This window comes from Cryptomeria japonica, chromosome 11 (genome assembly GCF_030272615.1).
Source record: "Cryptomeria japonica chromosome 11, Sugi_1.0, whole genome shotgun sequence".
Lineage (NCBI taxonomy): Eukaryota > Viridiplantae > Streptophyta > Pinopsida > Cupressales > Cupressaceae > Cryptomeria > Cryptomeria japonica.
The window spans coordinates 479,525,953-479,670,131 of NC_081415.1; the positions used below are offsets into that span (position 1 = coordinate 479,525,953).

General features: G+C 37.3%; 1 protein-coding gene across 7 annotated transcripts; it reads right to left on the bottom strand.

Moving 5' to 3' along the window:
* Nucleotides 1-22,423: 22,423 nt before the first annotated feature.
* On the bottom strand, nucleotides 22,424-116,386 carry LOC131068727 (uncharacterized). Of its 7 annotated transcripts, none has more exons than XM_059213874.1 (7): nucleotides 116,052-116,378; nucleotides 115,527-115,580; nucleotides 113,885-114,230; nucleotides 113,516-113,774; nucleotides 82,523-82,702; nucleotides 23,055-23,210; nucleotides 22,424-22,899 (listed from the first exon to the last, which is right to left on the bottom strand). In XM_059213874.1, exons 3-7 carry the CDS (start codon nucleotides 114,115-114,117, stop codon nucleotides 22,735-22,737), a joined length of 993 nt encoding a protein of 330 aa, XP_059069857.1. In that variant the 5' UTR covers nucleotides 114,118-114,230; nucleotides 115,527-115,580; nucleotides 116,052-116,378; the 3' UTR covers nucleotides 22,424-22,734. The 7 variants fall into 7 exon arrangements, with proteins under 7 accessions (XP_059069857.1, XP_057859981.1, XP_057859966.1 ...); XM_058003998.2 differs by lacking the exon at nucleotides 116,052-116,378 and having other exon boundaries at nucleotides 113,885-113,995; nucleotides 114,091-114,230; nucleotides 115,527-116,041; XM_058003983.2 differs by lacking the exon at nucleotides 115,527-115,580 and having other exon boundaries at nucleotides 116,166-116,378.
* Nucleotides 116,387-144,179: the final 27,793 nt, after the last annotated feature.

The window sequence follows — 144,179 nt, forward strand, 5'->3', positions numbered from 1 at the left end:
TTCATCATTACATTTAGTTGCATTTGCATCGAATGCATTTCATATCATTTAGTTGCATTTAACTACATATAGTTCATTACCATTTATTGGCATTAGTCTCATTATATCATTTCATCATTGCACAATCATGACATTTAGATTCATTTATATGATAAAATTGTCCTTGTTTGCATTTACTATCATTATTAGCCATTACTATGCATTCATTTAGTATCCATTACCGGTCATCATTTATCATCATTTAAAACACGTGTACCATGTATTTGTTTAGATTCCCATAGTTGCATACATTTATTTATCTATCCATTAGTCAAGTGCATTCATTTATCCATTTAGTATATTATTATACTCATTCATTTTATTTCATTTAGGATTCATTGCAAAAGCATTCCTGATCCTTTTAATTGCATTAAGGTGCAGTTATTCATTACCTATGAGTTGCATTATCATTTCACTTCATCATATTTTTCGCCATTTAGAATCATAACAAAACCATTTGTTTCCACATTGGTTTATACATTGCACATATGCATTCATTTAGAAATCATCATTTAAACATTTGTACTTTACATTTGTTTATCCATATCACACTCATCTAACAAACATCTAGATGCATTTACATATATAAATCATTCATTTAGCGCATTATATAATAAACATCATTGCATATCATTATCTCATTATCTCATCAACATAAAATCCAAAGTACCATCATCATCATCATTTCATTATGCATATATAATCATCATAGCATTTACATACATAAAGCATTGACATCAACAAATCATACACATCAACCTGCATCTACATTTTAGCATCACATCATAAAATATGCATATAGACATCATCTAGGGATAAATCGTCATGAAACATGCATGAACATAAGATCATCATATAGTAAGTACAAGTATCCATCTAAGCATAAATCATAAGATCATCATCCTACATAAGCATCCATACATATCATCAAAATTCATATCAACACAAAAACATATGGGATCTCCTCATATATCATCTCATATCGACAAGAACATACATGTATCAGAATACAATGAAGTCCAAAATATCGGTTATCAAGAGCCATCCAAGACGCAGTCCAAAATGACAATGTAAAAGCCTACAAAATGCTCTCTCAAATGCCACTCTAACCGGATGTTGCACCACCATCACCACCTGCTCCCCCACTCCCCCCTACATCACCTGATCTATCTCTCTGCGAAGGACCCATCACACCACCACTACTCTGCATCCTCTAAGACCACTCTGATCTCGCCCGTTGCATCTATGAATAGCTCAGTACTTGCTGACTAGCTGGCACCACCTGCTCATATAACCCCCGCCAATACTCTATCTCAGCCTATGCTCGCCGAATCTCCCTCATCACCTCCCCAGTAGGACTTTGTGCTCCTACTCCAACCCAGACTCTCTCTTGCAGCTCTGCTAATCTCTCCACTGCATCATCCCTCTCCCGCGGCACTACCGACAGCTCTGACTCTCGTGCAAATAGCTGCACATCTCTAGCAACCACCTTTGCCTCCATATCCTCTAGTCGAGTCTGCAAAAATAGTATCATATGGTCCTACAAATCTCCACCTGTAGCTCCCTCCCCCATATCCATAGGTGCCTCTCCAATGGCTCCCTCCCCTGTTTCCATAGGTGCATGTACCTCACTTGCATCCCTGCCACCTACTCTCATGCCTTCCTGCATCAAAGGTCCCTGAGATAGCCGCAAAGGCTGCCCACCTCTCCCTCTCCGTTGTAAACATCCACCACCCCCACCTCCACCTCTGAATCCACCACCTCCTCCAAAACCTCCACCCCCTCCTCCTCCTCCTCCATCACCACCTCCTCCATCCCCACCACCACCATCCCCTCTCCCTCATCCACCTACTACTCTGCAACCTCCTCTCCTCCTCTGTCTTCATCCCCTATCCTCCTCAAAATCTGGAATCAGCTCTGTCGGATCTGATATCTGAGAAATCGAATGTGTCGCAATGTACTGCGTGTACTCCTCTGACACCCCAGCATCTACTACCCCAGGCCTCATCTACCATGGTCTCACCTGTAAGGTGCGGAACTCTGCCAATGCCTGATCATAAGGTAGCACTGGCCCCCATAAGTACCTCTCTCGTACTACCCGTGCATACTCTCTCGAACCACTAGGCAATCCCTGCCGCTGCCCAAACTATCTCAATACTCTGCCAGGAAGCTGTCTCTCCACATTGTAGGTTATCCTACCAATGAGGTATCGTGTCATGAACACATACGGCAACACCTCTGCATCATCCTCCCATGGCTCACACTCAATATATGGACTCCAGATCATTGTATACAAATCATCCAATGTCTGTCGTCACCACTCTAACTTCCCCAGGTGGGGCTGACTCATCATCCCTCCATACATGTATACATACGGCTGGTCCACTGCTCGGAATCTCAGACTAACTGGTCGAGTAACTAGTAAGTGCTCCCACGCCCAAATATGCAACAACATGATCCCCACTCCCAATGAGCCCACCCCTCGGTATGCTACCTCATGTAGATCTCGATATAAGTGTGACAGCACGCACGGTCCCCATGCAAACCAGGTCCCCTCTGTAATCATCTGCTCGATCACCTAACCCCACCCAACGGCAAGTCCATGCGATCGTCGACCTAGACATAGTAGTCCCCCAATAATCCCTGATAGCACTACTGGTAATGGCTCATATAAGGCTGCTATATCCTTCCAGGCTATCGATCTATCATCAATGAAGACATCCTCATCAAAAAATCTATACACTAATGTTGTCCCCCAAGCTCGGTCATAGCTCACTAGCTCTCCTTGAATAGGAATGTGCAGGATGCGCCATACATCCTCCAGTGTCACTGTCATCTCCCCCTGCGCCAAGTGAAACGTGCATGTCTCAATATGCCATCGCTCTGCCAATGTTGTGATCAACCCGTGATTCGTCTGAATCACGGGCATATACATAACATCATACAGGCCTGTCGCTGCAATACAATCCACCTCGGCCTCTGTCAATCAATCACACAACACCTGTGTGGTAGAATGCCTCTCATGCATCTATAAGACGCGAAGATCCTCATACACACGTGCATTAACCATCATCATCAGTTGTTTTATTTCAAACTTTCTTAAAAGTTTAAACCTAGACTATCAACAGATACTTTGATCAAGTATCTTCGGGTCTCAACAGGTAAGCAATCATGGCACACCTAGACTACAACAGGCATTTATCCTAATGACCTAAGTCTCATCAAGGCTGCTATGGTTCAAACAACTCTCACCTCACATCTCCATCCATCCATCATTGGCATCAGAAGATTCTTTTTCCAACACACCGGGGCATCTATTTTCCTACAGAAATGTGTTATTTTGAACACAACAACACTAATATGTTCACAAATATGCTAAATCAACTATGTAATAGCGATAGACCAACAATAGCAGTACATTGACTATGCAATAGTGCCACCTCACAACAAAAACGCTCAATCAACTACTCAAAAGCGCTACACAAACAAAAGCGCTAAAACAGCTATACCATAGTGCTAGACTTGACAAAAGAGCTAAAACCACTATGCAAAAGCGCTATAGCAGCACAATAGTGCTAATTTAGTTGACAACAGCGCCAAAACATTGTTTTAGCGCTATTGTGTTGACTCAACTTGGACTAAGCAAAAAACATACCAAAAATACATGAAATTCAAAAATTCAAATTCACATACTGGTGGTCCGTAGTCGTCTGGCCGCTGGAATCGACGGACTCGCTCTAAACGATGCTCTGCTATGGGAACCGACATCTTGACTGCTCCTTGCTCTTCCAAAAGGTCACTCCTAGAGCTCAAATTTCACTTTGGACGCGAATGCAAATGAACCTGTTTTACCCCTTCCCCCCCATATATACCCTTCATCGTAACCCTAATTTTTCACCAGTATTGCTAAAATCTTCTCTTCTACCACCATGCCAATTTTCATTCTTTTTCGAGAGATCGTCCAATTTTTCAAAATTTTCGGCCCATCTCTCAAGGAGGCATACCACCCATTAAATTAACATTTTATGGGGCATATTTCTTTACACCTATTTTTCTTTCTTTGAAACGACACGATAAACTGCACCGTCTCAAAGAGGGGCAAATGTAGTCACATAAATCTATCCATTTTAATTAAATGAATATTTGATATTTATTTGATTAAAAATCCACTAGCCATCAGTTAATTAAATTAACATTTAAATAATTCATCCTCAAAACATTCTCCTATTAATTAAATAAATTATTCAATTTATTTTAATTAATTCATTAAACCAAATTCACAATCAATTAAATAAATAAATTCCATTTATTTAATTTAATCCCCTTTCTTCTTTTAAATAAATTAAATAAAACATTTATTTAAATCATTAAATCCCCCCACTTGCATTTTCCATTAAACCAAATTCACAATCAATTAAATAAATAAATTCTATTTATTTAATTTAATCCCCTTTCTTCTTTTAAATAAATTAAATAAAACATTTATTTAAATCATTAAATCCCCCCCACTTGCATTTTCCTACAAATGCAAGTTGCAACCACAAGTTGAATAAATTAATTTTATTTTAATTAAAATCCTATTTTCCCTCACCCACCAAATCCACTTGCACTCCTAAACCCCCTTCTAGATTCTTCTAACCCCTTCCTAATTAACCTAATCCATCTCCTAATTATTGTCACATTCCTAAACAACTTGGAGTCACTTCTCAAATACTTTAAAGTCTTTGAAAAGCATTAAATGCTTTGTGTTCAACAAATTAACCTCTAAAGTCTTACAAACCACTTATGGCTCTTACATGACCATTTATGGTTAACCCCTATCTCAACCCTCATGTAACTCATATGTCTCCTCAAGCATTTATTGCTTTGACCATGGTTATTCCTTTAACCTTTGCACAAGAGTTTATCCATTGGATAAAAGCATTATTCTTTGAATAATGAATTTATTCACTCAACCCAACCTTGACCTTAACTCCCAAGTTAACTCTCAGGTCATGTCAAGCATTTAATGCTTCTTCCCTCTCCTCTCAACCTATCTCATATTGACACTTGTCATCTTGGGATTGGGTTGAAAGCCCTCACGTGGATTGAATATCATTCAATCCTGACCCTTGTTGAGATTACTCAATCTCAACCATCCATTGCTCCATTTTTCCTATAAATAGAGCCCATTTCTTCATACTCCAGATCCTAAAAACTTGTATGCATTTACATTATAGGCATTTCTAGAGAGCATTTAGCATAATCAGTCATATTCACTCTTTTGGTTAAAATTAACAAATAGCATTTAGATAACTCATCTTTCTTTGGTTATTAAGTTTGCATTTGCATACTTTTCATAATCATCTACAATCTTGAACCTCCATAAGGCATCCATAGTGCAAAAAGTTGCTGAGAGCTACACTAATTTGGAACTTGGAGAGGAGAGGAACAAGGGAGGAGCCACTATGAATGTTTTGGTTAGCATTTGTAGGAGTTTAGTTTACCTCTTTTCTCTTTGTATGCTTTTCACTTCTTATTTAGTATCTCTCTTGATATGCCTATGTAGGATAATCTTTGATTGATTAACACTAACGTTTGTTTCTTGTGCTCTTGTGTGTGTTGTCATCAAACAAATTTTCTAATCCTTTTTGCAGAGCATCACTTTTTAGTGCCAATTTTCTTTGGTCCTTTAAGTTTTAAGATTTTATTGCCTTTTTTTATATAATGATAATTAACATGCCACTCTCTTGATATCAAACCAACTTGAACACCACTTGCACATTGGTACCAATATATTACTCTATTTTGGATGGCCCCACTATCACTATCAATATCATGACAAATTGAGGACAAAAGACAACTTGGTGGTTTTCTTTTTACAATGCTTGATTTAGTTCCCACGGCATACTTCTACAAGGATGGTATAGTTCCTTATACTATGGCTATCTCTTGAAGTTACACTTACAAGGGTATGTGGGTCTTGTCTTTTACCTTTATTTTATCATTGCTTTGATTTATTTTATCTTTTAAACCATTTTGAGTCAAACTTGTATTCATATAATACATCGTCGTAAACAACCATGCTAAATAAAAATTGTTGCTCAAACACATAAAATTTCTTCATAGATTCTAAATGTATGCCTAAGCTCAAATAATTTAGGAAGATATCATGATCTTCTATATCCATCTACATCATCCTAAGATTCAATCCAACCATCATATACCACTCATTATCCTATCCTCATATTGTATCTGACCCCATTCTTATCGTATCCCCCCATATCTACTATCCTAATTTCTTTTCATCGTCCTTGTATTCACCTCCCAGTCTCGATCTCTACATTATCCTACTCTTAATATTCTTCCAACATATATTCACCCATCCTACTCAATCATTCATTCTATTATTTTCATCATATTTATTAACCTTGATTCATTCCTCTCCTCTTTGATAACATCGTTCTATATGTTTCAAGAGCACACCCATGTTCTTCCAACCAAATCATCCTCTTTGGGAAGGCATCATCTCATAATCCAATTCAATCCCAAAAACAAAATCAAATTTTTTATTCCAGAATCTATCGAAGCATACTTTGAATCCAATCACCCAATCAATCAATCAATTTGATCAATCTAACCAACTAATATTTAAGCTTTAATACTTGAAGCATTATCTATCAACAATGTTGAGACACCTTGTGTCGATGTCTACTTTATTTGAAACAATGTTGTTTCTTCTAGTTGCAACGTCATTGCAAAGGGGGAAAATATAGACATTGAAATCACATATATACTATTTTTTGTAATATCATCTCATCATAACATTTTATGCATTTACCACCTCCTAATCCATTAAAATAACTAATCTTACCCTAAGTGCATTACTTTGTCATGGCTAAATTTATTAAACAATAAATATTTATTGTTTAATATGAATCATTTCCCACCAAAATGTTTAATATTTGAATTTAAATATAAATTATCCATAACTAAATCAATTTAAAACCTAAATTACACCTCACATATTAACTATTCAATCAAAATAGTTAACTAAATGATCAATTTAGTTAACTCGCCAATCAAATGAGTTGACTACGTAATCAAGTCCATCCAACTAACAAATTGATTGCCACCTCTCCCCATCACATCCAACATTCATAGATTGAACTCATGATCCAAAATTAAATGTCCACTATTCAATTTCCTCCCAAAAATTCTATAAATTGAAGCTTAATCCTACATTTTCACCATCCCAAATTGAGGAAGATGTTAGTACGACACTGAGAAACAAAAATCCCAAATCAACTTAGCACATCGACTTCATTCATAATGGTGATTCACATTGGTTTCACATTTGTAATTTTGATCATTTTCCTTAATTTGATACAAATTGTTATCAAGCTTAATTGAAATGTGAGAATTTGTGATTTCATTCAGAGTTTTATTCTTATTCCCTTATTCTCCTTTTTTATTCTATTTGACATCACCTCACAATTGCTAATGCATCACATATTTGAGAAGGGAGCTCATCACACTAAGCATGATCACCTAGTCAACGAGTTTAATCAATCTTTGATCACCAAAGGAGACTCAATTATTATAGTACCTAACTTGCATCTATGAACCCTAATTAAGAATGGATGGTCCGAATTGTCCCTACAAGATGAGCTTATGGCCATTAGTTTTTAAAGATAAAAAGTTGCACACTTAATCAAATCAACTAACACTTAAGAAAAGGGAATTTAAAGGTTTTTATCATTTAATAGGGGATGAAACTTATTGCTTCAACTCTTCAACAAAATTTACACGTCGAAGACTTGCATTAACAATAAGACCCACAAGAACATGCATAATAATCTAGGCCATTCAACTAGATGAGATTGACAACTATTATTAGTTCACCCACAAGATAGAACTTCATTTCTACTCAATGGATGAAAGGGAAGAATCTCATTGCATGTGAGCCCAATCTATCTTACCTAGAAGTGTGGTTTTTCCAATCAAGATCAATGAAGAAAATTTGTAAAATTAAGTGGTCCCACATTTCTTTATCGCTTTCTTTGTTCACCTAGTTAAACTTAACACTACTATTTACTAGATCAAATTAATCAATACTCAATCAACCAATTTACCAAATTCTTATTAACAAGATCATCAAACTTAGAAATTTAAATGATTAAGCTTATCTAGATCACCCAATCAAAGGGCAAAAAAACCCTTACCCATTTCTTTTGATCGTTAATTTGGAGTAAAAGTTGCTTGACAACTTTCACTGAGTTTGATAACTTTGACAAAGGAGAAATAACTCTCTTTAATCATTTGATTAGTTTGGGCAACAAACCCTACTCCCCTTAAGTTTGAATTAGCTATCAAATGTAGAAAGGCAAAAATTTCACAATATTCAAGCAAATTTATATCATTAAACAACCAAGACAACATGGTTTCAACATGAGTAGAACACAAATAAAACCCTAAAACCTAAAACTTGAGGGAAAAAGATCACCCAAGTCAACATAGAAACCATGTATCTAAATTTGATCCATGTTTCTAAATTTGATCATAGAAACAAAACAATGACCAGCAAGATCCATAGGGATTATGCAATCAAATTTAACCTACATATGTACCTCAATATAACCAACATGCTGCAATCAAATTTAACCTACATATGTACGTGAATATAACCAACATGTTGCAATCAAATTTAACCTATATATGTACCTGAATATAATTAACATACAATCCTAAAGTTATAACTTCAAACCTATACCGATCCTCCTCTAGAAGAGACAAGGTAACATGAGGTTGCAAAAAAGAGGATGCCAAGAGGTAAACCCCAAATTGCAAGGGGATAATGATGGTGGGATGGGGGAATAGCTACGAAAAGTTTCAAGGATAGCGGCCCAAGGTTTGGGAACACGTCCTTACCCAACAGAATCCTCCAGCTCTAATCAATATTTTGGGTATAATATTATAGGCTCTAGCAGAACACTATTTACTAGAGAAACTGTCACTACATATCAGCGTGCCATCATATTTTTATTAGACTAAACTTTTTAGTAATCTTTAATATTTTAAATGCCAAAATATTTATGGATTGCAAATTTGGAATTCCTTTTATTCTATTACTTGGTAATCAATTGTTTTCAGCTAGGCCTTTTCCCTCTCAATATTGCGGTCTATGTAACCCCTCTTACCCAATTACCATTTGTTTCCTACATTGTTTCAACTCACTGCAACATATGGTATACGATTTCTATGCATATTGTTGCTGGAGGTAAGGCAAGTCCTTTTTTGCCGAGCAGCCTCCCTTTAAAATGCACATTATTGTGGTGTATCTTACAGCACTGATGCTTTGGGGGAAGCTTCAAATTTTGTTGATTAACCAAAACCTTCAAATTATTTTTCATTTTTGTTCAACATAGGTAGATATCACAGTCATACATTCATGATAGATTAATTCCTTCATTTTCCCTCCATATTTTTTTATCAAATGATGTACTTACAGAAACAAACAATGATGATGTTCTGTGATTTTATTTGTTAGAACCAAAGAAGAAAGAAGGAAATTATATTACGTCCATTAAAAACCAAAGTTGGTAAACTGAGGAGCTAGAGCTGAGCTTTCAGGTCGTGGGGAGGTGAAAAGTCACCCTCCATTGCTGATCTGATATGTTCTTGCTGACCAACAGATGGGGGCACTCCATCAGAGAATCTGGTTCTTCTCCTTTTAACAGGGCTACCTGGATTATTCTTGAGTATGATGGAAGAAAGTTTGGGATTTGCTCAATCTATGCTCCTAAACACTATGGGGAAAGGATTAAATTATGGGATTGGTTGAGTAACCGTCCTAATATCCCCTGGATTTTTTTTTAATAGAATGCAATGAAGATAAGGTTGGTGGTTTAGACATGAGTTGGAAGGAAATAAAAAGTTTTTTTTGGGTATCAAATGAAAAACAAGCTGAATCTATCTAATCTTTTGGAGGCGCTTAAAAAAGAAACTAAAATAATCTATTGTAGACTTTATAGGTTTTATACAAATAGAGGCCTATTCTCATTTGACTTAGTGGATAAATAATATCTGACCACCACCCTGTTGAGATGAAGATTCCAAGTAATAATGATGCATCTTCCGATTTTAAGAGTAATCTCTTCTTGCTAAATACTTCATTACTGAATATAGAGGAATTTAAGCATGTCATATTTACTTTAAGAGATATTAATAGACTTCTCCCAAAAGAATGTTCTCCTGTTGAAAGATGGAACAAAAATGTTAGTAGGCTAGTAGCTGGTCTATTTTGTTTCAAACTATTGGAAAGAAAAAGGCATTAGATGGGAGGAAAGCAAAATTGGCCCTTCAAAATAAGCTTTGTTCTCTTGAACTTTCCTTACAAGATGAACCTGCTAATGAGGTCATAATTGATGGCATGACATCCACTAAATACAATCTCATAATACTCCAAACTAAGGGAACTCAAGAAATGAGAATCAAATCCAAAATGAATTAGGCTTCTCATGATGAAAAAGGGTCTATTTTTTTCTTTAATTATCTCAAACATAGAAATATCAAAGAGAGAATTGACGGGATTTGGAATGATGGTAAGATGGTAAAAGAGCCAAAATAAATTGTCAATCGGTTCTTTCTCTTTTATAAAGAACTTTTTTCATTTGAGGGAAATGATTATGACTGCATTGGGGCTAAGGACTGTTGCAGAAGAGTTATAACTAAGAAAAATTTCCAACGATGTGGTAGAGCAGCTTAACAGAAACATATTTAAGGATGAGATTATGCATGTAATCTTGTCACTTAAGAATCAGAAGTCACTTGGAGTTGATGGCCTTCTTGCATAATTCTACAAGAAAAAACACCATTGGATTAGTGAGGACCTATTGCGGGTAGACACATAGGCCATTGATGCAGGTTCTCTTGGTAGCAATATCAATAGGGTTATTATAAGATTGCTACCAGAGGATGGTAATAAGTCATTAATAAAGGACTGGCACCCTATAACATTGTTGAATGTCTCATAAAAGATTCTTGCTAGGGTGTTGGCTTCCAAATTAATTGATGTCTTACCCACATTCGTTAGTAAGACTCAGACTGGTTTCATTAGAGTTCATATATTCTTGAAAACCTAATTAGAATCTGGGAAGCAATGGAGTGAGCTAGAACTTCTAACCAAGATGTGGCTATGGTACTTTTAGACTTTGAAAAGGCCTATTTGTGATCATGACCGTGGAGGCTTTTTGTTTTCCTCCTAACTATTTCCAAATGGTCAGGACTCCCTTTCATGATGATGTGGCACAAGTTGATGTGAATGGTACCCTATCTGAAACCTTTAGTCTTCAGAGATCTATCAGACACGAATGCCCTTGGCCCCTGTCCTCTTTGTCATTGCTTTTGATGCTATACATTACCTTCTGAACAACACTAGCTTGGGGCCTATGTACAAGATATTAAACTTCCAAATCAAAAGCTACATGTACAATTTGCAGATAACACTGCATTGTTTGATGCATTGAATGAAAGGAATTTTGACAACTTGATGAACAGACTTGAGATCTTTTGTAGAGCTTCAAGTGCAAAAATTTCTATGGCAAAACTCAATGGTGCTAGGTTGGAAGGACAAACCTTCTAACTGGTTTGGTAAATATAGTCTTCAATGGGGTGGTCCTAGTAAGTGTTAATGTGTCTTTTGTACACGACCAAACACTGAATAAAATACCCAGAGGTATCTTATCCTCTCTTGAATAAAGTTCCCGAATGCTGAAGATTTTGCAAAAGGATCAATCGGAGAAACTCCAAGGTTCTATTATGTAGGTTCTCTACTCGTGGATAAGCACTAGTGGTCGTTGTGTTTGCTGTTTTACAAGGGGCCTTACGTACTTTCTGGGAAAGCTTGTTCTTGCAACTACTTTTCAATGAGGAATACTGAATTCTCCTAATACTAACCGATGTTTCAAAAAAAGGGCAAAAGATAATGGTTTTAAGGAGATGATACTAAACTAATCCTAAGAATGATTCAATGAGGGTTGGTCTTGATAAAACTCTACCAATTTTAGTATTGCCAAAAGATTAGAACTCTACTGGAATTGATGCGATCTTCTAAGGGGATTCAATGATTTTTCGAATCATCAATGGGACAGATACTATCACTAAGATACATATCAATATCTCCAATAATGATTGAATTCTTAAACAATCTTAATATTTGCAGTTGACCACACAAGGCACGCTTACAATCAGTAAGGGGCTAGTGGTTTGGACTATTAGTTTTGCCAAAGATCAAGCACAACATTCGCCCTTCAATCTTAAAACTTAAGTACTATCTCTAATAAGAGTAATTCAAGAAGATAAACAACCATGAAAATAGCCACAAGGATTGCAATAAAACACCATAACTTCAATATTTCATTGATCTCATAGCCAAATAAAACAACAATTGTTCAACTTTCTCTCTTCACTACTTTCTCTGATGCGAACAATCTTAATCTAATTTCTCTTTTCTCTGACTCTAACCCTTTAAAATGAATTGAGTGAGGGCTTATATAGCACTCTCAAATACAATGATCGACCTGGATCAAAAGAAGATCAATGGCTGAGATTTTGACACCTAAACCCTAATTAGGGTTTGTTACACAAAAGATCCCATTGAGATAAACATTATCAATCCATAGCCAATAGAAATTGGCACAAATTAAATAACGAGGAAACATAGCCCAATGGAAATAAAGTTGTCGCATCATCTTATAACAACGTTTAAGGATTGTACACAATACATCAAACACCCTGTCTTGAATAGGGTGGATAGTGCCTTCAACTCGGCTGCATCTGGTATTGATGTCTTCGAAAAGAACTTCCTTCATTTGGAGCAAAGTTGACCATTGCAAAAGGCTATGGGTTCCTCCATCCATTATCTTCTCTTCTACTAAAATCTACCTTGGCATCCTTCTTATCACTTGCAAGACCGGGATGACAATGTCTCTGGTGTGACTGAATGCATCCACAGTTATCAATAGATTATGAATGATCTCAAGGACTTGGATAGCCCTATGGACTGTCTTCATCATTCTTGTTACAAATTCAATGGCTACCTTGTAAGATTCATCAATCCAAGAACTCATGAGTTGGGCTAAGTTCTTCATCTTTTCTGCCTCATTTATTGATTCAGGAGGAAGTGCATGCAAAGGTGATACTGTTGGATCTTGTCGCCTTAATGGTTGACTCGGGTGACTAAAATAATTCCTCCAAGCACTAACCTCCCTTTCTAGCTTCTTATTCTTTTCCATTTCTTCTTTAAGTTTGTCATTAAGTGCTCTCACTGAATCTATCGCTTCTTCCATGGCCTGCTCGGAGGTAAGTGGACCTAGATCATATTCCTCTGCCAGAATCTCATCCTCATGCTTGTCCATTACTGGTGTGGCTACCTATATCTTCCTAGATCATGTATCATCTCTAATTACCTTTGACATCTTTGTAGCCTTCTTCTTTTCGATTTCTTCTTGAGAATTTCCTATGAGACTTTCCAAATCAAGTACTTCTTCTTCCTCTTCAATCACAACTACCCTCGTCAGCCTTTCTTTTAGACAATCTAGAATGGAAGACTTTCTTTCCCTTACCTGTATTTCCTTAGGCAGAGGTCTATCGTCTCTGAAAGGAGATGTTGCTTCATCATCATTATGTTCTTCTTGTTGTTCATTAGCACCAACCTGGAGAGATTGACTCGATGAGTGCTGAGGTGTTTGTCCTTTACCTTGTTTATCATTCTGCACCATGGATTCCATAGACTCATCAATTTCATACCCTATCTCCCTTTGATCTTCTCCTTGACTTATCTCTTTTTCATGTCTAGAAGACGTACACGGTGGACGATCATGATTGACCTTTTGTTTCTTCTTGGAGGGTTCTCTCTTCTCAGGTCCTTCTTTTCTCTTCGACCCTTTGGAATGAGAAGTATTCTCACTCGCACTTGCTTCTCCTTCTTCTGTTCTTGTTTCTAGGGTGAATGTCATGGCTACATTCTACTCCTTCAATTTTTGATGTTGTACATCCACCCATCTACGAGTGCAATTTAAAACAGGGTCCATCAATGCTCTTAGGTCTGCAACTTCTAGCTCGTTCCAATCTATCTTCACTTCTTTATCTTCCTTCTCATAGGACGATTGGAGATATCCACCACTATGCTGGGCTTGATCGGCTACTTTGTAAACTTTACATTTCCTGATGAGATCCAAGGGTAATCTGGAATGCATCTTTCTTTTCACCTCCATATCATCCTGAACAATCATCCAAAAGTCCTCTACTTGAAACTCATGTTTGTATTTCTTCCCAACTGTCTCTTCCATATGACCATGAGGGTCGAAATTCTCCCTTGAGGCAAAGGATGTGAATGAATATAGAGATAATTCTTTCTCTACATCTTCTATGGCTTGAGAATTAGGACACACTTCAATTGAATTTCCCAGTAAAATAGGTACGGGGATACCATTTCTATGCTTATATCTTGATGCTTTAGCATAAGTTGCCAACTGTCTAGTCACCTCAAGTAATATTATTTTGTCTGTAGGATACCTTGGCAGCATATAGGGAGGTGAAGGACACCCATTGACCCCGATGTAGGTGAATTTTGGAAATTGAATGAACCATGCACCATGTTTCTTCACGAGCTCCTGTGCTTCCAGAGACAGTCGATGGTGAATCCCTCCTTGCAATGTCCTAGTGATATACATCGTGAAGGTGTCATTGACTAGCTTGTAGCAATTCTTAGGTGGATGATGTAGTTGAACATAAGAATCACATGCTCTTATCTCTCATGTCCCTCTCCCAACAACTCCTCTATGGGGTAACCCTGCATACTCAAAACTTCAAACTAAGGAATATATAACATATGAACTCATGTGAAATGACTTAGTGGGGACTAGCCTCCTCAACTGCACGTCTAGGTTGTTGCTAATAATTCTAGCCCAATTGAGCATTCCTTTTCCTTGGAGGATCACTTGAATAAAGAAGAACATCCACTTGTTGAAGAAGAAGGCCTGAAGGCACCAATAACCCGATTGAGCATGGTTATCAAGTCCCTGAATTCTTCTTGGAAATCAATTATGTGTGGCATATTAGGTATCTTGTTCAAGTGAGGCCTACTCTTGAGTAACCAATTCTTATTGACGAAGTTCAGACATGTATCAGGATCATCTTTGTAGATGGACCTAGCTCCTTCCAAGCCCTTGCAGATCATATCTCTCAGCTCTGGGAGATGAAAAGCTTCACTTATAGCTTCTTCAGAAAGATAGGCTAAGACAGTTCCATCCTTGGCTACAATCGTCCTTGAATGTGAATCATAGTGTTGGAATCATCAGCTCGTGACATTTAACTGTGGGAGGGAAGCCATCGGCCTTGATGATGCCACTCTCAATTATCTTCTTGGCTACAGGTGATGGCTTGCCGATGTAGGGTGCTTCTCGAAACTTCTTCACATTGAAGTTTCCTAAATTGGTGTCTCTGATATTGTTCCATTTGGATACGATCCTGGTCTCCAAATATTCCCTCTTTTGATCTTCTTTGATGAGAGCCTGTCGGGTAGTGGATCCACTGGCCTTTGGGGTCGTCATTTGATACCTACAAAAAGAGGCTTAAGTTAGGTTTAAGTATAGTATCCAAGATAGGAGATTTGAAACCTTTAAAGAAATGGTTAGATTACAATTTGAAAATAGAGTGATAAACCCTTAAAATTATGAATTTTCAAATTGATATCACTTATGAATCAAATCAGATTATTGAAGACTTAACCTCAAAAGGGATTAATATAGAAATTTGAATCAGATCTCCAGTATACTTTCAAAAATCTGATTGTACATACCTTCTCCTTGATTTCTAGCTATCAAATTGAAAAGATGGATAAAGAAAAAATGAAGATTTGCTAGACGAAAGGTCTTTGATCTGAATTTCAGGTTCTCCCTTGATGATTTAGCCTTTAATCAGCCTTTAACCAGTCTTCCTCAATCAAAAAAATTCGCCTGCACCTATCGTAATTCGCTCCTCTAATTTTGCTCTTCAAATTGCTTAGGAAAAAATGAATGAATGAATGAATGAAGATTTCAAAATACATCTTCCTTTACAGGGCGCTCTCACCATTTTACCAATAGGCCGATTTGCATAAATGCACAAATAAAAAAATAAAAAAATAAAAAAATTCTTCCAAGCTGGTCGACTTAGTAGTAAAGCCAAAAAAAAATGTTCTTGGGCGCCAAAGGATAAAATTTTTAATTTTAAGACTTAAAAATCAATTTACCCACTTGATAGGTGTCTAATTTAGGCGGATTTGCATTACTCACTCAAATGAGGTTTGATTAGCAATTAATGAGAAGGAAATTGTGTCTTGAATATGGTTTGATTTGCGAATTTCTCAAGAGGATATAGGTAAGCCTAGAAGATGCTAGAGTTTCTTCAAAGTTTGATGAAGCACACCTTAATCTTCATAATCAAATAGAATGTTCATGATGTGAGAAACTCCATCTCTCCACACCTTTACAATCTTGATTTTTCACTACTTTATGCTTTTGTCATCATGACCTTGCAACTTGCCTTGGCCTAGCTCAAACAAGGTGAAAAATAGGCATATCAAAGGATTTCGCCTTGGACCCTTTGGAAGGGTCAGGAGCGATTTCCATGATTAGGTCTCAATTGCTTCACTCCTTCACTCTGAATTCCTCTTCAAGGTAAGCATATGCTAGTTTTAGCTCTTCAAAAGCCTAGGGATTCATTTTTTAGTTTCCATCATGGGTGAATTAGGTGATCATGAGAATTTTGCTCTGGACCCTTTGGAAGGGTCAGGGGCAAAATTCATCCTTAGCTCAAAATTCACACTTCTTGAACTCAAAACTTACTCAGATGCAAGCTTGTGGCAATCTTCAAGTCTAATCCACCTTTATCACTATCCTGGCCTAGCTCAAACTTGAAGGAAAAATGATATTTTGTGAATTTCGCTCTGGACCCTTTGGAAGGGTCAGGAGCGAAATTCTAGTTTTTGCTCAATTCCTTCAAATTTGTTGATTTCTTAGCAACTCAAAGTCACTCCTAAGGACATCTCCAATCTCGACTCATCCTGATCCACACTTGTCTTGGCGTAAATTTGAGAGAAAAGAGAGGTTTTGGAGAATTTCGCTATGGACCCTTTGGAAGGGTCAGGAGCGAAATTCTCATTCTAGGCTTGATATTTCATCTTCTCAACTTCAATCTTCTCTGGAAGGCAAACATACATCACTCTCCTTGCATCCATGCCATAAGAACCAAGGTCTTGACTTTATCTAAGAAGAAAATGGGTGTTTTCAAGAATTTCGCTCTGGACCCTTTGGAAGGGTCAAGAGCGAAATTCAAGTTTTAAGCTAAAATTCTTCATCTCTTCCACCTCTAGTCACTCCCTAAGGCAAAAACATGACAAACAATTCCCAACATGCCTTAGAAACTAAGAATTTGGTCTAAACAAGGGAGAAATTGAGGTTTATGAGGATTTTCGCTCTGGACCCTTTGGAAGGGTCAAGAGCGAAATCCATATTCTTGGCCAATCTCCCACTTCCTTTATCCAATTCTCCTTCAAACTTGATCGAACTCAAGCTCCTTTCATCTCACTTAAGCAAATCTACCATCAAATTAGCTCAAGACAAGGTCATTTCATCATTTTAGGCAAGATAGGGGGTCAAACTAAGGATTTCGCTCTAAAGCCTTTGGAAGGGTCAGGAGCGAAATTCTCATTCTAGGTTGATTTCCACTACTTCATCACCTCAAATCTTCTCTCAAAGGCAAATGTGCACCAAAGCCTTCTTATCACGCCTCAGAAGTCAATAAACTTGGTCATATCAAAGAGCAAGGTGGAGGAAAAGTGGATTTCGCTCTCGACCCTTTGGAAGGGTCAAGAGCGAAATCCATGTCTTAGGTCAAAATCTTCGTCTTTTAATGTGTCCAACCACCTTTCAAGGCAAGAACAAGCCAATTCATTCTCTAACATGCCATAGAAACCAACGCCTATCCAAAACAAGGGAGGAAATGAGTGTTATAAGGATTTTCGCTTTGGACCCTTTGGAAGGGTCAGGAGTGAAATCCTCTTTCCAGGTTGATTTTGCACTTCATTCATCCAATTCTTCCTCAAAACGTAATCAATTCAACTTCCTTCCACCCCAATCAAGGCAATCCACCATCAAAAACTAACTTTAGACAAGGCTAATCTAGGTCTTAAGGCAATAGGAAGGTCAAATGGAAGATTTCGCTCTAGACCCTTTGGAAGGGTTAGGAGCGAAATTTCCATTCTAGGTTGATTTTCACCATTTCATCGCTTCAATCTTCTTTCAAAGGCTAGAACACCTCAAGGTCACTGCAACCATGCCTTAGAAGTCCAAAACTTGGCCATAACAAGGAAGAAATGAAGGTTATGTGAATTTCACTCTGGACCCTTTGGAAGGGTCAGGAGCGAAATTCCTACTTGGGCTTATTTCTCACCTTTTTCCTCCCTTTCTTGGCTTGAAAATGACCTCTTAGTCCTCCTCCTATCATCATCAAGTCTATTTGCCATCCACTTGGCTCCAAAATTTTCATTTTTGATGGCCAAGGCCAAAATTGAGGGTCAAAGAAGAATCACTCTGGACCCTTTGGAAGGGTCAGGAGCGAAATCCCTAATCTAGGCTTAATTCACCTTGAAAATGTCCTGACTTTGCCTTAGACTCAACCCTTTGATGTATTTCCTTCCATATCTTTCCAATTCACTCAATAGTTCCTAAAATCGCCTCCTGAATCTTCCCTTTGCCACTGACTCTGCCTAATCAACTCTGACTTGAAAGAAGACAAGACTTTGACATGAAAAACCAACAAACCTGACCTACCTTGACTTGAGACTTTTATCTCTTTGGCACAATTTATCCATCTTCAATCTCCTGAAAGGTAAAACCCTTCTAAGATAACCCTAGGGTTCAAGGCATGCAACATATGACTTCCCAAATCCAGGCTACACTCAGCTGAAAGAAACCCTAGGATGAGCTCTTTGAGAGAAACCCTAATCTACCCGGCTCAGGCGACCACTAACCCACTCAAAACATCTAGCAAGTAGAGAAAAAACCTGGCTAAGGGAAAGCAAAACCCCCAAAAAAAGAGGGGGTCCCATCCTAATGGGGCGATTTGTGAAATGGTCACAACAGTAAGCAAGTGAGATACTTAGATATCCCATTTGTTGTCAACCCTCGTCTCAAAAACATGTGGAACTAGATTGAAGATAAGATTTATACAAAAATTGCTAAGTGGAATATGCATTTTCTTCCTCTGGCAGGAAGGCTACAAATTTGCTAGAAAAATATTTATTTTTATATCTTGTATTATTTTTCAATTTGGCTATTTTGTAATTATAAGTGAATGAAATTTGGAAAAAAATCAGGTCCTTTCTATGGTCAAATGGCAAAGGCAAGAACACAAGGCACTTAGTGAAGTGGGACTGGTGTTGTGTAAGCAAATTGCAAGGTCTTGGGCTCAAAAATTTGAAGATGCATGGTATCTCCTTAGCAATCAAGTGGATTATAAAAGCCCTAGATGGTTATGAGCCATGGAAAGTCCTTGTCAGGAATAACATCCAGATGGTTGGAAAGGTTTGAAGATCTTTGACTCCCTGTTTGGTAACTTCTGTGTTATCCCCCCTGGATCTAATGTTTTTAGGAGCATTTGGAAGGCTTGGAAATGTATTAGAGAGAAAGTCAAGGGTTGTGATTTCTACAGCCATGTGGATAATAAAAATTTTACTAATAGATCAATATGGTGGAATCTTTATCACAAGGACAAACCCCTTGCCTTATTGCAAGGTCGCTCTTCAAAAGTTTGATGATGTAAAGGAATTAAAAATTTTGCGCATATTCTTGATAATTTACGGCTGAGATCTTGGTCTGATCTAAGCACCGAGTATGGGCTTCCACAGTCCCATTGGAGGACATGGTCAGTTATCAAAGAAGCTTGTAAAGTACTGCATTTTCCTATTAAATCTGCCTCTGATGCTGAGATGGTCAAAAATGCTAGATGAAGTGAAGGTACCTTGCTGGATAAAGTGGCCTCAAACTTGATTTAACTAATTCCTGGTGGACACTAATGTTGTGACCAGACACCCCAATGAATGCTGGAATCTGAACCTTAATCCTGCCCAGTGGTCTGACTTTTGTTCATCTGTGGTTTATTGTTGTAGAACCAAAGAAAGCATTATTCAAATTCGCTTGTGTTGTTGAAAAAGCTTCTGTTGTATAAATCTGATGTGAATCTTTGCCCATTGTTTAGGGTTCCTAAAAATGTTGAGCAAATCTTTTTCAAGTGCTTGTTTGCAAAAGAAGTCTGGTCCATTTTTTTGTCTGGCTTAAATGGTTGGTCTCTTAATTTAGTCAGTGTATCTTTGAAATTTTAGTTGGTTGTATTAAAGACCTTGGTAAAGCTTACAACCTTTTCTGGCTTGTCCTTTGTATTGAAATTCTTTGGGTTTTGTGTAAGTTTAAGAACAATGAATGGTATCAAGGTCGGATGAGGAAACTTTCTGAGTCTTCTAGAAGACTCATTTTCAGTACTGCGGCTATGCAGGTGACTATCACACTTGAAACCTCCAGAGACAGATTTGATGAACTGAGGGATTTTGAACACACAGTTGCTTCAAGAAAGAGAAATGATGATTTTTAAAGGCTTTCATGGAGCTCCAGAACCAGTATTACAAGAAACACCAGGTCACTCTCCTCAAATACTTAGATATCAGAGATGGGAATAGAGTATTTACTCCTAATGATGATGTATTTATCATTGAGACTCCCAGTAACTCTTATGATATGGATTCTCTTAGTGACAGAATTACTAGACTTCGGGTGAAGACCTTACATTTTGATTCCAGATTTGCAGTGATTATTGTGACAGGCCATCTCCATTTTTTATTTGTTCATAATACCTAACAATCATTCTACAGGTGACAGTATGCATAGGTGCAGTTCTTCAACTGTCCCAAACTAAAGAAAAGCCGTTATGCTTGGGTATGCTTGCAACCATACGGTACCAGATTTTGCTTCAGTCTATACAGTACCAGTCTACCAGATACTTGGGTATGCTTGCAGCTATACAGTACCAAATATTGCTACTATATTCATGCTATGGTTCTATAACAGTTTACCAGAGCTCTTGGCTTATGGTTCTATGACAGTTTACTCTCAAGCTTAGACTGTTTCATTCTGCAGATTCTATGTTCTCAACTCCAGATGTTGGTACTGGTTGTAATTTTATACTGTCTTCCGGTTATTATAGTTTAAGTTTGTAGGATGGTCTTCTAGTGATATTGCTATGTAATCATGAACTGTGACAGCAGTATTACTATTCTACCTTCCGTGCTGTGATTGAATGTACTCAGGTTCCCTTCTGGTAATATATTATCAATTCAAAAAAAAGTTGATAAACTGTATTCATAGTATAAATTCAAGAAATAATGTAATAACAAGAGGACTGCAAATGCAACGCCTTTGTAATAAAACAAGGGTATAAACCAGTGAACTATAAAGAAGGAAATGCAGAAAAATCAAAGATGTATAGAAGGGAAGAAAGTATAAAATGTATCTAATCCTCCCCCAATACCAGAATTATCATTGATGATCTTTGACAAAGTTTTAGGAATTAGGAAAACAAAGTTGCAGTCTATATCAGTCTTGGGCAAATCCTCAGAATTGTTAAGTACATGTGCTCAGAGTCTCAGACAAAGCAGTCTATCCTGGAATCGAGGGTGAAAGGATCTATGTAGAAGTAAAGAACCTGCTAATGTAAGGTCAAAGAATCTATCTTGAAGAAAAGAACCTGGAGATGTGCCTACCCTTGCAGGCCGTGAACAGCCCACATTAGCGCTCTTTGAATTATTTCAATAAATTTACCTGCATTAAGTAGCCCTATTTCATATGTACAAAACCAGCGAATTTGGCAGTAACTCTGTCATAGCAACACAAAAGGTGTTACTTAGAAAGTAACAACAATGAATTTGCATATCAATGACCAAACAAATCACATGCACAAATGAACCAGTTTAGCCATTGAAAAATCAATTAAATTTAGCAAGCTAGGAAGAGATGTTTGCTCCTTGAATTAAAAAGCTGCAATCCAAGATTTCCTCACAGGATAAGAGAATAGTGTCATCTTCCAAGAAAAAATATATTCTCCTTGCCTTGGTATAAGCACAATAGCTTTTGAACCAGGAAACAAAGTATTTCTATAATAGCAATATTATAAAATTTAAATAACCGTCTGTTCCAAAGAAAGGTTATATGACACAATTATCATTAACATTTCTCCTGTATACTTGTAATTGGATATAGCAGATCATACAAGAAAATCATTACAATCAATAAGAAACAAGGAACCACTTGAGTAAGACTTCAAATGAAAGAATTTTTATATTAACGGGATCACTGGAAATGATTGCCCATCTAAGCCCTTTGTGCATCTGATGGGAATTCCATGAAAGGGCATTTTTTTTAATTGGAGTAAGCAATCTAAGATTACAAAGAGAATAGAGAAACAGCAACCTGCTGAAAACAACCAGCTGTTACAAAATTACATACAGCAGCACAATTCCATGAAAGGACATTTGACTGGCATCCTTTCAACAATAAAATGAGAATGAAACAATTTGAATTAAAGATTTTTCACAATATTATGATACAGAGAATTCTCCCAAAATTAGTAATCATGCAAAAATTCGTCAAACTCTGTCCCTTTTAGCCTGTGATAAACCTCCTTCCAATTTTGGATCTGCTTTGAAAGAGGCTCGGTATGTATTTTCACATGATGACTAGTTAATTTCTTTGGTATTACCCCTAGGAACTTTTGAATCTCCAGAACATGCTGCAGATAAAAATACAACAATTTAGCAAGTAAATAAACAGATGATTTCCCAAATGAAAGGAACAGCCACTGAACAAATATTCAGTTCCATGAGCTGAAGTTTAACAGACGAAACAGAACTTGCAATATACTTTTCCAAATTGAATATTAACTACCAAAGAATTTTTGACTAAATCTTCGTAAGAGACAGTTTTGTGGCGGGTGCTTCTGAAGGAAACAATTGCATCATGACATAATTCCTCAACTCGACGCAGATACAGAGGTAGAAGAGTCACATTCACCACTGGCTTAAACGTTGCCAGTATTTGTGCCTGCAATGACACAGTATATCTTAGTGGAAAGCTTACTTAGCTCTAATGTTCTATTTCTGACATAATATTTAACATTTTTAGTATTAAGTATATTCTACAACTCCTACATATAACAACTTTTTGGGCAAGCAATTTTACAATTCAAATAACAGCTTACTGTCACTGGAATGCCCAGTTGACCAATTTTACCTGTGTTTAAAAAAAAATTGCCACTAATGAAAGACTTATTTAAAATATAGCATCACAGCCTTACCAGAACTGAGTCAGATGAGCAAAATTCAAACGACAGTGCTATTATAGAATTTAAACAGAAACAAAATTGAGATAATGTACTGTAATGGTTCAGTTTCTGAGATTTTGCAAGTATAAGCTTGACTACATACAAAGCATATACTAATAGAAGATGATAAAAACTATTTATAAACAAGACATACCTAGACTAAATATTTTAAGAAGCTTATGCTTGATCTGGCAAGCTAATAGAGGTTCTTGAACAGGATATCTGTGTAGCATAAGATTGTATTTAGTTTGTCTACTTTTCTCAGATTTAGTCATCATAAAATTAAACATGTGATTGCATGTTAATTTTTAAATAGTATTAACTGTTTAGGTAATCTTGATCTACTGTGTTGACATGTCATGCCCCTGCCAAATTGCTACCAATCACAGCATGCATAGCTGTGCATTTCCAGCAACTAGGCAATTAAAAAGAGGTGCCAAATAATATACTGGAAGTAACACTAGCAATATTAGATAGTGCTAGCAAAAATAATTAATTAAAATTAAATTATGTTTTCAAGAGCAGCAATGGTGTCAGAAAGATTGTGACTCTTCCAAAAAGAAGATATATGTGGGGATCATTCCATGAGGAGGTATCAATCGGAAGAAAATCTGAAGTGACTTTGCAAGTAATTAATTACAGCCAAAGAGGACGTAAACCCTCCAAGGAAAAATCAAGAGACATAAGGATGAAAACACTTAATTTCTCCTATGAAGTAAATGGACGAAAACCCATAACTTGTCTAGTTATCAAGGACAAACATTTAAGGAAATAGTTGTAAATTGCAAGAAGAAAAGTCGCAGAAAATCAAGATAAGATTATTTTCAGAATTCTTTAAATATTATAATAAAACTCATGATATTGATTTAATGTATCTATAAATATAAATGCAATTATCATTTTAGAATCTAAAATAATGTTTTAAGGAAAAAATAAGAAATGTTCTAGAACAGGACATTACAAATGGTATCAGAGCAAAAATCCTACCAGCCCATGGAAGCTAAAATGATGGATGCATTCTAATCAAAGAGATTTGAAGGTCTACAAAAGGAAGAGGACATGGATCCTATTCAAGAAATATTGTACAAACTTGAGGCCCTCAGAATTATTGAAAACTACCAAAGGTTGTCAGAAGATTTAAAATCTTTTGAAGAGATTTTGAAAATTGAAGGATGAAAGAAGCTGAGTTTATTCAAGAATTTATTATTAGGATTCAAGGCATTGTAAACCAGCTTAGAACCCAAGGGGAAACTGTCATAGAGCAAAAAATTGTAGAAAAAAATTTAAGCTCTTCCTCCAAAATTCGATCCAATGGTGATACCCATTCAAGAAAGTAAAGATCCAACTACTTTCAAAATTGCAGAATTGATAGGTTGTTTGCAGTTTCATGAAGAGCATATGCGGCATTCTATGGAGAGCCTAGTGCAAGCAAGCTTTCCAATCTACCATAAGAATTAATGAAAAGTCTACAATCCCTACCTCTCACTCTAAATCTCAAGGGGAGTCTTCCAAGAATATAGGATATGGTAGGGGAGATTTCTATGACAAACAATCTACAAGGATTTGAAATTCTGGACCTTGACACAACTTATGACTAAAATTGAGATGGCTAACACAAATTTATTCCTGCATACAAACAATCACTAAACTAACAAAGGAAAATAGGTACCCTGATACCACAATCGAGTTTCAAATTTTGGATTAAGCGTAACAAACAAAAAACACAAGGAAAAACAAAGAATCTGAAGAATGCCAACATTAAAACACATTCCTTGGAACTTTAAGACAAGGAGCTTAGCAAGCAAATAACAAATAGAATATCTTAGAACCTACTAAATGCAGAAAAGAATGAGAACAAAAAGATCGACCATGCAATTCTATTGGCAAGACAGAGCCAATCTAATCCCATTAGGTTCAAAACCCAGAAAGGTAGCCTAATGGAGGCCAATGGTGAAAACCCCAAAGGGTGCCAAAGGCTAGCATCAAGATAATCCTTTCCCATACCAGTTAAAAACAATCAAAGCTACTACAACTCCAAGTCAAAGGAACAGCAATGCAACACATAGAGACAACTTGTGGCCACTTCAAAAGGGCACAGCCACAAACGAATAGGGATAGGGACATGTCCCTATACATGGAGAAGCTATATTAACAACATAATCATATGATACATGAAGAAATATAAGTATTAGTATGTACGAGTTAGGGTACATAAGATAGAGCATACAAGATAGGATAGAGAATAGAAGAGGTACTAGAACAAAGTATAATATGTAATGAGAGATATAGAGGATATATGACAATGTAGTATGCCATGATATAATGAATAAATGAAAAGTTAATGAAGCCTCAATATGTATAATGAATGAGTGTATATGTATAGTTCCCTTCTTTTTTTTATAATCTTACTGCATATATTCTAATTCTCTTCCTCATCCATGGCACTAGGGTCAAACACAACTCTTAACATAGAAATAACTCAGATCACCGGTTTGCATTTTCTTGTCAACATTTGGTTCTATTGTTGCTGGAGGTAAAGAAAGGACCAAACTGAAGGAGATTGTGTGGTGAGAGAATCTTCAAGGAGAGTGATTACAAGATGATGATGAAAATGATTCCAAAGCTGTGAATAGCACAAACTAGGTCCTAGTCCTCGAGGGGGTTGGCTATTAGGCACGTAAGGGGTGAGTATAGAATGGTGGGAGGGGGGTCCTAAAAACATGGAACAGTTGAGTCGGATCAAGGTTAAACTTTTGGGGATAGATAAGATGAGATTATGGATGGATAAACTTCACTATCTATGGCAAAAGGAAACAGAAAGAAACAAAGAGAGATAGGTGAGGAGATCATGATGGCATATGAGAAGAATGTTGATGAAGATAGGTGGTTAAAACAGACCCAAGATAGGGTGGAACTTTACCCCAAGAGGATTGAAAAGGCTGGGTAAGTCTTATTGGAGTGCATCCGGAGGGTTGCTTCTGAGAATTTAGATAAGCTTGAATCAAAGGGATTGACGAGTTGAAGGTTTCTCATTAACGATGATATATCAAAGCAGTCAATAACCCTGATAAGAAAAGAAAAAGAAAATTCATAAGGTTGGCAAAGCAATTAAAGGAATATGATGAACTGATTGAGTTGATTAGAGGAGGGCTAAGAAGTAGTAGCGTTCAAGAAAAGCCTACAAGCAAGAGTACTCAGCCAGTCAATTTTTTGACTCAAGAACCTAATTATAATCTAGATCCATCACACCTAAAGGTCGCAATTAATAAAGGGTTCAAGGGATTACAAATCCCAACTTCTTAATTAAAACCTCTAAATTTCGATGCAAAAGATTTGGATGATGTGGTGAGCAAGAATGTGAGCCTACAAAAGGATAGGATGTTGAGAACCCTCAAATTCTAGGAAAGGAAGAAAAATAAAGAGAACATGAATTTAAATAAAATTTTCAATAATTTAAAATTTGCCCTAGAAAAAATAAAAGCATTTGAAGAAGGATGTAATTCAAGTTTTTAATAAGAATTAATGAGGAATTCTTATAAGACACATCCCAAAGAGCAAGAAGGACACATGAGGCGATGAGCCCCCCTAAACCAAGAATCACCTTGCATGCCAATTAAAGTGACATTTTGTGGACCCTTCCAAATGGAGGAATAGGGTATGAGAAGAAAATTTGTGAGTTTGTGTGGTAATCTTAGGCAAAGATTTCATTTAGTGGAACAACCCAAGGATAGGGTAAAAAGAGGAAGCTTGTCAAACAACAAGAGGCTATTAAGAGTGTGAATAGTTCAAGAAAGAAAGGACAAGAGGATCTTAGAATAGACAGGAAAGCAAGGAGAGTAGAGAGGAATCTTCAAAAATAAGCATAGGCTTACCTAGTTATCTGAATCATACCTAACCATAATCATAATCTTAGCCAACTTCCCATCTTTGGGAAGGACACCAAAGAAGCATCAAAACACCTGTTTTCTCTAGAGTCCACATGGAGAAGACTAAGAATAGGTGACAACCAAATCAAATTATATGATTTTTTGGAACATTACTATTGGAAGGTGTGCGCCCTTTGCCCCCTTGGTTGTTGAGCGACACCCTTGGGGATTCGCAACATGGCCTAACTGCCTCCTGTGATTTGTTTCTCTGGTGTTTGTATTGGATGTTAAAAGGTTGATGAAACTGTTAAGGACTATAGCTAGAGATTTTAAAGTGTGGTCAAAAAATTAGAGGAACCCCTCATAGAGAAACATTGAATTGAGTAATTCATCTCTAGATTATTATTTGTGATTGAAGCAAAATATTGGATGGTAATTAAATTAATATGTGGAAGCAATGTAATTGGCCTCAAGGATTAAAGCATGGGTCTAGAAGATGGAGAATGAAAAAGTTGGAAATGCAGAAATCATGAAATTGTGGTCAGAGTTAGAGCAATCAAGACTCATAAATGAAATATTTCTAGAAGAGAAAAGCCATAGGGACTCAACACAACTGCACAAATACAAGATTTGGTGCACAATTGCACCAATGAAAGTCATCTCAAGATTGAGTGTCCTATGATAGAGAGTAAGAAAATTATAGCTATGCTAAGAGTAGAATTTGCAGAACCACCTAGAAGGCCAAGAAGTGGGTATTGTGGTGTTTGCGATGACTTAGATGATGAAATAGAGGATTGTCCATTGCTTCTTTTCCAAGTGAAAGATGACAACAGGCCATGGTACAATGGTAGATATTAAGATGAATCTCTCATTTACAAAAGAATGGCAAGGCAAAAGGATTACTGAAAAGACGCTTCCACATTTAGGCCCATGTATATCAAGTGCCACAATGGAGAAATAATCAATTATAAAGCAAAAAAATACAATAAGCAGTACCTCAAATCTAGGACTGAGAACCCTCTAGTTATCAAGAAGATTACTTACAAAAGAAGATAAGAGGTGGAAACTGCAATAATGAAAAAGGATGCAACAAAGGAAGAGGTTGAGGCTAGAGAAGGAGAGAAGATGTTACTTGCTTAAAATGAGGAGAGATAAGCCATTATTCGAATGAACATAGAGAAGAGAAGAAGAAATCATATGGAGTTTATGGAAATTACGCATGTTTATTTTGGCTTCATCAAGGCAGCCTAATATTATAAAAATAGCCAAGTACCCACTAGGTGTGACAAACTTTCAAGACCTGATGTGGCAAAGGAGGCCTTGGTCCTAATAAAAATTCCAAAGAAAAATCCTCCTAATGCTAGAAGATGTCAAAAAACAAATGCAAAGGATAAGGAGGAGGTAGGAGAAACCTCCCTCACTAAGCAATAATAATTGGAGAAAGAATATCAAGATAGAAAGGTCAAAGGAAATATTGCTGAGAAGAGCTATACAAGAATATAAAAAGAAAAACCATGCGACAACAATCACCTACGGAGGAATTGACATTGGAAAACAAAAAATGATTTAGAAAGATTCAAATATAAACAAAATATAAAATGAGGAATTGTAGAAAGAGAAGGGACTAGTGACCTTGTAGAAGAAGAAAACATACTAGAAAATCTGAAGTAGTTTGCTAGATACTAGATTAAATGCATAAAAGCCAATAGGAAAGGTCAGGTCAGTAGTGTGCTAAAATCTACAAAGAAATGAAAGAGAAACACCCTATTTTGGTCAAACTAAGAGTCAACAATAAATGGGTAAAGAATGCACTAACAGACTTGGGTGATAATATTAAAATTGTTCCAAAACGAACCTAGGAGTAGTTTGGAAGAAAAATTTGAAAGAAAGGATCTCAAGTGAGAAGCTCTAGATGACACATTGGAATTCAATGCGGCAAAATGGTAACATACTCATAAGCCTAATATTCTCAGCTGGAAAGCGTTAACCATATTAATAAAAACTAGATACGTGGAAGAAGGGAACTAAGATTTGATTGAGGTATATATGGCAATTCAAACTGAAGCAAACACAGCAAAATGCAGGTGCAAGTGGGATTCAATGAGAGAATATAAGGAATGACTCCACATACATCTATTTTACTGGATCCTATCTCCAATAGGAAAGACTTGGCATATAAATTAAAAGAAAAAAGTGAAGAAACCTGCAGCTAGGATATGTTGCTTTTTTGGTAAAATCTTCCAGTTTCAAATCCTAATAAACAACTACAAAGAATACTATAGAGGATGAAATAATAGCCCTACTTTCGGAGGAGGTAAGAGCAAGATTTGGAGAAAAGAGAGACACATTAGTACCATAGAAAGAGCAAGGTATAAGGAAGATAATCAAATCGATGGATAAGGCAATGGAGGTACCTCGAAGGATAAAAAAGGAGAAGAACCGGAGTTTGAAGAAGATCCTAAAAATTTAGAGGTGCAAGTTGAAGATGGAGAAAGGGAGTTGATAGTGCAAAATTGTTACATGGGGATGCGTCCCCAACACTCAAACTCCATCCCCATCCCTTGAGGCATTTTGAGGACAAGGAGACATTAAGGGACATCCCCTAGTGAACCCCCCCCAACTAAGAAAATCCCAAAACATCCCAGAAAATGTCCCTAAAATCAGGGACTGTAGGAAACACATAGGGATGCCTAGCCATCCCCAAGGTGGCTAGGGACGTCTCAGATGTCCCTCAACTGTCCCAGGGACAGCCATGCGTCCCCTATGGAAAAGCAATTTTTTATAATGTTTCAAAAATAAATCATTCATCACATTAAAAAATTGCTATTAAATATATCACGACAACATTATAACAGCAGTATAACATGACAGCATTATAACAGCAGCAATAAATAAATCATAGCAGCAGTATAACAACAATTAAATTAATCATGACAACAGTGACAACAACAACTGTGGTATAACAGCAATAAATATATCACAATTTAGATTCATAGTTAATGATATAATTTATATAAGAGTTAACTCTAACAGTAGTAATTTGGATTTCTGATTTCACTATTCAAAAAGTCTTAAACTCCAAAATCCTTGATATGGTATTAAAGTCTGTTATTATTGTCGGTTGCAAAAGGGATTAAAGGTGCATTTGCCATCATCTGGTACAGAGTGGTACTGTGTGAGAAGTACAAACAAACAATTTCTTTTTGGAATGTGGTTGGCATGCAGGCTTCTGCAGACATCATCCCACATCATATTAGGGAAACGCATCCCATGCTCCATGCTGCCCTAAGATCCTTGTCCCAGAATCATTGGAACATAGCAAAAATATCATTTTTTCTACCAACCTCTTAAAATTAAAAAAGAAAATATAACGCAATATTGATATTTTTTGTGTTCCAATGTTTCTAGGACAAGGATGGTAGGGCAGCATGGGATATATATATATATATATATATATGTATATGTGTATATATATATATATATATATATATATGTATATGTATATATATATATATATATATATATATATAGAGAGAGAGAGAGAGAGAGAGAGAGATCCCCCCACTATCCCCAAAAAATAGCCCTCAGACTGTCTACTGTGACATTTTCAGTTTCACATCACCCCATTGCAAATGGGGACCCCCCTCTTTTTTGCTTTTGGCTTAGGGTTTTAGTGTTGTTATCTTGGCTTAGTGTTAGTCTCTTAGCCGTTGGTCTTTGCTTGTGAAGAGGTTGGGTTCTATCAGTCGCCAGGGTCTCCTATGCAAACATGGATAGGTCCTAGGGTTTTCGTATGGCGAAGGTTAGGTTTGAGGAATAGATGTCAGGAATTGTTTTCAATGAAGTGAAATATCCAAATGATGAAGTGATGAAGTTAGAGTAGGAGGAGAAGGCAAAGATTGTTGCCAATATCTTGTTGTAAGAGACGTTTTCATTGAAGTTATGGTGAATTCTCTATGTTAATTCAACATGTTGCATGGTCTCTACTTCTCATTTGCTTTAAAGTTGGTTAGATGAATAGAAGATATCATTGTTGAGGAATGGTGTACCTAATGTTCATACTACTTGTAATTTGTTGATTGCAAATTGTAGTGCGTAGTCAACCGAACTTGTGAGAAAGCTTAACTTCTATTACTTCATGCTCATTGTTCATGTGGTTGATGTGCACTGGTGATATGAAAATCATTGTTTTATCCTTAGGAGATCGCATCAATTTTGTGCAGTTGTTCCTTGATGGCAAAACAAAGCTTGGTTTGGTCACACCTAATCAACAATTAGTTCCTACATTCTTAGGATTAGATTAGCTTTCTTAACCCTTAATTCCTTTTGCTATTTGTTTTCCAAGTCAAGTAAGTCTTCATGTTCCAGCAACATTCATGTTCAAGGTAAGTCCCCTTGTGATTCCAACAAATCACATCAACCATTGAGCTATCTACATGTCAAGACTTGGCAATAGAAACCTTGGAGTCATCTCAGTTGATCACATAATTTAGCATCCGAGGAGATTTTGATCAAGAGAGGATAGAGTGCCTTTAGTATTTTACTTTGGTATTGTATTCTATGTTGCATAGTGCAGAAAAACAAACCAACACTATCACCCCCAAAACACATCCCATGCTGCCCTACCATCCTTGTCCCAGAAACACTGGAACATAGAAAAAATATCAATATTTCTACCAGCCTCTTAAAATTAAAAAAGAAAATATAATGCAAGGTACACCTAAGATAGCAAAAATTGGAGTGTATTGGGCAGAAAAAAAGTGATGAAAGTGGTAAAAGTATTTACGGACTACAAATACCTTTTCCCTAGAACATTCACTGATCTAAAAAGGCATTAAGGAAAAGGCAAGTGTCCTGAAGATATAGCTAAAGAAAGAAGTAAAACTATAGAGAAAGAGACCATACCATTTGAACCCAAATGTTAGTGTTAAGGTCAAGCAAGAATTGGATAAGATATTTAGTAGGTGGTATCATTATGCCAATTGAAGATGCAAAGTGGATTAGCCACATGGTTGTACATCACAAGAAAATGGGAGAAATTTGAATTTATGTGGATTTTACAAAGCTAAACAAGCCATGTGTATGTGATCCTTTCCCTACTCCATTTACAAAAGAGGTATCATTATGCCGATTGAAGATGCAAAGTGGATTAACCACATGGTTGTACAACACAAGAAAATGGGAGAAATTTGAATTTATGTGGATTTTACAAAGCTAAACAAGCCATGTGCATGTGATCCTTTCCCTACTCCATTTACAAAAGAGGCACTGGAGATAGTGGTTGGCATAGAAGTACATTGTTTTACAATGGTTTCTCAAGATATCATCAATTAAAAGTTTAGGAAGGAGACTAGTTAAAAAAAAACTTTTGCCACCGAAGTAGGATCCTTCATGCATGCTGTGATGCCATTCATACCAAAAAATGCACCTACTATTTGCACAAAATCATGGTTTATGCATTTAAGGAGGTCATACATGACTTTATGGAATTGTACTTACATAATTGGATTATTTATGAATTACCAAAAGATCACGTCCACATGTTAAAGCTCATGTTCGAAAGGTGTAGGTGTTTGAAAATAGCAATAAATCTTAAGAAATGTACATTTGCGGTATCATTTGGTACCTTGTTGGGGCACTTAATTTGTAAAAGAAGGCATGATGGCTGATCCATTGAAAGCTCATTATCATCCATGCATTAAGAAAATATAATACCATACAAAAAATTCATCATCTGAACCAAGAATTTAGTTAACATTTTGACTTTATCATATGCTGTATTATAATTAATTTTGGCACTTTCTTTTAGCATGTTATGTTAGGCTTGAACTATAGTGAGTTAATGGCAGACACTTAGGAGTTACTTTCAAATTCTAACAAAGAAGAATTTGCACAATTTTTTTCCATTTATTTAGATTCAGAATTTTATTCAAATTCTCAGTAATTATGACCAAAGTTTATTGTCTTCAGATTTTACCAGACAAGTCTACTAAGACTACTCATCTTGTACTCCTCAGAATATCCAAACATGTCCTAATAAATCTCTACAATGTAGTGAGCACAATGCACTTAAATGTTGCATACAAGAAACATGGCCATTGAAAATGGTAAAAAGATAAATAATTATTGTCACTCATTTCTCAACTCATGCATAATCATATTTGTGTTTAGGAAAAGGAGCTTCAAAAGAAAATTGTATAAGAATATTTTTGGAATCAACTTTTGATGCACACATTGAGGCCTATCATTGTCATACCACTATCAAAGAAATTCACAAATATTTGAAAACTCCAAGGGCTTCACTATGGATGCCATTATCACAATAGAATCACACAAATTTAGAAACATTGTGCCATGTAGTAATTAGCAACTTTTCAAATACCTCCTCACTAGATATTCTCTAAAGATACAAAGGGAAACATCTCGATCAAATCAAGTTTTCCAGCAAAACTTAATAAGACATGTCACTCTTTCCTTGGGGGATACAAAGGCATATTAAATATGTGCCAAAAGAAGAAACACTTCTATTGTAAACAAACAAAAACACTTTATCACTATAAGGCTAGCAAAGCCTTCTTTATAACAAGAAAACAAGTTAGAGACAATAATAACACCAACATTACCAATCATTAGTTGTTCAATATGAAATCTAGAAATTTATCTAATTGAACTTGATCATCACACTACCTAAGACAAGAACATTCATGGCATCTTTTAGGTGGCTGACCAATTCCCAATACACTTTTTCCAATCCTTGTTATTAAATATATAAGTTTTTCTTTATAATTGAGCCCTTGATTCTAATGCATTGCATCTAAGGAATACTTGGAATTTTTCATTTACAAGAGCTAACTAGCACATAAGAGTAGGAAGGGTATTTTAAAATCATACACATTAAACATTGAAGCCAAGATTGACAATAAGGCATTTAAGTAAAAAATTGTAAGCATCAAATACCACATCAAATACCAAATGAAAGAAAAGTAGAGAATTATTCGTTTTTAACTATGTTGCCAATTTGGGTATAGGGATGGGTACAGATACGGATACAGATTCAAGGATACGGCAAACAAATAAATTCCTTGGGTACAGATACGTCAGTACATATATACAAACATCAAAATTATAATATATAAACTGTATCAATGTATAACTATAAAAAGAGTGATACTCATAAATCCATAATTGCTAATATTCATAATATCGTAATATCATATTCATAATTTGCAAAAATGATAATATCCAAGTCTCAAAATGTCATGACACAATGAAAATTCAAATTAAAACCAACAGCCCACTTTTAATATCCATATTCATCTTCATCAAAAGCATCAACTTCAAGGCCAACATTTGGTCAACATCATTTTAACCACAATCCATTGGATTGCCACTCCCACTAGTTACGTCTATGTCAAGTGCAAGAACTGCCTCATCTATAGAGGCTTGAGCAAGTTGTGCAACCGTAGCATCTAAATCAGCACACTCAGGGGCTAGATCACAATTCCTTGTCACACCCTCATTGTATTCAGGTTTCTTATGTGACAATAGACGAAGGTTGGAGTGTATGTAGACCAAATCCTCTGCTTTTTTTGCACCCAAATTATTGCACCTAACCAAGTGATGAAGGAGTGTGTGCTCCATTCCACTCAGCTAAAGAAGAACTTGCAACCTGTTGAGTTTCCATACAATGTTTAGTTAAAAACATAAAACATGAATTACAAAATAAAAAATATTTTAATATGATACTATCGAATGAAATGCAATAAAAATAAAAATAAAAAAGATACATACTTGGGAGAGAATTTTAATTGCAAGAGGCTACAAGAAAATGGAACCTTGACCATGTACCTGTTGACGTGTATTTTGTACACAATCATACACAGAATAAAATACCCAAAGGCATCTTATCCTGTCTTGAATAAAGTCGCTAACTGCTGAAGATTTCGCAAGAAGGATCAGTTAGGATGACTCCAATGTTCTTTTAGTAGGGTCTCTACGTGTGGATAAGCACCAGTGGTCGTTGTGATTGCTGTGTCATCAAGGGGCCTTACGTTGCCGAAGATTTTGCTAAACTAAACAAGCTTTTCAAAAAAAAATATCAAAAGATAGGGTTTGCAAGAGGTCTAATCTAGTCTAACCCTAAGAATGACTTGATGTGGACAAGACTTGGTGAGATTCTACCAACTTCAATTTTGCCATAAATTAACAACTCAATTGAAATTGATGCGATCTTCTAAGGTAACAAATGATTTTTCAATACATCAAAGATCAAAGACACTACCACGAAGGTACATATCCAAGATGCAATAATGATTGAAGATTTAAGTGATTCAAATATCTCCAGTCGACCACGCAAGGCATTCCTACAATCAGCAAGAAGCTAGTGGTTTGGAAAGCGAATCCTACCAAGGATCAAGTCCAACACTTTGTCCTTCGAATTAACACACTACCTTGATTGAGAATGATTCAAGGAAAATGAACAACCATGAAGATAACCAAGAAAATTGCAACAAAACACCATAACTTCAATATTTCATTGATCTCAAAGCCATCATGTACAACAATTGCTTGGATTCCTTTCTCAAAGCTCAATCTTGCTACAAAAGTAAATTGCTTCTAAACTCGAATCTCTCTAATAATTTCTAACTCTCTGATTCTCTAGCTATTTTCTAATCTACAAAATGAAATGAAATGAGGGTATAAATAGCATCCTCAATTACAATGAACGCTCCAGATCAAAAAGCAGATCAACGGTCAAGATCATGACACCTAAACCCTAATTAGGGTTTGTTACAAATAGCCTCCTTTTTACTGAACAATATTAAATGCATAGCCAAATATTAAATTTGGCAAAAAAACCTAGGAGACATAGACCAATGACAATTAAGGTGCCATGTCATCTATAACAACCTCTCATCTAGAATCTTATTCCCTTTCCAATGCTCCTTTTTAGCATATGAAATGAATCTTGATATGATTCCTTCGATCTCAGCAATTGGAATCTCGGGAAGATTCTTCATTCTTTCTTCTAAGTGGATGACCTGATCAAATGCATCTAGAAGAGCTGCGTCCCATGTAGGTTCAAGTTCCTTAGTCTTTTCAATCAAGAGCATAGTAGCAAACATCTGGTCTTGTTGCTCATCTGTGATATTAGCGTCCTTGCAAAAGATGACCTTGATTCTATCTTCCAATTCCTGCAAATCTACATCCGTCTCAACTTCGATCCTCCTGCCAAGAATGGTACGAAGTACCTCAAATACTCTGTCCTGGATCGGGTTGATCACCTCCTCAACATGACTGCATCTAGTACTGATGTCCTCGAAGAGAACTTCCTTCATCTGGAGTAAGGTTGACCACTGAAGTAAACTGTGAGGTCCACCATCCATAATCTTTTCCTGCGCTAAGACCTTCCTTGATGTTTGTCTGATTACTCGCAAGACAAGGATGATAACATCTTTGGTATGAGCAAAAGCGGCCACTGTTATCATCAAGTTGTGGATGATCTCAAGAACCTGAATAGCTCGGTGAATGGTCTACATCATCCTTGTTGCAAATTCCGTGGCGATTGTATGAGATTTATCCATCCAAGTGCTCATACGCTGGACCATACCCCTGAATCTCTCTGCCTCACCAATTGATTGAAGGGGAAGTGCCTGTATGGGTGATCTTGCTGGATCCTGACGTCCTAAAGGCTGATTGAGATGGCTGAAATATGTTCTCCATGCACCGACCTCTCTCTCAAGCTTTCTACTCTTCTCCATTTCTTCTCTAAGCTTATCTTTCAACGCCTCAAACGAATCGGTGGCATCATCTAGTGTCTGCTCGGCTGTGGATGGACCTAGCTCAAATGTCTCTATATTATATTCCTCTGCTAGGATCTCACCTTCGTACTTGTCCACGGACGGTGTAGCTATCTGTAATTTTCTGGATCCAGTCTCATCTCTAATCATCTTGGACATCTTGGTAGCCTTTCTCTTCTCTGTCACTCCCTGGGAATGTCCAACAAGGCTCTCTAAATCAATCACATTGTCTTCGTCCTCGATCACAATCACCTTCGTTAATCTTTCCTTCAACCAGTCTGGGATAGCCGATCTTGTCTCTTTAACCTGTATCTCCTTATGCAATGCTTCTTCTTCTCTAGGAGGAGATGTTACCTCATCATTGTTCTTGTCTTCATGTAACTCATAATCTTGGAGAGATCCACTCGGTGACCCTTGAGGTACCTGTCCTTCTTTATCATTCTGTACCATCGACTCCATAGACTCCTCTACTTCAAGTGTCCTTTTCTCTTGTCGAGAAGATGTACCGGATGAACGATCTCGGCTGGCCTCTTGCTTCTTCTTGGAAGATTCTCTCTTTCCAGGTCTCTCTTTCCTCTTCGAGCCTCTTGGATGGATATTGCCTTCACTTACACTTCGAAGATTGTCTTCACTTGAATTTCTAGGATTAGGATTGCCCTCGCTTACACTTGCTCCTCCTTCAGCTGGTCTCTCCTCCAAGGTGAAAGTCATAGCTATGCCCTGCTCTTTCAACTTCTGATGCTGCACATCAACCCATCTGCGAGTACAAGACAAGACTGGAGCCATCAAAGCGTCTAGATCCACAACCTCGGGCTCATTCCAATCTAACCTTACTGATTTGCTTTCTCGATCATAGGATGACTGGAGATGTCTGCCACTGTCCTGAGCTTGGTCGGCCACTCTGTAAATCTTGCATTTCCTGATGAAATCCAAAGGCAATCTAGAATGCATCTTTCTTTTCACTTCAAGATTGTCTATGAGATTCATCATAAAATCTTCTATCTGAAACTCATGCTTAAACTTCCTACCGACTGTCTCCTCTATATATCCATGTGGATCAAAGCTTTCTCTCAAGGCAAAGAATGAAAAAGAATACAAAGCTAACTCCTTCTCTGCGTCATCCATGGCTAAAGCATTAGGACATACCTCAACTGAATTGCCCAATATGATAGGTACCGGAACTCCATTCCCATGCCTGTGTCTGAATGCCTTCGCATAAGCTGCCAACTGTCTTGTTACCTCAAGTAACACTATTCTGTCTGTCGGATATCTCGGCAACATGTATGGAGGTGAAGGACATCCATGAACTCTGATATAAGTAAACTTCGGAAATTGGATAAACCAAGCACCGTACCTCTTTACTAGTTCCTGCGCATCCTGAGATAATCTGTTGTGAATCCCGCCTTGCAACATCCTTGTGATGTTCATAGTGAAGGTATCATTAACTAACTTGTAGTTGCTTCCTGGCGGATGATGCAAGTGAACATAGGAATCACAAACTCTGACCTCGCCGAGTCCTCTTCCAATCACTCCTCTATGAGGTAGTCCTGCGTACTCAAAGCTCCTGATCAAGGCATAGATGACGTATGAACTCATGTGGAAGGACTTGGTAGCTTTTAGTCTCCTCAACTGTACGTCCAAGCAATGGCTAATCATTCTAGCCCAATGTATTGTTCCTTTTCCCTGAACTATCACCTGGATGAAGTAGAACATCCACTTTTCAAAGTAAAAAGCTTGAGGTGCACCTGTGACTCGGTTGAGCATTGTAATCAAATCTCTGTACTCCTCCTGGAAATCAATCCTGTGTGGTGTGTTCAGTATCTTGCTCAGGCGAGGACGACTCTTGAGTAACCAGTTCTTGTTGATGATGCTTAGGCAAGCATCTGGATCATCTTCGTACATTGACCTGGCTCCTTCTATGCTCTTGTAGACCATATCTCTGTGCTCTAGAAGATGGAAAGCCTCACTTATAGCTTCCTCTGAAAGATAAGCTAAAGTGTTTCCTTCCTTGGACACGATCGTTCTGGATTGAGGATCATAATGACGAGCACACTCGATCATCAACTCATGGCACTATACTGCTGGAGGGAAGCCGGCCGCCTTAATGATGCCACTTTCAATTATTCTCCGAGCGACAGGTGATGGCTTGCCAATGTAAGGGACCTCTCGAAACTTCTTCGTACTGAAGTTGCCCAAGTTGGTATCTCCAATGTTGCTCCATTTAGACACGATCTTGGTCTCCACTTCTTCGGTCTTTTGATCTTCCTTCATGAGAGCTGGACGACTGGTGGATGCTCCCGCCTTCGGGGTCGCCATACCTACACAACATTTCATAATAAGAACTAGATTTTGCAATGTATAACATAGATTAGATTAATTTTAGGAAACTTCATGATAAATCCTTGAGTTATCATTTCCTAAATAACGATTGAGCTATTGAAATTCAAAATTTCAAAATTCAAAATTTGAAGCAATGACGATCAAAATTCAAAACTTAAAACAAGGGATCACATCGCCATACCTCACTTGAGAGCTTAACTCTAAAATGCAAAACAAGAAATTCGCCTAGGCAACAATCGAAATTTGAAGCTTCCCACGTGATCCCTTTTCAAATGAACGTCCTCCTTATCAATTCGCCACCCTTAGGGTCTTTGATGTGATCCTTAATGTCTTTGGCAAGTTCGCCTTACTTTAACTTCAAGTTCGCACTCCCTCGATGATGTTTGCGCCTTCCTTGGAATGGAAATTCGCTCCACTTGAATACCAATCGCACTTCTCCAAAATCGCATATGAAAGATGATAAAATGATAATGTGAAAATGAAAAATTTCACCCTCCTTTTATAAGCGCTCACCTCTCATTTACCTCTAGGCCGACTTTGCCAAAATAAAGAAATTAAAATGATTTTTAAATAAATAACAAGGGCCGACTTTTATAAAATAAATCCAAGCGCTCCAATTTTCTATAATAATAAATTAATTAATTGCCTTTATAATTAATTTTTTCGATTTTAAATAGGCAAAATTAATTAAATAAATGTTTTGCACAAATTTTAAATGCTATCAATTAAATATTCCAATTTATCGATTTTTAGCATTTAATAAAAATTCAAAAAATGTTTAGCGCCAAAATTGGAGGAGGGAAAGATGCAAACCATTATCGCTCTGGTCCCTGACTGAGGGACAGGAGCGAATTACCATTTTAGCCTGGAATCTCGTGCTTTTGACGTTCGAAACCTCCATCTTCATGTTGAAACTGGCATTTTTGCTAAGAATTTCAAACTTGGTTAACTTGACTTTGCAAATGAATGCCTCCTGAGGTGATATCGCCCTGGTCCCTTGGCGAGGGACAGGGGCGATCTTGGTGTTTTCTCCTTGATCTTGCTTGTTCAATCACCAATCTTCATCATATGGCAAGTAATGACGTTGTCCTTTCATTCCATGCTTGTTCTACTTGTCGTTAACAAGGCACTTTGATGCTTGGAGGATTATCGCCCTGGTCCCTTGGTGAGGGACAGGAGTGAACCTTGTATCTTAGCCTAAATTTGTCGTTTTGTAACCTTTGTTTCTTGTTCATTGCCTTCCAAACGATATCCTTGATCTTGTGTATCCTTGCCTTGTCATGATTTTGAAGGAAAATGGATGATCTTGTGAAAATCGCCCTGGTCCCTGACTGAGGGACAGGAGCGATGTTGTCTCCTTGGCTCAATTGATCACCTTTTGACGTTTGATTTCTTTGCATATCATCTTCTTAAGACACCTTAGACCCTGTGCAACCTTGTACAACCTTGACTTGGCGTGATTTTTGAAGGATTTGGCCAATATGGTAAATATCGCCCTGGTCCCTGACTGAGGGACAGGAGCGAATTTGGACATCCTGGGCTCAACCTTGTTTGTATCAACTTGCAATCACTTTCACCATGTAGAATGAGGTCCTTTGATCCCTCTTGGACACTTAAAACTTGATAAACCTTCAAAACTTAGGCCCTCATAGGAATTTCGCTCTGGTCCCTGACTGAGGGACAGGAGCGATCTTGGATATTTGGTGCAATTCTCCCAACATTGGCGACCTTTGATACTTCGTTCTTCGTCAAGACGCTTCAAAACGTCCTTGCCACCTTTCACCTTGACTTGGAGTGGTTTGAACTTGAGTGAAAGACATAATAACAAACATCTCGCCCTGGTCCCTGACTAAGGGACAGGAGCGAATTTGTACTTGTAGGCTCCATCACAACTTGCTAACTTCAAAATTTATCTTCAATGGACTCATTGTGTCCCCTTCCCTTCATCTTTGGCCGGGAGTTTGTTCAGACTTGGCGAGAAATTGTCCTAAGGCAAAAATCGCTCTGGTCCCTTGGTGAGGGACAGGAGCGCCTAGGCCAATTTGAGTCTCCTATTGATGTCTTGTAATCTTCAATTTGTATTCAACGGGTTCATTTCATCCTCCTTTCTTACCTTCAAACTCAAAACTTGCTTGCTTTTGCCTGAATTTTGCCCTATGAAGAATTTCGCTCTGGTCCCTGGGAGAGGGACGGGAGCTACACTGAATTTCGCCCTGGTCCCTGACTCAAGGACAGGAGCGATTTTGCATTTTTGGTCCATTTTCCTTCACGAAGGCACTTCCAAATTATATTCAACTGATGAAACATATCTCCTTGGTTCTCCTCAAATCGTCAAATTGTTCAAATCCTGGAAGGACAAGGCAATGTTTGTTTTTAAGCTCCGGTCCTTCACTGAGGGACAGGAGCGATTTTTACTCCTGGGGCATTTCCGTGCTCATGAAATTCTTCAAATTATATTCAACGGAAAGATCATGCCTTCCTTTACCACTTCCACTCGAAAGATCATCTTGATCCTGCAGGGTCAGTAAGATTTTTGAAAACGAGCCCCGGTCCTTCACTGAGGGACAGGAGCGATTTTGCTCCTACAGGCCAAAATATCAAGATTTTGGGATTTCAATCACTTCACAAGGCAAAAACAAGTCATTTCCAATGCCCGGGATCAGTTATCAAAATTCTCAAAAATTGGTCAAAATTACTCAATCGGACAAAAATCAAAATCTCATCATCAACACTTAGACAAATTCATTCAAAATTCCAATTGAAAATAGACCAACTCACTTAGCCTCTGGCGAATTCACTTTATTCAAAACTGCATCCTGCGAGAGGAAGCTCAAAAAGCTCTCAAGAGTGACTGGACTTTGGCCTGAAAACGACAAAACAGAAACCCTAAGGGTTGACCCTAAATCCAGACAACTGACAAATTACCAAAACCCTAAAAAGCAGAGAAAAAGAACAGGCAACACGAGCAAAAAGAGGGGGTCCCCATTTAAATGGGGCGATGTGTGAAATGGTCACAACAGTACCTACCACCACTCATTAGCACCCATCCTATATCTAGTATGAAAGAGCGGTAACTTCATGATATTTGGAAGATACGAATTGGCCAAACTTGCTCAAGACAATATTTCAAGTTTCATCATTTCAATATATCTTTCTAAATGCAGCCCTATAGCTAGTAGCAACCTCTACATCTCTATATAGTGGCACCCTCCTTGGCAATGCAAGTATCTATGTGCTAGAGGACTTTGGCGTCAAAGCAAATGCTAAGAGATGTAAGGGAGTGGTCATATTTTTCCAATAGACAACAATAATTTGTTGCACAATATTGAAAAATGTTTCCATTGGGTCATGTTTCGTGGCCTCTATTATTGTTCTCATTTTCTCCACCATGAAGTCCATGCCATCATAAAGTTCACCCAAACATGGACAATCAGTATCAACATAACTAATCATGCTCATGATGGACTCAGTGAAACTCAAACATATTCCACATGATCCCACCAATAATCATCAAGGATCAATGCTCTTACTTGTTGGGCTCTTTCTATGTTTGACTACTTCCATACACTCTACAAGGTGTTGATGACCATAGCACTCAAGGACTCTCACACCTTCACAAGTTGTCTTAAGACGAGTGTGTGAGATGCAAATTGTGTTTTGGAAACCTAACATGGCACAAAAAAATACACATCATCTATCAACTATAAAAAATAAAAAATAAAAAATAAAATTTAAATTAGCTTCAATAATTCCAACTTGGAAAAGGTCCTGAATATGCCGTGTGAAATGTGATGATTAGTCACAAACATTTGAATCTCATCACCCTCTATGTAAACTTATTTGACCCAATCAATTTGTGTGCCAATCTCTTGCATGATTAAATTGAGTGAGTGAACTATTTATGGTGTCCAAAAAATGTGATTATATGTAGTCTCCACTATAGACCCAGTTGGCCTACAATTTTTAGCATTGTCCATTATGACTTGGACAACACTTTGAGGCCCCACCATGTCAATGGATTCTATGAGGATATTGGCAATAAAACTTGCATCTTTCACTTGCCCCTCACAATCCACTGCCTTCAAAAACATCGCCCCTTTAGTTTAGAGGACACTACTATAACATTGATCAATGGCCTCTTTTTGAAATCTTTCCATCCATCAGAAATGATGGACACACCTGTTTCTGGTCATGTATCTTTGACCTCTCTCAATTGTGTCACTACTTACCTGTTTCTAGTCATGTATCTTTGACCTATCTCAATTGTGTCACTACTAAAGCTTTCTCCTTCGCCAATAAGGTGGTCTGAACCTTTTCATACCCAGGACTAACATAATCAAGATGTGTATTGCAAAATGTATTCACCATCTCTTGCCAATAAGGTGATCTAACAATGTTGAAAGGAATCCCATTTCCATAAATGCAATGAGAAATGCTCTGATCTGCAACTTCTTTGATTTCATTTTTTAAGGCCCTATCCAATGGGCCTCTTTTTCATGTAACTATTATCACAAAAGCTTGCACCCTTGCTGAGCTATCAACTCAACAACCTTGTGAAACATGGAAACAACCCCGAAGTGTGGAACCTTGCGCAAGGGGGTTGAATCTTCGGAGAAGGTCGGCTTCCTTCTCAATCCAAGTGCAAGTGTTGAACCAACTCAACACTCCAAATCTTACTTCTAAACCTATCCTAACAGCTTGCAGAGGAAAAGGGAAGAGAGAAATGCTTAAAATGAAAGGAGGTGATGCACCAAGATAAGAGACATTTCTCTCCCCACCCAAAATGTCACAAAGAATCAACTGAAATACCTAGGAGATGCACAAACTTTAGTTGCATGAATGACCTCAACGCACGTATGGAGGTTAGGACTTGTTGAATGTCAAGAGGGGAGAAGGCTTCCCACAGGTCACACCCAGAAACAGGTTAACACAGCATATATGTGAAAGAAAGCCACAAACATACACTTATGATGAAGGTAAGAACACATACACAACATGCATAAGTTGAAGTAAGGCAAGAATGATGATTTCAATTCATTATAAGGCCAATGACCAAACTTACAGTTGCAAAAATGTAAGATAAATACAAGTATTTAAGAGAAGTGAAAGAGCATAGAATAGCTCAAGCCAACAGGGAGAGAACCCTTTACGATGAGGCATAACAACCTTATATAGAAAACTGGTCGCAAGAGTAGTTGGAGCATTAAAAGGCTTGAGTGTTGATCAAGCCATCTGGAAGTGTTGCAAGCCGGAAGTAAGTTGGGAAGACTTAGGCTTGGGATCTCGGGATTCTAGGGTTCCGGGGAAGAGAAGAGGAGACTAAGGAAGGAACTTCGAAACCTCAGGGTTCTGGAGTTCTGGGGAAAAGAAGAAGAGGCTAAGGAAAGAACTTCGGAACCTCAAGGTTTCAGAGTTCCAGTGAAGAGAAGAAGAGACTAAGGAAGGAACTTCAGAACCTTGGAGTTCCGGAGTTCCAGAGTTCCAAGGAAGAGAAGAAGAGGCTAAGGAAGGAACTTTGGAACCTCGGGGTTCTGGAGTTCGAGGAAGAGAAGAGGTTAAGGAAGGAACTTCGGAACCTCTGGGTTCCGGAGTTCCAAGGAAGAGAAGAAGAGACTAAGGAAGGAACTTCGGAACCTTGGGGTTCCAGAGTTCCGGGGAAGAGAAGAAGAGGCTAAGGAAGGAACTTCAAAGCCTTGGGATTCCGGAGTTCCGAGGAAGAGAAGAAGAGGCTAAGGAAGGAACTTCGGAGCCTCGGGATTCCGGAGTTCCGAGGAAGAGAAGAATAGACTTGGGAACTTGGGAACTTGGAAGTTCCGGAGTTCCGGCAAGACAACACTTCACACCTCATAATTCCATGGCCTTCTCCTTGATCAACTGGGGCAGTGTTGGTCCATGGATCGTATCTCTGATCGGTTCTCACTAATGGACCAAGGGTGTCATTAAATGACAACATTTTTTGGCGACCTCTACGGGATGTTTGCCTGCTAAGCATATAGATCAAAAGCCTTGAGCATCCATTCGACACTGAGTCATTGAAAAGACCCAAAACATGTGTGCACCATCACTAGGAGGGAAACTGGAAACTACAGTGCACACCCTCTTAAGGAGAATGCAACAGGTGCACAAGCACTTATGAAAGCAAAACAACTCTAGTCTAATATTTACATAGTCATCAACACCCTCTTTAGAAGCAAGGCTTGAGATGAATCCCATTCACTGGGATTGGAAGAACTTTGCCATCAAGCCTGGAGAGATGAAATGCATTGGCCTCCTTGCAACTAGAAATGACATATCAACCACTCCAGAGAGCATCAAATTTGAAGTGTCGCCCAACTTTAGCTCTGTCTGCATCCCACTTTAGAACTAGATGTCCCTCTTTGAAGACCCTATTAGTAGCATTTTTTGTCAAAAACTCTCTTGACCTATTCTTGATGAGTCTCAAGCATATGCATAGCCTGACCTCTAACCTCCTCCAGCTCCATCAGCTCAACTAGCCTTACTGTCATGGCATCATTTTCTGTCAGTTCCCGTTGATGTGCTAGTTCAAGAGAGGGTAACTCTAGGGAAGTTGGAAGTCTTGGTTTTATTCCATATACCAACATGAAAGGGGAGTTACTGATTGCCCTCTTGGGTATGATCCTATCAACCTATAAAGTTGTCCTCAACTTAGTATGCCACGACCTTTGGTTGTCTTTGATCTTCCTTTTGATTATCCTGATGAGGTTCTTGTCGGAAGATTCAGCTAAACCATTACCCTGAGGGTAATAATTGGATGACGTCTTCAAGTATACACCATGCTTAACTGCCCAAGAACTGATTTGGGTTTTGTTGATGTGTTTTTTATGCACATGCGAACACAGAATAAAATACCAAGGTATCTTATCCTCTCTTGAAAAAAGTTTCCCTGAATGCTAAAGATTTTGCCTAAGGATCGATCAAGGCAACTCCAAGGTTCAAATATGTAGGTTCTCCACGTGTGGATAAGCTCAATTTGGTCTGATGTGATTATGTTGCAATCACAAGGGGACTTACATTCGACTACCTGAGTGTTTAATCTGTTGGAACTTGAATCCTATCTACTAGCTGGAAGATAAAGAAACATCAAAAGATACAGGGCTCAGAAAGTCTACTCTAAGACCTAGAATACGAGAAGGTGGATGAATGACCAGTTGGAGTCCTACTGGGCTGGGTCTCATCATCAGGTTGAACAATCCGACACCAACTCAGTGCGATCTTCTAAGGGATGCTTCGAATATATTCAAATCGTACACCATCAGATACTGATCACCATTCAAGATAATGCATGAACAATAGACGTATAACGACTCGAGATTAAGCTCATTCTATGCCAGTTGACCACGCAGGGCGCACTTACAGTCAGCAAGAGGCTAGTGGTTTGGACTAGGTGGATTCCACGCGAGTGCATTCAACAACTTCCTTCATTCAATCTAATTATTTACCATCTAAAATGAAGATTCAACAAGAGACCATGTGTATTGCAAAGAAACGACACATTTCACCATAACTTCAATAAAAATGGAGTTCATTTACAATCAAGGCAACAATTTCTTGCCTTCTCCTCCTACTCTCTTCTATTGCTATTCTATTTTACTGACTATTCACTAACTCTTATTAGCTAACTCTTAACTATTAACCCTTACAAATGAAGAGACAGAGCTTTATATAGGGAGCTCTTTACAATTTGATGGCTCTGATTGATTTAGAATGAATGGCTAGGATTACAAGATAGAAACCCTAATTAGAGTTTGTTACAACAAACTCCTTTAGCCAATGATAAAATTACATTTCATGAGAATGGACCAATAGATGTCAAGGGTAGGTCCCTCGAAATTTGTGTCATCACTATTGAGTCAGGTACATTGAATCTGGACATGCTGAGGTGGAGCTATCTGACTAGAGGAACGGTGATTGGGACGCCACCTTGTCTTATGCCTGCTCATATCTCTTTTGATACTCAATTTGGTGATGCTGAGAAGCTAACTTTGATTAACTCTTCTGAAACTATCTGCTTCTTCAACGTACCCTTGCACTGACTTTGGTTGATCTTCTTATGTCCTTGATGTACTTGATGGATGACGTACCTCTCCTTGACCCTCCTGTGTTTGATGATGCCTCTTCACGGTCAAGTCACTCCTCTAGTAGCTCACTTCGCCTTGAAATGTTTGTAAGATCCTTCATCTCTGTCATCTTCTGATCTCTTTGAGGATAGTTCTAACACATTGCTTGCAATTGTTGATCATTCGAAGTCCTTCAATTTAGTAGCACCTTGAGTACCTTCTCATGCATCCAAGGCGTCCTTAGTGATGATGAACCTTGAATAGGTCCTCCTTGTCTGTTCTTCCTTCATCTTGATTTTGTTGATCTGCAAAACAAACAAAAGATGATTAAGTATACATAACATATTTATTCTAACATAGCATTTCTCATCTTAAATCATCAATAGGAAGGCATTAGAATCAATATCGCTTTAGACCCTCTGGAAGGACAAGCCTAATAAAGAAATTCGCTCTGGACCCTTTGGAAGGACAGGGGCGAAATTGACATTTCTGGACAAATTCTTCACATTTTGTGACCACAACTTACTCAAGCGCATGCCTAAGGATGCCTCTAAGTTCAATCTACCCCAACTAACACTAGGCTTGACACAAAATTGGGAGAAAAAGAGGTTTCAAGAAAATTCGCTTTGGACCCTTTGGAAGGGTCAAGAGCGAAATTTGTAATTTAGCTCAAATTTCATCATCTCTTTGCCTCAAATCTCTTCTCAAGGCAAGAATATATCAATTCTCTCCCAACAATGCTTTAGGAATCAAGATCTTGATCTCAACAAGGAGCAAAATATAGTTTTTACGAAATTTCGCTCTGGACCCTTTCGAAGGGTCAGGAGCGAAATTTGCATTTGCACTCAACCTTTCATCATTTCTTTGAACTTTGCTCCTAGGCTAGGCCTTTGGGTCCTCTCCCCATACTATCAAGTCCATCTACCTTCAAAGTGATGTTCATTTCAACGCTTTTGGGCAAGAAATTAGGCTATCCTAAGGATTTCGCTCTGGACCCTTTGGAAGGGTCAGGAGCTTAGAAAAATTTCGCTCTGGACCCTTTGGAAGGGTCAAGAGCGAATTTTGTCTTTTACCCTCAAATCCATCATTGCCTTTACTTGTATTCACTTCTTTAGGCAAGTATATATCCATGTTCTCTCAACCATGCCTTAGGAACTAAGATTTTGACCTCAAACAAGGAGAAAATATGTGTTTAAGAAATTTCGCTCTGGACCCTTTGGAAGGGTCAGAAGCAAAATTTGACTTTAGGCTCAATTCACACTTCTTTTCCTCTCAACTCACCCTCAAACTTGACTTATCAAATCTCCTCTTACCATAATCAAGTCAATTCACCATCTATTTAGCTTAAAACAAGGTCCTTTTGGTGCATTAGGCAAAATAGAGAATCTTGCTAGGAATTTCACTCTAGACCCTTTGGAAGGGTCAGGGGCTTAAAAGGAATTTCGCTCTAGACTCCTTGGAAGGGTCAGGAGCGAAATTGACATTTTGCTTGATCTTCCTTCACAAAACTCTATTTCTCATCCTTTAATCATCAAAAACAAGTCTTTTGCCTTCAAAATTGCTTGGGAATGAGTTAGTTCGTAGGTTTGAGCAAGATATAATGTTTTATGAAGAAATTCGCTCGGGACCTTTTGGAAGGGTCAGGAGCGAATTTGCCCAATTAGGCTCAATTCTCATCCTTTTTCACTCATCTTTGCTTTAGACTTGATCCTTTATCCTTTTCTCTGCCATGCATGACCACCATTCAATGTCCCTAGTGAAGAAATAAGCCATTTGGAGGATTCGCTCTGGACCCTTTGGAAGGGTCAGGAGCGAAATTTTTAATTATGCTCAAATCCTTCACTTTTCATCATTTCACTTTGTTTCACACATCAATACTCTCTCAACCACGCCATAGGGATAAGGTTTATGAGGCAAATTAGGACCAAGAAGGGAGATACAAGCAAATTCGCTCTGGACCCTTTGGAAGGGTCAAGAGCGAAATTGAAATTTGCTCCGGATCCTCTCCAGGAACAGGACCTATAATGAGATTCGCTCTGGATCCTTTGGAAGGGTCACGAGCGAAATTTGACATGTTAGTCTCTCCATTAGGATTCATATATGGAATATAACATTTAAGTATAAGAAAGAAGAAATCCTTATATCTTTAAGTTATATTCCATATATATTGTTAGGATGTTTGAGAGTGGTTTCGGACCTCCGGGAGTTATAATGCAAAATCTTGTTTTTGGAGGATTCTTCAATTTTCCAAACTTAGTCAAATTTCAAGATCGGGATGACATTCCAGACTTGACCAAATTTCAAGACATTTGAGGATCAAGATGACATTCCAAACTCCTTAAGGCGAATTCGCTTTGTCCTTGATGTAAGGGATGGGACCTAGGAGGACATTATGCATTCAACCAAGGTTTGATTTAGCAACTTGAAGTGCGACCGGATAGTACACAAAAAACACCCTAGGAATGATCTAAATAACCCCTAATCAATCAATTGACCTGACCTCTTGAGGAGATCCACCTGACTCAATCCCTTCAATGCAAAGGCTAAGACACTAAAACGACTAACAACAAAACCAAAAGGGCCAACCCCAGAAAGCAAAAAGTAGGGGTCCCCATTTGCAATGGGGCGATGTGTGAATACGTCACAACAGGTTCCAACGAATGCCTTGGCATTATCTGATATGATGGTGGAGGGGACACTGAATCTTGTCACAATTCCATCAAGGAATTCCAATACTGAGGCATCAGTGGCATCCCTCAATGCAAAGTTGAACTACTCGCCACTCGGCAAAACTTGCCAAGCCCTTGGGAAAAAAACTAGGCAAAAACTCGGAAAAACTTGGCGAAAAACTCAGCAACTTAAAAACATGCTTAAATTTAATAAAAAATGCATTTTTTTTTGCAAAATATAATGAGAAGATTCATCCAATGAGTCAGTAAATGACAACACAAAAGAAACAAGCTGATTCTAGATATATTTAAATGCAAAGTGTCTACAAAATCGCATCCTCATGAGGAATGTTGATGGCTGGAAGCCTGAAAGCAATATAGTAAATAGTTTTTGTAAAACCAAAAGTAAATACATCATTACAAATTACAGTTACAATTTCCTCTTCCCAGCTCTAGCAAAAAATTTGGGAGAGGTAGATCTAGAGGGTCCAGTCCTAGAAGTCTCCAGTAGGCGTGTGAGTGTCTATGCCTCCTCGCTCGGTATGGATGGCTCATCCTCCATCATGGTTGAAGCTATGTCTCCACCTTCTTGTGGCACTAGCAATGACTCCTCATCCTCATCCTCTTCCTCAATGTCATCCAGCGTGAAATCAAATCCACCCCACTCCTCCATAGCCTGCCTCTCCAATGGAGGCTGCTCCTATGATGTCCAATCACTGTAAGGATCTATATCATCCAAGTCAATTGGACCACCTTCTACTTCCTCTACCTTCCTTACGCGCAATCGAAGGTTATATTGCACGAAGACAAGGTCATTGAGGTGTTTATGCACTAACTTGCTCCTCTTCTTCGTGTGGATTGCTTCAAACAAGCTCCACTTGTGCTCACAATTGGATGAACTACAAAGCTGACATAAGACTCTGAGAGCAATTTTTTTGAGATGGGGGTGTTTCCACCCCAATTTTGCCACCAAGCATCTGCAAAATAAAAAAAATTGAAAAGTTAGAAAGCAAAGAGAAAAGAGAAAACATAATTTATCAGTTTATCAATCACTTTAGATCCCAAAATCCAAATGGCAAATCTTATACGTGGGGTTTGAGTGGTTCTTCCTCTCCTAGCCAGCCCTGAAGAGAATAGCTTACCCCTTTCCTTCCTCATAATTTTGGAGATCACTCACAATGAGGTCTCTCTCCTGAACATCGGGTGCCATTCTCTCAATGCATGTACCGAGGCCCTCCATGACCTCTCCATTCAAATCTGAGTAAGAACCCCCGAACCTAAAACGACGGTTGAGAAAGTACCTTGCTGTATGAATGGGTTGGTGGAGCTAATTGTTCCACCTCCTATCAACAATTTCCCAAATGGGATCAAATTTGAGTCCATCCCCCTTGTAGTAGTTTTTGATAGACTCCTTGGCCCTATCCATGGCCTCATAAAGATATCCCATTGGGGTTTTATCCCCATCCACCAAGCGGAGAACTCGAACCAAGGGCTCTGACACCTACAATTGAAAAATACAAATTACAAAAAGATTAATTAATGAAGTTAGAAATTAGTAATGAGAGACTTGAATCAAGAATAAGTAAAAATTGAAGTTTTGAAGTTACCTTGACAATCTCTGCAGCCCTTTGTGCAAATTGGTTGTCGAACACTATGAATGCCACAACCTCTCCTTCAGGCTTCTTTGAATAAGGTTTGTTAAGCCATTCTCCACTCACAAACATTTGTTTCAAAGAAGTCAATGCAGCAAGAACACTTTGCAACGTCAAGAAAATTGTTGCAAACCTTGTGACACCAGCTCTCACCAAATCTCTCCCTTGGGTGTGTTGTCTCATCAAATTTAGAACCTATTGGTGTTTGTTTTATCATCTACCAAACATTAGAATAAGATACCCAAAGGTATTCTATCCTCTCCTGAAAAATCACTGTTGATTCCAAGGTCTATATGTGCGAACAAGCGACTTTAGTGGGATAGCTACTTGGGTAATGTATGCTGAAAATCTCAAGGGGGACTTACATTACAAATGTCTTTCAAGCTTCTGGACTTAGATAGATTTATCAATTTTAGGCTCTCTCTTTTTTTTTCTTTTTTTTTTTCGGGAATTAGACTTTCAAAAAGGGAAAAGGGTAGATAGGGTTAAGAAAGCTAATCTAAACCTATGAACTTTGAAGACGGTATTAACTAGGTTTTCTCGGGAAACCACACTTTGCTTCGCCACACTAAGGACAACTACACAAAGTGGTTACAATCTTCAACAATTGTGCTTATGATCGAAATGTTGGCATACATAGGGGATAGGCTCAAACTAACTTTGCACAGTGAAAAGGAAATCATCCATTCACCAAAAGTATGAGCAGAGATACACCGTTAATTAATACTTATCAAATCCTTCATTTGATTCTAACAACTTTGAAAGCAAATCTAAATTAACTTTTAACTAATGTGTTGAGGAAATTGAAACCATGCTAATCACTCAAATAACAAAGATTACAAAGCCTTAAGAGAAAGTGCACATGCAATGTATTATTTGAAAAATGACCTTTACGCAACAATATATCAAAAACCTCACTCTCCAAATGAGAGGAGGTAGCCTTATATAGTTTTCAAAAAATAATGAACAGCCGAGATCAAACAGTGATCAAGGGCCTAGATTGAAAGTTATAAACCCTGATTAGGGTTTCCCAAAACTCTATCAGTTTGAATGAATGAGAACATGACAAGTGGCACAGTTGCCATTCTCACTAAAGTATGCGTCTAGTTTCCTTTTCGGATAAGTCAAGTTCATTGAATTTGGGCATGTTGACTTGGAGCAATTTGATTGGTCAGAAGATGACGAGGCGCCACTGCGACGTGAGTCACTCCTAATCTTGCTAAGGCGATGCAGGAGCAGGTACGGGAGTTGGCTCTTGCTCTCTTCTTATCTCAGCATTGATACGTGCAATATTCTCTAGTTACTTGTCAAGGATAAAACACATGTGATGCCAATCAGGAGTGTTTCTTTTCACTTCCCATGCCAAGATGTACAATTCTGTGATAACGTGTTCTTGTTTGTCACTGAAATCCAAGTCTGGCTGAAGTAATGGACAAGGTTCTCTGCCTGGTTCAGGAGGAATGATTGTGTAATGTCCCTACTAGGTAGAGATCACTGTCCTGCAAAACAGATTGTTAGAATACAACAAATATATATATATATATATGACTAATCTAATTTGCAATTAAACTTCAATTACTTAATTACACTAATCTCAATTCTTATTTAATAAAAATGATACGAATGTAGTGCTGGGACATGTCCTTAGGCGGATGTGAAGCTCGCCTTCTTGGAACCCATCTTGGTTCCAAGCCATACCAAGAAATTGAAGGTTAATTCGATTCCTGTCTTGGATGCAATTTCTTACACCCAAGCCAAACCAGGAAATCGAAGGTTAATTCGATTCCTGTCTTGGATGTAATTTCTTACACCCAAGCCATACCAAGGTAGACCCTCATATATGATCAATTCCTTGCCTTGGATAATGCATCTCATCATCCAAGTCTACCAAAGAGGACCGGCCAAATCCGTCTCTTCTTGGATGAACTCTGTCAACCAAGCCATAACATATATGCATATGGATATTCAGTATATACTGCCTACCAGGGATTATCATAGTCCCTAAATTAGACTACGGGGATTTCCCCCCAATAGCCTCCATCAGATAATCACATTATTGCCATTCATTGATATACCATATTTCATAACAATTCATATTATTGATATCATTTGAATTATAATTCATATTATCATTATTACTTAAATTACAATCTTGGGACATACAACATTATGCTAAGATTTTGTAACATACAACATTGTAATAACGATGATATAATTCTGCAACATACATATTATAATATTCATGACATAATTCTGTAACTACACATTATAATATTAATAATGACATAACCATTAAAACTACCAGTATATTTATATGTGTGCGTGTGGCACACACAACCACACACATATACGTACCTGTCTCTGCTCTTTTCTCTCTATACTCTTCCCTCTGCCCACGCAACTCTACTTCTTAACTCTGTGTGCCTTCCACTGGTTCTGCAGATTGCCTTGGTTATGTACCCGTGGAGGGGAATAATTGTGTCCCTCCACGAGGACCCTTCCGTGGGAATGGTTGTGTGTGCGTGTGGCACACACAACCACACACATATACGTACCTGTCTCTGCTCTTTTCTCTCTATACTCTTCCCTCTGCCCATGCAACTCTACTTCTTAACTCTGCATGCCTTCCACTGGTTCTGCAGATTGCCTTGGTTATGTACCCGTGGAGGGGAATAATTGTGTCCCTCCACGAGGACCCTTCTGTGGGAATGGGTGTGACGAGTCGCAGCCCAAGCTGCGACTACCGTCACACCCCTTCCCTCAGACCGCTTCCCTTCCGAGGGAAGGGGTATGACGGTAGTCGCAGCGCAGGTTGCGGCTTCCCGTCCCACCACTTCCCGCCGGGGGGGCGCTCCATGTTATGTTCTAATCCATCCCGTAGATAATTACGCTCATGTGTTATTCGAATATAATTATTTTAATTCATTTTCCCATTTAATATATTAAATATATTAATCATTTTCTACTAATTTATTCTTTGTACTAACTTAATTTAATATATTAATATTATTCAATAATTTATTTCCTCTATTAGTATATTAACAATATTTAATATATTACATCATTTAATAATTGACTTTATCATTATTTGTATTTATAAGACTTACATCATGCGGTGCGGTAGGGTTATCACAGATTGGCAGGCCCATGAAGCTCGGAAGGAAAATTGTTGAATTTCTTAGAATAATTTCTTGTTGACAACTCTATGCTTGCTTCTTCGTGGCCCCAATTTATGTTGCGTGAGAGGAGGGTGAAAGCTCTGGATAACTCCTTAAAAATATGAAATGATAGGATCAAGTTGTTCAGACATTCGTTGTGATCATGCCCTCCTTCTTGATACCCTGAAATTTGGAGAAGAATTTCTCCATGCCTTCATCATAATTGAGGAAATTGGAATTTTCTTTGTGAAACATTTCCCATACTTAGCCAAACTTTGGCTATCTTCACGCTCAGATGAACCTTGCCCGTGAACTTGTCCTCAATCCTCCGTTTGGCTTGAAACTCCAGCTACGATCTCTATGATGATCCTGCTTCTACTACCATCTGCAACTTGCAAAACCAAAGGAAAATAAGTTAGAAATCTATCTTTTAGTGCAAAGTTTTGAAGGTTAGATGGCAGAATGCTTTGATCTTCCGATTTCTCAACACTTTTAGCTTTGAAACAAGCTGTGAACACTTAGAAGGTCATGCTTGAAAGAAAGAACATTCAATCCAAAATGATCCTCTTATCAAAATTTTGGATAAACCCGATAAAGACACCTCCAATACACTCGGAAAAATTGAGAAAATTGATAAGTCTGCCCACCAATTAACTTCACCTTTGACAGAAATGAGAATATAGAAGGAACAAAACTCAGAAAACTTGAAAGTTCTGCCTTCTATTAATTGATTGAACTCCAAAATCTGCAGATACTTGATAAGAATGAGGTTGAAAAATTAAAACTCCTTCAAAATTTCGCTCAATCTGCAATAAATCACACTTCAACACCTCCAATCTGCAATAAAACTTCTTAAAAACTCTCAAACCTGCAAGAAGCTTGCTTGAAAATGCTCTCACTCTTCATAAAATTCGAACTCTTATTGTGCAATAATGAGAGGAGAGATTGTTTATTTGTATTCAAACTTAAATTCAAAGTTAGAAACACGCAAATGCACTTCCATTCTTGACTTCAATTCGATCTTGCTTATAGAGGAAGTTTCTAATTATAAATGGATTTGTACAATCATCTCCTTCAGTTCGAACCTCTTTACTCTTGCAAGTTTCTAAATTAATTTTGAGTTTAAATTCAATCCAGATCTACAGACCTTAACCTTGACAAACTTTCTAATTAAGGTTCAAGTTCGAACTCCTCTCGAAATTCAAGTTTCCAATTTAATTTTTAGTTCTGATTCGAACTGAATCCTTAAGATTACATCCTTAAAAACTTTCTATATTGGCTACAAGTTCAAATTCTTTGTCAATCTTCCAATATTTCCTCTTTGAAAACTTTCTATTTTGGATTTTAAGTTCGAATTGCTTCTCAAGTCTGCAAGATTCCTTATGATTTTCATTCCAAAAACTTTCTAATTCAGTTAGCAATTCGAATTCTTTCATGGATTTGATGACATCACTTGCATTTTAAACTTATTTTCGAACTTGCTGTTGACTTTGCTTGACTCCTTAATCACATGGCGGACTTATTTGGAGTGTTGGCACAAGTATTGGAACTATATCCCAGCATTGGGCGGACTTTGAGCTGGCCATGATGTTAGGAGGGTGGACTTTTGAGTTCACCTTTTGAGGACTTCTTCAACATAGGCGGACTTTGAATGGCTTGTTCTCTTCTCAAGTGGGAGGGCGGACTTTCTCATGACCACTCACCATCTCCTTAGGCAGACTTTTACCTCTCCCATATGGCGGACTTTTGGCTCATGCTCCAATGCAATCAACTATAAGGCGGAGTTTTGTAGTTGTGCACCTTTCACTTCACCTTAGGCGTACTTTGAATACCTCCTTGCACCATGACCTCTTCAAACACTTGGAATAATCCTTAACACCATAGGGCGGACTTTGAACAGCTAAGTGCCTTACTTGGGCAGAGTTGGTGAGACTTCCTTGCACCATGGCCAACACTTAGAAACTTTTTTTCACTTTACAGGGCGGACTTTGATGATACCCTTGAAACTCCTTCATCACCCAAGGCGGACTTTCTATACCTCCTATCATCGCTCTTGGCAACTCCATCATAATGCTTTGGCGGACTTTCTTGAAGACTTGGAACTCAACCATGAAGAGGGCAGAGTTTAGAGAGCTCAAGATCATCACTAAGGCGGACTTTGTGCATCATACTTTTCAACCTGGGCCATCTTTTCAACTCTCTCCATAGGGCGGAGTTTGTAGATTTCATGACTTATCACCTTGGGCGGACCTTTGAAGACCACAACTTGGGCAGACTTTTGAACTTCCTGCCTGTTGACGTGTATTTTGTACACCATCATACACAGAATAAAATACCTAAGGGTATCTTATCCTCTCTTGAGAAAAAGTCTCTAACTGCTGAAGATTCGCATAAAGGATCAGTTAGGATGACTCCAAGGTTCCTTTTAGTAGGGTCTCTACATGTGGATAAGCTCGTCGTGGTATGATGTGATTTGCTGGAATCACAAGGGGACTTACATTTGGTGATTGAATTTCCGATCTACTTTGCTAGAACACAAGCTCTCACTAACTTAGATTAAAAAAAGGGAAAAAGGAAGGGGGTGAAGAGAGGATCTAATCCTAGTACTAAGAATGTAGGAGCAATGATTTGATTTTTGATGAAACTCCAACTAGGTCTTGTTTTGACATCAATGGAACATCTACACAAGGCTAGTGCGATCTTCTAAGGGAAGCTTTATGATGTTCAAATCATCACCGCAGGCATAGACACCATCAAGTTGATGCATATCAATGAAGAAGCGACAAATTGAAATTGAGCTTAAGCTGAACGATTCCAGTTGACTACACAAGGCAAGTCTGCAATCAACAAACTGCTAGTAGTATGGATATACGAATTCCATCATTAATCAATCACATTTCCTCCATTCATCTAATCATCTACCATCTAAGATTGAAGACTCAACAAGAAACCATGCCAATTGCAAGAAACGACACACTTCACCATTACTTCAATGAAAATGGAGTTTGTTTACAATCAATGGCAACAATTTCTTACCTTGTCCTCCTATTCTACTCTAATTGCTATTCTATCAACTTCTAACTACTCTCTAACTTATTGCTAATTAGCCTTTACAAATGAAATGCCTGGGCTTATATAGTGCCCACAATACAATTTGATGGCTTAGATCAATTCAAGATCAATGGCCAAGATTTTACAATAAAAACCCTAATTAGGGTTTGTTACAACCATTACATAACATTTAATGCTTGGCCAATGATAAAATTGTATTGCTTGGACACATGTCCCTTCTAGAAAAATCGACCAATGGATAGCCGGGGTAGGTACATCGGAGTTTGTGCCACCTTCCATGAGTTAAGTACATTGAATCTGGACATGCTGAGGTGGACCACACTGACTGGAGGAGTGATGACTGGGATGCCACCTCATCTGACACTTGTAGCTTGCTAGATATTCAATTTGATGTCGTTGAGAGGCTATCTTTAATTAATTCATCTGGAATTATTTGCTTCTTCAATGAGCCCTTGTTCTAACTCCTTGTGTCCTTGATGTGCAGGAAGATGATGTACCTCGCCTTGGAACGCTGGATTGAAAAAGGTCGCCCTTGTCCTTACTTGATCGTCCTGGCGAAGACCGTCCTGGATCCGGCTTGATTTTCCTTGAAGAGACCTCCATTTGATGCCTACACAACATTTCAAAATTAGTACCATGATTTTGCAATACATAACATAAATTAGAGAGCAAATTTTAGGAAACTTAATGATAAGTCCTTTATTAATCATTTCCTAAAAACGACTGAGCTTATTGAAATTCAAAATTTCAAAATTCAAAATTTAAGCTATGACGATCAACGTTCAAAATCAAAACAATAAATTCATATCGCCATACCTCTCTTGAGAGCCTAACTCTAAAATGCAAAACAAGGAATTTGCCTAGGCAAAATTAAAACTTGAAGCCTTTGACTTGATCTTGAAGGATAATGAACGTCCTCTTTATTAATTCGCCACCCTTGGGGATATCTTTGATGTGTTCTTCAATGTCCTTGGCAAGTTCGCCTAACTTGAAACTTCAAGTTCGTACTCCCTTGCTTGGAATATAATTCGCACCTCTTCTTGAATGATAATTTCGCACTTGAGATGATAAAATAACAATGTGAAAATAATGATCTTCACCACCCTCCTTTATAAGTGCTTACCTCTCATCATTATTTAGGCCGACTTTTGTAAAAATAAAGCAATTATAAACGATTTTTTAATAAATAAGAAAGGCCGACCTTCATAAAACAATAAAATACCAAGCGCTCTATAATAATTAATTAATTTGCCATCGTTTTTAATTAATAAACTTCGATTTATTTTTTTTACAAGGCAAAAATTAATTAATATTTAAATGCTATTTTAAATTAAATTTTCAATCTTATCGAATTTTCTAGCATTTAAATAAATTCAAAAATGTGTTTGAACGCCAAAATATTTTGAAGATGGAAAGATACGTACCTCATCGCCCTGGCCCCTGACTGAGGGACAGGAGCGATCCATCAATTTGGTCTTGATCCTTGCATTCTCGATCTCAAATCTCCATCATAAGGTGAATAATAACATTGTTCCTTTACTCCATGCTTGTCTTACTTGACTTTCACAAGGCAAATTCAATGTTTGGAGGATCATCGCCCTGGTCCCTTGGAGAGGGACAGGAGCGATCCTTGTCTTCTAGCTTGCAACTCTTCATTCTTGATTTTAACTTCTTCGTTCATCACCTTTCAACCTTTCAAAAGACGTCTCAAACCCTTTGCAACTTTGTTTTAACATAATTTTCGAAGGATTATAAGTGTTTTGGCAAATATCGCCCTGGTCCCTTCCTGAGGGACAGGAGCGATCCTAGTGTCCTGGCTTAAATTTGCAAACTTTGATCTTTGTTCTTCGTTCATTGTCTTCCAAAGGACGTCCTTGACCATGCCTATCTTTGCCTTGTCTTGGTTTTGACGGAACATAAGTGTTTTAATAAAAATCGCTTTGGTCCTTGTCCAAAGGACAGGAGCGATATAAGTCTTTTAGCTCAATTGATAACATTTTGACGTTAAAAACCTTTGTATATCATCTTCAAAAGACACCTTCAACCTTGTATGATCTCGAAAAACCTTGACTTGACATGAATTTGAAGGAAAATGAAGGATCCCATACAAATCGCCCTGGTCCCTTGGAGAGGGACAGGAGCGATATAGCTTCTTTGTTCAATTTGATGATTGTTTAACGTTTGAAGCCTTTGAATATCATCTTTTAATCATGTCTTGGACCCTTTACGACCTTGCAAAACCTTGACCTTACGTGATTTTTGAGAGATTTGGCCAATATAATCAATATCGCTCTGGTCCCTTCCTGAGGGACAGGAGCGAACTTCAACATTTTGAGCTCATGCTTGCATTCTCCAACTTGCAATTGCTATCATCGGGTAAAACGTGATCCCTTGATCTTCCTTAATCACTTGATGCTTGACAAACTTTCAAAATTTATGCCTTCATGCAAATTTCGCTCTGGTCCCTTCCTGAGGGACAGGAGCGAATTGGGTGTTTTAGTGTAAATCCTTTCAATTTAGCAACTTTGGATACTTCGTTCTTCATTGGGACGCTTCGAAACGCCTTTGCCACCCTTCCTCTTGACTTGGAACGGTTTTGAACTTGAGGAAAAGGCAACATACTCATTGTATTGCCCTGGTCCCTTGGAGAGGGACAGGAGCGATCCTACTCTTGTGGACTTCACTTTACTTCATATCCTTCAAAAATTATATTCAACGGATTCGCAATGTTCCATTCCATTCATCCATGCCTTGGGATCCATTCAAATTGGGCAAGAAAATCATCTAAAACAAGAATCGCTCTGGTCCCTTCCTGGGGGACAGGAGCGAACTTAGGCATTTAGGTCCTTTGTTGGTGTTTCATAGTCTTCAATTTGTCTTCAACGGGTTCCATTCATCTCCTTTCTTACCTTCAAACATAAAACTTGCTTGATCTTTGCCCAGATCGTACCTTATGAAGAATTTCGCTCTGGTCCTTCAGTGAGGGACAGGAGCGAATTTGACCCTCTAGGTAAAAACTTCATCATTTCATTGTTTTTGATCAAGTCTGGATGCTCTATCATGTTCATTTCGTCCTTCACCATGCCTTTGATGTCTCAATTCGTCCAAACAAGGTCAGGAATGGCTCAACTAAGCATTTTCGCTCTGGTCCCTTGGTGAGGGACACGAGCGATTCGCCTTGGTCCCTTGGAGAGGGACAGGAGCGCTTTTCGCTCTGGACCCTTGGAGAAGGACACGAGCGAAACTTGACTTTTCGCACTCTCTATCAGGATAATTTTTATGGAATATAACATTTAAGTATAAGTGACATTTCCCTCTATGTTTCTTCTTTCTTATACTTTAAGTTATATTCCATATATACTTTCAGGATGTTTGAGAGTGGTTTCAGACCTCCAGGAGTTATATTGCAAAATCTAGTTTTTGGAGGTTTTTCAGTTTCCAGACTTAGTCAAATTTCAGGATCAGGCATTCCAGACTTAGCCAAATTTCAGGATCAGGACTTTACTCAAGCCGGACTTACTTATCCATGTGATCCCCTGGGCGACGTTCAAAATGCAAAGGCTAGCTAACAAAACCCTAAAAAACCTAAAGAACAAACCCTAAAAAGCAAAAAAACATGGGTCCCCATTTGCAATGGGGCGATGTGTGAAAACGTCACAACACTGCCATAACACTCACCATCAATCATCGATTAGCCAGACTTAGAAAATATTTGGAAAACTTCAAAATTTCACAATTTCTTCAATTTTAACTAGATTAACATGATATTTGAAATTCATACTCAGGTAACCCATCTGAAGCGTCATGACCCCTAAAATGTAAGAACTTAGCTTTTTGGGTAAAAACTCGAAAAAGCAGGTCAGTGGAACCAATACAAACCCTAGGTCCCCACTTCAAAAAAGAAAAAAGCAGACATCCCTAAAAAATAGGGAAAATTTTCTAAAAATAGCCATACCGAGGATCGAGCTAAAATGTCAAAAACAAAACTTCCTAAAAAATAGGAAAAAGCAAAAAAGAAAACTTTCCAAAAATAGAAAGTTGTCTAAATTTGCTCAAATCAATTGCGTTCTTCGTCCTTTGGCCTTTCTAGGCACTTTGACGGTGTCTAGACTCTGTTATCACTTGGCTTGCACAAACTGACTTTCACTTCTTAAGACTCAAACCGTTCAAAACTGACACACTTGGCAACTCTGAAGCAGAAGGCCACGGAACAATAATAAAAACCCTAGAAAGCAGGAAAAAGGGAGGGTCCCCATTTGCAATGGGGCAATGTGTGAAAAAAGGTCACAATGGAACCCAAGGGTGATTGTAAATATATTTGGTGATCCTCCTTGCATTTTCCACAATTGGAGTCACCCACTCAAGTTTGCCTATGTCCTCCAAAAGAAGGTCAAGGACGTGTTGCACAAGGTGTCCAAAAAAGAGTGGGGTGCCTCTCTTGGAGGATTTTTCCGGCAAAAGAAGTTATTCTTAAGAAAGATGCAACCAATTATGTTGTCCTCAATTTTTGATTTCAAAAATTGGACTATCATATAGAAATTTTTGGTAAAAAATGAAAAAATTTACTCCGTGGCACACTTCCCGAGGCAAAAATTCACCCCATCCTTAGACTAGATCGATCGTTAATCCATCCCCAAGCTACGTTTCGAATTTTGTCGCGTTTCGAGTCTGTTTGCTATGTTTTTGCTTCAATGTAGGGGAATTTTTCGATAATTACCAATAACTGGTAATTTGTTTTTCAAAACCCCCTTGAAGCTTTTTGGCTTGTAGGGGAATTTTTCTCCAACTGCAAGTTTTTATAAAACTTGTAATGAGGGTTTTAAAACCCCCATTACCAGTAGTTTGACTTTAAGTTAAAATAAAACTTGTAAATGGGATTTTAAAACCCCTTTACATGTCTTTGTAACTTAAAGTTATTTTTATAATGTTAAAATAAAACTTGTAAATGGGATTTTAAAACCCCTTTACATGTTTTAAGTGAAATCACTTGTAAAGGGAATTCTATTTCCCTATTACAAGTAATTTAACTTGTAATTTCTTTTCTAAAACCCGAAATTTGCCTTAGAGGCAAAAATATGAACATTTTATAAAACTACTTGTTTTGTTTCCAAAACCCGAAATTCTTCCATGCCATTGCAAGCTGATTTGGGTTCGAATTTTTTGGAGGAAATGTAGGGATTCCTTCCAAGTGTGGATTTTCTGCAACTTTGAAGGATTCAAACTCATTTTTCACGCGTTCATTAAACCATTTTTTCGCCATTTGTCTTCTTTAAAGCGTTTTTTCTAAATCATGCATTTATGCGATTTGCCATGGTTTGGGGGTTTCAATCCATCTATTTCTAAGGCGTTTTTAACTCAACCATAAATGCGTTGGATTCTAAGCATTTATCAAACCATTTTATGCGCATTTTTGGTTTTGGATTTGCAAAAAGACCCTAAAAACCAGTCACGTTTTTTTGCCAAAAATGCATTCTTCGCCTATAAGGTATGCTTTCAATCCTAAATTGTTTTTACTTTGTCTTGTATTTAATGATGAATTAAATCAGTTTCGAACTACTTCCTTGGCATTTTTTCTTGGCATTTTTATAGCAAATCGGTTTTGCTTTTCTCACAATGCGTGGCTAAGTTTTTCCCATTGTGTAAATTCTATTTAAAGGGCATCATCTTCCATGTTGGGTTGATTCTCCAAGTTTGGATTTCTTCTCAACCTTGCAAGGTAATTTTTATTTTTGTATTTCTTTCTTATTTCTTTCCTTGCATTTTCTTGTTTAGTTTTAGTTTTGTTCATGTTCATAACGGGTTTATGAGAGGAAATTCCCCATTTTACAAAGAAATTTGTAAAGTAAAGTTGTTCTTCCCCTTTGTAATTCGCCTTCTTTACTTGCATTCAGGTTTTAGAAACCCGATTGCAAGTAAGAGGAAAATTTGTGTTCTTCCCCTTCTTGAACAAAGACTTAACTTTCTTTGGTCCAAAAAAAAATCAAGTTTCAAAATAAGAAAGATGTGCTCTTCCCAATTTGCAAGTGTGAAAAGTTCTACCTCAAGATGTGTTCTTCCCTTTTTGGACAAAGACTTAACCTTCTTTAGTCCAAAAATCAAGTTTCAATGACGAAAAAATCAAGTTCTTCCCAATTTCGGGTTTTGAAATCCGGATTGCAAGTTGAAAGTTCTTTCCATTTTGGCATGATAAAGTTCCAAGTGATCTTCTTGAAATTCATTTTTACCTATCCGTTTCCAATTCCCTCATCCGTACTTATCATCCTCGCCATTTCCTACTTGCCTAAATACTATTTTTTTCATCCGTTCCTTCGATTTTCAGTTTGTAAATAAGTTTGCATTTGGATTTAGAAAACCAATTGCAAATGTGTTCTTCCCAACTTCCAAACTAAAAATTCATTCTCCTTCCATTTATTCATGCTTCGTGTTTTGCAAGTATAATTGCATTCGGAATTTGGAAACCCGATTACACGTTTGTACTTCCCTCTTGTGTACTTGCAAAACATGTTTCAAAACCCGAAATAAGTCAAAAGCTTATTTTTCCACCTCTTATATTTCCTCTCACAAAGCCAAAGTACGAAAGTTGAACTTTCCCATTTGGAGGAATGAAAATATCTAAAGGTACTGACTTTGATGTTGCCTTGATACTTTTGGATTTACATTGCAGCATTCCCAGTTGTTTCCAGATGACAGATGTATCATCATCTCCCACTCCAAAAAAGATGAAATATAGGTATGATAAATACCAAAATGAAGTTCCGCAGTCACAGGTTTCCTCCTCCCTTGATCATATCAAGGATACTGAGATAGGGCATGTTGACATGTCCGAATTCATACAAAGGATTGAAGATCCGAAGGAGGGGGATATGCAACGGTTGCTGGACAGCCATATCCATCATGCTGCATCCTTTCCAGTTGCTGCCCTAGAACCAGAATTTGTTCTAGCATGTGCCCATCATTTTGATAAGGAGACACGAGTTATTAAAAATGATGATGGAGAAGTGATCATTTGCCTGGATGCAGAAGCTATAGAGAGGGTTTTCAAAATACCTTCTAAAACCATTTATATAGAGATCTCCAAGCAAAGTGCAGCTGAATACTTTGCCAAAAGGGAGAAAGACTGTAAGCGTCATATCAACAAATGGATTCATGAACCTCGCACTGCGCTTACCAAATGGGCAAAGTTATATCGATCTGATTTCAAGAATGAGATCGGTGATACTATTACTCTTCTGAGTCGTATGATGGGATTGGAACATTCCAATGTTTTTGAACCTTGGATGTACCAATTTATTATGTTAATAAGGCAGTCTCAGCACATCTGTTGGGGTGAGATCATCAGTGATGCTTTGTGTGAACAACTTGCAGTCATCTCTACTACTTTTACCTTCTACATGAATTCATATCTCGTGTATATTGCTGCGTCACTTAGACATTTCCCAGGTCTTTCCACCAAGGGTGACCGCATGCTTGTACCCGTTTGGGAAAACTATGATCAGTTGCCTCTAAGATCAAGTAAGTCTCATTTTAGAAGGGTTCAGGACGCTTTCTTTGGTCATTATTTGTGTCAATTTGACAAGAACCTGAAGAACAAAAGAGTCTCAGATGAAGCATGGGAAAAGGTGAAAGAATATGGTTGTTTGTTTCTCCAATTTCCAACTTTTACCTAAATGAGAGTTGGATGCTATGGCGGGCAGCCTTACATGCTCCCACGATACCCAACAGATAAGATTATTCTCATGGAATTGGGAAGGCAGATCATGGTTGTGCATACACATCAATGAGTTAAGCACAAGGTTGGCATGGGTATTTCTTCCAACAACCCATTGAAGATTGGTCAATATTCTCTAATGACTTCAATCAAGGCCAGGGCTATGGAGACCGAGTTGCAGGAAATTAGACTCAAAAGATTCAAACCTAGAGCTGATTTCGATTACCGAGGCATGAAGGAGAAGATCAAGAAGACCTTCATCCATGTACATCGGATAGAAGATATCTGGGTTGATCTCCATACCGAAAAGGAGATTCGCAAGATGGATTACTGTCGACTCACTGCAGAACAGATTGTGGATCTAAACCTCGTGAATGTGCCACAAGGGATGATTGATGATGGCAACATTCTTGATCCTGAGTTTGTCAATCAGAATGTTGATGAGGCTCCACTTCCTTCTATCCACTGGTCCCATAAGGAAGGCACTTCTATCTTGGATAGATTTCAGTCAGTTCTTGCCAATACCAATATCTGGCTTAAGAACAATGGTGTCAAGCTCATTAAGATTAAGGTTGGGAAAGAAGATGATTCTACAGGTCCTCTTGGGCGGAAGTCTGAAATTCAACTAGACAATAAAGAAGGTGCATCCTCTTCTAGTACGAGGATTAAATTGCGAGTCAGCCGTGCAATGGTACTTCCTCCTCAGGAAATAGCAATTCAAGGCAAGGAGAAGCCACAGTTGGAAATTCATGTGATTGATCCTGAAGCTTCAGAGGAAGAAACTCAATTTGATAATGCTCCTCAGTCGCTTTCTACAGAGTCCCCACATAATTCTCTTTCTTCACTTCCTATTGAGGTACCTGTTGATGTGTATTTTTGTAGCGTCATAAAATTGCGACACTTGCAATTTCGACTGCATTTGGGTCTTCACGATGGCGGCGCAACGTTGAACCTGAATGGAGACCCCGAAACCTGTTTACGACATCAAAAACTGCATCTTTCTACACCTTGGCCTGATCCTCCTTGCACCCTGTTGTCCCGGGAGGTGGGACCATGGCGCCCAACGACCTGGTCCTTCAGGACCATGGCGCCCAGTGCCCTGGTCCCTCAGGACCATGGCGCCCAGCACCCTGGTCCCTGGCCCTGTTTTGGGCCCGGTCTCTTGTTGGGCATCGGGTCTTCAAGTTTGCAATTTGGAAAATAATGCTCCTAGGTCGGCCTAAGGTCGGAAAAATCAGTCTCCTAACCCTAATTGACAAGTATATAAACTACATTTCCCCTCCCAGAAAAAGAGGGAGGGCGAAAAACATAGGTATGCAAGAGGCGGAAGCGATATCCAAACGTTCAAACATTCAAGCATTCAAGCATTCCTTCAAGCAATTGAGCATTCTAAGTCTCCATTCAAGGCTAGGTGTTGCATTCAAGACAAGGATTCAACCATTGAAGAGGAGATCACCTACAACATACAACATACAACATACAACATCATTACACCTTCGCATGTAAGAATACAAACATTCTTACAACAAGGTATCAGTACTTGATTACATTACAAACATTTACATTTACAGCATTCTCATTTCTTGGTTAATTCCAAAACCGGGGTTTGACCTGAAGGCAAACCCCTAATCCCTAACCCCCCAATCGTCCTCTCTTTTCTGTGTAGGTTGCAAGTACGCAGCTGTAATTGAAGATCTGGAATCCTTGTGCAGAGACGAACAGATCCCCCTTCGTTTCGCGGATTTTTCGGAGGACCGTGTGCACTCCGGGCGCCATCGTCCCGTCAACTTTTGCTCAAACTTGCAGGACAGCATCGTCTCGACATTTTACTGCTGATTTCAGGTCCGTAGCTTCATCCTGTGTCCCTATCTCCGTCTACAAGCGAATCTTTCTTACTTTTACATACACTCCTAGTTCAATCCTTCTATCTACATTCTTTACAAAAGAGGGTATCCTTGCTGTCTCAACCCTTGAAACTCATTTAGAATTCAATCTTGCATTGTGTGGGATTGGATCTTGTGAGTTTCAACCCCTCTTTTGAATGTAAAGTCTCTCCTAAGTGAAAACCGTCAATCCTAGTGACCTCCTTTCTCTCTCCTTGGGGTGGGGGAACACCTAGGGTTCGATTTTCCGCTTTACAATTTTGTACACGACCAAACACAGAATTAAATACCCAGAGGTATCTTATCCTCTCTTGAATAAAGTCTCTGAATGCTGAAGATGTCGCGAAAAGGATCAATCAGGATGACTTCAAGGTTCTTTTTTGTAGGATCTCTACGTGTGGATAAGCACCAGTGGTCGTTGTGTATGTTGTTTCTTCAAGGGGCCTTATGTACTTTTAGAGAAAGCTTGTCCATGTTACTCTCTTTCCAAATGAAGGAACAGGATTTTCCTAACACTAACAGATTTTCAAAAAATGTCAAAAGATAAGGGTTTCAAGGAAGGAATACTTGAACTAATCCTAAGAATGACTCAATGAAGGCTAGACTTGATAAGATTCTACCAATTTCAGTATCGCCAAGAAATTACAACTCTACTGGAATTGATGCGATCTTCAAAGGGGATTCAATAGCTTTCAAATCATCAAGGATATAGATACTATCATAGAGATACATATCAATACTTCCAACAATGATTGAATTCTTAATCAATCTTAATGTTTCCAGTTGACCACACAAGGCGTCCTCACAATCAATAAAAAGCTAGTGGTTTGGAATATGAATCTTATCAAAGATCAAGCACAACACTTCGTCCTTCAAACTTAAAATTTAAAAGCTATTTCAACTGAGAGTGATTCAAGAAGATAAACAATCATGAAGATAGCCACAAGTATTGCAATAAAACACCATAACTTCAATATTTTATTGATCTCATAGCCAAATAGACAACAATTGTTCAAAATTCTTTCTTCACTACTCAATTTTGCTACAAACGATGACTAATTTCTCTCCAACTTTCTAACTTTCTAAACTTCTAAACTCCTTTCTCTCTAACCCCCCAAAAATGAAATGAGTGAGCGCATATATAGCATCCTCAAATACAATAAACGACCCAGATCGAAAGAAGATCAATGGCTGAGATTATGACACCTAAACCCTAATTAGGCTTTGTTACAAAAAAAGTCCCCATTTAGATAAACATCATTAAACCATAGCCAATAAAAATTTGGCACAAAAACCAAGACATAGACCAATAGGAATTAAGCTGCCACATCATTTCATAACCACTTTTCATCTAGGACTTTGTTCCCTTTCCTGTGCTCTTTTCTAACATATTCAATGAATCTGGACACAATTCCCTCAATTTCAGCAATGGGAATCTCAAGAAGATTCTTCATTCGTTCTTCCAAGTGAAAGACTTGATCAAAAGCAGTGAGAAGAGTCGTCTCCCATCCAGGTTCAAGTTCTTTGGTCTTCTCAATCAGGAACATAGTAGTATACATTTGATCTCGTTGCTTTTCTGTGATGATGTTCTCCTTCTTGCAAAAGATGACCTTGATTCTATCCTCCAACTCTTGGATGTCCACATCTGTCTCGATCTCGATCCGCCTGTCAAGAATGGTACACAACACCTCAAACACCTTATCTTGAATTAGATGAATGATGCCTTCAACTCGGCTGCATCTGGTGTTGATGTCTTCAAAAAGGACTTCCTTCATCTGGAGCAGAGCTGACCACTGTAGGAGGCTATGGGCTCCTCCATCCATTATCTTTTCTTGCGTCAGAATCCATCTTGGTGTTTCTCTTATCACTTGTAAGACTGGGATGATAACATCTCTAGTGTGAGTGAATGCAGCTACAGTTATCATTAGATTATGAATAATCTCAAGGACCTGGATAGCTCTATGAACTGTCTTCATCATCCTTGTTGCAAATTCAATAGCTACTTTGTAAGATTCATCAATCCAAGAACTCATAAGTTGAACCAAGCTCTTCACCCTTTCTGCCTCACCTACTGATTCAAGAGGGAGTGCATGTAAAGGAGATACTGTTGGATCCTAACGTCTCAAGGGCTGATTAAGATGACTAAAATAGTTCCTCCAAACACTGACCTCTCTCTCAAGCTTCTTATTCTTTTCCATTGTTTGCTCAGAGGTAAGTGGACCAAGCTCAAATGTTTCTAAGTCATACTCTTCTGCAAGAATCTCATCCTCATATTTGTCCACCACTGGTGTAGCTACCTGCACTTTCCTGGATCCTGTCTCATCTCTAATTACCTTAGACATCTTTGTGGCCTTCTTCTTCTCTATTACTTCATGAGAATTTCCTATAAGGCTTTCCAAGTCAAACACATCTTCATCTTCAACCACAACTACCCTTGTTAGTCTCTCTTTTAGCCAATCAGGAATGGCAGATCTTGTTTCCCTTACTTGTATTTCTTTAGGTAGAGGTCCATCTTCCCTGAAAGGAGATGTTGCTTCATCATCATTCTTTTCGCCTTGTTGCTCTCTAGTATCAACCTGAGGGGATTGACTCGATGAATGCTAAGGTATCTGTCCTTTTCCTTGCTCATTATTCTGTACCATGGATTCCATAGACTCGTCAATTTCATAGACTATCTGCCTCTGATCTTCCCCTTGACTTGCTTCCTTTTCATGCCTAGAAGATGTGCTTGGTGGGCGATCAGGATTTGTTTTCTGCTTCTTCTTGGAAGGTTCTCTCTTCTCAGGTCCTTTTCTCTTTGAGCCTTTGGAATGAGAAGTATTCTCACTCACACTTGCTTCTCCTTCTTCTGGTCTTGCTTCCAAGGTGAATGCCATAGATACATTCTGCTCCTTCAACTTTTGATGCTGTACATCCACCCATCTATGAGTGCAGGATAAAACGGGAGCCATCAAAGCTCTCAAGTCTAAAACCTCGGGCTCATTCCAATCTATCTTCACTTCTTTGTCTTCCTTCTCATAGGATGATTGGAGGTATCTACCATTATCCTGGGCTTGATCGGCTACTCTATAAATTTTGCATTTCCTGATGAGATCTAAGGGTAGCCTGGAATGCATCTTTCTTTTGACCTCTAAATCGTCTGGGACATTCATCCAAAAGTCCTCCACCTGAAACTCATGCTTGTACTTCTTGCCGACTGTCTCCTCCATATAACCATGAGGATCAAAATTTTCTCTCGAGGCAAAGGATGTGAATGAGTATAAAGATAATTCCTTTTCTGCATCTTCCGCGGCTTGAGTATTAGGACACACTTCAACTGAATTCCCTAGTATGATGGGCACGGGAATTCCATTTCCATGCTTGTGTCTGGTTGCCTTCGCATAAGCTGCCAACTGTCTAGTCACCTCAAGTAGTACTATCCTGTCTGTTGGATATCTTGGCAACATGTAGGGAGGTGAAGGACACCCATGAACTCTGATGTATGTGAATTTTTGAAACTGAATGAACCATGCACCATGCTTCTTCACAAGCTCTTGTGCATCCAGAGACAGTCGATTGTGAATCCCACCTTGCAATATCCTGGTAATATTCATCGTGAAGGTGTCATTGACTAACTTGTAGTCACTTCTAGGCGGATGATACAGTTGAACATAAGAATCACAAACTCTTATTTCTCCGAGTCCTCTTCCAATCACTCCTTTGTGAGGTAGCCCTACATCCTCGAAACTCCTGACCAAGGCATATATAACATATGAGCTCATGTGGAATGATTTGGTGGGTCTTAGCCTTCTCAACTGCACGTCCAGACAATTGCTAATGATTCTGGCCCAATGAAGCATTCCTTTTCCTTGGACAATCACTTGTATGAAGAAGAACATCCACTTGTCGAAGAAGAAGGCTTGAGAAGCACCCGTAACTCGATTGAGCAAAGTTATCAAGTCCCTGTATTCCTCCTGGAAGTCAATCCTATGTGGTGTATTGGGAATCTTGTTCAGGCGAGGCCGACTTTTGAGCAACCAATTCTTATTGATGAAGTTCAAACAAGACTCAGGACCATCTTCATAGATCGACCTTGCTCCTTCCAAGCTCTTGTAGATCATGTCTTTATGGTCCGGAAGATGAAGAGCTTCGCCTATAGCTTCCTCTGAAAGGTAGGCTAAGATGTTCCCGTCCTTGGTTACAATCGTCCTTGATTGTGAGTCATAGTGGTGAGCACACTCGATCATCAACTCATGACACTTGACTGCGGGAGGGAAACCTGCAGCCTTGATGATGCCACTCTCAATTATCCTCCTCGCAACAAGTGATGGCTTGCCAATGTAGGGGACCTCTCGAAACTTCTTCACATTGAAGTTTCCTAAGTTGGTGTCTCCGATATTATTCCACTTGGACACGATCTTGGTCTCCAATTCGTCACTCCTCTGATCTTCCTTGATGAGAGCCTGCCGAGTAGTAGATCCTCCGGCTTTGGGGATCGTCATTTGATGCCTACACAAAAATTTAAAATTAGTCCTTAAGCATCAAACCTTAAAGCATAGAATTTAAGACCTTTCAAGGGAATAATTCAAAACATTAATTTGAAAATGACATGATACCTCAAGAATTATAAATTCTCAAATTAATTATGAATGGAAATCAGATTTTACAAGACTTGAATTTTAAAAGATTGCTATGAAATCAAAATAAGTCTTGAATAGAAACTTCAAAAATTTGATTCTTCGTACCTCCTTTGAAAGCTTAACTATGAACCTTGGAAAATGGAAGAAAGACCAGATTTTGCTGGATAAGGATTGAATTTTGGTCTCCCTTTGGATGAATTATGCCTCAATTAACCTTCAAAAGAACTTCGCCTTCCACTAGCCTCCAACCACTTAGTAAATTCTGGAAATTAGCCTTCAATTTAGCAAGAAATTCGCCTCCAATCTGGTATTATTCACTCCTCCAATCTGCTCTTGAAATTCGCATGAGAAGAATAATGAATGAATGATTTGAAAATGCTACAACACTCCTCTCTTATATAGGGCGCTCACCCTAATTAACCATGAGGCCTACCTAGGTTTTTAGCAATAAAATAAGATAAAATCCCCTTTAGAAGGAGGCTGACTTGCTTGTAGAAGCAAATAAATGAATTTGAGCGCTCACCTTTATTTTTTAAATTTTAAAATTAAATTTAAGACTTGAAAGGTGTTCTTTTTGTTTATTTTTAGGCTTGAAAATTAATTAATTCAATTATAAAGGCCTTAAATTATGCGAATTTGATCTAGCTCCCCCAAATGTCTTAGTTTTGGCAAATTTAATGAAAATTGAGGAGTATTGAGGTTTGATTGAGGCTTTATGAAGTTTCCTTTCTCCCTTGGGCATTGAAATATCCAAGATGATGAAAGGCATAAACCATTTCAAGACTTATTTGAATCTCACATCCAGATTTGCTCACTTCATGAGTCAAAAATTTTCACAACCTAGATTTGTAAATTCTCATGCTCTTGTCTTCACAATCTTGCAATTTACCCTTGACTCACTCTAACAAGGTTGAATGATAGGATTTTTGATGATTTCGCCCTGGACCCTTTGGAAGGGTCAGGAGCGATTTTTCAAATTAGGACTTGAATATCTCATTTCTTGACTGCAAAATCTTCCGGAAGGCAAGCTCATGTTTGTTTTGACCTAATTAAAGTCTTGCATTTCAAATTTTAACCTTTCACATGGGCAAATTAGGTGATAATGTGATTTTCGCCCTAGACCCTTTGGAAGGGTCAAGAGCGATTTTTACTTTTTAAGTCAAAATTCACCTTAGTTTGATCCTTAACCTCCTCCAAGGCAATCTCCAGGGTCTATTCATCTCCATCACTGAGTTGGCTTATCAATTTTTGAAGGAAATATTGTTCTTTTGGGAATTTCGCTCTGGACCCTTTGGAAGGGTCAGGAGCGAAATTCTCTCTTGAGCTTAAAATTCTCATTTTTTGAAGGTCTAAATTTCTTCAAGGCATTCCAAATGGCTTCTTTTACTGTAATCCAAGCCTAGTTTTACTTGAATTTTGGAGGAAAAGGTGTCTTTGATGTTTTTCGCCCTGGACCCTTTGGAAGGGTCAAGAGTGATTTTCCTTGCTTAGGCTTACTCCTCCATCATTCTGACTTCAATCCACCCCTCAAGGCTAGGCAATGGTCTTCTTCATTCACTCCACCCAAATTTGGTTTGTTCTTGCAAGGCAAAATGGGGTATTAGGAATTTTCGCCCTGGACCCTTTGGAAGGGTCAGGAGCGAAAATCCTTCTATGATCTAGAATCATCATTTTTTGAAACAAACATCCACTCAAAGGTGTCTCAAGGGCTTTTTCTACCTTGGTCTAGTCTTGTCTTAGCACAAACTTGGAAGGAATACATTGGTTTTAGGATTTTCGCTCTGGACCCTTTGGAAGGGTCAGGAGCGAAAATTAGGTTTTAAGGTAATTTTCCAATCCTTTTATCTTCAAATCACTTCCAAGGCATAAAACATCTTGCCTCACTCCTTTCCAAGTCATGAAATCCAAACTCTTGTCTTAAATTTGCAAGAAAAAAGGAGAATTTCAAAATTTCGCTCTGGACCCTTTGGAAGGGTCAGGAGCGAATTTCTCTCTTGGCTTCAAAACCGGCATTTTAGCAACCCAATTCCACTCTAAGGCAATCCAAATCTTCTTCTCACACCCTTGTCCAAGCTTAGTTTTGTCCAAAATTTGGAATAAAGGATAGTTTTTAGGATTTTCGCTCTGGACCCTTTGGAAGGGTTAGGAGCGAAAATCTCTCTTAGGCTCAATTCCTTCACCTTTTCAACCTCAATCATCTTCAAAAGGCAAAAAACACACCTCCTCACACCCATTCAAGCCATAAAAACCAAAAAGTTGTCCTGACCTTGCAAGGAAAATAGGTGTTTTTAGGAATTTCGCTCTGGACCCTTTGGAAGGGTCAAGAGCGAAATTCACTATTTGGCCCAATTCCTTCACTTTTCAATGATTTCTTAGCACTTCAAGTCATTCCCAGGGGCAATTCCTTCTATATTTCACCTTATCCCACACTTGACTTAGCAAAACTTGATAGCAAAGAGAGATTTTGAGAAAATTCGCTCTGGGCCCTTTGGAAGGGTCAGGAGCGAATTTCTCAATCTTGACCAAAAATCTTCACTTTTTAAACTTGAAACTTCTTTGTAAGGTGCGATTTCATGTCTCATTGTGCTAGGAATAGGATTTCATGTCCAAGAAAGGCTAAAAAATAGGTTTATAAGGAATTTCACTCTGGACCCTTTGGAAGGGTCAGGAGCGAAATTTCCTTTCCTGGCCAGAATCCTTCATTTTCATGACTTCTAAACACGCCCAAGGGTTTCAACATGCTCTTTCTTCCTTTGATCATGTCTTAGACACCTCAATTTGACCAAACAAGGCAAGAAATATCTCTTATAGAGATTTTCGCTCTGGACCCTTTGGAAGGGTCAGGAGCGAATTTCTCATTTTAGGCCAATTCCATCATCATTTCAAGTTAAATTCATCTCTCAAAGGAAGAAAACACTACTCCTCTCTCATCCAAGCCATAAAAACCAAAACTTGACTTGATTTTGCAAGAAAAATAGGTGATTGAGGAATTTTCGCCCTGGACCCTTTGGAAGGGTCAAGAGCGAAAATTCTCCTTTTGGGCAAAATCCTTCATTTTTCCAAGTTAAAACATCTTCAAGAGGCAAAAGCAAGTTGTTCTTGTTTCATTCATGCCAAAAACTTGACCTTCTTCATTGCACAATAAGAGCTTTTGGGAATTTTGCTCTGGACCCTTTGGAAGGGTCAAGAGCGAAATTCACCATTTTGTCCAAAGTTCTTCATTTTTACAAGCTTCCAAATCTTCAAAGGTATCAAATAATGTCCAATCTTCATTCCAAGAGACCCTACACATCAAAACTTAGCCAAAGTTATGAAGAAATAAGCTCTAATAAGATTTTCGCTCTGGACCCTCTGGAAGGGTCAGGAGCGAAATCTCCATTCCAGGGCAAATTGCTCAGTTTTCAAGTTTCAAACCACCTCACAAGGCAAAGTTAGGTCATTTTCCAAGCTAGGAACAAGGTTGCAAGTCTATCCAAGACAAGAAATAGGGTTTAGGATGAAATTCGCTCTAGACCCTTTGGAAGGGTCAGGAGCGAAAATCCTATTTTAGGCTTGATTCTGGACATTTTGAACTCCAAATTTCCTTGAGAGGTAAACAAAGACCTTCCTTCACGCATCCCCATCAAAATCCTGCTTTTCACTAGGCAAAATGAGAACTTTTCAAAATTTCGCTCTAGACCCTTTGGAAGGGTCAGGAGCAAAATTGACATCTCAGGCCAGATCTTACCTTGGTTCACCTCATTTTCCATCAAACTTGATCAAACTAACTCCCTTGCTTCACAATCAGGACAAATCTATCACTCAACTGGGTCTAGGCAGGGTTTTACTAGGTTTTCAAGGCCAAGAGAAGGCAAGAAGGAGAGATTTCGCTCTGGACCCTATGGAAGGGTCAGGAGCGAAAATCTTGTCCTTGACTAGCTTTCATCACATCAAAGCTTAAAACTCTCTTTTAATGCAAAAGATGACAACTTTCTCCATCATGTCTCAAAAGTCAACAATTTTGGTCATACCCTTCTAAAACACTTCCAGTCATCATCAGGTGCATTCATTTATCATTCACCATTTCGACCTTCCTTTGATTACTGACTCTGCTCAACTGACTCAAACCAAGAAACAAACATGACTCCGACAAGAAAACCTTCAAACTAGACCTAACCTGACATGAGACCTATTCACCCTGTCCCCTGATCTAACCAATCTTGACTCTCCTGAAAGGCATGCTTCATTCTGGTAAACTTGAGGTTTCAGGCAGACGGCTAACAACTCCCCAAAATTAGGCTAGACTCAGCTTGAAAGAAACCCTAAAACGAGCTTCCAAGATTAGCCCTAATCTAGCCAACCCAGGCAAACCACTCACTCACTCAAAAAACCTAAAGGCGGAGAGAAAAACAAGCAAAAGGAAAGCAAAACCTAAAGCAAAAAGAGGGGGTCCCCATTCTAATGGGGCGATGTGTGAAATGGTCACAACAGTACCCATGTTTCCTCCTGTGATAGATGTGAGCTCTCAATCTACCCCTTCAGTTTCAGAATCTCCGCAGAACGTCCTTCCACTTTCAGCAGCAGAACCATCTCAAGGTCATTCTCAGGAAAATTTGTTGAATATCTTTTCAGATGATCCTTCATATGTACCTGTGTCTGATATTGATACTTCTATGACCTGTTTTGATGAGTTCATGACATCTTCATCACATCTTGTCGTCACTCAGCAGACTATGGTGGCTATCCAGACGGACACTTCTCCCAAGGTCACCACAGTTATTCAAACAGAAACTGCTTCTCCCTCTATCCCAGAATCAGAGTTAATGGCTTTACCTCCATGGCTCAGTTCCTTCACTACAAAGAGGAAGAAGCAGGTGATCTCACCTGATGCCTTTGACTACCAACAGTTGAAACAATCAAAACCTAAAGCTGTTAAGAGGGCAAAGACAGTTTCGAGGGTGACCGTTGATGAAAATCAGATGAGAGTGGCAGAAATTGCTGAACCAATATCAAATAAACCAGTTGAAGAAATGCAAGCAGCTGATTATCGGATCACAAAAGTGCAACTGGGTAAGCAGACTCATTAGGTTGTCAAGCATGATGCTCAACAAACAGTGGCTACATTGGTACAACGGTATGATGAGGTGTTGACCAAGAAAGATCAATTGAAAGTAGAGAATCAAAGACTCATGGCAGCCATCCAAAGTATTACTCAACCTTCAAGTGGAGAAGGCCAAGTACCTATTTCCTCCAGGGTCAGTGAACCAATCCAATGTATCGAGAGAGCTGCCCAAAAGGTTCAAGCCTTAGACACCTGGGTTGATCAACTGCATGACTTATGTTCACAAGTCATAAGACAAGTATTTGAAACAATGGTTAAATTGGAGATCATTGAAGATAAGTTGAATCAAATCTTGGGTGCTTTCAAACTAAATTTGGAGAAGGTTGAGGGAAATTTAATTTCTTGGCGAAAGATGTCTCAACATCAGTTGGGTGTTCTTCAGGTGCATGACGTAATTCCTTCTAGAGTCATGTACATTGAATATGAGGAACTTCTGGAGAACAAATCTCTTGTTCTCAAATCACTCATTGAAGAAATTGATGAGACCTTAAAGTTGAGTGAAGCAGTCTTTCAAGATGTTACCTCCCGTTGTAAAAAGGCATCTTGCTACATTTTAAATCAGAATGATGAGCTGCTGCCCGAGGAAGAAGTTCTTGCAGATCTGCAACTCAAAATTCATGATGAATGGAGAAGTGAGCAATTCTCAGTCGCTTCCATTCAAATATTGATTAAGTATCATACTGAGTTGCAGGGAATCCGGTCAGCATTGGAAAAGGGCAATTCCACGCTATGCCAATGCCATGATGTCATCATAAAGACTAGGGTGGTGGCTATGAACACTCATGAACCAGATCCGAATGAATTGCAGAAAGTTATTCAGAAGTTCGAATTGTTCATATCTTCAAGAGGTGCAACTTAAGTGTTTTTAACACTTGTTGTAAAATTTTAAAATTGTAATTTCAGAATTGTAGTTTCCCTTTCGGCAAGTTTACTAGTAAAAACATTTTTGTAATTGCAAGTTGTCATCACTTGCATTTTTGTAATTACTTGTAAGGCAACTACAAGTTGTGTCCGATTAGGACTGTAGTTGGAATAAGTCTTAGTTAGTTAATGAAGTCATAATTAGTTGTTGAATAGGTCTTGGTGGTTGAGGGAATTTCTCAAGTTAGTTAAGATCCTCCCACCTTTTTCTCAAGGCTCCCCTCCTATAAATAGAAGAGAGGGTCCTTTGTAATCTTTATCTTTTGGGAAAGCAAGCAAAAACTTTGCCAAATTTACAGCAAGAAGTCTTTGAGCTTATGTATGTGAATTGAAGGTTTTGAAGAATAATAAAGAAGGATTACTCAAGTTTTGAGTCTTTGAGCTACAAGTTTGATTTTGACTCTTTTTATTTATTCTATGCAAAGTGTTTCTAAAGGAGCTTAGTCCAATCTGATTTGAAGTCTTTGAGCTGCAAGTAGAGAAGATTAATTAAAATAGGAAAATCTCTAGAAGGAGCAGCAAGTCTTTGAGCTTGCGTCTATTCTTGAGGAAAAATTACTGTTTGATAAGAAATAGCAGCAAGTCTTTGAGCTTGCATTAGTTCTTGTCTTTGTGTTGAAAGAATAGATTATCTGTTATCTTTTATTCGTTGTAAAATTTAGTATAGCAAAGGGTAGATAGGACTTCCAATAGTCAAGTCTTTGAGCTTGATATTGCTGTCCCATCCCGAAGGAAGTGACGGAAGTCTTTGCGCTTTCAGGAAACTTCATTTCCTTTCTCTCATTTCACTTGAAAGTAATTACTGCTGTTCATATTCAATCGCTATCATTTTCTGTGAAGAGAAAAGGATATTGTCTTTCTTAAAGAAAGAAGGAAGACTGCTATACCATCCTGTTTTTATTTCAGTTTTAGTTAGATAGGGGGAGCCTTCCCTTAATTAGGAGAGTTTTTACTCGTGTGCTGTGGTTGAAACCACAATTTTGTATATTTCCCCAAGTGTACAAAATTTTCAACCAACAAAGTAAAACAAAGCCACAAGTGCAACAAATGAAAATATTGGTAATGCCTAAAGGTGATAATTCAAAAGGATTCTACCTGCTGACACATGTTGTTGCATTATCTATGATGATTTGCACCACATTCTGTACCCCCACCTCCATCACAACCCGCTCCAACATTCCAGCCAATGTTTCTGCATTTTTCACCTTACTGGAGGCATCAACCGACTTCAAGAACACTACATTGTCCTTGCAAGCAACCAAAAAATTCATAATGGTGCGGTTCTTGCCATCTGTCCACCCATCAGAAAGAATGGTGCAGCCATATTTTGCCCATTCATTTTTTTGTTCCTCTACCACTTTCTTTGCCCTACCAATAGCATTTGTGAGCAACCTACAAGAACAAAGTGAAATTAGTTCTTAGTACACAATTTTGATTTAATAAACAAGAAATCTACAAAACAATTAAAAATGAAATCAAGTGGACTATTTAGTAATTTACTAACCTCTCACTCAACTCCTTGCGAGTAGGGGCCTTGTACCCCTTTCCTACAACTGTCATTGCGGTCACCAAATTTAGCCAATAAGGATTTTCCGCCACATTGAATGGAATGTTGTTGAAGTACCAAAATTCAGCACATGCAATGTGGCATTTCTCATGTGCCTCCCTATTCCATCTAGTGGCCTCTAATGATGGTTGTGCTCCAGGTGTGTTCCTGGGCACAAAATAGTCACCTATGGACCCTGATCGTGATGCAATAGTGGCATTGTCATTGCTAGAGCCAGGTACTCCACTAGAGAAACCAGATGCAATGGGCGAGGTGGTGGTGGGTTTGCGAATATGTGGGCCACGCCGAGAGCCCACTATGCTCTAAAGTGCTTCTTGTTCCTCTTCAATATCAATAGAAGCACCTTGAGATTCAGCTATGGCTGATCTCATGGCTAGCTATGCCATCTCCCTCTGCAATTTCTTCTCTTCCCCAGCTGCAAGTAGGGCATTCATTTCTCTTTTTATTTCAGGAGTGGTCCCTATGCATTCTCTAGCATCATGTTTGTCTATGTCAACAAGGTGGTATTTGAAGCGATTGATGCCTCCATGAAGTACTCTTTCACACTTTATGCAAATAACTTTCCCAGGTTTAGGTCCCTCATATGCATACCTCCAAGCCCTATCTCTAGCACCTCTAGGACGGGTGCCTATATAACCAGATGGGCATGGTTCTAGTGGCCGATCATGACTTGCCATATTTAATGCTTAGTTAACCTACACATACAAAGTGAAAAAAAAAAGTTAACATTCTAGTTAAACAATTTAGCAAACTATCTAAATTAGTTGAAAAACATTTAGACATCATTTAAAGTTTAAAAAGAAAAAAAAACTATTAGGGTTTGATTTTATTTTGAAAACTAGATATTCTTCAAAAAAATAGTGAAAAAATCTACAAAACTTGTCAAAACTAGTGTTAAATCTTGTTCAAATAAATTAAAAAGATTTTAGACTACTTAGGAATGATTTCTAACTTATCTAAATTCAACAAAAAATAAACAAGATGTTTTAAAAAAGCATAGGAAAAAAATTAAAAAACTAACCTGGGAATCTGATTTTTCTTTCAAATCCCCTTCAAATCCCCTTCAAATCCACTTGGAATCACTCCAAATCACCTTGCAAGTCACTCCAAGTCAACCTTCACCCTTCTCAGCCCAAAACTCAATCAAAAAACACAAAATGAATAACCTTTCTGCTGTTTTGTGTTTTCAGGCACAGGCGGGCGAGTTTTTGATTCGGACTCGATTTTGCTACTACTTGGAGTTGTGTTTTTTATGAGAATTCATTCTGAAACATGCACTAAACCATTTTTCACAATATTCATTGAATTATACATAAATGATGTGTTGCATACTTACAAATGACAGATTCGTGTCGAGATGGATTTCACTTAAATATATGAAAGATTGCAATGCCCCCACTTTGAAATACAATTAAATGATAAATGATAATCATAAAATTAAAATTAAAAAATAAAAGAATAAAATTAAATATAATTAAATTTTAATTAAGTTAATGAATGGTCAAAGACATGAAATGAAAAGTTGTGACTCCCTCAAACAGGAGATATAAAAGGGAGAAGAGAACCTCATTTGAGGGGATAATTTGAGGAATCAGAAGTGCAGATCTGATATAAATAAGAAGTGCAGATCTGAATATGAAAGGTTGTGTTCCTTTCAAAAGGCAGAAGTAATTAAGAGTTGCACTCTTTCAAAGGGTGCTAATGGTGGAAAGGGTATGTCTCTTGCCAAAGGGGCATACATGATGAAGAGGTGTGACCTCTCCCTCACATTGGAGGATATAAAAAGGAGAAAGTCTCATTTGAGGAGGACATCCAAGGGAGATCGATTTGAAGAATAATTTATTATTCTCAAAGTGCAGCAATGAAGAGTGACGACTCATTTCTTATGAAGAGGTGTGACTTCCCACAAATGAAGATATAAAGAAGAGATCAATTCAATTGAGAAGGGGGAATTGGAGGAACCATCCATAAGATCAAAGAAGACAAGAAAGTCAATGGATCAATATCTAATATCAGAATTAATAAGGGTAAAAAATTAGAAGACTTTGGTATTTACAAGGGCAAGATTCAGGGCAATCCCAAAAGGAGACATTACAAAGATACGTACATTTTTTTAAGAATGCACATACTCCCATAGCCTATGGTATACCGATAATACTTTTGGGTTTGACAGAGGCATCCAATTTATCTGAAATCAACTTAAGAGGCAGAACTTCTCGGAAGGGATTTTAAACATGCATGGAGTTGAGTAATGTTAATACCTAAATAAAAGAGAAACAGGATGGGTACTCATGATAGAATGGAGATGACTTTCACTATAAAATTATAAATTTTTAAAATCAGGCCAAAGAAGAAATTTCATGGTTGTATACACCAATGAAAATCTCAGAGCACAAAACTTATCTATGAAATGATATGATTTATAACAACAAGATCACGGTTAATGACATAGCATGTCTGGATTCCACTAGAACAATAATGATTGTAAGCCATCATGTTTTTCATAAATCACTAATTACCACTGAAGGTACATAAGATGGTCATAATTCAATTAGAATCAAAGAGTCAAAGAAAGGAGAAGAAATATGGGAAACTGACCTCAACACTGGAATGCACGTGAGATTGATGAGTACCGTTCAACAACTTTGCCTCCTTGTCATATACATTTGCTAGGATAGACACATATCTCCTTAAGAGATTATGCCTAAAAAGGAATATAATTGATACATTCTTTTGTTTAAAATATGCCAAGGCTTCTTTATTATATTCCATAGCACCCTGAAACAAAAAACAAGAACTTTATGCTCTCTCTCTCTGTTTTTTTTTTTTTTTTGTGTATATATATATATATATAGCCAACATTGAAAACAGCAAGCTAAAAAACTATTAAGTTGAAGTGTGTAATTTTTGTTCGAAAAACAATCTATTAAATTAGAGAGAGAAAGATGAAACTTTTCTATTTTCAGTAGCCTGAAATTCTAGAGAGATTACCCTTCCTTTGTTCAGGTTCTATTCTAGAAACTAAAAAGGCAATTTTACCCCCATGTGTACAAAGAGGATCTATTGACACATTAAGTCCATCTTCACCAGAAATCTGGACATAGTTCAACAATTCGTTGACAATTCAATCAGCATTCTACCAAGTTGGAGGTGCCTTTCATTTGAAATTTTGCTGAGGAATGTTTTTTTAATCTGACCAGGTAGAGAGAGAAAGCGAGAAAGAAATTCTATTAAAATTCATAAATGACCAAAAGTAGGTCAATGGGACTCAAGAGTGCACTGGTTTACAATAAAAAGTTCTAGGACATGAAAGAATCATAGTGACCCACAAAAAGAAAGAACCAGAAACCAAAAACAAAAGTTATATAAAATACAATATAGCTGTGGACCACCACCACAAGTGATCCAAAAACTAATACAAATAGCCAAGATGGGGAAACAAAAACCCCGAATATAAGATAAGGAGGACTAGAGAGATAGGAAAGTCTCATCAAGTATCACATTCTAGGCCTGAAGTGAAGGAGTCATTGGTATCATTGTCAATCACTGAGAAAGGACCAATACAAGATCTAATACTGTTCACCAAGTTGTGCCTTAGGCTAGGAGATCCAAGCTAGGCAATCCTAAGAGGAAACAAGGTAGTCCCTCTAGAACGACACCTAACATCCAATGCTGAAATAACTCTGGCAGTAGTGAAGAAACTCATAATATGCACATGTCCAATGGTTGGTGGGTGGCCAAAGATGAGTAGATCTACGTTGCCAAGGAGCCAAACCAAACCATTGGGAAGAAGTAGATCCATGTTGTCAAGAGGGAATGTGCTGAGGCAAAAGTTGTGAAAAACATTGTCTCACAGGTCTATCTACATCTATGCATGGAATTAGTGGTATCCAAGGGCAATTTAGAGTCCTCATTCTCTTGGATGGACTGGAAGAATGAGGTGATCAACGATCTAGGATCGCTAGAGACCCCATGTAAGGATATGCATCAAAGAGTGACAAGCTCTCATAGATAGAGGACCAAGCATTGCTGGCCCAAATATCTAAAGAAAGTAGAGAGAATGTTGCTTGAGTCTCTATGGAGACAATAGTATCTCCCTTAAGTCTCATAGTAAAGTGGGCATCTATAGGAAGCGCTCCTCACTCTCCCCTTCCTAGAAGGAGCAAAGACAGAAAATTCGATCCTAGCAAAGAATATGATGATTTGTCTCAAGACTCTCAACTCATAGTGGGTGGGAAGATAGCCTCATTTGAGCAAGGGGAAACCTCAAGCCATGTGATCAATGATAGTGGGCATAGTGAGAATGACATAAGATACCATCCTCCACCTATAAGAATTATGTGCTTGACTATGAGAATGTTATAGTGTGATGTCATCTAACTAGTGGATACAATCTACCTCAACCTACAAGCCTCATCTTGCTCTATTTAAATCTTGGTTGCCTCTACCTCTAAACTTTAAATCATTTTGTTCAAGCCTCAATTTGCTCTATTTGAACTATCAATACACTATATCTCCATTGATCCCTCTTAGTTTGGACCAGGAAAAAAGCAAGCTTCAAGCTAAATAGAATAATAGGGGAGGTCCACGTGACCTGGATGTACTGTCCATAAATGTCATATGAATCTTTTCTATTTTCAATAGCCTAAGCTGCATCTAGAAAGACTGGTTCTTGCTTTGTTCTTATTCTATACCTAGAGACTATAAAGAGGTGATTTTACCCCCATGGGTACAAAGAGAAGCTATTGACACTTTGAATCCATCTTTCCTAGAAACATGGACATAAGTCCAACAATTCATTGACCAATTCAATCACCATTCTACCAAGTTAGAGGAATGGAATGTAGATGAGGTCCTTCATTTGAAATTCGGCCCAAGGTTGTTTTCCCATCTCAAGGAGTTAGAAGCTCTTCACCATCGCTTCTTTAGAGCATTCTTTTTAGCTTACTTTGAATGTGATATCCCAACAAGAAAAGTGATCTCCAACATCCTACTCATCTTTCTATCTCAAAAGGAGGATTTGTTTTCACCCATTACAAACTCCTCTAAACTTGTTAGTACTCCATCAAAGAATGAAAATTCTTCGTTGAGTGGCTCCGAAAAGGGTTTGACACCTTCATCTAGAAAATGGCAAAAAATATTGTGCTTCAAGTGCACCAAACATAATACAAATGAATGTTGCAACCTCAAAACAAAGAAAGAAAAGACCCTTGCGGCTGACTCAAAGTGAGCCTAGAATTTGAAAGATTCAAGTGCCCAGTCCCAGACTCCAATTCTTATCTCATCATCATGGTAAATGACTATTCTTCCAAACATTTGGAGAGCTTTAAGGTCAATTTCCTAGAGTTCAAATCAAAGAGAGATTGGTGGAGCTTGCTTATTTAACAAAAAATGATGGACGATTTTCAATTGCCACCTCCAACACATCCACACCCATGCCACTTGCAATGGATCAAGGATGGGAATTTTGCAATTTTGTCCTACAAGTGTTCTATCATAATTGCCACTGGTTAATTCTAGGATACATTTGATTGTGAGTCATCATTCCTCTTAGTTGTTGTAGTCTTGATACTTGAAAACCCCTGTTAGTGCTTATCTTTTATTGCTTCCACAAGAGCTATCAACTACACAAGGATGGCTCTAGTAAGGGTTTGACACCTTCATAGGGAAAATCGAAAGAAATATTGTGCTTCAAGTGCACTAAATATTATACAAATGAACATTGTATCCACAAAACAAAGAAAGAAAAGACCCTTGTGGATGACTCAAAATGAGCCAAGAATTTCAAATATTCAAGTGCCCAATCCCACACTCCAATCCTCATCTCATCATTATGCTTAATGACTATTCTTTCGACAATTGGAGAGCTTTAAGATCAATTTCCTAGAGTTCAACTCAAAGAGAGATCGGTGGAGCTTATTTCTTAAAAAATGATGGATGGTCTTCATTTGCTAGATCCAACACATCCACAACCATGCCACTTGTGATGGATCAGGCAGGACAAGCATTTTGTAATTTTGTCCTACAAGTGTTCTATCATAATTTCCATTAGTTCATTCTCGGATACAATTGATTGTGAAACATCATTCCTCTTAGTTGTTGTAGTCTTGATACTTGGACGCCCTTGTTAGTGCTTCCACAAGAGCTATCAAATATATAAGGATGGTAAAATGTATAGATTCATTTCTTCTATTGTTTCCTTTCTCTTCACTAATCCAGCAATTGTACAAGTCAATTTGCATAAATTTCTTACTCTTTGTAGTGTTCAATAAGTGAAGGTAGATAATGTCAACAATTTCTAAAATCAAAGCAATCAAATTTCTTTTCGATGTTCATTATGATGTTTTAAGGAGCCAAAAGGAATTCCAACTCCAATGTCCATTCAGTATGTGATTGATCTTGACATGTATTCTCAATAAATCAATGGGATACCTTATTGCACTACCCACAGAAGGTACTAAAATAGAGCATCAAAAAGCAATTGCTTAAATGAAGAAAGTTATGCCTTAGTAACTCTCCATAAGGATCTCCTGCTCTCATAGTGTTGCACAAAGAACATAGTGAACAAAATTTAGTCAAAATATTAGCATACTATCAATAAGGATGATCTCCTAGAGTTTCCTTTTGAAAATTAATTCTTTAACCAAAACTTGGGTGCTTTCAAAGCAAATGTGATGCTTGGCGCAATGGGAGTGCTCAACTAGAGCTGATTTTGCAATACAGTTATGTCAAATCTCAACATCGTGTTCTTTGAAACTACTGCTAATGGATTGGACAGTTTCCCCAATGTATGAGATGAGCAAATGAAACTCCTAAAGGCCATCATTCCTCATTAAAGGTTTCCAGTAAAGTGTATCCAAGTATTTGTTACTTGTTATTCTTTTCTATTCTCATTAGACTGGATTAAAAGTGTATCCAAGTATTTGTTACTTGTTACTCTTTTCTATTCTCATTAAACTGGAGTAAGAGATCCTCCCTTATCCATTTCACACTCTTTTTCTCTATTTTTCTTCTATAGGATTGTACACATGCACATATGGCGTTTTATGCCTATGCACCCGCTCTTTGGCATTTTTCATACCCCTTTATATGTGTGTGTGTGTGTGCGTACATACACATATGCATACATAAATACATATGTGTGTGTGATGTAGGAGCATCCATGGTGTAAGGACAATCCTACATTACCAAAAATATTTAATTTAATTTTTATATAAATGTATAGGAATAAATGTTTAGGAGAATAATTTATGTAATAAAGGCCAAGTATTTTATAAATATTTAGGTCACATTATTTGGTTGCAGCCTTATTGTAAGTTGAATTTAATTTGGAGGCAATTTTAAGGGGAAAATATTCAAATATGTCTTTCATGGCGTGGAAATTGGGAGTTACAACTTGCCATAACTCCTAGAATATTGCCTTAATGCTTGACATTCAAAATGGGCACCCAAGAGTTAGTGGCTTGGTGATTTCTATTTTCAGGTCCCAAGTGGAGTTATGGAGTGTCATAACTGACTCTTGATTTAGAAAGTTGGTGGAGGTGGGAAGGAAAGTGCTTTATGGAGCAATAAATGTTATTTCCGTTTTTTTTTTGGCATCTTCTAATTCTTGGTGTGGGTTTTGGTGAGTCCATGTGTAGTCAAAATGGGCATAAAATGCTAATTTCTAAGTTAAAAACTAAAACTTCTCATTCTAGGCATGGGATTTTTGGGTGGTATTCTACCCTTGGATTTGGGAATCCAAAGTTGTTCTCCCTCTCATTTTTCTCTTCGAATGGAGGCATTGAATTGGCAGTGGGAATCTTTTGCAGAATTGACGATTTGGAAAGCTAGTTTGAAGCAGATTACAGAGATGAAGGAGATAGTTTTTCCTTGTAGTTCATCGTGCATATGTAACTGATTTACATCAGATTTCAGATTATTGTGCATGCCCATAAGGCTAGAAACACTATAATATTTCAGATTTGAATTGTATTTTCATTTACAGGAGAGTGTTTGAATAGAAAGCAAGAGCCTAGTCCTGCAGTTTTTTTGTCTATTCCTTTGCATTTTTTAGTTGTTTGTGTGTGTTGTTGAGAGTTTAGGGGAGCACCCTACATTAGTGGCATCAGAGCAAGAGTTCCTAAGTGTGCAGGCAGAAGTGCCGACGGAAACAATTTGCACCAGGACCTGAGGGTGGAGTGTGTGAGTTTTGCTTGCGGCACATGAATACGTAGCAAAAGTTGTGAGATGTCCATTGGAGAGCATGAGGATGACAGAGAGCATGAAGCAGTCAAGCATGGAGAGGTTGGTTGTAAAGCAAGAGGATGCTAGAGAGGTGTTTGTTGAGGAGAATACAGAATGCATTTGTTGGAGGTGGTCGGACTCAGATGGGTTAAAACCCACAAAGAAGAGAAGAGAAATGTTGAGTGGAGATGAGAAGGAATGCTAAGTGGAGCAAGATTTGGAGAAGGAGGTCGGATTAAGGTGGAGCTGATTCCACATCAAGGAAAAGGAATAAAGAGAAGTGTTGTCAATGAAGGAGTATGCTTGTTCCGGCTAGGTCCTGAAAGAGGAGAAAGAAGAACCAATTGGTGATACCAATTTCAGTGATGTAGTTTGCTGAAGATTGCTCGTAATGCTGAAGATTGCTTGTAATCTAAAAGAATGGCTTTACCACTCAACTCCATTTTGTGAATCCATATTCACAAAAATTTCTTACTCCAGGTGTCTGATGCAAAAGCATCCATGGTGTAAGGGCAATCTTGCATCACCAAAAATATTTAATCTAATTTTTATGCAAGTGTTTAGAAATAAATGTTGTAGGAGAATAATTTATGTAATAAAGGCCAAATAATTTATAAATGTTTTGGTCACATTCTTTGGTTGCAGCCTTATTGTAATTTGAATTCATTTTGGAAGCAATTTTAAGGAAAAATATTCAGATCTGCCTTTCATGCGGTGGAAATTGCGAGTTGCAACTTGTCATAACTCCTAGAATCTTGCCTTAATGCTTGACATTCAAAATGGGGGCCCAAGGGTTAGTGGCCTGGCAGTTTCTATTTTCAGGTCCTAGGTAAACTTATGGAATGTCATAATTGAATCTTGATTTAAAATGTTTGTGGAGGTGAGAAGGAAAGTGCTTTATGGAGCATTAAATGATATTTCCTTTTTCCTTTTTGCCATCTTCTAAATCTTGGGGTGGGTTTTGACGAGTCCATGTGTAGTCAAAATGGGCATTAAATGCAACTTTCTAAGTTAAAAACTGCAGCTTCTCATTCTGGGCATAGGATTTTTGGGTGGTATTCTACCCTTGTATTGGGAACCCAATTCTCATTTTTCTCTTCAAATGGAGGCCTTGAATTGGCAATGAAAGTCTTTTGCAGGATTGAAGATTTAGGATGCTAATTTACAGCAAAAGAAAAAAATAAAGGAGATTGTTTTTCCTTGTAGTTCTTTTTGCATATGTAACCAATTGGCATCAGATTTCAGATTATCCTACGTCCCTATAAGGCTGAAAACACTATTATATTTCAGATTTGCATTGTAAATTCCATTTACAAGAGTATTTGAATAGAAAGCAAGAGCCTAGTCTTGCAGTTTTTCTTTTTATTCCTTCACATTTTTGAGTTGTTTATGTGTGTTGCTGAGAGTTGGGGGAGCACCCTACATCAGTGTGTGTAATGTGTATGCATATATGCATACATACACATATACATATACATATATATGTGTGTGTAATGCATATATACATATTACATACAGGCGTATAGATTACATATATATAAATGTATGCATATATGCATACACATGTACATATATGTAATATACGTGTGTTTATGTATATATGCATACACACATGTATAAATATATATATGTATACATACACACAGTGTATGTATATATATACGTATACATACACACATATATGTGTGTTGTATGCACACACACACACACACACACACACACACACGTATGCATATATGCATACACGTGTATAAATGTGTGTAATATATATATATACACACGCGTGTATGTAAATATGCATACATATATGTGTGTATATACATATATATGTATGTGTGTGTGTGTATACATATTGTATATATGTAACATATGTATGTATATATATATCCTAAGCATTCATGCATCTTTTCCTTGAGTTCATATTTGTATGCTCTTACTTTTTTACACATTTAATTGTAGGTATATGCATTTCATGCATCCTTCCTAAATACTTTCACTTTTCACCCTTCTGTTGCATATATATAGTTATACACATGCACGCATATACTCACATACTTGCCTACACACCTGATATTTTGGTTCATATTGATACGTACTCATACTCTTTGGTTTGCTCATTTCTCCTCTTCTATAGCTTACTCTTGTTCTTATGTGATTCTATGTTCTTTTATATAAACCTCCAATACATCTAGCTAGTGAACCTCCACACAAATGCTCCACAATGAAGTAGTTAGATCCATCATGTTGCATATCATGATTTCATTCCAAATGTCATCTAGTGTTGGATTATTGTCATTGATGTCAAAGTGCATTTTGTGGCGTATTTGATGGAGGTTAGTTTGTGCCAAATTAATGGCACTATGATCGAAATGTCATCAAGCAAGGACATAAATTGCATATTTAATGTTGGATTCAAAATTGCAAAATATATTTTTATAGTTGGCCAACCCCCCTCTTGGAGCCAACCCAAATATGTGAAGTAAAAGATGCATTTAAATATTATTTCAAGAGGGACAACCCCCTTAAAAGGTGTGCCCTCGCTTGAGGGCTGCAAAAAAATTAAATAAAATTTATTTTCTTATGGCCAACCCTTCATGGTTTGGGTGGTCCACTTGGGCACGCAAATAAAAATTGAATAAAATATTTAAATCTGATCTTGGCCAACCAGCATGAAGAGAGGTAACTGTTGGTGAAGGGGTGCAATTTGCATGTATAAAAGGAAAATCATTAAAGGTTTATTTGATCAAGCAATTCATTGAAGATCATTCTTATTTTCAGAGCAGATCTAAAGAAAAGTGCAAATTTTGGAGCAGATTTAATCCAGATTTGTAAGCAGACCTTAGGGAGAATTATTGCAAGATCTTGAGCAGAAACATTGCAGATTTTTGATATATTTTGAGCAGACTTTTTGAGAGAGTGTTAAGGCAGATCTTGAAGATATTTGGAGCAGCAATTCAAGCTAGATTTGTAGCAGATTTAAGGCAATTTTTGAAAGATCTTTATTTTTAAGAAGACCTATTTTTTGTTATTAGAGGTTGGTGCCTCTCAATAAAAGGGATCAGTGTCTCTTGTTGGGTTGGTGCTCAATTGTGGGGATTGGTGTCTCCGATGGGTTGGTGCCTACAAATCATCTTGAGGGGATTGGTATCTCCTACGGTTAGTGCCTACAAAGATTCTATGGAGTTTCTAATACAATGGTTTTCTCCTACAAGGGTTGTTGGAAATTTGAGTTGTTGTGTTGTGTTGTCGTTGATGTCAACCTGTCTGGTGTTGTCATTGATGTTACTATGTGATGCAAATGGTCTGGAAGTAAATGTTTTAATGTTGTTGTGTGGTCTGGTAGTGATATTAAGCAAGTTTGAGGTGTCTCCAGAAGGATGGTGTAGTAGAAGTTTCAATATGCAGGAAACATTATTTATGTAGGAAAGAGTTTTTAATGTCCCAATGAAAGAATGTGTTGCATTCCTCCAATATGTGAAGATTGTGGAGTGCAGTTCTAGATAGAATATTTATGATCTATGTATGTTGCACTATCAAATTTGCAAGTCCTTTGTTACTTAGATGGTAGAGTTGGTGTTGTTTCTAACAATGGGGTGCTTGTCAGAACTGGTCTCAAGAATGCTTGGCGGTTCTCTGATACATGGAATTAAGTGTTGCAGTTTGGAGGGCATGTTCATTTGGTTTGTGCAATGTTCCAGTTCATTTTTCTCGTGATGGTTTGATTGGCAAGTAAAGCTATGTGTTTATGAGTTCAATGTTGTCAGCTAGTCTAGTTTTCGGCTTATTGTTGTGATGTAACTTATCTGGATCATGCCTTTTTGGTACGGATATTCTTTGGCAGTTGAGTTCGGATGTTGATATGGGTCTCACCATGGCGTATGTAGATCTGTATTGAGTTTTGTGCATGAAAGAATGTTTCTGGGCCGACTGGTTGGTGTGCTTTATTGTTTATCTACACGTTTCATTTGATGTTGACTTTGAAGGATGTGTATGCGTGTGCAATTTATTGGAATCGTTTGGGAAGGATGTGTTGTGATGTGTTTCGGTCCCCTTTATCTCTTGGAGTGGGGACCACAATGGATTTATAGGTCCAGGTGGCCAAGTTTATGTAATATCGTTTATTTTGATTGTGGTCGACCCTCAACTATGGTTTCAATGAATTGTCGTGTATATATAGGACTATGGAAGTATGAGTTGAGCATGGGATGTGTGTTAATTGATGTGAAGTGGATGTGAATGATGTGCAAGCAAATTTGGTAGAACAGAAGTGCGAAAGACAATTTGTAAAGAGCTTTGAGACAATGTTTGATGTCTAATATGTTTTCCATGATATTGGTCACTTGACACAGTAGTTTAAGGACAATTTCATGATCAAGAGATCTTGTTAATTTCAATTCATTGATCCTCTACACTTGCCAAAAGAAGGTGTGCTCATTTTGGCAGCTTGTGCAGCCCTTTGTATCTTGCCCTAAGGTTGTCCGCCTTATTCTTGCAAGTCCTTTCAAGGGCAATGAGCTCCTTGGCATTGAGCCTAAAGATTATAATCAATTATTCATATTGTGAGTGTGATTCTCACCGTGGTTTTTCCCTTTTTAGCATTCTCCACATAAATCAATGTTCATGTGATTGTTATGCTTTGTGCTTTCATGTTTCATAATCGCAGTAATAAGTTAATTGAGGTTTGAAATTTAATAGATCAGAAGTAAAATACTTTGAGGTCCGAACTGATTAGCCCCCCCTCTCACTCCTGTGGTGTGTTCAATAATTGGTATCAGAGTCTGGTTCCTCTTAGAAATGCTTAATTGCTTGAGAAATATCTGAAATGACGCAAGAAGTTAATTACAAAGCACCGAAGTTTAATGGCACAAGTTACTCTTATTGAAAGGAAAGGATGGAATGTCATTTGGAATCTCTGCCAACAAGAATATGGGAGAGTATCCAGATTAGCATACTACTCTAGCAAATGGTCCTTAGACTCCATATGAGGTTAAGGCACATGAGAACAATGCAAAGGCAAAAGTTGCAATTATCAGTTGTTTAAGTGATTCAGTATTTGCTAAAGTTATTGGATTGAAGTCAACTAAAGAGATATGGGAGAAGTTGAGTAGTGTATATGAAGGTGATCAAAAGGCAAAGCAAGCCAAGTTGACAAATCTAAAGAACAAATTTGGGAACTTGAGATTATCTGATGATGAAAACATTGAAAGCTATCTACACCGAGTAAATGAGATTGTGAGAGCAATTAGGGGTATTGGTGGTAAATTAGAAGAAAGTGAAGTTGTGAGAAAAGTGATGTTAACACTACCTAAATGCTACAAACCAAAGAAGTATGCCATTGAAGAAAGTCATGATATGGAGAAATATATCTTAGATCATTTGTATGGCTTGCTCTCTGCCTTTGAGATTGCTGAGCTAGATGATTTGCAAAAAGGGAAGAAAGAAGTTGCATTCAAAGCTACCAAGAAGAGCGAAGATGAACTTGAAGCAAGCAATGACATGGATGAGATAGAAGCAAACTTTGTGAGAATACTGAAGAAAGGATCCAAAAAATACGAGGGTAAGTTACCCTTCAAGTATTTCAATTGTGGAAAAATTGGTCATTATGCTTCTCGGTGCACTTATAGAGAAGACTTTGGTAGAAGACCTGATGATAATAACAAGGGAAGAGACAATCATAGATGGAATAATAGAAATAGGAGAGAAGATGATAGAGACAAGCCTAAGAAGAATCTTTGTTCAATGGAGACCTATTCATCTGAAGAAGAAGATGGTGAAGACTCAAAAGAAGAATCATTGTTTTTAGCTATAGAGGAGAAGAGTGATGAAAGGTCGAATATTACGGAAGATGTAGAGAACAATGAAAATGAAGACTACACTGCATGCAAAAGTAGAGCCTAAAGCATGGATAATTGACTCTGAATGTTCAAATCAAATGACAGGTGATAAAGGAAAGTTCATTGATTTTGAGAAGTATGGGTGGACCTGTAAAATTTGCAAGTGAGGAAGCTACATCTATTTGTGGTAAAGGTACTATTTATGTTGATGGTAAGCATAGGACTGATGATGTTTATCATGTTAAGGGTTTGAGACAATCTTTTGAGTGTGAGTCAGATGTGTAGTGTTATAAGCTCATATTTCAAAGGTCCAAATGTGAGATCAGAAAAGGAAGTTCCGAAAAATTAGTTGCAGAAGGTATAAGGACTAATGGCAACGTCTACTATGTGAAGAATAACAGAGAAAGAAGTTGTATGTTAGGGCAAAGCAATGAATATTGGTTGTGGCACAAAAGGATGGGACATATCAATTTTGGCAATGTAGTGAAAATCAGTTCTACTCATATTCTGAGAGATTCACCAAAGACTATCAAACCTATTGATACTTGTTAGAAACACGATTGTCGTTGAACCAAAAGATCGACATATAAATGCCCTAAACAACCGCAAAATTTAATGAATCCACGTGAGGCAATTAAGCCATGTCACAAACCCGTGCTCTATGTTGCACAAGGAGACCAAGAGCGCACACCTTGCAACACTCCCCCCAACGCTAGCAAAGGGTTTGAACCCGTGAACTAAGCTCTGATACAACTTGTTAGAAATACAATTGTCGTTGCACCAAAAGATTGACCTATTAATGCCCAATACAACTGCGAGATTTAATGAATCCATGAGAGGCGATGAAGCCATGTCGCAAACCCAAGCACTGCATTGCACTACACAATACTATGTGCAGGGAATGTCAGCTAGGAAAGCAAACAAAGAGGAGATTCAAGAACAAAAAGTATTCTACTACAAAACCCTTGGAATTGGTTCATACAGATATTTGTGGACCTACAAGGACAAGAGGACTAAATAGTGAAAGGTATTTTATGTTGCTTATCTAAAGATTATTCTAGAATATTATGGGTTACTTTTTTGAAAGAAAAATCTAAAGCATTGCAAAAGTTTAAATATTCAAGTCTATGGTTGAGAATCAAGTTGATGCTAGGATCAAATTTTTAAGATCTGATAGAGGAGAGTTTACTTCAAATGAATTTGATAGGTTCTATGAAGAGAATGGTATTAGAAGACACTTTTATGCTCCTAGAACCCCTCAACAAAATGGATTTGTTGAAAGAAAGAAAAGGACTATTGTTAAAATGGCTAGAACTATGTTAAAGGATGCTAAACTGCCTAATGTGTATTGGAAAGCGGTTGAACAACTGTTGTTTACATTCTTAATAGGGTTCAAATAAGAGTGCATCACACAAAGACACCTTATAGCTATGGAATGGAAGACCTCCTACAGTCAAGTATTTCAAAATCTTTGGAAGCAAATGCTAAATAAGGAGAGATGAGGAAGATCTAGGGAAGTTTGACGTAAGGTCAGATGAAAGAATATATTTGGGATACTCTACAAGGACTAAAGCATACTGATGTTATAATAAGAGACTAAATAAAAACTATTGAGAGTGCAAATGTCAGGATTAATGGAGAATGGAATCAAATTGAGATAGAAGTTGTTATGGTGGCTGCAAAAGAGAAGGCTGCTCCAAAAGAAAAAGAAGAGACAAGTGTAGAAGAAAAAAAAAACTGAATAGACACCTAACACACCAACAAAGTATGTGCGGAAGAATCACTTAGAGGAACAAATCATTGGAGACAAAAAAAAAGGACTTCGGACAAGAAGAAGACTTACAAAAACCAATAAACAAACAAAATATTGTTTCTTATCTTAGGTGGAACCAAAGACCTATGCAACAGCTAGCAAGGATAAAATTTGGATAAAGAGGAGTTGAATCAGATAGAGAAGAATCAAACATGGGAATTGGTACCTAGACTAGTAGATAAGAATGTGATAGGAACTAAGTGGGTGTTCTGAAACAAGCCGAATGAAGATGGAAAAGTCACAAGGAACAAGGCAAGATTGGTGTGTGAGTGTTATTCACAAGTTGAAGGCATAGATATTGAAAAAGGCCTGGTCGTAAGAATGGAGGCTATAAGAATGTTTCTTGCATGTGCTGCTTACAAGAACTTTAAAGTATATCAAATGGATGTCAAGTCAGCGTTCTTGAATGAAGAACTTGAAGAAGTATACATAACAATTGGATGGATTCAAATTGTCAGAAGATCCGAATATGGTTTGCAGAATCAAGAAGGCGCTTTATGGACTCGAGCAATCTCCTAGAGCTTGGTATGCAAGGCTAGATAGGTATTCGTTGCAGCAAAATTTCAAAAAAAGTACTACAAATAGCAATCTTTATTTCAAAGTTGAAGATGATAAACTATTGATTGTTATTGTGTATGTTGATGATATCATATTTGGAGGAGATGATAATGTGTGTAGGAAGTTTGCACAAGAGATGCAGAAAGAATTTGAGATGTCTATGATAGGTAAGCTGTCATTTTTCCTTGGTCTTCAAGTTACTCAATCAAAAAAAGGCATTTTCATTTCTCAGACCAAGTATAAAAAGGAGATGCTGAAAAAATTTGGAATGGAGATTTCTAAACTAGTTGCAACCCCTATGGCTACTGTTTGTAAGTTAAGCAAGGATGATAGATCTCCAAATTTTAATCAAAAACAATATAGATCTATGATTGGAGGATTGTTGTATTTGATTGCTTCAAGACCGGATATTATGCAAGTTATTTGTTTGGTTGCTAGATATCAAGCTAATCCTAAGCAATCACATGATCAAGCAGTAAAAAGGATATTTCGATGTTTGAAAGAAACTCCAAATTATGGATTATGGTATAAGAAGGATGATGATTTCACTCTGAAAGCATATACAGATGTTGATTGGGCCGGATGTGCTGATGACAGGAGAAGTACAAGTGATGGTGCATTTTTCTTGGGAGACAAATTGGTCCCTTGGTTGGGTAAGAAACAAGATTCTATATCATTATCTGTTGTAGAGGCGGAATACATTGCAGCAACATCTAGCTGCACTCAAGTCATGTGGATGAAGCAAACTCTTAGAAATATCAAGGTGAAATATGATAAGTATACTCCTATTATGTGTGATAATACAAGTGCTATTAATATTTAAAAGAATCCAGTAATTCATTCAAGGACTAAACACATTTCAATCCAATATCATTTCTTAAGAGAGAAGGACGCAAAGAAGGAAGTCAAATTGAAGTATGTACCTACTAAGGAACAAAATGCAAGATATCTTTACCAAGGCTTTGGCGAAGGATACTGTTATCACAAAAGCTTGCACCCTTGCTAAGCTATCGACTCAGCAACCTTGTGAAACATGGAAACAACCCCGAAGTGTGGGACCTTGCGCATGGGGGTTGAATCTCCGGAGAAGGCCAGCTTCCTTCCTCAAATAGGTGCAGGTGTTGAACCAACTCAACACTTCAAAACTTACTACTAAACCTATCCTAACAAATTGCAGAGGAAAGGGAAGAGAGAATTGCTTAAAAGGAAAGGAGGTGATGCACCAAGAAGAGATGGTCTCTCTCCTCACTCGAAATGACACAAGGAATCAACTGAAATACCCAAGAGATGCACACACTTCAGTTGTATGAGTGACCCAAACGCATGTATGGAGGTTAGAATTTGCTAAGTATCAAGAGCGGAGAAGGATTCCCACAAGTCACACTCAGAAAAACAAGTTAACACAGCATATATGGAGAGAAGAAAACCACAAACATACACTTATAATGGAGGTAAGAACACATACACGGCCTGCATAAGTTGAAGTAAGGCAAGAATGGTAGTTTCAATTCATTCAAAGGCCAAAGGCCAAACTTACAGTTGCAGAAATGCAAAAATAATTACAAGTCTTCAAGAGAAGAGAAGAGCATAAGAAAGCTCAAGGCAGCAGGGAGAGAACCCCTTACAATGAGGCTTAACAGCCTTATATAGAAAAAATGGGTTACAATGGTGATCATGACCCCTGCATGTCAGTCTGGAGGTGTAGAGAAGTGCATGCACTTGACTTGTACATGCAAGCAACCTAGCCATACCCACAAAGAGCAATCCTGAGAAGGGGGATTGACTAACCTTCCAAAGTCAGGCATGACATAAGTCACCCAGCATGGCCCCGTACCTCCCTTGATGGAAATCCTGCCAAAAACATTAAATGCACCCCTGTGGCTCCACAAAAAAAGTGCATAAGTCACCAAAACTGTCGGAGCATTTAAAGCTTTGAGTGTCGATCACGCCATCCGGAAGTGTTGCAAGTCGGAAGTAGTTTGAAAAACTTTGGAGACCGGGGTCTCCGTAGTTGGGGAACTTCAGAGGCCAGGGTCTCCGTAGTTGGGGAACTTCGAGGGCCAGGGTCTCCGTAGTTGGACAAGGAACTTCGGAACCTGGGGGTTCCAGAGTTCCGGGGTTGAAGACTAAGGAACTTCGGAACCTGGGGGTTTCGAAGTTCCGGGGTAGAAAACTAAGAAGCTTGGGGAACTTCGGAGACCAAGGTCTCCGTAGTTGGGGAACTTCGAGGACAGGGGTCTCCGTAGTTGGACAAGGAACTTCAGAACCTAGGGGTTTCGGAGTTCCGAGGTTGAAGACTAAGGAACTTCGGAACCTAGGGGTTCTAGGTTCCGGAGTTCCAGGGTAGAAGACTTAGGAACTTGGGGAACTTCGGAGACCGGGGTCTCCGTAGTTGGGGAACTTCGGGGATCGGGGTCTCCGTAGTTGGACAAGAAACTTCGAAACCTGGGGGTTCCGGAGTTCCGAGATTGAAGCCTAAGGAACTTCGGAACCTGGGGGTTCCGAAGTTCCGGGGTAGAAGACAGAAGAAAAGCTAAGGGAAGGAAGGGAACTTCGGAGACTTGGAGTTCCAGAGTTCCGGAGGAGGAAAGAAAGAAGCTAAGGCAAAGAAACTCGGAACCTCGAGGTTCCGAAGTTTCGAGCTAGAGAAAGAGAGGGCCAAGGAACTTCCGACAAGACAACACTTCAAACCATGATTTCACTGCTTTTCTCCTTGATCAACTGGGCAGCGCTGGTTCATGGAACATATCTCCGATCGGTTCTCACTGATGGACCAAGGGTGTCATAAAATGACAACAGATACCTTTGTGTATCTCCGACAAAAGTTGGGGTTTACTACCCCTCCTTTAAACTAGATGCATTTAGATGGTGCATCTGTCCAAGGGGAATTCTAAAGTTCATCTTTTGCTCCTAGATTGATGCGGTGGCTGCTCTCATGGAGAGCAATGAGTGTTGCAATTATCAAAGTTTATCAAAAAGGGGGAGAGAGTTCAGTAGAGTGCCCTTTGTCCTTGATGTCAAAGGGGGAGAGAGATACAAGAGTTCCGTAGAGTGCCTTTGTCCTTAATATCAAAGGGGGAGATAGTTCAATAGAGTGCCCTTTGTCCTTGATGTCAAAGAGGGAGAGAGATCAGTTGTGAGTTCAGTTTGATCAATTGTGAGTTTAGTTTTCTTTGTTGGTGGTGGTACAGGTGTTACCATCAATGACAAAGGGGGAATATGTTGGAAACTTGAGTTGTGTTGTGTTGTCATTGATGTCAACATGTCTAGTGTTGTCATTGATGTCACTATGTGATGCAAATGGTCTAGAAATGAATGTTCTAATGTAATGTTCCAATGTTGTTGTGTGGTCTGGTAGTGATATTAATCAAGTTTGAAGTGCTTCCAGAAAGATATAGTGGAAGTTTCAATATGCAAGAAACAATATTTATGCAAGAAAGAATTTTTAATGTCACAGTGGAAGAATGTGTTGCATTCCTCCGATATATAAAGATTGCGGAGTGCAGTTATGGATATAATGTTTATGATCTATGCATGTTGCACTATCAAGTTTACAAGTCCTTTGTTGCTCAGATGGTAGAGTTAGTTGTTGTTTCTAACAGTGGGGTGTTGTGATAACCCCTAAGGTATCACATAATGTAAAATTATTTAAATAATGTCATTATATATATAGATTAATTAAATAAGGTTCTAAATGAATAAATGATTAAATTAAAAAAGGAAATATATTTAATATATAATAAATGTCAATCAATATTTAATACATTTAGAATATGACAAGTGTGATTTATTTAATATTTAATAATTCTTTTAAAACTAAATGAAATTAAATAAACAAAAGCAAATAAGATTATGCATATCTAAAGCATAACACATTTAATGCCCCCCCCCCCCCGATACCTCTGCACAAGAGGTGCGACGGTAATCACAGCCTGGGCTGTGATCACCGCCGCACCCCTTCATGCGGAAGGGAACCGTGAAGGGGTACAACCCCTCACGGGATACAAGTAACAAGTGGAAGGGAGAAGGGCGGGGAAAGGAGGACCAGCGGTGGAAAGCAAAGGGAGAGATTTGGCTGCGTACAAACAGGTACGTGTTTATATGTTTATATGATTCACGTAATGTTTATTAATATGTTAATATATGTAAAAGGAATATAGGAATTAGTATGCTATTACTATTTGCTTTATTTAATAATGAATATAAGTAATGTGTTAATATCAAGGAACATAGGTAATCAGCATGTTAATGCTATTTACTTTATTAATGAATACAATATCCAAATTAACACATTAGGGAATGAACATGTTAATACAGATTTGATAAAGGAAATTAATAACAATGTAATGACAGTAAGGCGTATTTGAAATATATTTTAACAAATACGTATTAATGAATAGTTAAGAATATATGTTAATAATGTGAATTATGAAATGGAAAATAAAAATAAATTGTCAAATGCAATATAAATATGATTAAATAATGGAGGCCATAGGGGGGGGAAACTCACCTAAGCCTAATGGAGGGATACACGAATCCCTGGTTGGCAGTATATATATATATATATATATATATATATATATACTGCATATATGAATGGCTTGGTTGACAAGTTAATCCAAGAAGAGACAAATCTGGCCGGTCCCCTCTAATGGACTTGGGTGATGAGATACACCACCCAAGGCAAGGAATTGACTTATGGTCTGCCTTGGATGGCTTGGGTGTAAGAAATTACACTCAAGACAGGGATCGAATTAACCTTTGATTTCCTGGATGGCTTGGGTGTAAGAAATTACACTCAAGATAGGAATCAAATTAAAACCTTGGTTCCTAGATGGCTTGGATGTAAGAAATTACATCCAAGACAGGAATCGAATTCACCTTCGTTTTCTTGTATGGCTTGGAACCAAGAGGGGTTCCAAGAAGGCGAGCCTCATAGCCGCCTAAGGACATACCTTTGTATGGCATTCGTATCCTTTTTATAGATGAAAATTGTGATTAGTGTTAATTAAATAATTTTAAGTTAAATTGCAAGTTGATTTAGTAACAAATTGATGTATATGTTATATTCTAACAATTTGTTTTGCAGGACAGTGATCCCTAATTAGTAGGGACATTACAGTGGTATCAGAGCATAATCTTGCCAACCTGTGGGAGGGATTCTTAGTTGATGATCACATATCAAAGGAAGAAAGGTGCAAAAGCAATGGCCGATCAATTAGCCAAACAACTTCAAGCCTTCATGGAGCAAACCAATGAGAAATTCGAAAGAATGAGCCAATTAATCCTCCAAAGTACAAACAGCAACAATAGAGATATGTCAAACCCTAGGAGAGAGACACACTCTAATAACGAACGATCTCCTTAGAGTTCTAGACAAACAATTCCCGAATTTCTGCCTAGAGAGGAACGTGTGGGGGGAGGAAGAGGAACCGGCCACACTTGGGGTAGAGGAAATTGCCCAAATTTATGCTAGATTAGAGCTAGGAGTTCAGAGAGTGGTTTCCTTTAGGGACTTCTGTGAGTCCAAGACTAATGAGGGTAAAAAAAGGAAGCCTAAGTGTAATGACCTCAAAGCTAAAGTCCACAAAATGTCCTTACCATGCTTTGATGGGTCAGGGAAAGACATCGCCCAAGCTTGGGTACAAAAACTAGACACATACCTCTCATACGGTCCCATGACCAAAGGAGATGCTATAAAATTTGCCATACTACATTTAACAGGAGCAGCCCATAATTGGTGGCACAACGGTCTCATTACCTTAGGACACAAAAATGTCTCCACCTACAATGAATTTACCCAAAAGCTCATCAGCCGATTAGACCAGAAAGACTCCGAATGGTACTTCCAAGAATTGACACACCTTAAGCAATTAGGAAGCATTGAAGACTATATAGACCAATTCCAAAATTTGTCACTAATGGTCCCCGACCTATCTCAGAGAAGGCTTACCTACATGTTTTTAGAAGGCTTGAAAGACTATTAGAAATTTTGTAAAACCCCTAGAACCACAAAATTTAGGGGAGGCCATTAAAAAAACTAGGATAGTCGAACTTAGTGCTCCCAAGAATACCTCAACCAAAACACCACATAGGAATGAGGGATTCCAGAAGGACCGCCGAGAGAGGCCCTGCCGCTTCTGCAAGAAACCTTGGAGTGTGAATCACCAATGTAAGGAGAAAGAGGAACTCAGGGAGAAAGGGTTATGTTTCAAATGCAAGACTCCATGGGGGAGAGGCCATGAATGTAAAAAGGGACAAATAAATAACACAGAAGAAATACGGGATGAGGAAAGACCTTATAAAAGGGCCAAATTTGAGAACAACGAACCAAGTACCTTAGCAGTCATCACCCAAGGGAGTGAGAATAGATGCTTCAAACTTAAAGGAACTATCAAAGGACAGGACAGAAAGTAATCGCATTAGTTGACACAGGGGCCTCACATGACTTCATTAGCAAACACTTAGCAGCAAAAAGAAGGTTAAAAACTCAAGAGTTTGGAGGGTTTGAAGTGATCATGGGCAACGAAGTCATAGACAGGTGCACCAAAATTATACCTCAATTGGAAGTCACCCTGGGGGGACATACCATTACAAGGAACTTCTTTGTGTTGAACCTAGAGAATGACATCATTTTGGGGATGCCATGGATAAACTCATTGGGACGATTCACCATGGATAGTCCCAATCGAGAGATATGGTTCAAACATGAAGGGAGGGAGATAACATTAAAGGGAATTCCCGACAGCTCTCCAAAGATAGTATCATGCAATAAAATGGAGAAAATCCTTAGACATGATCAAGGAGAGTGGGCCGCCCAATGTATGGTCTTGGATAAATCTCCAACCGAAGGCCAAATCATTCAAAATGATATACAACCCATCCTTAGGAGACACAAAAAAGTCTTCGAAGACATTCCTCCTAGTTTACCCCCAAAAAGGGGATTTGAACATTCCATTGAATTAGAAGGAGCACAACCAATCATTACCACTCCTTACCACCACCCCCACAAATTCAAAGAAGAAATTGAAAAAACCATAAAAGAATTATTAGAAATGGGACACATCCAGCCAAGCAGCAGCCCGTTCGCTTTATCAGTAGTATTGGTCAAGAAGAAAGATGGTACGATGAGAATGTGCATAGATTACCGGGCCCTAAATAAAAAGACTATAAAGAACAGATACCCTATCCCAAGAATTGATGAACTAATGGATGAACTCCACGGAGCAAAATACTTCTCTAAAATCGATCTAAGGTCAAGATATCATCAGATTAGAATGAGAGAGGAAGATATACCCAAAACAGCATTCAGATGTCACTATGGACATTTCGAGTTTTTGGTTCTACCATTTGGCCTCACTAACGCCCCGGCCACCTTTCAGTCATGCATGAATCATAAATTTAGGCAACAATTACGAAAATCCCTTCTAATATTCTTCGATGATATACTCATTTACAGTAAGACATGGGAAGAACATCTCCTGCACATTGAAGAGGTATTAAATATTCTTGAATCTGAATCCTTATATGCTAAAGCCTCCAAGTGCGAATTTGGGATGAGAGAAATCATCTACCTAGGACACAAAATTAGTGAGGCAGGAGTAAGTGTGGATGAGGAAAAAATCAAGGCCATCAAGGAATGGCCCACCCCTAGAACATTAACACAACTAAGAGGGTTTGTGGGACTATGCAGCTACTATAGACATTTTGTAAAAGGGTTTTCCAAAATAGCAGCACCCCTCACCGACCTAACTAAGAAAGGAGCCTTCACATGGAATGACCACGCCCAACAGGCCTTTGAACAACTAAAAATAACCATGAGCTCATGCCCAGTATTAGCCATTCCTAACTTCTCTATACCTTTTGAACTACAATGTGATGCATCTGGGGAGGGAATTGGGGCAGTCCTCATGCAAAAGAAACACCCCCTAGCCTTTGAGAGCCGTAAACTTACCGAAGCAGAAAGACACTACTCCATCTATGACAAAGAAATGCTAGCCATAATGCATGCCTTGGCCAAATTTCGCCAATACCTCATCTGTGGGAAGTTTGGTGTGAAAACCGATCATAACAGTCTACACTTCTTCTTGAACCAAAGGGACCTTAATGATAGGCAACAAAAATGGGTTAGCAAAATACAAGCCTATGACTTTGATATAGAATATGTAAAAGGGGTGAACAACAGGGCAGCAGATGCATTATCCCGAAGGGCACACCTCAATGCCTTTACCAGTATCTCGAAGGATTGGAAGGAAGAAATCCTTAAGGAATATAACCAAGATCCACAAACCAAGGAAATCTTGGAGGGAAACCTTCCCAATGAAGACTTTAGAGTTAGAGGAGACCTCATCTTGTACAAGGGAAGGGTATATTTGACCCCTCAAACCAAATTCAAGCACAGACTCCTAAAAGAATTCCATGACAACCCCCTAGCAAGACATCAAGGATACTATAAAACTTATAAACACATAAGAGAAAAGTATGCATGGAAAGACCAAAAAAGAGATGTCCAGACATACGTACAAGAGTGCCTAACTTGTCAACGAAATAAAATCAAACTCACTCACCCAACTGGATTGCTTCAACCGTTACCTATTCCCAAACAGAAGTGGGAGAGCATTTCGATGGACTTCATAACAGGGTTGCCAAAAACACAAGGGAAAGATAGCATTTTTGTGGTGGTAGACAGACTCACGAAGTATGCCCATTTCCTTGCAGTCTCCACCGAATACAAAGCCTATCAAATAGCCGATTTGTTCTTCAAGGAAAATTTCAGACTCCATGGACTCCCTCTGAATATTGTCAGCGATAGAGATAGCAAGTTTATTAGCCAATTCTGGCAGGAACTCTTCAGAATGGCAAAAACGGTCTTGACCCCTAGTACCAGTTACCACCCTCAAACGGACAGGCAAACCGAAATAGTGAACAAATGGATAGAGGGCTACCTAAGGAATTATGTTACAAGGCAACAGACGGCATGGGTAAAGTGGTTACACCTAGGAGAACATTGTTACAACACGACACACCACATGTCAATCGGGATGAGCCCTTTCCAAGCCTTGTACGGCTATGAGGCCACAAGCTTTGGAGAACTAATAAACCAGGAAAGTAAAGTACCAAGAGCACAAGATTTTGTTCAACAGAATAAGGATATCATGAAGACCTTGAAAGAGAATCTACAACAAGCCCAAAATCAACAAAAGATCTATGCAGACAGAAAGCGTACGGAAAGGACTTTTGAGGTCGGAGATTTGGTGTTTTTAAGGCTACAACCATATAAGCAATCTTCCCTCAAGAAGAATGGGGCTGAAAAATTGAAACCCCGATTCTACGGACCCTATAAAGTAACTCGAAGGATTGGGGAAGTAGCTTATGAAATAGAACTCCCCAAAGACAGTAAAATACATAATGTGTTCCACGTCTCCCGCCTCAAAAAGGTTCTCGGGCAACACTTGGCTCCGTGCAGTGAACTACCACCCTTAGATGATGAAGGGAAACTCACCTTGTACCCTAAGGTCATTTTAGAAACACGGAAAAACGCGCTAAGGAACCAGACCATTACCGAACACCTGATTAAATGGAAGAATCTTCCCCATGAGGATGCCACTTGGGAAAAAGAGGAAGATCTAAAGATGCTTGAGGACAAGCAAAATTGAGACGGAGGGACTGTGATAACCCCTAAGGTATCACATAGTGTAAAATTATTTAAATAATGTCAATATATATATATATATAGATTAATTAAATAAGGTTCTAAATGAATAAATGATTAAATTAATAAAGGAAATATATTTAATATATAATAAATGTCAATCAATATTTAATACATTTAAAATATGACAAGTGTGATTTCTTTAATATTTAATAATTCTTTTAAAACTAAATGAAATTAAATAAACAAAAGCAAATAAGATTATGCATATGTAAAACATAACACATTTAATGCCCCCCCCCCCCCCCCAATTACCTCCGCACAAGAGGTGCGACGGTAATCACAGCCTGGGCTGTGATCACTGCCACACCCCTTCATGCGGAAGGGAACCGTGAAGGGGTACAACCCCTCACGGGATACAAGTAACAAGTGGAAGGGAGAAGGGCAGGGAAAGGAGGACCAGCGGTGGAAAGCAAAGGGAGAGATTTGGCTGCGTACAAAACAGGTACGTGTTTATATGTTTATATGATTCACGTAATGTTTATTGATATGTTAATATATGTAAAAGGAATATAGGAATTAGTATGCTATTGCTATTTGCTTTATTTAATAATGAATATAAGTAATGTGTTAATATCAAGGAACATAGGTAATCAGCATGTTAATGCTATTTACTTTATTAATGAATACAATATCCAAATTAACACATTAGGGAATGAACATGTTAATACAGATTTGATAAAGGAAATTAATAACAATGTAATGACAGTAAGGCGTATTTGAAATATATGTTAACAAATATGTATTAATGAATAGTTAAGAATATATGTTAATAATGTGAATTACGAAATGGAAAATAATAATAAATTGTCAAATGCAATATAAATATGATTAAATAATGGAGGCCATAGGGGGGAACTCCCTTAAGCCTAATGGAGGGATACGCGAATCCCTGGTTGGCAGTATATATATATATATACTGATGATCTATATGCATATATGAATGGCTTGGTTGACAAGTTAATCCAAGAAGAAACGGATCTGGCTGGTCCCCTCTAATGGACTTGGGTGATGAGATACATCACCCAAGGCAAGGAAGTGACTTATGGTCTGCCTTGGATGGCTTGGGTGTAAGAAATTACACTCAAGACAGGGATCGAATTAACCTTCGATTTCCTGGATGGCTTGGGTGTAAGAAATTACACTCAAGACAGGAATCAAATTAAAACCTTGGTTCCTAGATGGCTTGGATGTAAGAAGTTACATCCAAGACAGGAATCGAATTCACCTTCGTTTTCCTGTATGGCTTGGAACCAAGAGGGGTTCCAAGAAGGCGAGCCTCACAGCCGCCTAAGGACATACCTTTGTATGGCATTCGTATCCTTTTTATAGATGAAAATTGTGATTAGTGTTAATTAAGTAATTTTAAGTTAAATTGCAAGTTGATTTAGTAACAAATTGATGTATATGTTATATTCTAACAATTTGTTTTGCAGGACAGTGATCCCTAATTAGTAGGGACATTACAAGTGTCTATCAGAACTAGTCCAAAGAATGCTTAGCAAGTCTCTGATACGTGGAATTAAGTGTTGCGGCTTGGAGGACATGTTCATTCGGTTTGTACAATGTTCATGTTCAATTTTCTAGTGATTGTTTGATTAGCAAGTACAATTATGTGTTTCTGAGTTCAATGTTGTCAGTTGGTTTGGTTTTCGGCTGATTGTTGTGGTGTATCTTATTTGGATCATGCCTTTTTGGTTCGGATGTGCTTTGGTAATTGAGGTCGAATGTTGATATGGGTCTCACCGTGGCGTGTGTAGATCCACATTGAGTTTTGTGCATGGGAGAATGTTTTTGGGCTGACTGGTTGGCGTGCTTTATTGTTTATCTACACATTTCATTTGATGTCGACTGTGAAGGATGTGTTTGCATGTGCAATTCATTGGAATCGTTCAGGAAGGATGTGTTGTGATGTGTTTGGGTCCCCTTTATCTCTTGGAGTGGACCGCAATGGATGTTGTAGGTCCGGGTGGTCAATTTTATATAATATTGTTTATTTTATTTGTGGTTGACCCTCAACTAGGGTTTCAATGAATTATCTTGTATATATAGGAGTGTGAATGTATGAGTTTTTGATAATAAAAGCAGCCAAAAACGAGGGGGCTGACCCATGGGTACAATTAAGAGAACAATGGAAGGACCATTGTCCGCAAACAATCAGCACAGAAGCAGCCTTTTACCTCTATCAAAAACAAAAACCATCTTACGAGAGTTTATCAGCAATAAAATACTACCAGTCGGAGTATACTTCCAGTGCCACGCAGGGCTATAAGCATTAAAATATAAACATAAGCCGAAACTAGACCTATCCAGCCTACTACACCGCATACACAAAAAACTTCTCCACATGCAGAAAATTAATTCTTTTTCCCACGGCTCTTCTTAGGGAGCAACTTCTTAGCCCATTCCTTAGTGAGGAACTTGAACAGGCCTTTAAAGTCCTCGTCCTCCTTGCCTTTACCTTTGTCCACACTATCCTGCAAAAGGCACAGAGTAGTGGCCGAGCATCTCATGACATTCAGAGCTAATTTAGACACATCATGCATCTTGGACTCCGTCGCCTCTAGTCTGCTGGTAATCACCTGCAGGTTGTCAGAGAGGGCTTCTATCTTTTTCCCGAGCTCTGCCAGGTTGGGATCTTCTTCCTTCACACTACTAGCCTCTTCAACAACCAGCATTTTCTCAATCCTGAAGGTTGGGGAAGGGAAATTGGCTGGTTTCGGACTCATAGAGGCGACAGGGCTTTCGGAAACATGGGTTGAGCTCACAGAAAGGGGGGAATGTTTGTGCTGGGCCTGGGGGGTTTTATCAGTCGGAATGGAGTTGCCTGGGTCGTGCGAGGATGAGGGGTCTCTTAGGGATTTATCAGAGGGTTTAGAGGCCAATCTGCTAGAGCGGCGGGGCGTGTTGGTGTCTTCGGTAAAGTCCAGGTCCGAATCAATTTCTTGGATTTTAACTTTTTTAGGGGTTTTGACCTCCTCCGGGGAGTGATTCTTGGTTTTCTTGTTGGAGGAGCCAAGTTTCGTGCAACGGAGGCTTGAATCATTAATGGCCAGAGGTTGGGTCGAGGGGCCGACATTCTGCACAGAAATGGAACGGGGCGAGCAGAGGGCGAGGTGGAAGTTGAAAAGGCAGAGCATAAGGCCCTGGTGCAGGATAGGAAAGTCTTTTCCTTTCTTTTTGGCATTAGCTATATCTTTAACGTTAGCATCCATGGAGTGCAATAAAAAGAACGGAATGGAAATGAGGTCTTTGTTCCTCAAATGGTTCAGGAAGGGGAGGTGGTAGTAGTAGAAAATGCCATACCTGCCTTCGAGCGTAAAATACTTCATCACTATGTAGCAGACTTCGTCCCAAGGGTGCGGTAGTTCCTCTCTATTAAAGCCTCCAGCCCTCTTGACAAGGTTCTCGCCGTGGCGGAAAAACTGGTTGAGGCTGGTAGAGTCCGCAATGCGGCTCTGTTTTTTCCATTTTCTACCCTCCATTAAGAGGCCAGTAGCCTGGGCTATGACCTCTTCGTTTATTTCGAAGGAGATTCCCCCCACAGTCACCCTTTTGTCCTCCCAAGAGGACACGAATTGTTTAGAGAGTCTCTCGTCGTTGCCCTTCATGTTCTCCATGAATTTGTCAATGCCTCCTTCGGTGCACACGAACCAAGCCGCTAGTTTGGCTTTGAACTCCTCAACTTTGTTGGGTTCCAGTCTGAGCTTGTCCTCCCCCATTTTAGAATCCTCCAGCTTCTCTGTTTGAAAATGACAGAAAGCCAGAACGCAGAGCCGAAGCAAACTCAAGACGAAATGGTTAGGGAAAATGTGCCAGACTTGGGTTAAACGGTCGTAATAATCATAGTGATTATTATCCTTTAAGGTCTCGTAGATATCGCTGGCTGGAGATCTACTCGGAGCGTGCGAGCCTTTACTCGGGCCAATGTAAGTTGACAGCTCCCCAGCGCCGCCTTTGCCGTCGCCAGTTGGCACCATCCGAGTCATAAATGAATGGTAATCATTCCCGATGTCAGTCCTTTCTTTATAAATTCGTCCCCTGTGGTAGTGATGACTCCGCATACCTCTGCTACGTGTCCGTCTATGGTAGAAATTGGCGGGATCTCCGCACCAATTTGAAAAAATTAACACATTTTCCTTCATCATTGGGCGGAAGGGTTATTCCTTTCCTAGCACAAGGCTTTTTCCTTATCCAGGATTTCCTTAACAGTGATTGGCAGCAGATTGGGGTTCCTCCAGCATCGTAAGCCCATCTGCAGCCTTCCTTCAGCCGCCATGGAATCCGCCGCTCTATTTCCTTCTCTGAAGATGTGGTCTATGGTGAAGTCCTTCATTTTGACCAGCAAGTGCCTGATATCCCTCAGAATGGGTTCCACTCTCCATCCAGCTGAAGCATTCCCTTTGATAGAGTCGATAATAACTTGAGAGTCTCCTTCAATTTCCAGATGCTTTATTCCTATCTCGTTAGCCATTTTCAGCCCCCAGAGGAGGGCCATTCCCTCAGCTTGAGTGACCGAACTTTCACTGAGGTTGCCAGCATAGGCTACAACCATGTTCCCTAGATGATCCCTAATGACTCCACCACCAGCCTGACTGTTGCATTGAGCAGAGCCATCAAAATTCAATTTAAACCAGTGAATTCTGGGGGAAGACCACCTAGTCATCTGTCTCTTTTTCTTGGTGCTGTTGTTGAAAAGATCGAAGTCGAGGGGGAGCTTCCAGCCGCCAATGATCTTCTTATCCGTCTCATCAAGAGGATAGGGGGGGATTTTCCATTTTGTAGCTTCTAGATTCTCAGATATCAACTTAAAGCAGGTGAGGGCAACAGAGTCCGGAGGGGTCTCAGTGTCTCTGAAAATTTTGTTGTTTCTCTCCTTCCACAAAGCCCAGCAGATGTGCGGAGGAATTTGTTTCCAAAGTTGAATGATGAGGGGATGATGGGAAGGGGGGGTCCAATCAAACACAAAAAAATTTATATTCTTGTGGAAGACCCAACACAGACCACATTTCTGAAGAGTGACAGACCAAATGTGAGCCACAAAGGGACATAGAATAAAAAGGTGCTCAATAGATTCCTCATCCTTTTTACATAAGCTGCATCTATTGGGGAGATGGAATCCCCTCTTTTTCAAGTTATCAAGCGTGAGGGTTTTGCCATGCATGAGGGACCACCAAAAGAAATTAATTTTGGGAATTAATTGAGGGTTCCAGACTTTCTTCCAATCTTCCGCATCCACAGGGTGTTTTAGGAGCTGAGAGTATGCAGATTTGACCGAGAACTGGCCCGATTGTGTCTCTTTCCAGATGAAGCTGTCTTCGTTCGTGGTCATGGGAATTCTAGTTTTCAGCAATAAGAGTTGCAACTCCTGAGCCAGGGGGACCAGGTTCGGTTGATTGCTGCAGATGGGGACTAAGTCCTTCCAGCCACTTCCTGGGACCAAATAATCCGCAGCATAATCCCCCAGGATAGCCTTGAAACGGTGAATGTATGAGTTACACATGGGATACGTGTGAATTGATGTGAAGTGGATGTGAATGATGCGCAAGTAGATTTGGTGGAGTAGAAGTGTGAAAGATAGTTTGCGAAGAGCTTTGAGGCAGTGTTTGATGTCAAATATGTTTGCCATGATATTGGTCCCTTGACACAGTGGTTCAAGGACAATAAAATGATCAAGAGATCTTGTTAATTTCAATTCATTGATTCTCTGCACCTGCTATAAGAAGATGTGTTCTTTTTGGCAGCTTGTGCAACCCTTTGCATCTTGAACTAAGGTTGTGCTCCTTAGTCTTGCAAGTCCTCTCAGGGGCAGTGAGCTCCTTGGCTTTGAGCCTAAACATTGTAATCAATTATTCAAATTGTGAGTGTGATTCTCACCGTAGTTTTTCCCTATTTAGGGTTTTCCACATAAATCTAGTGTTCATGTGATTGTTATGCTTTGTGCTTTAATGTTTCATAATTGTAGTTCTAAGTTAATTGTGTTTTGAAGTTTAATAGAACAGAAGTAAAGTATTTTGAGGTCCAAACTAATTCACCCCCTCGCTCTTAGTCCTATTGTGTTCAACAAGGGTTTCCACATAAATCATGTGTTCTTAATTGCTTGATCTTGCATTTATGTTACTGCTATGGATGATTAAGTTTTGAAGCATTGCAATTGTGATTCATTAAGTTTTGAAAAGTAAAAGGTTGTTGTTATACTAATTCACCACTCCACCCCCCCTTCCAAGTATAACTAAGTGTTCTTCATCTAGTGGTGATGTCTTCAAGACAATGAAGTCTTCACGCATCATAATATCCCATGTGAAAACTTCATATTCATTCAAAATTAATGACATGGAGTGTATGGAGGTTATAATAGCCTTGGTATGAACATCATTAATGGCAGCCTGGAAGACTTGAAACATGACAAATATCATTTCCTCACCAGCGTTATCAAGCATAATGTAACCAAACTTGAATTTTGCAAAAACCTCAATTGTAGTTACCTTCCTAACAAAAAATGGACTGCTGAAATGATCCTGCCCCTAAAACTTCTCCACAATAAGCTTGAAAGATCTATTTATGATTCTGTTGCTATAAGGTATTACTGGAGCTATTATTCTAGTGCTTTCACTTATACCAAACACAACATCACATATCATGCAAGGCTGACCCAAAGTGATTGATTGGAGATCTGTTGTTGCAAACTGTGATTCTTGTGTGGTAGACAGCCCTTTATTCTTGACATCCAATCTCTTAATGGGGCTCCCGGATCCGATACTCTTATGTCTAGACATGCATGGATTCTTTCACCTTTCTTATGATGCATTTCTTGATGAAGGCCTCTTTGTAATGACAAAGAGGTAAAGCATCAATTTTCTACTCTCGTGATCATTGTCATGCCTTGGATTATAAACCAAAAGATGGTCAAAATGCTTACCTTAGTTGCTGATCTGAAAATTGCAGCAGGCTCAAACTGAGCTTTTTAATATTCTCCCACCTCATGACCTTGTATCCTACCTGCAGATTGAACCAGGGTATTTGTTGTGGCACTTTTACCACTCAATTGCACCAGTTGGAGTTGCTTTAATTTTATGTTTACAACATAAAAAATTTATGTAATGTACTGATCAATTTTGTTATAAAGCTCATTGTTTTAATCCTAAAAACAACTTTTGCAATCCATTCCTGTGGGTGTGCAGATGCCTAAATTATTCTTATGCTTTGGTTAGGCTGAATGTGTATGAAATTGAGTACACTACATTTTCGTTTTGCTTTTCTAAATGATGATACACACTGAAGAAACAATTTCAAATACAGTGCCATGAGAAATAAATATAAGGAAACATATATTTTACATCTTTTAGAGTTTGAAAAACATGTGGGATTTAAAATGAAATAGAAGAGTTCTCTGCAAAATGAAGTCACCCAAATAAATATATTTTGATAAGATAAAAAAGTCGACCCACCTGATTGAGCATCCATTTAAATCCAACAGCTGCAGTGCATTCTTTCTTAGAAGCACTACTCTTCCACTCGAGATTATATATTGCATCAAGAACTTTTTTAATGGAAGCAAAGTTCTTTCTCTTTTTCTCATCTAGAAATACTTCTCCATGTGAACTGATGTTCGGATGGCTGTTCAGGAGTGTCTCAAACCACCCACTTCCAGATCTTTGCATGGATAAAATAACAAAATTGTGCACTGGAGTACAAGAGCATTCTTTTCTGGGGAACAAAATAATAGCAAAACATTATCAAGTTGTTTCGAGAAGACTGAACCACAAAATTATCAAATGAAGTGAACACTTAAGATCCCAGAAATAGCATTTCAATACCGATTGTATGAAGTTGGTTGAGGATAATGAGTGGGAATACTATGATCAGTTTGGAGCTGGCATGTTACTACATTTTCTCTGTTGTCTGAAGGCAAAAACCTTCTTGATTTCCTGATTGAATTCCTCTGGTCAATATTCATATAGCACAGGCATATTCCGCTTAATCCTACAAATAAAAGAACGAGAAGCTTTGTCGCAACGGACACCTGCTTTTTAGCATATTTTTCCTGCATAGGTAATGCTTTGCCGCATAAAATGGGATCAAGGGTCAACAAAATTTGCTGTTTCTTTAGTAGTACAAAGGCAATATCCAAAGTCTTGAATCTTCATTGACTTAAGGCGACACCTGAATATATAAACAAGATCACAAAGGCCTTTAAATCCAAATTACATAAGAGAGAGTTACTGATTCAAAGGACATGCAAATATTGAATCAACAGGTAACATAACTAATAGCCTATGACATAAACCCTAAATTACATATTTTGAGTGGATTTCCTTCCGAGATACCATGGGAGGAAGAAATATGTCCAATGTGTAGGCTCACGAAAGACCAAGGATGGTAGCATGCAATCAAATAAACTAAAAAGAATCGCCAACAGAAATTGGTGAAATAAACTTATGTAAAAGTAACATGAGGTCCATACTACCTATGTGCCGTCCTAGGGGCATCATAAACTTATCCAATTTAATTGAATTGTTAATGAAACGCATAGGTGTCGAGCATAGACTCAACTTCCTAGTTCTCAAGAATCCAAGATCAAATGCATACAAATCTAATAGCAGAGAGATAGTCAGACCCAAAACTCTTCAATTTGCATGGCATCTTCTTAAGGACACTTTGTTTCTTGGAATACTCACACAACAAAATGCAAATGACTACGGAAACAGCTCCTATAATTTATTTGTTTTCAATTACTTGACATTTAATCCAGTTGTTCTAAAAGAATGTAAATTTCTTATTTCTAATCCAACAAAAGAGACCCCCAATAATCAAAGTCTCAGAATTCTTAAACTCTAACCATGCAGGTAAACGTGTTATCCCTGCTTCACTCTATTCTGTTGAGCATATATCCTTAAATCTTTCAAAAGCATCATATGTATATTTGCATATATGCCTTAAGCATTTCACCATAACGCTATTCTTTAACATTACCAGCCAACCGTTTGTGATTACTTCTTCTCTATGTCATTCTATGTCAATGCTGTTCAATAAGCAACGGCTACATCGGTCATTGAACCTGTTAATGACATTCTGCCCTCAATGTAACAAAAATAGCCAAACGGTATGCAAATTCAAAGGATTAGAGGATTGCCTTTCTGATTCAGTGAGCTGGGATCAATTGGAAGCTGATAAGTGCAGAAAACACAATTTTTATGTGGCGGGAAATGTGTGGAACTGGAGATCATTGGAACATGCTCTGAGAATCCTATTATTCCTGCTAATGTTTGTATCCCTTGTTTTGTCCCTCGGTGAGTGTAAAATAATTATGACCAAGATTATCTTTATCTGGGTCTCCTGAGTATCAATCGTTCTGAAAGGAGATAAGTGCTCTAAATGTCAAGCTTTCTCAAAAAAGAAATGGCGATGAGCTCTGAACAGAAAGAACACATAGAACAAAAGGAGAGGAAGACAACTTACATTGACCATTTCTGTACTGTGCCGTGTAGGACCAAAGTCAATTCCAAAACTTCTCTACATAAAAAAAGTTCATCCAATCAACACCCACCAGAAAAGAGCTAAAATGTAACTTGTCTCGCAACTGAACAACTACCGGACGGACTAATCAAAGAAAAAACCCAAATGGGTATCCAATGTTGGCAAAAACTTGTTAAGCCATAGTCCCAAACTCCCACATCCCCTTCACTAAGTGCCAACAACCTTGAAACTGCCTTGGAAAAAAAGCTCCCTACCCACACTATGAAATTAAATAAACAACAAAATACAGAAGTGGCGTGTTCCCCGATCTTATTCTAATTGAAACTGAATAATTCTGCCTGCAAAGCATGCCGGCAGAAAAGAATTCACAAAATAGATTTAAAATATGTTCTATTTTTCACCCAGCCAACAAAATCTTGAAGAATAATTTACATGACACCGACTTTATTTTGGTGTGATATGTGCGTTCAGTATGAGCAGACAACACGTGACATTAATGTGACTCACCCCACAACCAGAAAAGATGAAGCCCGATTAAAGAAGATGGGTTGCTGCAAAACCGGGTGTCGTACATTCCACATGAGGATGAATTTATTACGAGACAGAATACAGAGCATTTACCGGAAAATATCAGTGCCCGTCATTCTCTTGATTTTGCTTCTACTTGTTCAAGCTGCAGTCTACTTACTACCATGGATCCCAAGATCTCCCTCTTCTACAGTATGTCGCAGTCGTTTGTGATGTCAATTTACACGCGTTTCAAAGACTACACCTGCCAGATCGTTCTGAACAGGTCTCTAATACTGTTTAATTAGTAGTATAATCCATTGGAATGGAACAAAATGGCTGCTACAAAGATTGTTTATCTTATAAATTAATTAAGTTTAAAGAGCAATAAAAAATCATCTTTAAATATGATAGTGGAAAAATATGAGGATTATTAAAAATAATGTGTTTATAGTACTACCAAGTATTCTTTTATTATTTTTTTGAATATGTCTTCAAACAACATAAATTATTCTATTTCTATTAATAATATTTTACAAAGTATTTACATATTTCTCTTGACTTGTTATTTTCATTATTATTTATATATTTCTTTTATTACTTTTAATTTTTCCATTTATTTATATTTCATTTTTTAATGAAAAAGAGAAAAATAAAGAATTACAAATTACATCACTCATGATGTGGGAGATAAGCAAGCTTTTGTATTGACACTTAAAGTATTAGCCCTTATATTTATGCCCAAGGCATTCCTCTTTGAGATTGAGTAACCAACTTAGTTAGATCAACGGTGAGCATTTTATTGCTCTACTCAAGTCCTGCACTAAATGTATTATGTTGGACTTATTCCTTTATTTTCTTTTCAATTAAGCATTTACCTATGGCTCTAAGGGTAGTAGATAAGAAATAATCATGCAACGAATTTATACAATTCAGATTTTTTTCCTAGAAACTCTCATGATGAAGAAAAACCAGTCCATTAGTGGTCACTCGTTCGTACACAAGGGGTTCACAAGGGGTTTTATTTTGGTACTTTTGCTGTATTTTTTTTGGTTTTTTCATTTAAGAATGGTAATTTTAAAAATATCTTGAAATTAATCCATCCTCACAAGTATTTAGGTAGGGAAATTCTATTTGCCTTGTTTTTTTGTTTGTCTATTAACATTCCAAATTTTAATTTAACATTTATCTCTGATTTCAATTTTCTTTTAGCTCTTTTTTATTTTTAAATAAATGAAATTGGTCTTTCATATGTTGAATTTTTTTTAATTTAATACTTTATATATTAAGTATTCGCACTGCAACATGTTGGATATTAAATATATTATTATTATTTAAATATTAAATATTATTAAAACCTAATCCTAATTAAACTCTAACCCTAAACTTATTTGAACTCTTATTCATATTGAACTCTAATTATACCCTAACCATAACTAAATACTTAACCTTATTGAACTTAAATACTAATTCTAATTAAACCCTAACCTTAATTCTAAAATTATGGTTAGGTTTAGGATTAGGAAAATGGTAAGGGTTTAAATTAAAATTAGTGATAGGGTTTGAATTATAGTTAGGGTTAATTTCATGATTATGATTAAGATTTTAATTAGACATATACTCATGGTTAGGTTTAAAGTTTGGGTTAGGTTTAGGGTTATTGTTACAATTAGAGATAGAATTTGATTTAGGGATAGAGTTAGGCTTAGTGTCACGACCTGATTTAGACCACTTACTTGCAGATACTACTGACATTATTATGCTAATAAATGTGTGTAATGACGTTGTTTTGATTTTTTTATGTGAATAATGATGTTAGATGACACTGGTGATATTTAATGCTATTAATGACTTTTTTAATATTTTTAAATGTAATGATGGATATAATGTGTTTTTATCGTGATGACGTTCTTTTGTCGAGTGTGACGTGGTTGCAAGGTTGACCGTCGAAGGCGAACATATGACCAAGGAAGAGTCTTCTAGCCCACCGGCAGCAACTCATGGAATGGGATCCTATGCAAACATAAATTAAATAATTAAATAAATTAAACTTAGAAAAATAAATCGATTGAAGAATTAAATAAATAAAATGAAATAATTAATGTATTCGAAAACTGAATTATTAATATATAAAACCAATTTAAAGGTGATAGTCCGTAAATTATAATATTTAAAAAATAAAAATTAGCATGCATGAATAAAAGTATTAAAATTTAAGATTTATAATTTAATCAATAATTAATAAGGAAATTGTAATAATTAAACGACAGTATTAAAATCATGCATGGTTTTTAATATTAAATAAGAAAATTAATAAAAGACTAAAGATTAATTAAATTTTGGAAACTAAAATTAAACCATGAATGCATAAGTCATGCATTTGTAAATAATTAATATAATTAGTTAAGGTCCCTTTTTATTATTTTTTAAATCAACTAAACTCCTTATTATCTAAATTAATAAAATAATTAAAATTCCCAATTTGATGAAATCTTACATGCATCAAATTAATCTTAGTCATGTCAATTATAAACATCTATCAAACACCCATATGTTAAATTCTTAAGTGACGATTGAGATTGATCAAACTCCACTAGTAATTTCTTCAAAAGTCTACCATGCTTGGGCCTTGATCAAGAAATTATATAATACCTCAAATGATATCCTTCTTGCTATTAGAATTGATAATAGAGGATTTTTGGCTATAAAATTTAGTGAACTTTTAAATTGAAATAAAGCTACTATAAAGTGTAAATCCTAATCAACCATTTTAGAGTAGGCTATCATAGGAATTAATGTAATAACCCACTTAACTTAACCCAAAATTTTAACTAATTTTTTTTTTGATATATAAATATTGATTTCTTATTCTGTCTTTTTTCTTAATTGTGTTGATTCAATCACATACTCAGGTACATCTATCCAAAGGGGATAGGCATCCATCCAATCAGGATGGGCATCTAACCATATGGGTTAGGTATCTATCCATATGGGACTAGGCATCTAACCATATAGGTTAGGCATTTGTCCATATGGGACAGGAGGTTTCATCTATCCAATCCAGGATAGGCATCTACCCAAATAAGGTAGGCATCTATTCATAAGAATAGGATATGCGTTGGCCAGAGACTTTAGACTCATCCGGACCATTTGGGTCCTGAGCCACTCTCTAAAGACTACACTCCCCTACTAGGAGTGCACTGAGGTCGCCATCCTTAGGAGTATAAAAATAAGTACATAAACAAGCTTGAGTTTTGCCTCGAAATTTGGTCTAAAGCCTCGAGAAGTCAAGCAAATCCATACGAGATTCCTTCGGAGTATACATTGAATTAATTTTTTTACCTTTCAATTAGTATTTGCACCATTTGATTATAAGACCAAGGAGCTTCAAGAACCAACTACTCACCCAAAACCAAATCCTAATCGTCATCCCCGAACACTTGAGTACAAGGGACAACTCCTCTCCTAGACTACCTACATACCCGTTTCGACATGGGATCAAGGCGTAAAGTATGTAGTTCTAGTTTTTAACTATGTTTTAATGTAAATTGTTTGGTGGGTACACAACTCTTTCTAGGGTCAATGTCCTAGATAGTTTCTCTGCGGTTGCTATCCATGATGGTAGCTCTATAGCAAAAAGGCTCAAGGTGGCCTTCTGCTTGTGACCTAAAATAACTAAGTCCTATTTCCTATTAAATACATCACCCTTAATCTATTAGCATCCTCTGAAAAAAAATCATCAAGATAAATAAATTTCAATATATCACACACCACCAAACCCTAATGGGGTTTTCTAAGGTTTAACTGAGCGGATGTAAATTCATTTTTAAAAATTATCTTTTTATAATATCGATCCAAGGGGGATTACCTGCCCCTTGGATTTTAACTTCCATATGACCCTTATTTCTCCCCAGCGATTTATAGGGGTGATGCCACAGACGTTGTTGTTGCAGCTTTATTAGGTGTTAAGTACAGTAGTTCAACACGACGACATTACCTGTAAGCGTGACCCAGAGGCACCATAGATACCAAATGCTGCTATGTTTTTGGTTTCAACTCATCTTATTTATTTATCTATCTAAGAGTTTAACTATGAATTCATGAAAGAAAAGTATGCAAGGAATTACTACTTGGAATTAAAAATTGAGATATAAGTATTACATGCTAAATAATTCAACCATTATTTGAAAATAGTATTTTCTTGAAAGAAAACTATAGTAATAGTAATTAAAATTCTAAAACTTCAACTATATACATGAAAGTACTAATCGCTTGAAAGCTATGATACTTATAGGAGATAGCTTATGAAAAGACCATTACACTTTAAGTATGAATCCTAAAACTTGAAAGGTACAAAATTGCTTGAAAGAAAATTAAATGATTAAATAGAAGGACTTTGGAAAATAATTTATCATTTACTTGTTGAAGAGAAAAACTATTTAATAATAAACTTGAGAATTACCACATTATTGATAAACCAACCAATTCTTCCATTTGAAGTAGCATAAATTTTATCTTTTATTATCTATTACAAATGATAACCTTATATAAATATGAATCCTAATACTTGAAAGGTATTAAATTTCTTGATTAAATAGCAAGCCTTTGGAAACAAATTTCAAAATAACCACATTACTTTTAATTACTAAAATTTAAAAATAAGATTAGAAGAGAGTCTAATTGCTTGCCAATTAACCATTATAAATAAAGCTCCCAAATAATTCTAATCAATCTACTTCTAGTTGCTTTAGAACTAATGTCAATTCCTTTGCAAGATTATAAGAGATAACTAACTATTCCTTCCACTTGAAGTAACGTTAGCTTTATCCTTAGCTATTTCCTACAAATAATATCCTTCTACATTGCAATTTCCTTATTTCAATTTAACTCTCTAAGTGGTCATAAGATAAATTTTCTTGAAACTCATCTGCTTGATAAGGATAAGGATCCAATAATCTAGGACAATTGATTATGAGTCTTCAAAACTAAGTTCATTAGACATATACAAGGAATATGATTACTTGATTTGAGATTCACAAGATAAGTCAAGACTTATGTTAAAGGATTTTCAGATTTGGTAAAACTATTTGGTTTCAAATAAAGTCTTCTTTGAATTCTAAGTAATATTATGTTCTTACAAATAGATCATATCATTAACTTATATGTAATTTATCTCTAATTTAGATGTTAATTAATTCATCTATACTAGTTGCTTTGCAATATTAATGGAACCTCACGCTTTAATAGTCTTATATGCCTTTGACTATTCAGAGATCGATTACCCTCAAATGCCTTACATACTCTATATCTTGTAATTTAACTAGCAAAATCAAATATATTCAATTCTTAGAATTGAGGAAATCCTTAACTAACATTAATTCATATTTATTGAAATACACAAAGGGTAACTCTGAATCTAAGCACAATATTACTTGAAAGGTAGATTATTTTTACTTTTAATACTTACGCTAATTTGAAGTATGCAAAAATCTATCTAATGTCTAATAAATAACTTAATTGTTTGAAATGCACGAGGGGATCTATTTACTACCAAAATTTATTTGAAGTTACCTAGTAATACATGAAAAGAACCAATACTATGGAAAAAGTGCAAGGAATTAATGCTTTAACTAAGATTCTAATTCTATGGAAGAAAGACTTGCTTGAGAGTGAAAGTATCAAGGCAACTTTTAGGGGGGATTATTATTACTAAAAGAGCAAGTCTATTAAATCTATTATTTGAAATCAACAAGTACTCAACTACATGTCTAACCAAACAATTATTTCATATTGCTTGAAATATATAAATTGTTTCTGAGAAGGAACTACACATATTTACATGGAAGATAAATCCTCTTAAAATTTGAACTATGTGAAGGAACCTAGATGTTTGAGATGATAAAACTAGCTGAAGCATACAAAAGGTGTAAGGATTTCAAATATTCAAGGGGGGTGTTAGGTGAATCACTATTTGGAATAAAATTATTTGGCTTGCAAGAGTTTGTAAGTTCTCATTCCCCCTTTAAATCAACTGATTAAGAATAATTAGTTAATGGGTCACTTAATGTTTAGCATAGCAAAAAAAATTATAAATGGAATTCCCTTTGATTATCAAAATTAAAGAGAATTAATTTACAACCAATTAATTGATAAAAAAATAATTCTCCAAAATTGTTTACCATTAACATAAATTTTTTGATAAAACAAATACAAAATAATGTTATCAATCCATAATCAATTTTTATATTATCAAAATTTAATTATAAACTAACAATACTAACTATAATCAAAATTTATAATATTAAATTTCAATTATTAACCAGCAAATACAAGCTACGATCAAAATTTATATTATTAAATTTTAATTATTTATCAAAATCAAAATTTATATTATTAAATTTTAATTATTAACCAACATAATTATTAACAAATACAATCTCAAAAGTTGTTGTGGTTCATATTTGAGTCTCTTGGGTTTGAACTCAAGCATCATAAAGAAATCACCATTCATTATTTTCATTAAAAAAATTAATTTTTACTTTGAAAAATATAATAAACATTATATATTCATATTACATTTTAATAATTTCATTTTGTAGGTATTAATATATATTTTAGATTTTTTATTTTAGTATTATTAGAATGAGTGATCATCCAAGAAGTTTCAATGCTTTATCCTCATAAGTAGCACCTAAATGCAGGGAATTTTAAATTTTATCATTCATGCTCATAAAAAAATATGCTTTTAAGAAGACAAACTAAACAAATATTTTAAATCCATCTTCCTAAAAAATAGTGAGAAATATGAGTTTCTAATGTTAAATTTTAATTAAAAATTATTTTATTTTATCTACACTATTTAATTTATTTTTATTTGTGCGTAATTTTTAATTTTATTTTTGAAAAAATCACCATTCTTTATTTTCATACCTTTTTTAGATTTTTACTTAAAAATATAATAATATAATCATATTATATTTTAATAATTTTATTTTTGAAAAAATCACCATTCTTTATTTTCATACCTTTTTTAGATTTTTACTTAAAAATATAATAATATAATCATATTATATTTTAATAATTTCATTTTGTAGATATTAATATATATTTTACAATTTTGATGTTTTTATATGTTAGAATAAAAATGATTTAATTTATAATATATATTTATTTTTATTGTTGACAAAGTAAAATAAAAGTATGCATTTATTTTATTTTATATTTTAATTTTGTATTTGATCAATCTATTATATTTATATTTATATATTTGAAAATATAGTTAGTTATATTTAATATACATGAAATGTAATTTTGTCTATTTATTTTATTCTATATTTATATATTTAATATTTTCAAAATATTATTTATCATATTTTAATATACACAACATAGAATTTTGTCCTTGTATTATAATAAAATATCTTTTCAATTAATTAATTTAATAAAATATAATATAAATAAAAAATTATCAAGATTAAAAAAAGTAAGAAAACAATATACCAACAAAAAAAAAATAACAACAAAAAAACATTAAATTCTAGGCAGAAAGAAAATATTATAGAGGGAAAGCACATTAATTACTGGCTAAACTTCATTAACATGAGGGAATATTTTGAAGCCTAGAAGGCTCTAAAAACTCCGTCATAAATATAAGAGCCAAATTTCCAACGACCACTATAACTTAACTTTGCAGCAGAAAGAAAATCATAACGGAAAAAAGTAAGAGAGTATTCCAAAACATTTTTAGCAAACCGTGAAGTACACATTTTTTGTTGAGGGAAAATAAATAGATAAATAATATGTGTGATATGGATGCTATTGGTCTATTAAATTAGAGTTATTAATTTAGGCATTCGATTCAAATCATATTAATATGAATTAATTGCTAAAGGTCAACTAAGTGCCCAAGGGATCTTAAATGGAATGAATAACTCTGATTAAAGAACATGTCTCTAACTTTCCAGCATCTCATCAAGCCTTGCTAAGCTAGATTTGAATTTTTCTTTGTATTCATTAGCAGTAGCAAGTTCATCCCTTAAGGTAGCAATCTGTATTGTTTAGTACTACCTTAGTTCACCAGTGCTAATTTCATATCCAAATTACCACAGGCAAGTTTTAAAACAATTTATCTTCTCCTCCAAAAATGATATCATCAACAAATACTTCAATAATCAAAATATCATCATCAGTGATCTTATAATATAAATTACTATCAACACTACCTTTAGTAAAACCAAGCTTCAAAAGATATTTATCCAACCTTGCATACCAAGCTCTAGGAGCCTGTTTCAATCCATATAAATCTTTCTTCAATCTGCAAACCATATCTTCATCATCTTTCAGTGAAAATCCACCAGGTTTCTCAATGTAAACTTCTTCCTCAAGCTCACCATTCAAAAATGCACATTTAACATCCATTTGATAAACCTTATAGTTTTTAAAAGCTGCATAGGCAAGAAATAGTCGAATAGCTTCAATTCTAGCTATAAGTGCAAATGTCTCACCATAATCAATTCCTTCCATTTGAGAATATCCTTTACAAACCAATCTAGCCTTGTTTCTTACAAGCTTCAATAATAGTTGTCGGTTCAACTTGAGAAATAAGACACACCTCTTCATTTGCCAGTTTTCTTCATTTTATAACTCCCTTGTTCCTATCTCCAATAATTGAACATGCTAGGAGTGAGCAGGGTACTTCCTAGGACCTCTCCCAACACCCAAGACTAACGAATTTAGAAAGAGAGAAATTGGTCATACATGCATGTTCCCCTGCTCTGTGTTGGTCATTTTCTAAACTCTAAAACCTTAAGCCATGTCTATAAGCGTATTGGTGCTTCATTTGAATCTAATAATGACACGAGGTGAAAATGACATAAGTAAATAAATGTATTTATTATGAATAGTTAATTTTTTCAATTTCTTGCATTCAGATAACTGAATTTGAAGTATTTGATTCTTCTAATATTTGCCTCTGGTATAATCATTTATTATAAATTTTTATTGCTTGGTGTTGTGTGCTCATGACAATCTTATTTCCCACTCTTGGTCTACTCAATAGGAGAATGATCTAGGAGGCATTTCTTGCTTGGTTATCGGATGCAAGTTTTCCACCTCCCTACCAATGATACCAAGCTAGAAGGGAAAATAAATATGTATAATAATTTGTATTTTTTTTGTTTGAAAAAATCAAAAAATTTAATATAGATTATAGAATTTTTGTTGATTTTTTTTAATTATGTGTATTTATTGGTTGAATTAATTAAATGAAAAACTCAAGGAATGCCAAAGACAAGAACTCACAATGAATCCAATTACAAATTCTGAATGATGATATATTATTGACTGATTGTTAAAAATAAAGAGACCAAATATTTTTCAAGGGCTAGGGATAGATGCCAAGCATTGCTAAAAATGAATCGATTCTCTACCCCCTCTTGCAATTGAAATTTCAACCAAAAATCATGGTAAATAAACTTAAAGGTATTTTACATAAATTCATCAACTTGGATAAGGCTTTTGAAGCCTTAACATGAAAAGGATATCTCGCAAACGCTAAGTAGGTGCTACTACAATATGCCTTGGTCAAGTGCTAATTTTCTTCCTTCTTTACCGTGTAATTTTTAAATTTAGTGACTTCTTTTCCCATATATATGTTTAAGTTATTTCTTTACAAGAAAATATCCCTTTAGAGGTTTCTAGAATTATGGAGTATACCCTTCATTCACCTTTGAGCATTTTTTCTAAAAAGTTTAATATTATTCTTAGAACCCTCAAGCTTTTGATTCCTTCACTAATTAGCTTAGAATAATTTCTTTTGCAGTTGTTTCATCCAACAACACTCCTATCTCAAAGGACATAAGCCTAGGTCATTCAGTTCATGAAACTATCATGAATTGTTGATGTCATAACAAAATATCAACAACCCACACAACACATATTTTTTCTATTAGGGATTATTGTTGGCAATTGACACTCGTCCCGTGGATATCAATGCTTGATTAGTGGTTTGGGGTTGTCATTGATGACATCTCTTCTTGAGATTCCTATCTGGTAATCATGGATCTTGATATCCAGAAGCAGATGTCAACCGATAGCCAGTTAACTGGTATTTCGGGTTGAGCAGAGCAGTTTTGGTTTGGAAGATTTATGGCGATTGCAATGTTATGAATCATGCATGGGATGATTGGTCTGGCATAGAGACATCATTTTATCATTGATTTGGTGATCCACATTGGTTTTTGGTGATCCGGTCAAGCTAACTCATGATTACACATTACATCATAAGGCTGACTTGATAAATGATTATTTTATGATAGCGGATATATTCGACTGATGCAAAAGATATTTTTGGTGTGTGATATGATTGATATACAAGCGAGTGGTGATTGAGAATCCTTTGTAGCATAGTGTCACGTGCACATTCTTGATTTGGTAGCTGACTAAGACATGAAACAGAGTAGAGTAGATACAGTCAAAGATTTGACACTTAACCAAAACTCATCCAGGCATTATCAGATGCTATTTTGGAGTTATTTCATTTTATTTCATCACTATAATTGATCAGTAAGGCAATGAGCCTTCCGAGGTTGTAGCCCTTATTGTAATTGACTAGTGAGCTCTAGGCAGTGTGCCTGAATGCTTGTGCATTCCCCCTCATGTAATATTGTTTTGCTATTGGCTATAGTAGAATAATATTATGGGTTCAAATCCCACCGTGGTTTTTCCCATTTGGGTTTCCCCGTAAAAATATTGGTGTTATGATTTTATGGTTGCTTTCTTTGAGTTTCTACATTTCAGTTTCATGCTTATGCTTTCGGTGGTTTAAAGTTAAATTTAAAAAAATGATAATTGGTAGAACACCGATTCACCCCACCTCTCAGTGTTACTTGATTCCAAAAATTGGTATTAGGGCCCAGTTCTTATGAGGAAGCCTAACTGATTGAGCAAGGTCTGAGAGATTGAATCAATGGATTGCGATTTTCAAAGACAACTTAGTGTGACACTTGAGGATCTTGATGCAACAAGAAATAAGATAAGTACCTTAAAGAGAAACCTAAATGCAACTGAAGACTTAATTAATGATTTGAAGGATCAAGTGAACTCTACAAGAGATAAGAGGAAAGAGTTGATGGACAAGCTAAAGCAGAAAGAAGATCAATTCATGGAGAATCAGGACAAAGCTGACAAGATTGAGAGAGAGAATGATGCATTGAAGAATAAGATGCAATCCATTATGATGAAGCTGACTAAGGAGATTGAGGACCATAAGAAGAATGAAGATAATTTGACTCAACCATTCAAGGAAAGAGAAGATGAATGCTTTAGGATTACCTATGAGAATAATCAGTTGAAGATCGAGTTGACACAATCAAGGAATAATGGTCAAGAACTTGAAAAATAGATTGTTTCCCTAAGAGGTGAACTTGCTACTACAAATGAATACAAAAACAAATTCAATGCTATCTCATCAAGGCTTAATGAGATGCTAGAAAGTCAGAGACATGGAAAGGACATGAGAGGACTTGGATTTGAGAAAGGAGAATCATCTAAATCTGGACAAAGCAATACAAAGCCTAAGAACAAGAATCCTCTGGTAAGACATCTTAATGCTCATAAAGTCAATGGTAGATGCTTTACTTGCAATGAATTTGGTCATATGATGAATCAATGCAGAAGTAGGGTGAATAATAGAATGAATAATGTGAACAATTGTCCTACCTTTATCGGTCAGTGTTTCATATGCAATAATTTTGGTCACAAGTCAAACATGTGTGGAGCAGTAATGATTAATTCTCAAAACAAGAGATGTTATGATTGTGGGATTTTTGGACATATCTCTAACCAGTACAGGATGAGACCAAATCAGATGAACTTCAAACCTATGCAGAATGTTGTTTGTCGTGCATGCAATAAAACCGATCACATTTCAAAATATTGCAAAAGCAAAAATGTGAACAAGAGTGGTCTGATAGACAAGAACAAAGCAAATGAGAAAGGAAAGGCAAAGGTAGAGGAGATCAGAGACAAGAATGAGAAGATGTGGGTCAGAAAAGATGAATCCAAGGTAGACAATGGATCTGCATCCGAATCCGGTGCAAGATCTTCATTCGGTAACTAGGGCTTTTTTACCTTAGGGGGAACTTTTCATGCAGATTCTAAGAACCCCCTCTTTGGAGATCTCCAATCGATTTAGGAAGGTTGTAGATGGCTTAATTCATATATGCAGATGTTATCCAAAAGATATAGTGAAGAGTTGATGCTCTGGTAAGCGACTCCATGAAAAATCAAGGTAACCGGTGGCAACATTTATTACAATGCAAAATTAGGTTTTCGAAGGTTAAAAAGGCATTTCAAAGCTTTATTTCTCACAATGCGATCAAGAGAAAGTGTAGAGCAATAGAGCAAAGTAATTTGGCAACATAAACAATGCTTATATCAATCCTAAAGTGAATTTGGGTCTCCGATTGTGAATTGAGGTATTTATCCATTTCAAGCTATTAGTTTTTGAAAACCTTAATTTTTCAATCGCATCAGTATCTGGAATTTCTACCCCGCTGGTTGTGGAAACCAAGGATAGAGCTCAACCCGTTTTCAAGAAACATCCTTTCAAATTAGTTGAGGATGATCTAGAAGGATCATTTTCCTCTCTACCCTACGATGCTCTTCATAATGAGGGCATCAGGGCATATATCCACTGTGATCTTGATGAACTTGACAACGCTGACATGTTGACCCTGTACAACAATCATCAGGTGGACAACTTGGGGAATCTCAAGCTAGAACATTAGCATTTGTAGGTCAAGGGTTTTTCTCAGTTTGTACGCTTTCTGACATTTGATGAGAAAGAATGGATCTGGTACGTACTCAACATAATTCATGATGAATTTATGTGATTGGATAAGCCTTACAAGATCACTAAGAAAGCAATCCACGTCGTGACTTGCTTGAGCTCATCCGATGAAGTCCCTAGCTTAAGGAAAATATCAAACAACACTGTGATTGCCACCACTGGTTCTCAATTTAACAGCAAAGTTATGACAATCAATGACATTCTGGATCATGATGTCAAGTTTGCATCAATGGTGGTTGGATATAAAGTATACCAGTCAAGCAGACAAAACTGTGTCTCTGGTACAACAATACACTATACCTATCAGATTTTGAAGGAAGATAAGAGGTATGATTTATGTATGGTTCTCTTGAATGAGTAACTGAGGAATTTGAAGAAAATTAAACAAAACAAGAAGCACACCTTTAAGTTTGGCAACCTTATTATCTGTTTGGCTCTATATTTCATGAATGGAATCCCCAATGTTCAAGGAAAGGTCCAATGGGCATATGACAAGCCAGTTGCTATAAAAATCAAGGAAGGGGTTATGGGGATTAGTGATGGCATGATGAGGATATCAACTCTATGGGGTTATTTTAAAAAAATTCAAGCCACAATGGAGAGTAGAGAAAGAATCCCAAAAGAGATAGTGGAGAAGTATGAGAAAACAATTTGCTTCATGGATGATAAAGATCAATGTCTAATGGAAGTTATTGAGCCAAGGATTGTGTTGATTCTTCCAATGGGTTATGAAGTTGATGTTGCTACTCTTGATGCCTATGCTCAATATATGTTGAGTCAGTCGGTTGATAAGAAAGAAGGAAGATTTGACACCTTCAAGGAAAAGGACATAGAGTTGCACAAGCAGTTCAGAACACCGGCAAGGAAGAGGAAAGTATCTAGGATGGTTGAGGAAGTGGCAGTGTAGATGGGATTTACCCAAGAGTAGGTGAAGAAAGAAAGGGAGAAACATTCTCAGATGGAAGCTAAGGAGGAATCTAAAAATCCTAAGGCCGAACTGATTCCCTCTAAAGCCAATCCAAAAGAGACCAAGTCTGCCCCTACTCTGACAGTACCATCATCATGTCAGAGCTCATCTAGAAAGGGAATTTTGAAGTAGAAGGAGAAGCCTAAACAAACCTATGTTGTTGTATCTCCCATAGCATCTAAGATCGAATCAGATGAAGAAGTAGATAAGGCTAAGAAGAAGGGAGAAATATCAGAGTTGTGAGTAAACCACAGTTTGGTGGAGCCTCAAAGAGAAAGAAAGGTAAATCTAAACCTACCCTTACCAAAAGACCCACAAGGGGAAGGAAGATTTGAACTCAACTTGATAAAGATCTTGAATCCGATGATAAACAAGGTAAACATACATTTTTTCCTCCATTGACAACAGATCAATTGATTGATGAGATAATTGTTGATGGAAATTTGAAAAATATTGGAGCCTATTATGAAAATCTTGATGAGGCAAATCAAAGAAAGGTTGAGGAAGTTGTTCTTTTGTATTTAGATAACTTTAGTAAAATATTGATTGAGCTGGAACAAAGAATCCCCAAAGATCTATACAATATTATTGATGTGAGGAGACTGATTGCTAGAAAAATAGATAAGGAAATGAAAGAAAGAGAATTGATTAATGTTTGCACCTGTATCTCCCAAGATGAAGCCAAAAGGCTCATTGAGGAAGAAAACAAGAAGGAATTAAGGAGAAGAAACAGAATGAACAGGTTGATGATTTGTAGGGTTGAAGAGGTGAGGAAGGAGACTGAGGATATCTAGAGAAGAATCATGAAGAACAACCCCTTGTACAATGATAATTCAGACTTCCAATTCAAAAGTAAAGGAAGGTGTCTTCGGTAATCTAAAGGATGAAACTCAAATTGAGTAGCATCCAGGAGACCAAGGCCATATACCAATTGATGCTGAGATTAGTACAAATGATTTGGTGGTAGATGATGCTGGAGAAGTTCTTGAGATTCAAAAGGATGATACTTCATAAAGTGACAACACTGGTGCACATGATAAAGGGGATGATCCTGAGGTGAAGGAGTCTGAGAAGTTAGAGGTGTGAGATGTAGAGGTAGATAAAGGGAAGGGAGTTGTTGATCCAGAAATTGACACTCCTCCAGTCACAAGGACCCTACCCCAAATCTCTATCGATTTTGATGGTCCTCTAGATCTTGGACAAATGTCTCCCACTGAAAATTTGATGCTTGCAGCAACTGTACAAGTTCAGGCCAGTCAGGATCTGGTCAAATTAGAGTCCGAAGACAAAAATATTATTTGGATGTCTACTGATGTGTTACAGAAGTTGGTTCTGGGTGTGCAACTAGATCCCAATTCTAGCCCCTTTCGGTAAGTTATTACAATTGATTAAAATGTAAATACCAATTTTGATTCTTTGGAGAAGTCTACTACTAAGCGAGTATCAGATAGATTCAAGGAAGTAAGAATGCAGAAATTCCACAAAAATGATAGAAGATGATAGATTAAGATTGAATAAAGGCCTGCAGACTATTTCATATGCACTGGCTGAAGGTGGTAAAAAACAAAAGTCTTGTTGTATTTTGCCAAAGTTCATAGTAGATATAGACAAGCAAATAAATGTTTGCCAAGGTAAACTTGATGGTATTTCACAGTCTTTTGATCCTAATGTATCCCTAACCAGTAGTGTAGAAGGGAAGATAATGGCTCTCAATGATTAGATCTTGAGCCTTAATGCAGATGCAGACATAATTTTGAGGAGAGTTGGTGAACTCCGAAATTTGATTGCCCCGCACCTAGACACCATGTTAATCAATAAGGTTGACTGTATGAAGGATATGGGACATGTTCCATTTGAACTAAATGATGTGGAGATTCATGCATATGTTTTTAGTGCATTCATTAAAATTTGTGATAACTTGAAGAGTGGGTGGGACACTCCCCTAGGATTTTTGAAGACCATTTTTGCTGATATCCTCAAATACTTGTAACGTCTCCAGTAGATATCTCTGTATATAAGTTTTGGACATCACCCCATCTTTAGAATTGCTATCAAAGGGGGAGAGTAAAGGTGAAAAATGTACAATAGAAGAGTCTAATGTACAGAGCATGTTATAGGTTTCATAATTCTTTGTTTATGGGGGAGCCTTAGCAATTTTTGATTCGGTGTACAGGTTTCAACACTTTGTCATTTTTCATGAGTGTTGCCATCCATGCCAAAGGGGGAGATTGTTGGTAATTGAAACTCATCCAGTGGATATCGATGCTTGATTAGTGGTTTAGGATTGTCATTGATGATAACTCTTCTTTAGATTCCTATCCAGTAATCATGGATCTTGATATCCGGCAGTGGATATCAACCAGTAGCCAGTTAACCGATATTTTAGGTTGACCATAGCAGTTTTGGTCTAGAAGCTTTTCCTTGATTACAGTGTTATGAATTGTGCATGGGATGACATAGAGACATCATTTTATCATTGATTTGGTGATCCGCATTTGTTTTTGGTGATCCGATCAAGTTGACTCATGGTTACACGTTACATCATCAAGATGACTTGATAAATGATTATTTTATGATTGTGGATATATTAGACGGGTACAAAAGATCTTTTTGGTGTGTGGTATGAATGATATGCAAGAGAGTGGTGATAGAGAATCTTTTGTAGCGCAGGTTCATGTGCACATTCTTGATCCAGTAGCTGACTAAGATAGGAAACAAAGCAAAGTTGCAGAACAGATACAGTCCAAGATTTGGCACTTAACTAAAACTCATCCAAGCATTAATAGATATTATTTTGGAGTTCTTTCATTGTATTTCATCACTGTAATTGATCAGTAAGGCAGTGAGCCTTCTGGGGTTGTAGCCCTTATTGTAATTGAGTAGTGAGCTCTAGGAAGTGTGCCTGAATGCTTGTGCATTCCCCCTCATGTAATATTTTTTTGCTACTGGCCATAGTACAATAATATTATGGGTTCAAATCCCACTGTGGTTTTTCCCATTTGGGTTTCCATGTAAAAATCTTGGGGTTATGTTTTTATGGTTGGTTGCTTTGAGTTTTCGCAATTCAGTTTCATGCTTATGCTTCTGGTGGTTTAAAGGTAAATTAGAAAATTTGATAACCGGTAGAACATTGATTCACCCCCCCCTCTCAGTGTTCCTTGATTCCAACAATTATTCTTTTTTTCCATTCTTTGAGAGCTTATACATCAATAGTTCAAATAAGACCTAAACAAAGTTCGAAATTCCATATCTTCAAGACACATGGTGGTCCAATACTCTCAAAGCAATGACAAATCTAATAGTTTTCTAGTAACATCATTAAAAAGAACATAACATATATCTATTTAGAAGTGAACATTGAAATTTTAATTGAAAGTTAAACATTAGATAAGTGTCAAGAATTTTTATTGTAGTAGGTTGTAGCCCTTATTGTAATTGAGTAATGAGCTCTAGGCACTGTGCCTAAATGCTCGTGCATTCCCCCTCATGTAATATTGATTTTCTATGGGCTATAGTAGAATAATATTATGGGTTCAAATCCCACCATGGTTTTTCCCATTTGGGTTTCTCTGTAAAAATATTGGTTTTATGATTTTATGGTTGGTGTCTTTGAGTTTCTACATTTCAGTTTCATGCTTATGCTTTCGGTGGTTTAAAGTTAAATTAAAAAAATTGATAACCGGTAGAACACCGATTCACCCCACCTCTCAGTGTTACTTGATTCCAAAAATTGGTATCAGAGCCTAGTTCCTCTGAGGAAGCCTAACCGCTTGAGCAAGGTCTGAGAGATTGAATCAATGGATTGTGATTTTCAGAGACAACTTAGTGTGGCACTTGAGGATCTTGATGCAACAAGAAATAAGATAAGTACATTAAAGAGAAACCTGGATGTAGCTTAAGACTTAATTAATGATTTGAAGGATCAAGTGAACTCTACAAGAGATAAGAGGAAAGAGATGATGGACAAGTTGAAGGAGAAAGAATATCAATTCATGGAGAATCGGGACAAAGCTGACAAGATTGAGAGAGAGAATGATGCATTGAAGAATAAGATGCAATCCATTGTGATGAGGCTGACTAAGGAGATTGACGACCATAAGAAGAATGAAGAGAATTTGACTCAACCATTGAAGGAAAGAGAAGATGAATGCTTTAGGATTACCTATGAGAATAATCAGTTGAAGATCGAGTTGACACAATCAAGGAATAATGGTCAAGAACTTGAAAAACAGATTGTTTCCCTAAGAGGTGAGCTTGCTACTACAAATGATTACAAAAACAAATTCAATGCTATCTCATCAAGGCTTAATGAGATGCTGGAAAGTCAGAGACATGGAAAGGACATGAGAGGAATTGGATTTGAGAAAGGAGAATCCTCTGAATCTAGACAAAGCAATACAAAGCCTAAGAACAAGAATCCTCTGGTAAGACATCCTAATGTTGATAAAGTCAATGGTAGATGCTTTACTTGCAATGAATTTGGTCATATGATGAATCAATGCAAAAGTAGGGTGAATAACAGAATGAATAATGTGAACAATTGTCCTACCTTTACCGGTTAGTGTTTCTTATGCAATAATTTTGGTCACAAGTCAAACATGTGTAGAGCAGTAATGATTAATTCTCAAAACAAGAGATTTTATGCTTGTGGGATTTTTGGACATATCTCTAACCAGTACAGTATGAGACCAAATCAGATGAACTTCAAACCTATGTAGAATGTTGTTTTTCATGCATGCAATAAAACCAGTCACATTGCAAAATATTGCAAAAGCAAAAATGTGAACAAGAGTGCTCTGATAGACAAGAACAAATTAAATGAGAAAGGAAAGGCAAAGCAGAGGAGATCAGAGACAAGAATGAGAAGATGTGGGTCAGAAAAGATGAATAGAAGGTAGACAATGGATCTACATCCGAATCCAGTGCAGGATCTTCATCCGGTAACTAGGGCTTTTTTACCCTAGGGGGAACTTTTCATGTAGATTCTAAGAACCCCCTCTTAAGAGATCTGCAATCGATTTCAGAAGGTTGTAGAAGCCTTAAATCATATATGCAGATGTTATCCAAAAGATATAGTGAAGAGTTGATGCTCTGGTAAGCGACTCCATGAAAAATCAAGGTAACCGGTTGCAACATTTATTACAATGCAAAATTAGGTTTTCGAAGGTTAAAAAGGCATTTCAAAGCTTTATTTCTCACAATGCGATCAAGAGAAAGTGCAGAGCAGTAGAGTGAAGTAATTTGGTAATATAAACAATGCTTACATCGATCCTAAAGCAAATTTGGGTCTTCGATTGTGAATTGAGGTATTTAACCATTTCAAGCTATTAGTTTTTAAAAACCCTAATTTTTCAATGGCATCAATATCTGGAATTTCTACCCCGCTGGTCGTGGAAACCAAGGATAGAGCTCATCCTGTTTTCAAGAAACATTCTTTCAAATTAGTCGAGGATGATCCAGAAGGATCGTTTTCCTCTATACCCTATGATGCTCTTCATAATGAGGGCATCAGAGCATATATCCGTTGTGATCTTAATGAACTTGACAACACTGACATGTTGACCCTGTACAACAATCATCTGGTGGACAACTTGGGGAATCTCAAGCCAGAATATTAGCATTTGTAGGTCAAGGGTTTTTCTCAGTTCATGCGCTTTCCAAAATTTGATGAGAAAGAATGGATCTGGTACATACTCAACATAATTCACAATGAATTTATGTGATTGGATAAGCCTTACAAGATCACTAAGAAAGCAATCCAGGTCATGACTTGCTTGAGCACATCTGGTGAAGTCCCTAGCTTAAGGAAAATATCAAACAACATTGTGATTGCCACCACTGGTTCTCAATTTGACAGCAAAGCTATGACAATCAATGACATTCTGGATCATGATGTCAAGTTTGCATCAATGGTGGTTAGATATAAAGTATACCAGTCAAGCAGACAAAACTGTGTCTCTGGTACAACAATACACTCTGCCTATCAGATGCTGAAGGAAGATAAGAGGTATGATTTATGTATGGTTCTCTTGAATGAGTTACTAAGGAATTTGAAGAAAATTAAACAAGACAAGAAGCACACCTTTAAGTTTGGCACCCTTATTATCTGTTTGGCTCTATATTTCATGAATGCAATCCCCGATGTTCAAGGAAAGGTCCAATGGGCCTATGACAAGCCAATTGCTATGAAAATAAAGGAAGGGGTTATGGGATTGGTGATGTCATGATGAGGATATCCACTCTATACGGTTATTTCAAAAAAATTCAAGCCACAATGGAGAGTAGGGAAAGAATCCCAAAAGAGATAGTGGAGAAGTATGAGAAAACAATTTGCTTCATGGTTGATAAAGATCAATGTCTAATGAAATTTATTGAGCCAAGGATTGTGTTGATTCTTCCAATGGGTTATGAAGTTGATGCTGGTACTCTTAATGCCTATGCTGAACATATGTTGAGTCAGTCGGTTGATAAGAAAGAAGGAAGATTCGACAACTTTAAGGAAAAGGACATAGAGTTGCACAAGTAGTTCACAACACCTGCAAGGTAGAGGAAAGTATTTAGGATGGTTGAGGAAGTGGCAGTGTAGATGGGATTTACCCAAGATGAGGCAAAGAAAGCAAGGGAGAAACATTCTCAGATGGAAGCTAAGGAGGAATCTAAAAATCTTGAGGCTGAACCAATTCCCTCTAAAGCCAATCCAAAAGAGACCAAGTCTGCCCTTACTCCGGCAGTACCATCCTCAGGTCAGAGCTCATCTAGAAAGGGGATTTTGAAGTAGAAGGAAAAGCCTAAACAAACCTATGTTGTTGTATCTCCGGTAGCATCTGAGATAAAATCAGATGATAAAGTAGATAAGGATAAGAAGAAGGGAGAGTTTGTCATAGTTGTGAGTAAACCACAATCCGGTGGAGCCCTGAAGAGCAAGAAAGCTAAATCTGAACCTACCCTTACCGAAAGACCCAAGAGGGGAAGGAAGATTTTAACTCAACTTGATAAAGATCTTGAATCGGGTGATAAACAAGGTAAATATATATTTTTTCCTCCACTGACAAGAAATCAATTGATTGATGAGATAATTGTTGATGGAAATTTGAAAAATATTGGAGCATATTATGAAAATCTTGATGAGGCAAATCAAAGAAAGGTTGAGGAAGCTGTTGTTTTGTATTTACATAACTTTATTAAAATGTTGATTGAGCTGGAACAAACCATCCCCAAAGATCTATACAATATTATTGATGCGAGGAGACTGATTGCTATAAAAATAGATAAGGAAATGAAAGAAAGAGAATTGATTAATGTTTGCACCTGTATCTCCCAAGATGAAGCCAAAAGGCTCATTGAGGAAGCAAACAAGAAGGAATTAAGGAGCAGAAATAGAGTGAACAGGTTGATGATTTGTAGGGTTGAAGAGGTGAGGAAGGAGACTGAGGATATCTAGAGAAGAACCATGAAGAACAACCCCTTGTACAATGATTCAATTCAAACTTCCAATTCAAAAGTAAAGGAAGGTGTCTTCGGTGATCTAAAGGATGAAACTCAAATTGAGGAGCATCCAGAAGACCAAGGCCATATATCAATTGATGCTGGGATTAGTACAAATGATTTGGTGGTAGATGATGTTGGAGAAGTTCTTGAGATTCAAAAGGATGATACTTCACAAAGTGACAACACTAGTGTACATGATAAAGGGGATGATCCTAAGGTGAAGGAGTCTAAGAAGTTAGAGGTGTGAGATGTAGAGGTAGATAAAGGGAAGGGAGTTGTTGATCCAAAAATTGACACTCCTCCAGTGACATGGACCCTACCCTAAATCTCTATCAATCTTGATGGTCCTCTAGATCTTGGACAAATGTCTCCTGCTGAAAAGTTGATGCTTGCAGCAACTGTACAAGCTCAGGCCAGCCAGGATCTAGTCAAATTAGAGTCCGAAGACAAAAATCTTATTTGGATGTCTGTTGATGTGTTACATAAGTTGGTTCTGGGTGTGCAACTAGATCCCAATTCTAGCCCCTTCAGTAAATTATTACAATTGATTAAAATGTAAATACGAATTTTGATTCTTTGGAGAAGTCTACTACTAAGTGAGTATCAGATAGATTCAAGGAAGTAAGAATGCAAAAATTCTGCAAAAATGATAGAAGATGATAGATTAAGATTGAATAAAGGTCTTTAGACTATTTCATATACATTGGCTGAAGGCGGTAAAAAACAAAAGTCTTGTCGTATTTTGCCAAAGTTCACAATAGATATAGACAAGCAAATAAGTGTTTGCCAAGGTAAACTTGATGGCATTTCACAGTCTTTTGATCGTATTGTATCCCTAACCAGTAGTGTAGAAGGGAAGATAATGGCTCTCAATGATTAGATCTTGAGCCTTAATGCAGATGCAGACATAATTTTGAGGAGAGTTGGTGAACTTCAAAATTTGATTGCCCCCCACCTAGACACCATGTTAAGCAATAAGGTTGACTATATGAAGGCTATGGGACATGTTCCATTTGACCTAAAGGATGTGGAGATTCATGCATATGTTTTCAGTGCATTCATTACAGTTTTTGATAACTTGAAGAGTGGGTGGGACACTCACCTAAGATTTTTGAAGACCATTTTTGCTGATATCTTCAAATACTTGTAAAGTCTTCGGTAGATATCTCTGTATATAAGTTTTGGACATCACCCCATCTTTGGCATTGCTGTCAAAGGGGGAGAGTAAAGGTGAAAAATGTAAAATAGAAGAGTGTAATGTACAAAGCATGTTACAGGTTTCATAATTCTTTGTTTATGGGGGTGCCTTAGCAATTTTTGATTCGGTGTACAAGTTTCAACACTTTGTCATTTTTCATGAGTGTTGCCATCAATGCCAAAGGGGGAGATTGTTGGTAATTGACACTCATCCGGTGGATATCGATGCTTGATTAGTGGTTTAAGATTATCATTGATAACAACTCTTCTTGAGATTCCTATCCAGTAATGATGGATCTTGATATCCGGAAGTGGATATCAACCTGTAGCTAGCTAACTGATTTTTCAGGTTAACCAGAGCAGTTTTGGTCCAGAAGCTTTCCGGTGATTACAGTGTTATGAATCGTGCATGGGATGACATAGAGACATCATTTTATCATTGATTTGGTGATCCACATTTGTTTTTGGTGAACCGATCAAGCTGACTCATGGTTACACATTACATCATCAAGATGACTTGATAAATGATTATTTTATGATTGCGGATATATTAGACGGGTAAAACAGATCTTTTTGGTGTGTGGTATGATTGATATGCAAGTGAGTGGTGATAGAGAATCCTTTGTAGCGCAGGTTCATGTGCACATTCTTGATCCGGTAGCTGACTAAGACAGGAAACAGAGCAGATACAATTCAAGATTTGACACTTAACTGAAACTCATGCAAGCATTGATAGATATTATTTTGGAGTTATTTCATTGTATTTCATCACTTTAATTGATCAGTAAGGCAGTGAGCCTTCTAGGGTTGTAGCCCTTATTGTAATTGAGTAGTGAGCTCCTGGAAGTGTGCTTGAATGCTTGTGCATTCCCCCTCATGTAATATTGTTTTGCTACTGGCCATAGTACAATAATATTATGGGTTCAAATCCCACCATGGTTTTTCGTATTTGGGTTTCCATGTAAAAATCTTGGGGTTATGATTTTATGGTTGGTTTCTTTGAGTTTCCGCATTTTAGTTTCATGCTTATGCTTTCAGTGGTTCAAAGATAAATTAGAAAATTTGATAACCGGTAGAACTCTGATTCACCCCCCCTCCCTCTCAGTGTTCCTTGATTCCAACAATTATTCTTTTTTTCCATTCGTTGAGAGCTTATACATCATTAGTTCAAATAAGTCCTAAACAAAGTTCGAAATTCCATATCCTAAAGACACATGGTGGTCCAATACTCTCAAAGCAATGACAAATCTAATAGTTTTCTAGTAACATCATTAAAAAGAACAAAACATATATCTATTTAGAAGTCAATATTGAAATTTGAATTGAAAGTTAAACATTGGATAACTATCAAGAATTTTTATTGTAGTAGGCAGAGGCATTTTTTGGGAATTTCTCAAAACTAACTTGAATATTTGAGAATTATGTAATTTTATTTTCTAATTTGTTCTCAATTCAACAATGAAGAGAAATTGCCATTCTATGCTAGAATATTTGTCTTTATTTCTTCTTCACATATTTTTTCTATTCATTAATGATATTCATTGGGATTTAAATTCATGTATTTTATGATCTTCTATTAGCATGATATATTATTATGATTTAGATATAAAACCTTTTGTACTACTATAATTTTTACCATTTAGTATATTTCCTTAGGATGGATCCATTTCTAATTTGTATTTTCTTCCTTTTTGATCTATTTCTAATTTTTATTCTCTTCCTTTTCTCTACAAAGTTGAGGAAATTATTTAAAGTTCATAAGAAGAGCTAGCTTCTAAAATATCAAAGGTTATCTAGCAAGACACTTCCAATGCTTGTTAGATTTACCATGTTGGTATAGATTCATAAGTGTGAATTTGTAAATCAATAGTCTTCAAATATGCCTTGACATATTTTTGCATTATGATGTGTAGAAATAGAAAATACCTACATGCTTTGGACTTCAAATTTGGTATGTATGTAGTATGTTTGTTTTTTGCATTATATATGCATTTTAATTTTTAAATAATGTAACAATTGATTAGGCATAGATATTTTTGTATCTCTTGCAAACATTTTATTCACTCGTAATATGTTCAACACTTGGAATGGTTGAACATGTTGCACTTAGTGAGATATTTGGCTTGCACATTTGTGCACAACAAAATTTGTGTGTCAATTTTGTATTTGCCTTTAATGTCAAAATTCTAAGTTATAAACATGTAACAATCTAGTTTGTGACATATCTTATTGTAATTGTTTGTTCACTCTCTATGTACTTTTGTTTCTTATTTCTATCACACATTACTATTTTTAAACCCCACAATGATTGATGAACACCTATATTTGCGCCAAATATACTTGTAACCACTTGAGAATATATATTTTTTGCGTTAATAACAATGGGATGCTTTCTTATAACACTATCTACATAAATTGAGGTATATCCATTACAAATTTTAATTTTAAAGTTGTTGGTTAACAAATTTGTCACCTTTTTAAATGGCTCAATTATGACTCACCCAATGAGAAATGGTAAAAAAATGTACAAAATTGTTGGAGAGGTCATCAATGGAATGATGGTCTTCCTCTATGTTTGAGAGGGGTAAATATCTCATATGATTTAATTAGGGGTTTTGGAGGTATGGTTTTGACTAGAAAGTTATAAAGGAAACTATAAAAAAATGAAAGAGAGAAACTCTTGATGGAATATATAAGAAACCCACCTAGTTTCCTTAGTAATGAACTTAAAATAAAATGGAAAATAAATACACGACACAAAGTTCACTAGTTATGTGGCTACAAATGCTAACCCATAAGATAAGAAATTATCTCTTCCAAAAATATAAACAGATAAGAAAATAATTTCATATTGAACATATGAATAAAATACAATTGTTCGTAACACAAATTTTATGTAATAAGCATTGATGTAGCCATATATGCTAAAAATACCAAAGAAATATTACAATTTGACATTAGAAAACTTGTAGTCAAAGAGGGAACAAAATAGACACAAAGTTTTATTGCAAATACGTGTCTTTATTATCATTGATGTCAAACAGAGTGGTTCAGATATCTTTTGGTTTGGACATCTGGTGGATTGAGTTTAGTGTTGAGAAGTTGTTGAGCTATTATGGTTCTTAGATCGAAGAGTGTTTTGGTAGTTCTACATTTTGACAAGGTGTGCTAGAATAGTGTGCATGTTCTTAATGATAAATTATGTTAGAAGCATGTTTTGGATGGTCCGAGTATTATTTGTTTTGGTTTGGACTCTTTTCTTTGAGCAGAGATATGTGTTATGGTGATTTTTTAGGAAGTATTCTTTTGGTTCAGTACTGAGCATTGGATGTTGTCCTTAGTTTGACTTATATTTTGCATCTTACTTTTTGGTCTGGTTGTATATCTTGGTTGGAAATGTGTATACGTCTCAATTCTTCTTTTGACTGATATATATATATATATATATATATATATATATATGAGATATTAGTATAGAAAGATGTGAGTAAGTTTGATATGTGAATGGTAAAGCAGTTAAGATTAGTAAGGGAGTGACGCAAGGTAGTCACTCAGTTGTTTTGTTGCAATGGATATAGATGTAGTGATTCGAAAGGTCCGATGGATTGAATATTTTAGTAAGAGTAGAGTTTTGTGCTTTAACGGTGACTGCAATTTGCATTCTGAGATGCCTCTATTCATACAACTCTTTTTTTGATATTTAAATTATGTATCTTGCCCTGAGTGCAGTTAGCTTCAGGTTTGCAAGTCCTTTTTGTATCTTGATCCATGAGAAGTTAGTCGTGCATAGAAAGTCTAGAGCAGTGAGCTCTATCTTTGTAATCATTTCTATTTATAGTGGATTATCTTGTGGATTGACCCCCTTCATGGTTTTTCCCAGTTTGGGTTTTCCACGTATAAAGATTGGTGTTTATGTGTGAGTACTTATGTTACTACTATTTAACTCTTTATGATGTGGATAAATGGATTTAAGTTGTTAATTGTGTTATTGAGTTTTTGAATTTAGTTTATGCTAATTCAACACCCTCTCAACATCCAGTGTGTTTAATGATTGGTATCAGAGCGTGGTTCCTATCTACTCCAACAATAATAATAATAACTCTAATTGAAGTCTCAACCCGAAGTTTGGAAATTCATCTAGTAAAGTTACTATTTTCATGGCTGGTGCTCATTTATTTATCAACCCAGGGACGCAGTACTTGAAATGGGCACTATATATCCACTAAGTTCTTTCAATGGCTATTCTGCATTATTGCAACAACTAACATTATGTGAAAAGGAAAGGCAAGAATAGAAATTATGAAAGGCTACAAGAAAAACTTATAAAAACAATGCTGGAAAGATTTAATATAGATAACAAAAATTACTCTGTTCTGGCTTGGCTACAAGAATAACCAGTGGATCTATTTCCAATGGCTCCAGGAACAATCAAAGCAAGAACTTCTACTGCAACTAAAGAAAAACTAATTTCAATGAGCACACATAGGATCACTCACCAAGTGGGCCCCCTTGGATGAGTGATATCAAGCTTCCAAAAAACTACCTTTAACGGATCAGAACAACATGATTTTTATTCATTGCTTCTGGAAAGCGATTACATGTTTTTGAAAAGAAACTTAAAAATGCTTATTAAAAATCCTCTGCTCTATTCCTTTCTCTTCTATCTAACCTCTAAAAAAAAGGGAAGAGCTTATTAATAAAGAGAAGATCAACTACAATAGACAACACAAATCACGCCCAGAAGAAGAGGTGAATGATTGACTGATAAAGAATATAACTAGAGCTTGGCTGTAGGAAACATGGATCTAAACCGAACCACAGTCTTTGCATGTCGTGGCGGTGTTTTATAAATTCAATGCCCACTAAAGTTAGACTTTAGTAGTGTTGCTTGGTTGCTCCGCCTATGCCATACCTTGCACTCGCTCAACTCCTCTTTAGTTTGATCTTCAGTTATCTCTTGCGTGATCTTTCCTTCTTCCAGCACAAAAGGAGAATATCCACTGCGACATCATTTATTACCTGCACTACATTAAAAAAAACATAAAAGGACATACATACGCATTTTATTTAATTAACACATCTATTAATTCACATATGATATTACCCTAAATAATCCGCATAGCAACATGAACAAATCACATGGCTACAGGAATAAATGGCATGGCTACAGGAATAGACCGACAAAGTTCAAACATGATTTCATAAGTTTAGGTTTAACACATGGAATACATATAGTCAATTTACAATACATCACTACTACTATGCAAACCAAAAGATGTCAAACCTAGGAGTTTTGATGATAAAAACATGACAAAGTCTCAACTTATCATGCCCCCCAACTTTAAGAGCTTGCTGATCCTACAACAAAAGGAAAATTTCTAACTCTTGTAGTAACTCTCAAATCACCAATGGTGCCCTGACCTGTCCCCCCTGAAGCCAAGTTCCAATAAAATCCTTTCATTTTTTCCAGCCTGGACCATCTAGTTGATTCTTTTGTGACTGCATCATAGTTCTGTTTCGTAGGCTGACATGCCAAAAGTGGCCACATAAGGATTGGGGGCTGAAAGATCAATGGTAGCCAATTATTGGCTTTCTCCCTCCCTAACTGTATATATTTGGGGGCTCT

Coding starts and splice junctions, on each gene's coding strand:
- LOC131068727 (XM_058003983.2), bottom strand. CDS start 114,117: ATGCAGGAAAAATATGCTAAAAAGCAGGTGTCCGTTGCGACAAAGCTT. Junction 113,775..113,884: donor CAACCAACTTCATACAATCG/GTATTGAAATGC, acceptor TTTGTTCCCCAG/AAAAGAATGCTCTTGTACTC. Junction 23,211..82,522: donor ACGTGCATTCCAGTGTTGAG/GTCAGTTTCCCA, acceptor GTGTCATTGCAG/GCACAAATACTGGCAACGTT.